The sequence below is a fragment of the Oryza glaberrima genome, chromosome 2 (genome assembly GCF_000147395.1).
Source record: "Oryza glaberrima chromosome 2, OglaRS2, whole genome shotgun sequence".
NCBI classification, from domain to species: domain Eukaryota; kingdom Viridiplantae; phylum Streptophyta; class Magnoliopsida; order Poales; family Poaceae; genus Oryza; species Oryza glaberrima.
The window spans coordinates 19,052,620-19,155,992 of record NC_068327.1 but is presented as its reverse complement, the minus strand read 5'-3'; the positions used below and the strand labels follow the sequence as shown (position 1 = coordinate 19,155,992).

Below are 103,373 nucleotides of genomic sequence, written 5' to 3'. Positions count from 1 at the left end.
CTGAATTGTCAGGTAATAACCCTACATCCTGTTGGCCGAAGCCGGTATTGCTCTTATTCATGATAATCACACCAATACAATATTTGGGGTAGCCTATCTAACTATTGTCGACATAGTGGTCTGACGATCTGACTCGTAGTCGACAACAGGGTAGCCTTCCACCTCCAATCCGTGCCCGACGAGATCAGAGATAGCGCTTTCGTCTCTCCTGACAGTATCCGGAGACACCGTAGGGTACTAGCCGTGCTTATCCCTGAAGTCGATATCCGGCGGCGTGTCTTGGCGTATGTAGGCTTCTATTGTTGTGGCTTCTATGTCGATTGTGTTGGGTGTTGATCCTCCCCCCTCTCCTCCTAGGAGAGCTTGTATTTATACCCATAGGTGTCCCCTTGTCCAAGTAGAACTAGGGAAACCAATATGGATACAATCCGAGTAGTCCTTGTCGTTTCCACGTAGAACTCTGGTTGTCTTTCCTTATTCGGAACTTCTCCTATATCCGCAGGTTTTTTCCATGTAGGACATGGTATGTGGTGGGTCCTGCCGAGATTTAGTCAACTACTATTAGATATGTGGTATCCATAATCCTGACAGTAGCTCCCGACTTCAATGCAAATGAACGAGGAATGACTATTATCGAGCTCAAGTGACCGTTCTTAGTGAATTCAGAGATAACATTAGACTTCCTTTGTCAGCCTCGTGCGGGCACCTAAAGGGTTTTCTAAGTCAATCTCCGATGTCAACCAAGAAGGTACAGAGCATACGACTAAGTCTCTCGTCTTGCCGTAATCGAGAATTTGGATTGAAGTCAAGAAATTTTATCTCGGCGGGTACACCATCTCTTCATTCCGTATTCCTTGTCGAGATCTAGCAACCGTTCTCGAGCGATTGAGAAGGCGTAGAGTCTGCGACGGAGCTTTGTCAACATTTGTCGTACTCGCCTTAGTCGATCTTGGTGTAGAACCATAGAGACATGAAGTCTTCGACAATGTCAAATAGAATTTTCCTGAAATCAATACTCAGAAAAGAATATTAGATAGAAATAGCCCTCGAGCGAATGCTCAAAGGGTGACATGTTATAATATGACAGACTAGTGAATTGAATGTACAGACCAGTGTTTTGTATATGAGCGTCTTCTCTCTTACCGACTCCGATCAGTCAGTTTGTAGAGTCATACACTCTCCCTAGCCCCCAGCCTTGTCGTCGGAGAATCGTTCTCGGATGACAAGGCTCTTGGACCTTTGACCTGCCTTGGTTGAACAAGCACTGATCCTAGCCCCCAGCCGTGAAGTTGGAAAACTCAATTTCCGATTACACGGCTTGGTTAATACGCACGGCGAGAACTCTAACACGACCAGATCTTACATGGTCTTTCATCTCTGAAGGATCCGACAAGACCTTATCGGCTCTAGGCGTCCCCAGCCGAAGTTCCCTCAGGTTCCTCGGAGGCCTTGTCAAGACGGCGTAAAGGGACAGTAGGATAGGTTTCAACGCTAGGTGTCTTTTGTGGTAAGGGATCTCTGGGTAAAACACTTGGCAATCTTGTGCACCTGATATCAACTTTGTTGAAGCAGGGGGTAATGGGAGAATCGCTACATCGCTGGTTGAGGACCAGGCAGTAGTCGTAACTTGACCACTTAAAGTGGAAGTAGTGGGAGAAACGTCACATCGCTGGTCGAGGACCAGGCAGTAGTCGTGACTCGACCACTTAAAGTGGAAGTAGTGGGAGAAACGCTACATCGCTGGTCGAGGACCAGGCAGTAGTCGTGACTCGACCACTTAAAGTGAGGCGAGAGAGATCACTACGTTTTACTGGTTCGAGAACCAGAAGTAGGAGTCTTTTAATCACCTATAAGGGCGCTAAAGTTAGTTTATTACATGTGCATATCATGTGGCCAGCATGACTCACATACCCAACTTATAGCATATCCGGATGTCCGCTCACAATCATGTCGGGTGATCAAACCGACGGCGTTTGCGAAGAATTATCCGTTAACAACCTTTTCTCGAGTAGTCCAGCCATAGCCGGTGCTATGAGATAGGTCGTCGGTCTTTGTTGGTAAGTTGGGTGCGACGACTCCGCATTTGTCGAGAATGTTCTCGATAGTGGGGTGTACTCGACCACAACCTACTCAAGTGCTCAAATGTTCCTGAAAAATATTTTCTAGAAGGCAAGACATATAGCAGAGAATATCGAGTATGTACTCAAAAACTGCATGGATCTTCTAGTATTATCAGGATATAACGAGCAGATGTAAATATCAGGTATTATGTAAACCGTAAACAAGCATGACTTATACAGAAGAAGACAGAGCGAGCCCCCAGCGTTAGATCGTAGTCGATTTAACATCGGGGACACCCACGCAACAGATATTATTGTATAAAAAGCATGCTCTGGGTAAACATAATAAATTATGGATCTGACAATACTGTATGATCTGAATAGGTATGATAAATTGCAGATAAAATATTGCGTACCTTTGTAGATACATACCGGATGTATCTACGAAATTAGTAGATCAATTTAAAAAACCAATCTACCAATTACCTTGCTGCGTACTCGTTCGATATCAGGCGATCTGACATCTTTTGTTACGCCGCGGAGCTTGAGGCTTGGATGATCTCGATAGACCAAGTTGTCGATGACGAAGATGGTTCTGATCTAGTCGGAAGATGTACTTGGACAAGTTGGATCTCCCCACAGCCGAAGTCGTCGAGTAGCTTGTTGTTGGAGAGTCCATCTCTTAAACCCATCTCATCGAAATCCTGAAGCACCAAAATCCCCCTACCTGGCGCGCCACTGTCGACATTTGATGTCGCAATTCTGGTATTTGCATAGTATGGGGATCGTCGGTGCTAGGATATACGCGAGACTGAGGTAAAAGAGACGGAGACAGGGATTTTTATACAGGTTCGGGCCCCCGAATTGTCAGGTAATAACCCTACATCCTGTTGGCCGAAGCCGGTATTGCTCTTATTCATGATAATAACACCAGTACAATATTTGGGGTAGCCTATCTAACTGTTGTCGACATGGCGGTCTGACGATCTGACTCGTAGTCGACAACAGGGTAGCCTTCCACCTCGAATCCGTGCCCGGCGAGATCAGAGATAGCGCTTTTGTCTCTCCTGACAGTATCCGGAGACACCGTAGGGTACTAGCCGTGCTTATCCCTGAAGTCGATATCTGGCGGCGTGTCTTGGCATATGTAGGCTTCTATGTTGTGGCTTCTATGTCGATTGTGTTGGGTGTTGATCCTCCCCGCTCTCCTCCTAGAGGAGCTTGTATTTATACCCATAGGTGTCCCCTTGTCCAAGTAGAACTAGGGAAGCCAATATGGATACAATCCGAGTAGTCCTTGTCGTTTCCACATAGAACTCTGGTTGTCTTTCCTTATCCGGAACTCCTCCTATATCCGCAGGTTATTTCCGTATAGGACATGGTATGTGGTGGGTCCTGTCGAGATTTAGTCAACTACTATTAGGTATGTGGTATCCATAACCCTGACAATTATATATGCCCTTTTATGGAATCAAATTATCAAAAAGAACCATAATTTCAGCAGGACTCCATGTTGCTTAGTCCCTTACATCGCTCCTAAGTGGCTAAATGGGTGGCAACCTAGGGCACCACGCTACCTCCCCCACTGTCCTCCCTTTCCCCCTCACCGTCGTCGGAGTTGGACACTGAAAATTGAGCAACGGCAAGAATGGCGGTAGTAGGGCTTCCTCCCTTCCCCGGTGCCCTAGGACTAGCATGGTGAGGATAGGGAGTGGATCTAGCGTGCGTGCGAAGGTCAACCGCCTAGGTACATGGCGGTGGCGTAGGCTAGAGGTGGTGGCAACGACTAAGGTGTGTGCATCCAGAGGCGAGGGGATAGTTGGATCCAGTTTTCCTAGGCCAAATATGGTCAAGGAAACCAGATCTGGCAATGTTGACCATCTCTATGCGTCAGGTGTGGCAGCGATGGGGGCGAAGGTGGCACAAGTATGGCTATGTAGGTGTGGTAAGGTGGCGGTGCAGGTGGTGTCGACACAAGGTGGCTGCGGGGAGTGGAACTGGAGTAGGGTGGAGTTGGCATGGACACATGGTTGGCAGGTGGGGCGCGGTCATAGACATAGCCGGCAGAGAGCTGGAGAGGCAACATGAAGAGGTTGCATGGAGAGATAAGAGGGGCGCTTGGAGAAGACACCGTAGAAGGGTGACTCGGATGCGCACAATTGCTGGTGCTTCTTGTTGGGCGAAAGGCCAAGTAGTGGCTCAAGCAATGAGGACATGGTAAGCAATGGCATGGACAACGGCTTGGATGATGGCTAGCAAGTTTCTTTTGATAGATTGGACCACTTTTACCCTCCTTGGAGCTCCTCCTCTCTAATGATCGGTCTACTTCCGGACTCTGGTCACGGGGAGCTCCATGGTGATGTTTGGTCTAGCTTGAGGTATTATGCTTGGTGGAGGATGAGTAGATGTTAGCATCGACAATGCTTTGAAAGGTCTTGTGGTAGCGAGCTAACCCATTTGGTGGAGATGCGGTGCACGAGGCTTCCATGGCTCAACCATGCATTGGTGTGTTACAGTAGAGTCAGTTATTTAGCTGAGTGTGGCAAGCTCGACAATGGTAACCCTCAATTATTCTAGTTTTGGGGACGCTAAGAAGTTGCGGTGCAAGTGGTTTCTTCGGTGGCTTTGCACTGACTTGTTATGGTGGAGTCGGAGCTACTTACCGGGGATGGCAATGACAAGTAACGATAACCTTCAACTACTTTTATCTTGGCAATGGTTGTCAAGATCTGTAGTAGGCATGTAGTAGGAGTTTTGGCCAAAAACCTTGCTTAGTCTAGGACTGGTGTCGACGATGTCAACGTCTATGGGCATCGTTTCCCTTCTCAAAGTCATTATTTTTTTGCTTTTCACTTTTCTTTAGGTGAAAATTTAGTTTCGGTGTTCAGACGGGCTTTGTAAGTATCTTAGAAGATACTTTCCTCCTCGGAGTGTTCGCCCAAAAAACCCTGCCTCGTGTGTTCGGGTTTTTAAGACTGTTGTTCGTTATGAAAAGTTGGAGCTACTTGTTTAGCTGGGCAATGATGACTTGTTCTCTGCATGGGTTTTTGTCGGTTTTTCTCGATTAACCGTGTGGGTATAAGATTTTTGAGCCTAGTGCTCCTCATAAACTGAGCAAGTCTCTTTTTCTTAATGAACACATGAACTTCCTAACCTCTTTTGAGGTTTTCCTTAAAAAAATATATAGTCAAATTATTGATTATTAGCTGTTAATCATTGAACATATAAGCCACTATACGATTTATTTATATGTATAAATAACGTGAAAAGAACATACAGATCAGTCATCTAAATTTCTGTTTAAGCGCTTAGATAGTACAAAAATGACAGGAAAAACAAAAGAATGACCCCAGGCACTACTAGAAAAAGCATTTTCGCTGATGTTGGGTATTTATTTTTGCAGGTGGACATGACCCTGGGAGCCAAATAGCTGCCTACAAAAATGTAAACTAGGGTGATGCTCGCTATCCGCCTACGAAAATCCATCCGCCTGCAAAAATACCGCAAAAATACCCTTCATTTTTCCACGCGGACCAGTTACGTGGTCTGCCTACGAAAATAGATTTGGAATATAAATAGAGCCAACACAGGGGCGACTTTTTTCTAAGTCCTCCTCCCTCACTCCTCAGTCCTCTCCTGCGCGCATCCCTCCCCTTTCCCCTCACCTCTCCCCTCCCCTCACCTCTCCTCCTCTCCCCGGTCGCCGGCCGGAGGCGGTGGCGGCTCCCAGCGGCGGGCGGCGGCAACTCCCGGCCCCTCCCTCCCTCCCTCCCAGATCTGGTCGGAGGAGGGCGGGGCCGGTGACGCTCCCCTCCATCGCGACATGGCGGCGGCGGCGGCCTCCGGCCCCTCGCTCCCTCCCAGATCTGGCCGGAGGGGGATGGGGTGAGGGCGGTGGCCGGCGGCGCTCCCCTCCCTCGCGACATGGTGGGCGGACGGCGGCGGCGCGCAGCGGGCCGGGGCGGACGGCGGCGGCTGCCCTCCTTCCCTCCCAGATCTGGCGGTGACGGCGAGGATGGTGGAGGCGGTGGCGTCTCTCCTCCCTCCTTCCAGATTTGTGACGATGAATGTTAATTTGTGATGTGCTTGTTTTGATTGTAAACAATTTGTGATGCTTTGTGAATTTGATTTGGATTGATGGGGAATGGAAACTAGATTAGATGGGGGAATGGATGCCAATTTTTTTAATGCGAGGAACTCTTTTCGCAGGCGGACCAGTTATACGCTTATTTTCACAGGCGTTCATTTACATGCGGACAACTAGTCCACCGCGAAAACAGGTTTAGCACGCCTGTGAAAACCTCTTTGATAGTAGTGAGGTCCCAGCCAATAGTGCTCGAGTTTTTATCCAAAAAAAAAACATAGGGACCAGCGATACTGAGGCCACGAACCTTAACATCACGTCTTCCAGATTCCGACTATCTCCTTCCCCTTTATCCATCCGCAGCGTCACTGTCATCACGCGATTGATAGCTAATCCTATCGATCAATCGATCGATCGATCGATCTCCTCCTTATCACGGACTGCCGCGGCAAGTGATTGGCACGGGTGCACGTAGCCGCGTACGTAGCCTGAACTCCTCTTTCGGTCTCTGTTCTTGTGATGCTAAAATAAACTGATTTGTTTAAAAAGATCGCAGCTCCCTTTCTTTTCTTTACTCCACCATCAGCGTCGTCGTCGATCCGCTCAACCATTTGGAGTTAAATTACGAATCAGGCTGTCAGCTAGCAGCATCTTGGCAATAATGCAGTGCCAATTAGGAGTAAGCTCGTAGATCGTAGGCGTAGAGTCGTTAAAAAGCTCCTAAAGTTCAGTTAAAAATACAGTGAACTGGAATCAGCAGAAAACATTTCGAGGCCAAAAGGCCACCACTCGGTGTGCTTTTCCACGCGGGACGAAAGCAGTTTCCTAATACCATTTCGAACGATTTCCGAGTATTCAAGTTTGAAACAGTAAACTTTACAAAAATTTGTATTGAAATTTTATCAAAGAACCATCGTTCAGTTAAGGTTCGAGTGGCATGTTCAGTTTGTAACCAAAATAAACCTTACCAAATTTTGGCAATATTTCTTACGTACTACTTTGTCCCTAAATCTTTTTAGTCCTTGTCACATCGGATATTTAACACTAATTAAAAGTATTAAACGTAGACTAATGACAAAATCTATTCCATAACCCTGAACTAATTCGCGAGACGAATCTATTGAGCCTAATTAATCCATGATTAGCCTATGTAATATTACAGTAAACATTATCTAATTATAGATTAATTAGGCTTAAAAATTTTGTCTCGCGAATTTGCTCTCATTTGTGTAATTAGTTTTGTAAATAGTCTATGTTTAATACTCTAAATTAGTGTATAAACTTCCGATGTGATATGGACTAAAAAGTTCCAATCCCATCAAAACACCCCTTTAATGTGTTGTGTAACAAATATTCTTTTCTTCTAATATATTGACGTGCAATCCTTTTGTGCGTTCGAGAAAAAAAAAGCATACTTGCATGTGCAAGGAAGTTCAACAACGTCGTTAATAGAAGTATAGATATATTAGTTAGAGATAATAGTCAAATACATAAGATATATTCTAGAGATAAAATAGAGTTCTAGAGATAGAATCCTAGAGATAAATCTATTCTTACTTATATTATAGTCTAAGTCTTTATCTTCTATGTACTCCTATATATACCTCTTGAAAGGGTCAATATAATATATAAAAAAACATAAAAAATACAACAAATTAAATTTTTCTACAGTCGTGCTCACGCTGCATACCGGTAACTAGTCAAGAAAACTATTTGATAATGCTGCTTATGAAGCACCGTATATTCACATTCTGTTTTTCCGATTACAACGATGTACACCCACTTATTAGTATTCATTCAAAATGATAGAAGCGAACGGTAAAATTTAGCCCCGCTAAAATCCTACTGAAAACACACGTGTAAGTTTAGGACGTGACTAGATGCCCGGTGTCTAATCTAGTGCAAAAAAATTGGATGTTTAAAATATTGCGGCTGACCATTAGTGGAACATCAAGTTATACATTGTTAAAATAAAATAGTCATATACATATTTGAAAAATATGTGAAACACAGTAACATATATGTTGAATATTTTTCTATCAAAATACAATTATATGATATCTTAAATATTTAATTACAATGTATACGTGTAAACTAATTATGTACCGGATAAGGCTGTGTTTGCAATCCCATCCCCTCTTTTGTTTTTCGCGCGCACACTTTTTAAATTGCTAGAATGTGCGTTTCTTACAAAGAGTTTCTATACGAAAGTTGCTTAAAAAAATCATATTGATCCATTTTTAAAAATCATATTGATATATTTTTTAAACAAATTAGCAAATACTTAATTAATCACGCGCTAATAGACTGCTCAGTTCTCCGTGCGGGGAGTTTAGTTCCCAGCTTCCCATATCCGAACACAGCCTTAAGTTAACGAAGATTCATGCATGCAGGAGGGGCTGGCCTGGTGAGCTTTGCACAAAGAGAACAGGAGGTGCATGCATGTAGTGCACATTTGGTCCAAAAAAAAATGTGCACGCACACGCAGCAACGAACCAGTAGAAACATTTTCCGCGTCTTTAACATGAACCTAATGAATAAAGTCATGTACTTATAGGCCATTCCTAACCCAATAACTAGTATGATATCCATAGTATTAAATAAGCTACCATCTAAAATAAAAAATGATGTGGCAATTGGGTAAATAAGGAAAGAGAAAAAAAACAGGTCTTGCATGAGATATGGTTTCTACGCAATATTCAAGACATTATATGAAATAAGTACATTGAAAGAGTAGTGTCTAATATTAGTTTCTTGATAATGTGAAGTTTTATAGAAACTATGTCTAGTGTCTTGGGCTCTCACCATGGTGTTCAGAACTAGTGATCAATCGCATTTATAATCGAATCCGAGAGATACATTTAATAACAGTACATAGTTGGACGAATTCTTATCTTTGAACTGAAGATAAATCTCTTTTAAATAAACACTACCTTGACAAGCAAACAATAAATAACTACTAGACTCTGTCTCTTGTTACAATCAGCTGTTGTCAATATATATGTTGAATATTTTTTTAAAATTTTTTATAACCATTTAGTTAACATGTAATAAACGGATGAACGTCTATCCGAGTGATTAGAATCATCTCACAAGTCTTACCTAAAAGTTGCATCGTAAATTGCATAAGAGTAATCTACAATATTTCCTTTTCACCGAGTAATCTATCACTATGGTCAAATCCTATAGCAAAGAGACTAAAACCTTGTGGTCATCTCGCTCGAGGAGTGTCAGAGATATTAGCAGCTACCGACGACGCAACAGCCAACAGAGCATGAGTTGCCCATCTGATTTTGCATCAAAGCCAGCATGTTACAGCTTAGATGAGCTTGTGATAGCTCTGGGAGTGGCATGGCACCGTCTAGCAACTGCACGACTTGCCGTATGCCCGGACGAGCACTGGGCAGAGGATGTAAACAAAGCAAGCATAGTTTCAGCACCAGGCTTGCTTCTTCGACGGCAAAGTCGCCTTGCAGCCGTGGGTCCACAGCGTCAGTGACCGTCCCTTGCCGCCAATGCTCCAGCACCATGTCCACCAACAAGAGGTGACCGCCGTGTTCGTGTCTTGTGAGACAGGCCTCCGTCCGCAAGTAACCTCTAGCATGAACACACCGAAGGCGAAGATGTCGGATGCCTTTGATGGCCTGCCAGTGTGCCCTAGCTCGGGGGCTAGGTACCCTATTGTGCTGACCACGTGTGTGGTGTGTGGGTCGGTGCCACGATCATATAACCTTGCAAGGCCAAAATTACCTAGTCGACAGTTTATTTCGGCATCCAAAAACACATTGCTTGTCTTGATGTCTCGATGCAGAACGACTTGTTCCCAATCCTCATGGAGATACAATATATACTCGATGCGATGCCTTTGATGATTCTAAACCTTTGAGCCAAACTCATGATTTTGCTGTTCTCAGCATACAGATACTTATCAAGACTATCATTTGGCATATAATTATAGACTAACAGTAGCTTACCCTTCCGCCGGCAATATCCAAGCAACTGCACAAGGTTCCGGTGCCGAAGTTGACCAATATTCCCTCCGTCCCAAAATAAGTGTAGTTTTGCGCTATTCATCTCTAATATTTGACCGTTCGTTTTATTTGAAAATTTTTTATGATTACTATTTTTATTGCTATTAGATGATAAAACATGAATAGTACTTTATGTGTGACTAATTTTTTTAATTTTTTTCATAAATTTTACAAATAAGACGGATGGTCAAACGTTGGACACGGATTTCCACGGCTGCACTTATTTTAGGACGGAGTTAGTACTAACCACCTCGGCAATGAACTCCTTCGTTCCCTGCCTCTATAGAGATGAAGCCCAAGCCCTTCAAGGAGTGCTTCATCACTGCTATCAATTTTCACTGCAAATTCCTCGTGCTTGCTGCTACCCCTACATACAGAAAAACACACACACACTCAACACCTGACCTGCTTATTCCCTTCATCCGTGCCAGCCGACTGCTATGGCGGCATGTTATTCTTTTGTTGTATGTTTTCTTCTTCACATGCACTTCTATAAACATATCATTGGAGTATGAGACTCATCATTGTGCCACAATAGCGTATCATATAATCATGTGATTGTTCAAGATGTTATTCAAATTCGTTCAAGCTTCTCCTGAGCGGCACAAGAAACTCAGGATAGGAGCTTTACCCTTACCGTACTGATGATGATTGCTCAAAAAATCAGACATACAGGGTGTGTTTAGTTCGCGTCAAAATTGAAAGTTTGATTGAAATTGAAACGATGTGATGGAAAAGTTAGAAGTTTGTGTGTGTAGGAAAGTTTTGATGTGATAAAAAAGTTGAAAGTTTGAAGAAAAAGTTGAGAACTAAACTAGGCCTGTATAGGTTCTCCCTTGTGTCAGTCAGTAGTTCTTGCCAACACAAGTGCACATTTGCGTGTGGCAGTTTCATGGCAGAGCGTATATGCGAATGCGATCCACGGTTTTGGGTAATATTATCTAGCTTTTAATAAGAGGATGGATGTGCTGCTTCATTACATATTCTATTTTTATTCATCTATCAACAAGGCTGTGATCACACACTTTCTATTTTGATACCATTGTACAAAATGAAAAAGGGTAGGTAGGTGGCTTCTATTATTTGCGAGTTGTTGACCTTGGCCATTATATTTCTTAGCTGTTTTATGTTGCAGTGAATTAGGATTCAGGGTCAAAATCGTATATATGGAACACCATTCTTGCGGTATTCCTATATCCTATATATAAATAGTTTAGGTTTCACTGCCGGCCTTTTTTTTTTTTTCAGCAAAGTTAGCTTCAGTCAACTCTGTTCTGAATTGGTTTGTTAAGTACTAGATGGACCTAATGGATCATTGAATTCCACGGAAATACACTGAAACTGATGAGACGTGAGACTAAATCACCGACTAGTCGACTACTTTTCGTTCGGCCATTAATTGAAGGCCATATTTATTCGGGTTAATTAGATTCGTATCATTAAAAATTGTCGGTTTGGAAATATATCATTACTATTTATGTATTTGTACCGATGCCATTGGTGCTTGTTTGTAATCTCAGTGATGCCACTAAGATACGTATATTTGCATGTATTAAACAAAAATACCCTCATCTTCTACCTCTCTCTCCCCTTGTCCTCTCCTCTTTCTCTGCTCATGCTCCTCTGCTCCTGTTGTTGGCGATGCTTCTCTGCTGCTCTCTGATTGGGTCGACCCGTCTGCGTCCGCCGCCGGAGCTCGCGGCACTGGACAACACCGTGCAGGTCCATCGGTGCTCTTCACGAAGGCCGTCCTCACTGCGTCGGGCTCGGGCATCGAGGTGGCCATCGGTGACAAGGTGGATCAAGAGGCAGTTGCTGGACCAGAGGAGGCAATGATGGCGCATCGGGCAGCTGCGAGCGTGGTGAGGGAGGTGCAGGAGCTCGTCAGAGAGGAGAAGTGGCCACTCTTCACCGCTCTTTCCTTGGTCCTTTGCTGCTTCGGCATTGTCGTGGCCATCGCCCAGGGCTCCTTGCTGCGAGGAGAGGCGGACGGATCTAGGATACCATCATCACCATCTCCATCAAGCGTCGGCCTCCATCTTCCCCGTTTCCACCTTGCCAGCCACAGAGAGGGACTAGGGGAGGGAGGAGCCACATTGTCGGAGTAGTTGGAGGTAGATGCCATCGGCGACAGGGACCGAGGGCCCCATGGCAACGTTGTCGTTTGTGTGGAGCTCTGCGTAGGAGGATGCCAGTGGCGGCACGAGGTGGAGGGAGACACGGACATCCTGGCTTAAGGAGCACCGGAGAGGAAGGAGATGGCGGGTGCGGTGGCCTTGTCCATCGTTGGTCACGCTTGCCGCTGCCGTTGCTAAACTATCGCCTCTCTCACGCCATCGAAGAGAGGAGGAAGGAAAAAGGGAAAGAAGGAAGAAGGGGAAAAGCCACAGGTTGGTTCATTTTTTTTAAATGAATCTAAGGGGTAAGTAGTGGCTATAAGGGGTAAGTAGTGGCATATCTCAAATATGTGTAAAATTTCAATGGCACGGTTCCAAATACTATTTTGAAATCAACATATTTTTAATGACATTGATCCAATTAACCCTTATTTAGTTTGTTTATGTGTTGCTTGAATTTTATGCTAACATGCTAGTAGTATCCATGTTGTCAGGTCATTCTGTTGATAAATTTTCGAGGAGTAATCTTCCAGAAATGGAGAAGCGCAAGTAAGTAGCCAGTCTCCTATTCTCAGAAGCTGGTTGAATTTGGAAGCCTGAAAAGCAGTGGTAATTGCAAGTACCTGGTTCCATGTAACATGCCAGTTGGGCACTTTATTTTCATACTTCATTCCAGGCTACATTTGTCTCCAGGAACAGCGTTGTTTGTGTTTGTCAACAACACTTTGCCCCAGACTGGTGAGTTTTGCATATGAAGTAGTGTTTTTTTTTTTTTGTCCCGCTTGAAGCTCTGTTGAAGCTTCAGACATACAATTTTGTTGTGGCTGCAGCTCAGCTGATGGGCAGTGTGTATGAGTCATACAAAGATGAGGGCGATGGCTTCCTCTACTTGTGCTACAGCAGCGAGAAGACATTCGGTTGACCAACTCCTCCGTGGAGATCTGCTTTGCTGTATGTTTACCTCGGGCGTCAATAATATATGCATGTATATATATTAGTATGATTAGAAATTACAATGATGTGTTATATATACTGTACATTGATTGATGTGAATGAAGTGTTACAAGGAGGAGGAGAAAAGGTTCATACCGAACTTAATTATCCCACCTAAATTTGTGAGGCAAATTAAGGAGAACATAGGCTGTGTTTAGTTGATTAGGTGTAAAAATTTTAAAGTATACGGATACATATTTGAAATATTAAACGTAGACTAATAACAAAACAAATTACAGATTCTGCATGTAAACTGCGAGACGAATTTATTAAGCCTAATTAATCTGTCATTAGCAAATGTTTACTGTAGCACCACATTGTCAAATCATGGCGTAATTAGGCTCAAAAAATTCGTCTCACAATTTACATGCAAACTGTGCAATTGGTTTTTTTCCGTCCATATTTAATGCTCCATGTATGTGTCCAAATATTTGATGTGATGAAATTTTTGGAAGTTTGAAGGGAACTAAAACACAGGCATAGATCACTCATTTTCAAAGCAGATACAGAGAATTTAAGAGTTTAAATTTCCAAAGAGCTTTGTCGGAGCAGGCGAGCACTCTATCATAAGCTTGCTTGTACATAGCTTGCTTGTACATACAATGCTTGACTTCAACTTGGAAAATGACATCCATGTATATATGTGTATGTTTTATCGGAAAAGCGAACGCGCGCGTGCGCGTTGGCGGCGAGAGTTTCCGATAGTTTAGTCTAATTAACTAAGTGATTAGTAGATAATAACGGTAATTAAGATATGATTTTCTTTTGTCCGGAAGATTTTTTTTACTAACCGATTGAAAACTTTTGAAGCAAATTTTAAAAACTTTCAAAATTCAATTTGAAAATTTTTAACTCGAAATTTAAATGTGTAAGATAAATTTTGAAAACTTTCAACCCAGATTTGAAAACTTTCATCTCAAGATTTGAAAACTTTCAAGTAAAGATTTGAAAATTTTTGAAGTTAAGATTTGAAAAAATATGAAAACTTTCGACTCCGATTCAAAAACTTTCGACTCATATTCGAAAACTTTTGACTCGGATTCGAAAACTTTCGACTCGAGATTCGAAAACTTTCGACTCAGATTCGAAGACTTTCCACTCAAGATTCGAAAACTTTCCACTCAAATTCGAAAACTTTCAACTCAAGATTTGAATACTTTCAGATCAGATTTAAAAATTTTCAAGTTAAAATTTAAAAACTTTCAACTCAAAACATTTTGAAAAAAATAAGTGTGCTAAAGATTAAAAAAAGTAATAAGAAAAAAATGAAAAAAACCGAAAAAAACGCAAAATAAAAAAGAAAAAAAAATCGCGAAAAAAAAAGAAAAAATGGCTGATGGGCCAGGAGGCCCGGGAGCAGCTGGCGCGTACGCCAACTAGCAATCCCCATGTTTTATATACTAGTAATAAGTACTCTAGTTTAATTTGAATAGTCCACTGATCTCATAAGTTTGATTTAATTTTCAGGAACGAACAATGCAAGGCGTGCATGCATGTGCTAATTTGAGATATATGACCGGATGGATCTAGTCTTAGATCATGCATGCATCTAGCCGGTCCTGAAATATACTGTATATATATACGGAAATACTTCGTAGTAGGAGTCATGCATGTGCGGATGGCGTCATTGCTTAGCTTAGCAATAGCATCGATTAGAAAAATCTATGAACAACACATCCAGATGAAGATCGATGCAAGTGTCATGACGACGACACAACTTGTTAATTTGACCTGTAGCCCCATCATGTACAAATCGATCGATCGAGTTGTTTGTATTTTGTCCACGCAATATGTATATGCCCATAATAATGATATATAGTATATGTTATCAATTAATTGTCGTTCTGTCAACAAAGAAGGAAAAAAAAATGGAAGTTGCTCTGGAGCAAGCAACACATGTTTTTTTTAGAGCTTTTTTACGGTCCTCGAGGAGGTATCATGAGATAGCACTTTTTCTATTGTAAATTAATTTGATATCTCTTGGTATCTAGGTACTACTCCCTCCGTTTCAAAATGTTTGACACCGTTGACTTTTTAGCACATGTTTGACCGTTCGTCTTATTCAAAAAAAATTATGAAATATGTAAAATTATATGTGTGCATGAAAGTATATTTAACAATGAATCAAATGATATGAAAAGAATAAATAATTACTTAAATTTTTTTGAATAAGACGAATGGTCAAACACGTACTAAGAAGTCAACAGTGTCAAACATTTTGAAACGGAGAGAGTATGAGTTATCATAAGGTACCAAATTTTTACACTAAATTTTTGGTATCTCATGGTACATCCTCAAATATAGTAGAATTGCTCGTTTTTTTATGTATGGTTGGATGACGTCGATCGATGCTGGCTGTCAACAACAATCATCAGTATAACTAATTCAGTACAACTGAAATTTCTCCTCAACGTTTAGCGGCAGCAGCATCCAGAAATTAAGATGAGCCAATTAGAGGTGGTTGAGATGGAGGACAAGAAGCAGCAGCAGCAGCAGCAACGAGAAGAAGCAGAAGCAGAAGCAGAAGAAGAAGCACCAGTAGTGCCTTCATCGTTGCGAGCTGCGGCAATCTGCAGGAGCCTGTCGTCCTTGTCGTCCTTGTCGTCGTCGTTGCGGTGGGATCATCGTGGGGACGACGACGAAGAGGAAGCTGAGCTGAGATGGGCGGCCATCGAGAGGCTGCCCACCTTGGACAGGATGCGCACGTCGGTGCTGTCGTCGGAGGCGGTGGACGTGCGGCGGCTGGGGGCGGCGCAGCGGCGGGTGCTGGTGGAGAGGCTGGTGGCCGACATCCAGCGCGACAACCTGAGGCTGCTCCGCAAGCAGCGGCGGAGGATGGAGAGGGTGGGCGTCCGGCAGCCGACGGTGGAGGTGCGGTGGCGCAACGTGCGCGTGGAGGCGGACTGCCAGGTGGTTTCCGGCAAGCCGCTGCCCACGCTCCTCAACACCGTGCTCGCCACCGCGCGGGGGTTGAGCCGCCGGCCGCACGCGAGGATCCCCATTCTCAACGACGTCACCGGAATCCTCAAGCCTTCCAGGTACGATTGATGCCTCTCATGCATGGTCATCGCGAGGTGATCGATCATCCATCGAGATGTATGTGTTGTGTGCAGGCTGACCCTCCTCCTTGGACCTCCCGGCTGCGGCAAAACCACCCTCTTGCTCGCCCTTGCAGGAAAGCTCGACAAAAATCTCAAGGTTATTTACTTCTTCATTCCCAGCCAATTGCATGTGATCCTTCCACCAATTAAGTATCTAATCACAAGTAACCAGCCTACTAGCTGCAGCGACATATTTTGATCATCAATAATCGGCTACTCACTGTATTATCATATCATCGCATTGCATAATGCATTTTGCATTGCAGGTGACCGGTGAAGTTGAGTATAATGGTGCCAATCTGAATACCTTTGTTCCAGAGAAGACATCAGCTTATATTTCTCAGTATGATCTTCATGTCCCTGAGATGACTGTCAGAGAGACACTTGACTTCTCTGCAAGGTTTCAGGGCGTTGGCACTAGAGCAGGTATATATAGCACATTTAATTATCTGTCTCATGTTTGTTTACTTACTCAACTTAACCAAGTGTCGTTATTTTTCTTGTGCAAACTAGAGATCATGAAGGAAGTCATTAGGAGGGAGAAGGAGGCCGGGATTACCCCTGACCCTGACATAGATACATATATGAAGGTAAACATTAACCACCCATTTATGTATTCCTTTTTTTTTCTTTCCCCTTGTCTCTGTTATAGGAATGCTTTCTTTTGTCATCTCTATCTATCTATTATATTATTAAAGGAATAGAAAAAGGAGCCTCCACGTTCGCTCTCATGGCCTAGAAATTCTCACATTAATCGGAGAAAAAGAAAAAGCAGAGTCCATATAGAAATATAATTTAGAAATAGCTGAAATTCGGAATTAAAAAATAAGGAATATTAGAAGAGAAGACTAGAGTCCATATAAAAATACAATTTAGAAATAGTTCAAATTCGGAATTAAAAAATAAGGAATATTAGAAGAGGAGACTAGAGTCCATATAGAAATACAATTAGGAAATAACTAAAATTTAGAATTAAAAAATAAGGAATATTAGAAGAGGAGACTAGAGTCCATATAGAAATACAATTAGGAAATAACTAAAATTCGGAATTAAAAATAAGGAATATTAGAAGTAGAGTATAGAGTCCATATAGAAATACAATTAGAAAATAACTGAAATTCGGAATTAAAAATAAGGAATACTAGAACAATTAGTAAATAACTGAAACTCGGAATTAAAAATAAGAAATATTAGAAGTAGAGTATAGAGCCATATAGAAATACAATTAGGAAATAACTGAAATTCGGAATTAAAAATAAGAAATATTCGAAGTGGAGTATAGAGTCCATATAGAAATACAATTAGGAAATAATAGAAATTCGGAATTAAAAATAAGGAATATTAGAAGTAGAGTATAGAGTCCATATAGGAATTTAAAACTAACTAAAATTTGGAATAAACATAATAAAATTAAAAGTAGAGTTTAGAGTCCGTATAAAAAAATAATTTACAAATAACTAAAATTCGAAATTAAGAAAAACATGGGAAGAAGAGTTTAAAGTCAATATAGGAATACAATTTAGAAGTAACTGAAATTCGAAATTAAAAATTAAAGAATATTGAAATATGAGTTTAGAGTCCACATAGAAATACAATTAGAAATAATGAAAATTTAGAAATAATAATAAATAATATTGAAAGAAGAGCATAGAGTCTATATAGAAATACAATTTACAGAAAATTCAGAATTAAAGAAAAGAAATACTAAAAGACGAGTCTAGAGTCCATACAGGAATATATATAATTTACAAATAACTAAAATTTGATATTAAAAATAATTAATAACTAACACGTATATAAAATAAAATATAAATATTACACATTAGTAGTTTTGTAAAGTTATTGCAAAATTTAAAATTATGTTGTCATTTTAATATATTTGAATAATAAAATGAGAAAACATATATGCTATTATATAAGAGAAAATATAACGATGCTAGCCGCGTAATCTTCGCGGGCCACCATGCTAGTTATATTATTAAGATAGTTTTGAAAAGAGGCACCACGTTCGCTGTGGGGGCTAGAAATTTCCACATTAATCGGAGAAAAAGAAAAGGAGAGTCCAAGTAGAAATACAATTCAAAAATAGCTGAAATTCAGAATTAAAAATAAGCAATATTAAAAGAAGTGTCCATATAAGAATCCAATACGAGATTAGTTAATATTCGGAATAAAAAAAAAATAAAATCCGAAATTAGCAAAAAGAAAAGAAGAGTTCAAGTAGGAATACAATTTAAAATCAACTGAAATTCGTAATTAAAAATAAGCAATATTGAAAGTCCATATAAGAACCCAATACGACATTAATTAAAATTCATAATAAAATAATATCCAAAATTAGAAAAATGAAAAGAGGTTTCAAGTAGGAATACAATTTTGAAACAACTGGACTTCAAAAAATAAAAATATTAAAAAGAACACTATACGGTATTAATTAAAATTTGAAAAAAATAAATTCTGAAATTAAAAAATAAAAAAGATTTCAATTAGGAATACAATTTATAAATAACAAAAAATTGATGATAAAAAATAAAGACTATTGAAAAAAAAATGACCATCTAAAATATATGACGAGATAAATTAAGTAACAGGCCTATAAAAGAGTAGAGTGGTGGCGGTTGATACGACATATAAAAACTGTTAGTAAAGCACCAAATTGAATCCTAATGATGATTAAAAGAAGGGACGACAGGCAGGCCGTGAAGCAAACGGGTAAGGCAGTTGCCGGGACTTGTAGAAAGTAAAAAAAAACCCATTGATAATCATATTCGATTTTTAAAATCTTAATGATAGTAAAAAGAAGAAGCAGCGTGCAGCGTGTATAAGAGTACAGTTGCAGAGCCGCCGACGGTTGGTGGGACTTCTAGAAAATAAAAAATGAATTCCAACGATAGTTATGTTCGATTTTTAGAATCCCAATGACAATAAATAATAGGCGGCGGATGGGCCGTAGAGAAGTATAGTGGCATCGTTTGATGGGGCTTCTAAAAATTATAAAAAATGAAACCCAATAAAAACTACAAGGTCCAATTTTTAAATATTCAGAACTTCTAAAAAGTAAAAAAAAACAATGTTAATCATGTTCGATTTTAAAATCTCAATGACAATAAAGAAGGGAGGCAGCGGGCGAGCCATAAAGGAGTACAATGGCAAAGATGCTGATGGTTTGGCGAGGCTTATAGAAAGTAAAAAATGAACCGGAATGATAATTATGTTCGATTTATAAAATCCCAATGATAATAAAGAGAAAAGACAGCGGACGGGCCGTAGAGGGGTATAATTCATTTGACGGGACTTCTAGAAATTATAAAAACGAAACCCAACGAGATAATAAACTCAAAAAATTATATAAGATCCAAATTTTAAAGGTTTCAAGGAGAATGAATAGAAATAGTGGTAGACCGAGCAAGAAAATAAAGAAGGATATGACAGAAGTAAGGGGTAGCAGCTGGTGTGACTTTTAATAACTATGTAATTAGAAATACGGGGATAGCTATTTAATAAATCTTAACTAAAATCATATTGAAATGTTCGTGATTCCCATTATCAAGAATAGGGTTAATCCTAAATGTAGGTGCAGATAAGAACTAGAAAGCACCATTGCATAGGGAAGTTCTTTGAGTAGTAAAAACTCTCAAATCGAATAAAACTCTTTAGCAATTGATCTGACAGAACGGATGGTAAGGTGGGGGACCCATACCTTTATTCTATTCCCGTGCTTAGAGCGAGTGAATGTTTGGATCATATGCTGCCTTGCCTGATCTTACTAGAGTGAGTTTCCTTCGCTAACGAGATGATGCATATTCTCAGTCTGGACTATTCCCAGATTTACAACCAACAACTAGTCTTATCTTAGTCCATGGAGAGGAAAAAGCAAACGAAGCATGCTTCTGTCGCTCCATCCCCGTTTGGGTGGAGAACCCGTCGCTGTCTCGGCTGTGCTACCGGAGGCTCTAGGAAAGTCGGAGGAGAGAGCACTCGGAGATTCGTGCTGGAACGTCCGCTTTGCATTTTAAAGAAAAGGTACAAAAACATATTTATTCCGAATCAGATGGGGAAATGTACTGGAGTACCGATGTTTATCATGCGCCCGAATATCAATATGGTAATCTTCGTCAATTTTGTGCCGCTATGCACATAGATACTAAAGGTAAATCTACATGGAATGTGGTGTAAATCTACGTAAATAAGAGATAAGTAACCCTATTGTCTCTTCTCCATTTGTATATGGTGAAGAATTCAGTCTACATGCAGTGTTGAATGACGAGTCAAAGTTCACCGGTTTCGGCCTGTGATTTATAAATAGCTTCGGCACAAAAGACAAAACGGTCCCTCCAACGCCCGAATCCTCGTAGTACTAAGTCGTGGCTTACAAGCTAGCCCCTACTCCTTGTTTGGGCAAGATCTATATGGTTTACCAACCTGGCATAGACACCAGATCCTTTTTATCAAGCACGCTACCGGCGCTTCCAAAGGCGAAGCTCTCGTCTTTGGCGACCAGCAAACTCTGGGCTAAAACCTGTAGTTTTGAAGCAAGGGATGAGCGCGAAAGCCGTTGCGCTTCCGTACACGCGCATACGTTTTCTTGCTCCGTCGCGCGTTAGTACAATAACGCGCAGCCGTTTTCTTGCTGGGGCGGAGACGGATTTCTGCAAGTAGAGGTACAACCACAACCGCTCGGGGGTTCCATGGTTCTAAAGGAATAATTCCTTTCCCATTTCCCTTTTGAGACAATTATACGTTCTAGAAGGCAATTCTAATTGATCAATAAAAATACAATTCAATGGAATTCTTTTTTTGTTTTTCTTTAGATTAGTGACTGCGGAGGAAATTAGATGAAGTACTCCAGATACAAAGTACGGAAAAGTATCTAGAACTTCTCCCCCGGGCCCTACTCCCCAACCTAGAGTAGCTAAGTGCGGAAGTAAAAGCAGCCCCTACACTTCTATGGGTTGTTCCAGCCTCTGCTTAGTATTCCGCAATACTATCGCACAATCCTCTAGAATAGTCAGGCTGCATTTTCGTTTTTGCACTCAAACTCAAAGGGTAAACTTTGCTTCTTATCTTTTTTTTTGAAGATCGACGAATCAAATGATATTTCTGTTCTAATTTCTGCCGCTTCCTCTCTCTCAGAATCAAACTTTTTTTGCCATAATGTGCCGTTCCTACTATCTACCAAGTATACGGTTGTAATCCTAGATGGAAAAATAAATAGAAAAAGAAATCTAAGAAGGCGGATCCTCCCCCTCCATCAAGAGTAATGAACTAGGTGCTGATACAGTCGTCTAGAAGAAAAACAGAAATTTCGTTTTCATGATGGTCTGACAGAACGACAATTACTTAGATATGTACATATTGCTGGAAAAGCAAAAGGGTTACGAGGAAGGGCGTAGCAAGCGACGAAATGCTTCGGGGAGTTGAAATAAGCATAGATCCGGAGATTCCCAAATAGGTCAACCTTTTGAACTGTCTGCTGAATCCATGAGCTGGCAAGAGACAACCTGGCGAACTGAAACATAAAAGCCTTAGAATTCATTCATAAAATGACAATGAACAGTCTTTATGACTGTTTTGCTATATCGCCTGAAAGCACTATGACCGTTAAAGATATGATTTTGTTTGGGTGCTAGCCGCGCAATTGCGTGGGCCACCTAGCTAGTTGTGTAAAAGAAGCCAATAGTGATGGTGGTGACTCTGCCACTCCCACCACCTCTCGAGTTGAAGGGACCTTTTGAGGACAAATACATATTTGTGTGTGTAGCTTAATATGTTATGAACTGATATTTGATTAGGAATTATATAAGACATTTCAAATTTAAAACTTATAACATACTTTTTAAATTTCATTGCAACACATTGGTATTTGGATAGTGTATCTAAACAACAGTGAAAACTTGTCTCATTTTCCTCATTCAGTTTGGTGTTGGAAAAAATAGTTTGGTGTTTAGCCATTTGTAATCTAAATGGCATAAGCTCTACCATTACAATTCAATTAGGTATTTTTGTATTTTTGTAGGCAATATCTGTGGAAGGCTTAGAAAGGAGCATGCAGACAGATTACATTATGAAGGTAACTGGTCCAATGAAGAATGCTCAGTCCAATGATCAATGCTCAGGGATCTTAGTACATAACTTTTTAACCTTATGTATAATCTATCTCTTGCTTAATAGATTATGGGACTTGACATTTGCGCTGACATAATAGTCGGAGATATAATGAGAAGAGGTATTTCAGGTGGTGAAAAGAAGAGACTAACCACAGGTGATTTAACCGTGTATATATACCAATACCAGGATGGCGTTTGTATCATCTCAATTGAAATATAGTTGTAATTAAATTAAAACACTCAATTCAACAACTAAAATTCCGCAATTATGTATGGGAGGATCTACACCCTTGTAAATTCCAATGCTAAACATAATACTATAGAACTACACTCTAGCTAACCAACAAATACAGGTAGTGTTCCAATAAAAAAACAAATATAGGTAATGTATACTTTCTATTCACAAAAACATGTATGCTAGCCACCTAACTAAAGGTATCAGGCTAGCAAGTTTTTTCCAAACAAAAAACAAAAGGAATAGGGTTATCTTCATTTATGCCATACAAACTCAATTTTTTTGGGACAAGTCAAGTTGTTAATTCAATGCAAGATGCTTGGTTTTCCTTTTATTTATATCGAAACATTGTCTTGGAACCAGGGGAGATGATAGTTGGACCTTCAAGAGCACTATTCATGGATGAAATATCAACTGGGTTGGACAGCTCTACCACCTTCCAAATTGTTTCTTGCCTCCAACAAGTGGCTCATATCTCAGAGTCTACCATACTGGTCTCTCTCCTTCAACCAGCACCAGAGACTTATGATCTTTTTGATGATATTATCTTGATGGCTGAAGGAAAAATTGTATACCATGGGTCTAAGAGTTGCATTATGAATTTTTTTGAATCATGCGGGTTCAAGTGCCCGGAAAGAAAAGGAGCAGCTGATTTTCTACAGGAGGTACATGAGAAAAGTATTATTAGTTCAAAAAGTCTTGACTAAACAGCGAAGTGAGATTGTTTAAAATGAACACTATCAGCATCAAGTACTTGTTGGAAATTAATGACTTGAAGTTTAAGTGTGTGTATTTGAGTTGGTGTGTATAGTTCCCAACTTGAAACAACATGAGTTAATGGTTTATTTGATAAGATATTGGAGAAAGAAAAGGAGAAATACAAGACACTTGAGCCATGCATTTTATCTAAATTAGTCAGGCATGATAAGAAGTGCATATTTGAGCTTTCATAATTCTAATAGAATCTACCATGTCAATTGTCCTACTTAGGGATTTCGTTCGATGCAATATGGATAAACTAAATTGGACATTTTAGGTTCTATAGTATTCCAAATAGCCATTGTTTTATAGAGACATGCTCTTTTACTTAGTCTCTGCATTTTGTATAATGTACTTACAATGTTGGTACAAGTTCAAGATACAACTTTTTAATATTAAGCAGTTAAGTATTGGTTAGTATGATGTGTCTTTGACTTTCTGATTATTATTTCTCTTCTAAACTTGCGTATAGGTTTTATCTAAGAAAGACCAACAACAATACTGGAGTCGTACTGAGGAAACATACAACTTTGTTACTATTGATCACTTCTGTGAGAAATTTAAAGCATCTCAAGTTGGTCAAAATCTTGTTGAAGAGCTTGCGAATCCCTTTGATAAATCAGAAGGATACAATAATGCTTTGTCCTTAAATATCTACTCTCTAACCAAGTGGGATCTCCTCAAGGCATGTTTTGCAAGGGAAATCCTTCTCATGAGAAGAAATGCCTTCATCTACATAACAAAAGTTGTTCAGGTAAGGAAGTAGAAATATCTCTTTTGGAGAAAATTTCAGTTCAAATGTTCATAGTTTTGAGTATAGATGAATGCATTCTATGATACAAAACATCCGGTTTTTGACACCTGATTTATGATGTTACACTCATTGTCACGTAGCTAAGTTTTCTCATGTTTACTATGCACAATTTAGGCTACAGATAGTACTATATCAACACCAAAAACAATGGAGGTTGTAATATATCATGGTTTCCAGTTGAAATTTGATATCTTTAAAATGCTTCCTATATTTCAATTGACACATGAATTATATTAACTTTGGCATTATTATTTTTTTCAAGGAATTGAGGTTTTTGTTAGAAGAGTGTATCTTGCATAATACCCTCCTCCGTGCCATAAAAAATCAAATCCTAGCTATGAACCTTGTGTCTAGGTTCGTAGCTAGGATTGGTCCTTTTTTGGGACATAGTAGTATATAATATAGTTTTTTAGAATTCGGATGAGCCAAAACTTTAGTTTTTGCATTTTCTCAACAAATTAACATATTACATTTTTTTTCAGCTTGGATTACTTGCTGTTATTACTGGGACAGTGTTTCTACGGACACATATGGGGGTCGATAGGGCCCATGCTGACTATTATATGGGTTCCCTCTTCTATGCGCTCATTCTTCTTTTAGTTAATGGTTTCCCTGAGTTGGCTATTGCAGTTAGCAGACTTCCCGTCTTTTACAAACAAAGAGACTACTATTTCTATCCGGCGTGGGCTTATGCAATACCTTCTTTTATACTAAAGATTCCACTTTCTTTAGTTGAGTCAATAACTTGGACATCAATATCTTACTACCTCATTGGCTATACTCCAGAAGCATCCAGGTTAAATTACACTCTATTGTAAAAGTCTTGTACACATGAAGTACGCATTTGACTTTGGTATATATTATCAACTCTTTCCGGTTGTTCTTATGTGTGAACCTTTCATACCTACGAGGGCCACCATATATAGGGCAAACATTTTTCCAGTCTATTCAAGATATGCATAGGTGTATTTATTTTTACTATTTGGGTTTCAATGATGTTGGCTACCAAAATAAGACTACAGGATTTCTTTATATAAAACTATCTAGACTCTATTTTAGTGTTTATTCGTATTACCTCATCTTTAAGATGCAATGACTATGTTGTGTGTTAACATACTCAATTTCTGTGTTAGGTTTTTTTGCCAGCTCCTCATTCTATTCCTCGTCCACACTGGAGCATTATCGTTGTTTCGATGTGTCGCCTCATACTGTCAAACAATGGTGGCTAGTTCAGTTGGTGGTACCATGTCATTTCTAGTCATCCTTCTATTTGGGGGCTTTATCATTCCTCGGCGTAAGCCGCTGTCTCTTTTCCATAAGCCCTACTATGCTAACAAGACATCGTTTGGAATTTCTACTAATTCTTGTGTACATGGTTATGTATTAAACAATCATTGCTAATTAAAACCATGCGTCTCATATTTTACAGTATCTATGCCTAATTGGCTAAAATGGGGATTTTGGATCTCTCCATTGTCATATGCTGAGATAGGGTTGACTGGAAATGAGTTTTTGGCACCACGATGGCTAAAGGTACGTGTTGTTGCATCCTTAGCCTATCTTTTAGATAAGGTGAGTACCTTCTACTTAGATTCCAACATTAAAAGACTATTTTTTCTATGTTATTAGACCACAACGTCTGGTGTAACACTTGGAAGGAGGGTACTAATGGATCGAGGACTAGACTTCTCTAGCTACTTTTATTGGATTTCCGCCAGTGCATTGATTGGGTTTATTTTGTTGCTTAATGTAGGTTATGCCATTGGCTTGACCATTAAGAAACGTAAGTATCATATGTGAAATACCATTAAATAATACATCCCGAGCACTTCACTATCCATATTTATCAAAGCATATGTTCATGTTGATGTTTTTAAATAGTTCCATTCTCTCAAGCGTTATTCTGATACCATATGGACCTCAGCTACAGGAACTTCCCGAGCAATTATATCTCGTGATAAGTTTTCCACATTTGATAGAAGAGGCAAAGACATGTCCAAGGACATGGACAATAGGATGCCTAAGTTACAAGTAGGAAATGCTTTGGCACCTAACAAGACTGGTTAGTTCAATATATACATTCTATGACTAAATGCATCTCATATTAAATACATCAATAATGTGATCTTGTGCAGGGACGATGGTGTTACCTTTCTCACCACTTACAATATCATTTCAAGATGTGAACTACTATGTAGACACCCCCGTGGTAATTCTAAACTCCTAATAGTCAAGACAATTACTAGTGGAAGAAAATCATGCTTAGTTGTTGACTGTTATGAATTTCAGTAGTCAAAGAGAGCAATATATTCACTTGTTCTATTAGCATGTGCTTCATGGTTATTCCCATATATTTAGAAGTATAATAGGCTGAAATCAATGTTGAGTGTATTCTCAATTTTTAGGAAATGAGAGAGCAAGGTTACAAGGAGCGAAAGCTACAACTATTGCACAACATCACAGGAGCTTTCCAACCAGGGGTTCTCTCAGCACTCATGGGAGTTACTGGAGCAGGAAAAACAACTCTACTTGATGTTCTTGCTGGAAGGAAAACTGGTGGTGTTATTGAAGGAGATATACGAGTAGGAGGTTATCCTAAAATTCAACAAACTTTTGCAAGGATATCAGGCTACTGTGAACAAACCGATGTCCATTCCCCACAAATCACAGTGGAGGAGTCTGTTGCATATTCAGCTTGGTTGCGGCTACCAACAGAAGTCGATTCAAAAACAAGAAGAGTGAGTTATTTCATTGTTGAAACAAATTATAAAAAAATGAAATATACATGTGTAAATCAATACAAAAATATTATTACAGTGTAAATTGCATAATTGAGATGGAACTATGACCTAACATATATATATTTTTTTGCCATCATAGGAATTTGTTGATGAAGTTATTCAAACAATTGAGTTGGATGATATTAGAGATGCTTTAGTAGGACTACCAGGGGTAAGTGGGCTATCTACAGAGCAAAGGAAACGTCTCACTATTGCAGTGGAGCTTGTGTCCAATCCTTCAGTCATATTCATGGATGAGCCAACATCAGGCTTGGATGCACGAGCAGCTGCTATTGTCATGCGTGCGGTGAAGAATGTCGCAGACACAGGTCGAACAGTTGTGTGCACCATTCACCAACCAAGTATTGAAATATTTGAGGCCTTTGATGAGGTACTTTCAAGTTATTGTGTTACATATATAGCTCAATAGTCTTATCTAGGACTAACTATGAAGTGTAAAGGATAGCTCTCATGGAATAAAAAATAAGCTTTAAAGTGGTCATACATTACATTAATTATTCATAGGAATTTTAGCAGACTTGTTCAACTACACACACCCTCTATTACTATATTAGATATGAAGAAAAAAAGTATGATACATATTTGTACGTAAACTTACTACGTCAACAATACATGTAACATGATTACAATATAGGGGTATTTCAAGTTACAACTTCTATGGAGTATTCATTTACTTTTCTAGACAAAAACATCATGTTGATAACTCTACATGTCTTCATTACCAAAAGTTTCTTAATTTGCTATAGTACATAGATCTTTACGGCTTAATTTACTGGGCTAAGAGCATACAACTGTAACCTTTTTAAGTATTCATGGTGTTGGAGAAGTTAAGCATGAAATTTCCATATTTTTTTCAATAATAACGGGAGATATTTTGAGTATATTTAATGTGCATTAGTGATATTAAAATTCTTTAGTTTGCATGAGTAAAATAAAAGTGAAGTACCTTATAACTAATTATCTTAAATATGTATTTAGCTTATGCTAATGAAAAGGGGTGGAGAGTTGATATATGCTGGGCCTCTTGGACTCCATTCATGTAACGTCATCCACTATTTCGAGGTATCAATTAATAACTTGAACTTGTTCATTGTATATTGCTTGTACAAAAGTATCTAGCTATAAATAAAATTTGTTTCGTATCACCATTCATATTATGTGATGAAAACCAATTAAAGTTGACCTAGCTAGCTACATCTGATTTCATTATTTTCATGACCTATATGTTTTTAAGAAGTTACAAACTAATCACTAGTTATGATTTTTGTTTGCATTTCCAGTCCATTATTTTCTATCTAGCATCATGTGCATGTGCTATAATTAACGGATCCAAACTAATATATATTAAGTCTAAACTACAAAATTATATTCCATTAAATCCTTAACATGTGTGCATAATTATGAGGCAAGTTGACCAGAAATGTATGTACATATGCAAAGATGCAATACTTTCCTACAAAAGTTTTACAACAATACACATATTCCTACATATTTACAGCCATAAAGGTTTTTAAATGGGCGTGGGTGAAGAACATATCATCACCCTCAACTCTCTCTACCTATATATATAATTGGGTATTGTATATGTAGAGCGCGTTATTCGTATAAATCCATTCTCCAGATGTTGCATTTCCAATGTACATTGCATATGATGAAGCAAGCAATGTGGATATTTTGATTTCCTTGATAAATATATGTTTTTTTGTATTTTCAATAATTAATTTATTTATGTCATATTATTCTTACAATTCCCTTCTCCAAGCATCACTATTTCCAATGTACATTGTACATTACATATATATTACGTGTCATTAAAAATTTATTCTCTGGATGTCATGATTTCTAATGTCTGTAGTAGATGATGGGACGTGCAATATAATCAAAAACACACTTCTTTTGAACCATAGAATAAGAATATATCTTTTTTTTAACACACAAACATATTATTAAGCAAGAACAGAGTTTAGGGGATAAACCCCAGTACATTGCCAAAAGATAAGATATGAAAGCAAAGAGCCACCCTTTTGAAAAGGGAGGAGTACCTAACCTTTTCTCTTTAATTTTTCAGACAATTCCTGGGGTACCCAAGATCAAGGATAATTACAACCCATCAACATGGATGCTCGAAGTTACTTGTGCATCTATGGAAGCTCAATTGGGGGTAGATTTTGCCCAAATTTACAGGGAATCAACCATGTGCAAGTAAGTTTTTAAAAACCCATCACATTTGAATCTAGTGCCATTTATATATCCAAAACAAGTTACACATAAAATGCAATGGGGCTTGGGTGCCAAGAGTGGTCTTGATAAAATAATTGACCAAATGATACTTACGTGTGTCATCATGCCACTTGTAATTAACAATACTCTTACCTGTGGGAGAAACAAACTTGGTATGATGGTAAGTAATTGGTTATTGAAGGGACAAGGATGCTCTAGTGAAGAGTTTGAGCAAACCAGCTCTAGGCACGAGTGATCTCCATTTCCCAACACGGTTTCCACAGAAGTTTAGGGAGCAACTAAAGGCTTGCATCTGGAAGCAGTTTTTGTCATATTGGAGAAGTCCTTCCTACAACCTAGTGCGAATTTTATTCATAACAATCTCCTGCATTGTCTTCGGTGTATTGTTCTGGCAGCAAGGCGACATCAACCACATGTATGTATTGTGAACCATCACTATGTCCATCCTTGTAAATAGATATAGAGGAAGCATGTTCATATGCATATGATTGATATGATTTGTATTGATCCTTTTTTCATTTCTTTTTTTGTTTCCTTGGTGGGTAGAAATGACCAACAAGGCCTATTCACCATACTAGGGTGCATGTACGGCACCACTCTTTTTACTGGCATCAATAACTGCCAATCGGTGATACCGTTCGTATCCATTGAGCGCTCTGTCGTTTATAGGGAGAGGTTTGCAGGAATGTACTCTCCTTGGGCCTACTCCTTGGCACAGGTATCTTATGTCCTCAAGACCTTAACCTTATATGTAAAAGACTTAGTTGTATTATGCTTGGGCTTAATATGACTTTCTATTTGTTATTCATTTTGCATCTTGGGGCTGGCTGGAGTAGGTTGCAATGGAGATCCCTTATGTGTTGGTGCAAATATTGTTGATCATGTTCATAGCTTATCCCATGATAGGGTATGCATGGACTGCAGCTAAGTTCTTTTGGTTCATGTACACCATAGCGTGCACGCTGCTGTACTTCCTCTACTTTGGAATGATGATAGTGTCACTCACCCCAAATATCCAAGTGGCATCTATATTGGCATCCATGTTCTACACCCTGCAGAACCTCATGTCTGGCTTCATCGTGCCTGCACCAGTAAGCAAAACCATCATCTCACCTGAATAATTATTGCTTAATAATGTAAGTATGTATACATAGCATTACAAAATGCATAAATATATGGTTTACTGATATGGCAGCAAATTCCAAGATGGTGGATATGGTTGTACTACACTTCCCCATTGTCGTGGACACTCAACGTTTTCTTTACCACACAATTTGGGGATGAGCATGAGAAGGAGATTTCTGTATTTGGAGAGACTAAATCTGTGGCCGCCTTCATTAAGGATTACTTCGGTTTCCGCCATGACCTACTGCCACTAGCAGCCATAATTTTGGCCATGTTTCCCATCCTGTTTGCCATCCTTTTTGGTCTCAGCATCTCCAAGCTCAACTTCCAAAGGCGATAAATAGCATACAAGTGGCATATGACATGCTTTATTCCTTTGGCACATATACATAAATATACAATTGGGCACACCAAGATTCTATACTCACTCCAATGGTGGTGGCATTGAACCTACCACCTCTCCTAGTTCTTCATATTACATAACAACTAAATCTAAATGGATAGCCCTATTTCCTATAGGAAAAATGTGGGTAACACATTTCATGAAAAATATGATTTATTTATTTTAGAAAATATTGTGATATTTTTCATTTTATCCGTAGCAAAGCACGGGCATTAGCTAGTATTTAGAAAGTTGTTCATGAACCTTTGGTCCAATCATTTGATGAGAAAAAGAAACAGATAAATTTAAAAGGAGTAAAACTTAGCAAACCCCATGTTTTATTTCAAAGTTGCATAAAACCCTAGATATTATGACCAGTGGCACATAACCCTAGGTATTATGGTTGTAAAGTTTCACAAACCTTACTCTATGCACGTTAAGTGAATTAGTTATAGAACTTTAAAACATAGTGTATTTGAATTGTTTTTAATTATTGAGTTCTTGACTAAGGTTGATAGTTTAACTGTTTGCTACTTTGAAAGATATCGTTTCAGATATGGTTAAATTAATCAAGATTTAAATAAAGATGTGGTTTTACAAAATTTAGACCATAAAACCTGTGGTTATATGCGACAAGTGACCATACCAGTGGTTTTCTACAACACTGACAATAAAATATAGGGTTTTCTAAAATTTATTAGTTTAGAAAGTTAGGAAGGGTTGAGAAAAAGGTGTACCAAGAAATCCAAGGGATAATCATAATTCTATACTCAAACATGTTAAATTCCTAAAATTTTACAAAACACCCATTTTTCATGTTGTAAAGATAGTTTTTTTTACTCTAATTAAGAGATAGATATAGAGCTTTCCCTTATTTTTTTTCTTTTTTAACTATCACACATTTGCATGGACGACACGTAATAGATACATACTCTCTCCGTTTCACAATGTAAGTCATTCTAGCATTTCCCAAATTTATATTGATGCTAATGAATCTAGACATATATACTTATCTAGATTCATTAGTATCAATATGAATGTGGGAAATGCTAGAATGACTTACATTGTGAAACGGAGGAAGTATCTTTTTCCATGTGTATTTACTTGAACTTTTGGACTAGTGTACTCGTATTAAGAAGTGTGTACGATTAAAAGTAGGATTGATATGCCATAATATCTCATACTAGTAAAGCAAAGGCAAAATATTGTGGACAAGTGGGGTGTCATGAAAATCGTAAAGTATTAAGGGCTCATTGGAACATGGGAATTCTTCTAATTCTATAAAAATTAAACCAATTGCTATAAAAGTCCATATTTTTCTAATGTTTCAAAACACACCCATAAAATTTCTAAGTCCATATAATATTAGCATAGTAAAAGTGAATAAACAAAAATGACCAAAACCACAGCATCGTATCTCTACCCCTAGCATTCTCTAGCAGTATGAGAGTTTACCTTTCCCATGGATGGCCGGATACTGACCCTGGTGGTACATCAATTTCCATCAATTTTTAATAAATTCCAATGGAATTTTGTTAAAATTTACTATTTTAAATTTTAATTTCTCAAAATATATTCAAAATTTGCCTCGAAACATGATTATGTCCCGTCTTGAAATCTCAAAATTTTACCGGTTTTTACTTTTCCCCTTCGAAACATGGACCCTGAGAGCGGAGAGGGATTCTAATCATTTGGGTGGACGTCCACTCTTTTATCGCATGTCAACTAAATAGTTATGAAAATTTTTTGATTAATATGTAATATATCAGTCCATAAACATGTAAAGTCAAATTCGATTTCTACATGTTGCAACAAAAATAACAAAATAAAATTTAATTGGTATATGCATATTCGCAGTCAAAATTATTATTTTTATTACAATTTGTACTTGTTTGTTGAGCAATATATTACATATTAGTCTACCGTATCATTTTTTTGATTTTTTTATAAACCCTAAACCCTACATTATTAGTTGATATATGATAAATGAGTGGCCGTCCGATGAAGTGATTATTAAAAACTACTGCTCTACTCTATGCTTTTAGGCAGACACCTGCTGCCTTGAAGAACAAAGTTAAAAAAGTGTATACCATTGTCGCAGAGGGGTGTGAATCTCAGCCCCTCCCTCTCCAGAACCGCGTAGCCAGCCCATTCGACGGGTGGACCCACTTACATATACCACCCACTTACACTTTCATCCTCGCTTTATGTAAAATGGTTAACCTGAGAGTAACATAGTTGGAGAGAAAAGACCTTATAAATTGGTTCCAACATTGCTAAACTAGCAAGGTAGTACTAAACATGAGCACCCAACTCTTATGCGCCGCACATGCTAAATCCTAATTGGGCCAGGATGTTACACGCAGCGAGTTTGCACGGTGAGTGCGTGAACTCATAATGTGTTCATGATATCATCACGAGTTCGTGCGACTAGGGCGCGACTTCGCATGGAGAAAAATGGGTGGATGCGAACTCACGGCACTGCAGATCGCATGATTAAATAATTAATTAGCATCACTAGAAATTAATTAATTGGTGGTTATTTCTATTGTTATTAGCATTTAATTAACCGCTAATTCATCGTCAACAATTTAGTAGGCATTTCGCTGTCCAGCCAAGCAAACTCACGCGGGGCCAGAGTTTTTTTTTTATGTTTTAGACCTTTAAAATAAATAAATTTAATAATAGACCTCCTAGGAACTTTTTTTTAAAAATGAACCTTTTCGCCACTGTTGATGGTCGTTAGCGATTAGTTTCGACCGTCAATATTACCAAAATAGAGGAGAACTAGTTATGATTGCAATGCATATTCATGTTAGAATCATAATATTCCACTAGCATTTGGTTTACTAACCTTTTGCAGAGAATAACTATAAAGTGGATGAAAATCGACATCAAACCAGATAATAAATCAATCGGACGATGTCAAGAATCAAACTTATGTATGAATGGGCCAATAACTCAGAATTGACACGATGAACTGAGCCAAAATTCACAAGTCTACATATGAGAGCAAAGGAGGAGGCCACCTGCCGATTTTGGGCCAGGTCGGCCCAGCCCTTGGTTCGGCCGAACCCCCCCCCCCCCCCCCCCCCCCCCCCGCAGCGCCACTTAATCCAGGGTTCTCCTGGACGGCTGAGATGACTCCCCAATGACGGCTGGTGAGTATTACCGACCTTTCCAACCGTCACAACCGTCATTCTCAAGCTATAAAAGGTACTTTCATCCTCACTTCACACACACCCCTCAAGCAAAGCTCTCTCATATTCTCTCAAGTTTAGTTTAGTGTTCTCAAGCTAGTGGAGTAGAAATAGAGTAGAAATCGGAGTCTGGAAGCCTTCGGAAGAGTTCAGGTATGCCTCTAGTAGCTCTTCTCTTCTCTTTTGTAAGCTTTGTACTTTATTTAGAATACTCTTCTATATACATTTATGGTATTGGAATACTTTCTGAGTATATGAATGTCAACTTTACATTATGTTCATGTTATACTGATTATACTGCTAGCTTATCTGGGAGATACATCGGTACGGGTATAGTGTTTGCTTATACAATTACTCTATGTCATGACAATGATATTAGAGTAGTATCTGGTAGTTTAGGTGTGGTGTCTAGATTACGAGATATCATTATTTGGGGTTATGTGCTACGAATAAGAGGTGGGCCGCTGATGGTGATAGCTCAGTACGGGTATTCCTCCGCGCGTGTATATAGTCCTAAGTTAATTTGTTGGGGAGGGTACTCCTCTATATTTAGCCCCGGTTGTATGGTCATGACGGGCTATCGTAAGGAACTCGGCAGTCAGGGGTGGCTTCTCGAAGTACCAGGAGGGCATCGGATAGAGGGTATTAGCTAGTATGTCAGATAACTAGGATGCATGTATACTATGTATACTAGAATTATAGGAATAGATTCTCTTTCTCTTTTCTTTCCACTTAGCATAGATATTTTAGTATGAGAATGAGTAGCTTCCTGCTTGTGTGTCACTCTACCCTTGGATTATCTTAACCCTTGCTTAGACTATGATTATTACAAGTAACATATAAATTATTAGTCAGGTTCTCTCTACTATAATCTTCCCACGGGATTAAACAAATACGATACCCTTGGAATACTCTCGGGTGAAATGCTACAATGGTATATCCGTGCGCTTGTGGATGAACTTTGTAACCATAATATACCAAGAGTATTTCTGCACAATTGCTGGAAATTATGTTTCTAGTAATGTCGTAAGAAATACCAACAGCCACGCCATTGGTTATGGCGTGGCAAAAATTGCCTCATGGTAGTCGTTGCCGTTGAAAAGGTCAATCGGGCGCTGACGTGGCGGGCATGTTGGCCCGGCTTGTTGGCGTGGCAGTGCAAAAAGCCCAGCTATTTTATGTTTCTGAAGAAAAAAATTATGATAAGAAAATTTCATGTGTTAGGAATATTTTTATTAATATCATGACAATTGCTTGTTTATGGTGAACATGCCAAGTTTGTATTTAGAAAATTGGTACTAAAGATCGGATAAAGTATCTGCGGTATTTGTGAGGTATTCCTAGAAAACTTCGTGCGGTTTTGATGGACTTGATTTATGTGTTGAAGATATGAATGGTTCAAGCATTGTCGATTCCTTATTCCTTGTTTTCGCTTCAATTTGGAAGGATGGAAATGACTAAATCCGGCACCACAAAAAGCAATCACCTGAATGCTAGTTGGAGCAATATCGTGATAGGATGGAGGAGTAAGAGCGCAAGTAGAAGGAAGAAAATGCAGTAGGACGCGGATGCAACTTTATTAATAAAAATAAAATAGATCCATTAATGTTCGATTCGTGAACCATACAATAGCAGAAACCATTAGGAGCATACGAAAATAAAGCTAAATCCTCACATTGAGGAACGATACAGGTGTTGACGGTTGTTAAGTACCAAATTAACGCCGTCAATACCAGCATAAGACCCTAAATATAAAACATCCAACATAGTGATAAAGCTTATTTCTAACCATTTCCATGAGTGTTGGTGTATATTTAGATGCAGGTGACGAACCACCTAAGTTGAGACAAAAGATACATAGAGGAGGAGGTGAATTAAACTTCCATATTCAAGCTTATGGAGTTTTGGACCCACGAACCGAATGAAACTCATTCAAATGGGCCAAATGCAACTACATTTGGGCTGAGGGGTTCTCCACCAAAACCCACGAGAAAATTCGGAGCAAAACGGACCAGCAAGGGTTTGGCCGAACCCGTAGCTGCGCCATTCGCCCTAAACTTCACATGCCGGCAGTTGCCGACTTGCTATGACGGTTTCTACCGACTTTACCTGAATAACCGTCATCAGCTAGACACATGGCAAGAGGAGAGTGAAGATGCCATTTAGATGCTTAGCATCTCCACATTCCCAAGGCATCTCTCCACCTATAAATACTCCTCTTTCCCTCATTCACAATACACATCAAGATGTAGAGCTGAATTATAAGAGGCTCTAAGTATACTTTAGCTTCTTTATATGTTCTATAGTATACTTAGAATAGAGAGAGAGAGCAAAATAGAAGAAGTCGAAGGAATCCCGGAGTTGTCGGTAATCTTCTCCTTATTCTTGTACTTTGTTATTTACTCTGGTTCAATAAAAATATCATTCTGAGTAATTAAGATTTGCTTCGTGAGAATTATTCTTGGTTAGTTCCTAATTAGCATACGGGATCATTGTTCACTATAGTCCATAAATTATATAGTGATTGCTTTAGTGTTTAGCTAGCACTAGAGTAGTTATTAATTGCGTAGACGCGGTGTCTGGGTACTTAATTTTCAGTGGTTGCTGCGTATCCCACAGTATGTTAGAGGTAGGTGTAGAGGTGGTGACAGCCCTCAAGAGCACTTAAGTCCTTCCTGTCTGGGTATGTAGTAGAAAGACATCTAGGAAGAGCGGGTTGCCAATGCTTGAAGTATCGCGTTAGGATTAAACTTAAGCTTTCCTTAGACATTGTTTCTCACTAGAAAATCCTCTCTACCCTTTACCTATATTTATCTAGTGTCCATGGATGAACTTGAGAAAGAGATAATCACACACGTTCCCTTGGATTCGATACCCTTGGAATACTCCGTAGGGGAAGTGCTACATCGGTATATCCGTGCACTTGCGGATTCTATCTGTGATCGTAAGAAATACCAACAACGGGTTTGTCTGTGGCGATGAATTAACGACGGCGAATATTAAATATTCACAATTAGCACTAGTTAGGGAACAATACAATGGTGGAATACAACTATTTCTAGACCAACATAAGCACAACATGCTACATAATCACAAATACTTAAAAATATCATGTTCGTGCTATCCCATGTCTAACCCCACTTTTAACCATATCATAAAAAAACCATATTTTCCACGTAAATAACCCTAACAGAATCGAGTACTACTCCATAATACACCTCAATCTACTTCGATCCATCCCCGTGAACCTCATTATTACATATTTCAGTCACATTACATTCAACCCTAAACATTACAATAGATGCAAAAACGAGAGAAAACGAATACCTGACGGGATGGGTTCCCACTCAAAAGAGCTTCAAATCGGAGCAAAAACATAGGATTTTGAGTGGATTTGGATGGATTTGGGGAGGGGGCGCCGGTTTCTTCATCGCTGGGAGAGAGAACAACGGGGAGGAGAAGAAGCGAGGGAGGAAGAAAGGGGCGGGGCAGTGACTGGGGTATATTTCCCCCCACCACGCCAGGCGAGATGGCGTGGCGGTGTTCGCCACCGAGTTTGGCATAGCAAGCCCAGCCGCCCCATGCCACGTCGGCCCCGATTAACCTTGTCAACAGCAACGACTGGCACGGCAGCTCAGTTTGGTCACGCCATCGCGGCTAGCGTGGCGAAAATGTTCATTTTTGAAAATAATTTCCTGTAAAGTCTATTATTAAAATTATTTGTTTAAATGATCTAAAATATAAAAGAAAAATCTGAGGCCAGCGAGTTCGCGTCCCCGTGGAGCGATGGTGCGCTCTGCCTTTCCTAATTCTTTTCAATCATGTGTATTCATACAAAACCGGTGAAATAATAACATATTTTTTAAAAACAATCCTGCCTTGAAGGCATGCAAGGCTGCAACTCCAGTCCAGAGTGGAGACTGCAGAGCAGGGGAAATTTAACTATTTGCCACTTTTTGATTGGACAATTATCCAAATGCCCCTTTTAGCTTTGCACATATTTTTTTCCAATCTGAAGAGATGTCTTCTTAACTATTTGCCACTTTTGCCCACGTGGCATGCTTTTAACGACCAAATTCGGTAAATCACATATTGGATTTGGGGATAAATCTGAAGCGGATTTAGAGGAAATTGGTAGTCTAGGAAACAGAGTTCGCATCGGCTACGAGTTGCATCTGCTGCTATTTGCATCGGTTGCTGTTTGGGAGAAGTCGATATAGCCGATTTCGGCAAGGTGATTCTTGAATCATTGTTAGGGTCGATTGAAGTGCTGCACAAGTGTTGCCACACATGGATTGAGCCCTAAGAAGGCAATTCTATTTATTAATTAGGATATTCTGATAGTTTTCTTAGAGATATTTTCGGTAAGAGTCCGCCTAAGGGAATTATTCGTATTTTGAGTTGTAAGATATTCTGGTAGTTTTCTTAGAGATATTTTTGGTAAGAGTCCGCCTAAGGGACTTATTCGTATTTTGAGTTGTAATAGAGATAGAGTCATGTCCGGCAAGGACATATCATGTATTTTGGGTATAAATATGACCTGAGACCATGTAAACAAAGGACGATAGTTCAATAATACTTTCGGTGCATCGCCACCTTTTTCTACTTTCATTGTTTTGACGAGCTCTTGCTTTCGAGTTGGGCTGCATTGTCACGCCCAGAAATTCCCAAATAGAATTCCAAGCAGAATGTGCATTAAAATCCCCGTCTAGGACCGGCCGGGGTACACAAACGACAATGTTGACACTCAGATCCACGTCTTACAAACATCATAAAAGTCTTACATAAATGCAGCGGAAAAAACGAAAGATAACTGGAGCTAAGCCTTGACTTGAACTGCAGCGGGAACACCACTCCACAGGCATCCTCGACGGCACGGACGAAGCCTACTCCTCGGAGAAACCACCATCTGACACATACTCGTACTCTGGGGTTGGGGAAAAATAGAGCAAGACTAAGTACTACCCACTGTACTCAGCAAGTCATACCGGAATAGGGGTATGATGCAGGGAATTATCAAAGGAGAGCTAGAGTGGTTCATTTGCATAAAGCGAGCATTTATAAACAAAAGTTTAAAGAAGAAAACAGTCATAATAATTAATCAATATTAATCATCCACTGTCCAACGCTATACCACGTTGCGACAGGCCCAACCATCCACCTATACTATCCAATTTCAATAGACTAAACTAGGGTGAAACTAATCACAGTGAATCTGGTTGACCGCCCATAACCGCGGGCACGGCTATTCGAATAGTTTTACTCTAATCAGAGGTGTACAACTGTACCCACAAGACACAGCCCCACGACACGTTTCCGTGCGCCGACATGCCACCACGACATACCGGAAAGAGGCCGTGACAGGACCCTTCGCATAACCCCCTCTAACCAAGCACACCACACCTCAGGTTTCACCCCCACTCCTCGCAAGGCAGCGGGTAGTCCCCTCTCGTGCCTAGGTGAATCTAGAAGCGACAGAGGCCGTCGCAGGGCCCGCCCCACTCCATCACGCCCACCCTTGCCTGGATGCGTCAGCTAGAGGAAAGCTACACTACAAGCCCAGCCGTTGCCCACGCTGGCTTGTGGTAAGCACGATAAATTCTTCCAGGGTTTCCCGCGAACCGGTCCTTAATTGCCATGGGTGCAACTAGCAAAACCATGCACCCACAGCCCACCATGTGATTCATTTTAATTAACCAACACCGAAGCGGTGTCACTAATCCAACAATACCATTAGAACCAACAGTCTAAACATTAATAGGATTTTCCCCATTGTGTACTAGTTGAACTAAGCATGGCTAAGCAATCCCTAGTCCAAAGTCTATTCATGTTATAACTCAAGCTAACAAAGGAACATGGTACCAAAATAGCATGGCTGTAACAATAGGTAAACATCCCATAATAACATTATAAAACAATGCAATATTTGAAGAAAAACAATAGAGCATTTGCAATATAGGATCAACATGTTCAAGTAACAAGCATGACTTGCCTTGCTCTGCTGCTGGAGGAACCTCGGCGACTATTTCGAAGTACACCGGAGCGTCGGAAGAATCGGAATCTAAGCGACAAACAAAGCAAACAATACAAACAGGCTATAAGACTACTGAAACAGAGAACAAAACCATTTTTAATGGATTCTACACATTTTTCCTGATTTACTGAGACTTGAATGGGCTTAAACGGAGCACAAATGAATTAGTTATGAATTTTAGAAGATTCACTGTATTTATTACTATAACAAAAAGTCCTTAAATCATTTATTGCGTAATAAATCCAGGGCTGACGTCATCAAGGGGGCGGCGGCGCCGACGGGCGGGGCCCGCATATCAGCGGCTCAAGGGGAGAGAGGGGCGCCGGCAAGTGGGGCCCCCGGGTCAGCGACCCAAGGCTGCCGGTCCACCGTGGACCGGGACCACGCGGGTGGTCCACCGCTGGTCCACGGGACCGACGGCCTAGATCGCCCCGGGGCCGATCGGACGGGCGGCGGCGACCCGGCTCAGCTCGGCTCAAGGCCGGCTGACCGGCCACGGCGATGGCGACGGCGCGCGCGCGCGCACGCGTTGCCGGCGACGGCAACCGGCGGCGGAGGCGGCGGCGCAAAGGCGACGCGAAGGCAGCGGCGCTAAGCGGCGGCTAGGAAGGAGAGGGTGGGGAATAGAGGGGAGAGGACGCCTCACCAAGGGTGGCCGGTGCGAAGGAAGACGACGGCGAACGGCAACGGCGACCACGGGCAAACGGCGGCGACGGGCGGACGAGGTCCGGAATGCCCTAAGGGAGGAAAAGAGAGAGGTTAGAGGGAGGGAGACGGACCACGGCGATCGGAAACCATGGCCGAAGGCGGCGGACATGGCGGCTCTCACCGTTGCACGGCGGGAATGATGCTCCGGCGGCGAACCTCGACGGAGAAGGGGCGGACGAGGTGGAGTTCGTCCTTGCGAACCCAACGGCGGCGACGGCGCGGCACGGCGGCGAGTCTAGCGGCGGCTAGAGGCGGCCGGAGTGGCGGGAAAGGCGGCGGCGGGTGGTTGCACGGCGCGGGAGCGATGGGGAGCACGAGGGAGTTCGGCGAAATGGGGAAAAAGAGAGAGGAGGTGGCAGTGGAGCTTAAATAGGGGAGGGAAATCCCGGACGTGGCCGGTAGAGGCGGGATTCCACCGGCCAACGCGGGGAGTGGGGGAGGAGAGAGAGGCGGGATTCGAAAATCGAATCCCGGCCATCTCGGGCGCGGGCGCAGGCGAGAGAGAGAGGGGAGTGGGTGCGGGAGGTGCGGCGCATGCGCGGGCGTGGACGACGTGGCCCGGAGGAGGCGGAGGCGGGCGTGGCGACGGTTTCGGCGGTGGTGGCGACGTGGAGCGGGCGGCCGGAGGAAGGGGACGACCCCGACAGGTGGGGTCCACCTGTCGGCGTCCCGGGGAGAGAGGGGAGGCGGGCGGCCGGCCCGCACGGCTTAGCTGGGCCTATTCCTTTGGCTGTCCCAGCGGGAGGGGAGGAAGGAAGGAGAATGGGCCGGCGGCCCATTCAAAGAAAAAGAGAAAGGAAAAGAAAGAAAAAGAAAAAGAATTTTCCCAAGGATTTAAATATTGCTTATGCTCAATTTTAATTGGTTAAAATTATTTCTAGGGCTCTGAAAATTCCACTAAAAATCTTGTTAGCGTATTTCGACATGTAGAACTCAAGAAAAATTCCACATGCCAGTTTTGATTATTATTTGCATTAATTTATTAAGGTTTACTCTTGCTTTACACAGGTATTTTCTTGAGACCATTTATAACTTCAATTTAGGCTTGGGAAAGAACTTCGGGTTGTGACATGCATCGGGTTCGATCTCCGACGAAAAGGTAAAACTTGTTATGGTGGCTTGTGTTCTCGGGACTAGTGATTACATCTTCATGACACTCTAATCTTGTTTATGTAAATCATCGAGTTATCATATATGCTATATAATCTAGATCGATCTTGCTATCTAACCACATCGGCCAACTTCTATCAACGAAAACAACCGATAGGGTTGGATACTGATATTGAATTAAATTATATAGTATATCCACCATCTTGAAAAAGCTTTCATAGACTTGTTTAGATTTTATGTTTCTTCTTATGCTTATTGCTGCATCAGTTAAGTTTGATCTGTTGAGTAATATTTAGAACTATAAAATCTAGCCTGTTTGATGATTGCTAATAGAGATAGCATCGGAGTTTCAGCCGATCTTATCTGATTTAGTTATCTTGATTCTTATATGTTTATTTGATATGCTAAATCTGCCCTTTATATTGAGATCTCACTTAGATAGAATATATCAAGCTTGCTATTGATCCATTAGGTTTTTCCTGATGTTAGATTGATTTCTGTTTGGTATATTACGTCTATATTGATATTTTAGTATAAAGTGGTATCGGAGTACTAGCCGATACATGATAGGTTTGCTTTATCGGCTATGCTATGAGTATATACAATCTTTATTTTGAAGTACTTTTAGACATAAGTGATTTATACTGTCTCAGCATCCCGTTCGATCTATCCCAATCACTTAGTTTAAACTTATTTCGAAACATAGATCGTATATCATTGATATCTACAGCTGATCGAGTAGATCTAACTCTTTCTTTGTTCTATTCCTTATTGGTGATCTAATACATGTTATATCGGCTTAATACTGAACGATACGTCATCGGCAATCCAGCTGATCAGCTATCGTTGATAGATTTAACTTTGCTTTTCTTTGTTTCTTGTTAGTTGCAGGATCAAACCAATTGGCACGCTCAGAACCCGAAAGCAATTTCTTTGGACCTGCACTAGAGCTAAGCAGATCTCTCAGGCCAGTGTGTATTTTTTGCATCAACACAAGCCAACATGGCAACGGAGAGTAAAACCCGATGTGGGGCCCACTAGTCAGCCTCTCCTCTCTCCTTCTTCTCTCCCTCCGGTCCGGACTCCGGCGTGGCGTCGCCACCTCGGTCTCCGTTAGCCACACCACGCCCACCACCGCCGCTACGCCTCCTTCGCCGGCGCTGCCGCCGTGAGGAGCCTGTTCGCCGCCACTACGCCTCCTTCACTGGCGCTCGTCCGCCACCGCTATGCCTCCTCCACCAGTGCCGCCGCTGCTATGCCTCCTCCGCTAGTGCCGTTGCTACACCTCCTCCTCCGCCGATAGCCGCCGCTCCGCCTCACCGCCTCCGCAAGAAGCCTGTCCACCGTCGCTACGCCTCCTCTCTGCCAGCACCGCCGCTCTGCGTCCTCCACCACCGCAAGGAGCTCTGTCCGCCGCTGCTCCTCCTCATATGTCGCCGCTACACCATCATGGCAGCGCCACATCGGGCCGGAGGGAGAGAAGAAGGAGAGAGGAGAGGCTAACTAGTAGGTCCCACACCAGTTTCTACCCTCCCTTGCCATGTTGGCATGCCACGTGGGTAAAAGTGGCAAATTGTTAAGAAGACATCTCTTAAGAGAGCAAAAAGAATATGTGCAAATCTAAAATGGACATTTGAATAATTGTCTAATCTAAAAGTGGTAAATAGTTAAATTCAGACCAACCATTTGCACTTTCCCTGGCCAAAAGGGCAAGCAACGGTAGCAAGCACGCATTATCTCTCTAGTCATATCGCCAGTTCCCCTCTCCCCTATGTCCCTTTCTCCACTCCCAAATCGCATTTCTTGAGCTTCCCAGCAACACAGCACAACTATGGCCAGGAGATAGGATCTCTTCTTCTTCCTCTTCCTCTTCCTCCTCCTCCTCTCCTGCTCCTGCATCCTCTCCCGCGCGCTTCCCTGCTGCTCAGGTCTATGTGCTTATTCCTCTGCTTCCATCTGCACCTTCAGTTCAGTTCACTGTGTATGAACTATCAAAGTGTTGTATAGTTGCTGCTGGCGTCCACAAGGCCAGATCTTCCTTTCTGTTCCCATGTTTTTCCCTTTTCCTTCCCTCTAGCTCCCTAATGCACCGCGTTTGCTCCTCCATTTGGCTAGCATATGACTACGGTTTTTCATCATTCCTCTAATCCTACACCAGTTTTAGAGGTATTTCGACTTGTACATTCCTGTTTGGTTGCAAGAGCTTAGCGTGACGAGGGATTGGACTTGACCAAATTAACAATTTGGTCTTGTTCTTTGGACCGAGAAATTTGATAATACACCATCCAATGGAATGGGGGAACCACGACATAACGCTATTTCGTCTCTTTTCTTACTACTAGTAGAATATGACAAGAGCATGGAAAGGAAATCTAATCCTATCTTCCTATATAGTTGGTACACACTAGGGGCATTTACTCCTATAAAGTAAGACATGTAAGAAGCTACGTCATCAAAAATTTTAAGCCATTTGATCATATTAGTATAAAATATTAGTATAAAGATAATAACCATTGGATCAAGAAACCACTTATTCATCCAATTCAATCATTTATTAGTTATCCATTCACCTCCCTTTGCTCTACCTTACTGTCACACATAGCACTATTATATATTTTGTGCATAACACCATGTTTTCCAAATACTACTCAAATTATTGTTTATTATGTGATTATTGTTTAATATGTATGTTTTTTTTATTACGCATGACAAAATAGCATATAATTATTAGGTATCGTTACCTGAATCTATTTTCAGAAAAAACTTGAGTGAAGTAGAGAAATGCAAATTGTCTAACTATAACGAAACCCATATTGCATATGAAAATAGTATTCATATATTATAACAATACACAATGATGCTTGAAAAAATAAAGCTGAATTGTATTGTAATAATATAAGACATATATAAATCCATATTATCATATATTTTGTATATACATAGAGTTACACCTAACCATTTAAAATTATGATTTTGTTTGACGACAAAACTATAAAACCCGTGGCAAATACGCGGGCTGCCAACTAGTTTATCTATGTTCAATCCCACATCCCACCTAATGGATCATTAGTCCTTTTTAATTGCCTGAATCACGACCGTTTCCTACTCATGGATATTACAAATTGTGTCCTGTTTTTTTTAAAAAAAAACGACTACTCTTTGATTAAGTACTAGTACATCTTTTAGAAGGCTGACCTGAGCTTAATCAGGACATAATAAAAGCCTTTGGTTTGCTAATGATGACACTCAATGACTAATTAACTATTTGTTAGTTAAAACTGCAGGCAAACAAACTGCCCACGATGAACAGGCAACTAATCCAACGATGCCAATCACAGTCCCATCTACAAACCCAGCACCAATAATCATCACTGTTCCTTCCAAAAACCCTACCATCACAATTCCTTTTCAGAGTTGAAATGATTTTCACCTTGATGGTAACGACATTGACGATGCCAAAACACAGCTTCCTGAGCCTGCAAAGGAAATATACACACATAAAATGATCTTTACAACACCAACATAATGACATTGAAATGAGAGGAGATTCATCCTTACTGGGATTCACATTGACAAGCATTGTCGTCCCCCCAAAATCGCAGCTGGAGGGTGCAGGGCTCCTCTGGTAATAGCTGTTGAAAGCGTACACTGCTGCACAACTGATCTTTGCCACCGGGTGGCAACTGTTTTTTTTTTCCCGGTTATGCAATCGGGACGAGTAATCCGGGACTAAAGATACCCATTTTTAGTCCCGGTTGAAATAACCGGGACTAAAAATAGATCTTTAGGACTAAAGAGAGAATAGCGGCGGTCCTTCGTCCCCTTTTCTTTTTCTTTAATCCCTGTATTTTCTCCCAAATCCAGTGGGATGCATATTCCCAAATCAAACCCTAAATCGCCAAATCAAAAGTGACATCCCAAATCATTCACATCCCAAATCTTTAGGTTATTTATACACAAAAATCAAATACATCACAAGTGAATCACAAATTAAGATTGTTGTGTTCCAAATCAAATACATCACAAATCAGATCAATGCAATGAATCACCAAATTATACATCTTAGTGAATCACAAATTATATGAAAAAAAAGAAAGGAGGAGAGGGCGCCGATGCTGCCCCGCCGGCCGCCGGCCCCATGCCCGCCGGCGCCCACCGCCTGTGGCCCCGCTGCCGTGCGCGGGCCTGCCGGCCGCCTTCCCGCCGCTGCAGCGCGCGGCCCCGCCGGCCGCCGCCGCCGAGCGCGGCCCCACTGGGCGCCGGCCGCCTGCCCGCCGGATGGAAAGGGAGGAAGAGGGGAGGAGAGGGGATCTGTGGGAGGGAAGAGGAAAGGGAGGAGGAAGAAGAGAAGGGGCCGGATCTGTGGGTTGAGAGGATAAGTGTGGTTGAGAGGATAAGGGAGAGGGATTATATACTACGCGTTGAATTTTAATCCCGGTTGGTAATGATCATCTTAATCTTTAGTGCCGGTTAGAAAGACCAACCAGGATTAAAATAGTGATCTTTAGTCTCGGTTGGTGCACCAACTGGGACTAAAGATCATTGGCACCCTAACAGGCTGACAGGGGATGAACCATCTTTAGTCCCGGTTGTTGTTACCAATCGGGACTAAAGATCATATAATGGTTGTGAGATTTTTAACCGGGGCTAAAGATCGTTTTTGGAACTAGGACTATTGTGGTTTTTTTCCACCAGGCAAAGATCACTTCTCCGGTAGTGATAAGATGCATGTGCACCTAAGGTATTTGGATAATAACAAGTGCCTGATGGTTGTATTGCTAAGCAATCTGCTCCTCCAATGCCGCACGCTTAGTCCAGTGCATTCTTAAGTGCAGTATCTGCTGAGTCAGCCTTGGCCACACACCATAGTTGCTGCCCGGAAAGACCTGGGGCAGTGGGTGGAGTTGTGGTGAGAGCAGGAGGTGGCATGCTGATAGCAGGCGTCATTGGGTTTGATGTTGGGTTTGTCAATGATGCAGAAGGAGGAGAGGTTGAAGTCGTCGGCAGCGGGTATGCCGCAGGTGCAGGTGAGGTGGAAGGATTCACCATTGAGGGGGCAGTAATGGGTGTAGGGAGAGGATTCAAGGGACACCTTCTTCACGGCAATCTCCACTCGGGATACCAGAAGCACTCACCTTGTACACCCTTCCAAATCCTCCAAAGCCAAGCAATCGCTCATCAGAGAAACCATTGGTGGCACGGAACATATCCTTGTATGAGAACCAGTGGCCCAAACGCAACCTCCCAATTCTCTTTAAGCTCCGCATACCTACGTCGTCTCCGGTGAATGACGAGAACAGCCGATCGAGGCTATCGGCAATAGTATCTTCAGAACGTTGGACGGAGCCCTGCCGATCGTGACAGGCAACGCCGGCAGGTTTGATACGTTTAGCGATGGTGCTGGCCCGTCCATCTTGAAGCTCCAGGCAAGCACGTAGTGGCGCGTGGCTCGCGACGACGCCGGTGGACGAGGAGAAGCCGACGTAGGCTTCGTCTTCTATCACGGCCGAGAGGTTCACGGCGGCGGAGAGCAGCGGCGTCCTCGGTTTGGGCAGCTCGAGGGGAGCCATGGTGACGTTGACAAGCGAGGTGCGCGCGTCGAAGTCCACCCAACACCCGCGCCGCCGCGCGGCTGAGCAGTGCAACTCCGAAAAGTAGAGTGAGAAACACATGTGGTAGTATTAGTAAGGCTATCCCACCCTAAAATTTTACATCTTTTCACATCGAACGTTTGAACACATGTATAAAGTAACTAATTACACAAATTGTGACTAATTTGCGAGATGAATCTTTTAAGCATAATTGCTATATGATTTGACAATATGGTGCTGCAGTAAACATTTGCTAATGACGGATTAATTAGGCTTAATAAATTTGTCTCGCGGTTTACTAACGGACTAGAAAAACAAATAACATAAAAAGTAAACAAACATGTATATCTCAATTTTAGATGAATTTTGCAAGTTGAATTGCTCAATTCGGAGTTCGTATGAATTAGATATGAATTTTAGAAGTTTTGAGCCATTTAAATGAATTTCTAGAATTATTATTGATTTATTGCGTAATTATTAATTAATTTTACAAAGGAAAAGGCATTTGCTGCCGCAGCAAGGGGAGAGGCGCGGACCAGGTCCACAAAGAGCTGGCCCCACACATCAGCGGGTCAAAGGATTTGGTCCACTGTGGACCGAGTCCACGGTAGTGGTGCGTGGCAGAGGGGCGGGTTGGCTCGCCGGCCAACTCAACTAGGCGGCGGCGGCGTGTAGCCGGACGGCCACCAGCGGCGACACCGGCGGTGAGTGGCAGCGCGCGGAGCAGCGGAAGGGATGGGAGAGGGAGGGGGTCCTCACCGTGGGGCGCTGGCGAGGGGCGGCGGCCAAAAGGGCACGGCAGCAAGTGGTGGCAGCAGTGGGCTCCTCGGGGAGGCAACATGGACGGCAGCCCGACGGCTTCCGACGAAGGAGGAGGAGGGGCCGAGGCACGGCGCGGCCTGGGAGATGTTATTACATTTTTTTTTATTAGGTATAGATATAAATTAGGTATATAGATATATATATATAATAGGAGTTAATTTTTCCCGAAGATGTTTTTTAGCCGCTCAAAGGGGTTCTCGTCAGTAGATCATGCTTGTATCTGTTTTTGGTGCAAATAAATTGGATTAGTGGGCCTAGGCCTGAATGGAAGCTACGTAGGCCTATATCCTAGACGTGTGAAAAATACGGATGTTATCTAGTAAGGGAATCAAACAGAAAAAAGATTTTCACAGCAAAAATTCGTGCGCCTTGATCAAGAGTCGGACAACACAGGAAAATACGCGTGCGAATCGTATGGGCGACGTACGAAATTATTGATAAAAACATCTTGAATTTTTATAATAGTTAAAGATATGGGATATCAACTTGGTTAAGTTACGTATTTTGAATTTAAACAATGTCACTTATCATATTTATTGGAACATTTTTCAACTGACTTACCTTAAAAAAAAGTAAAATTTGTGGATTAGCACATTTTTTCATTTTTAATTGTTTTCAATACTTGCTACTTTTTTTATATATTTAATTTAATAATTTAATATTTAAATAATTGGTTTTCTTTTGAGACGTACCTTGTCTTAGATTTTAAATGATATTAATGTTAAATTCTAATTATTAATGCACATGCATGCACTGCGGCTGGGTGCGCATATGCGAGAGATCCGGAGAGAGCTACAAATCGGACGTCCCATTTTTTTTTAGAAAAATCGGGCACCCATGTCATCATAACGTCATCCTGCATGCATGCATCTAAGCGAACTTTAAACTATTTTTTCTCTTAAATTATTTATCCAAGTCATGATCTGATTGCACTATTAAATCCATTGCAATTAAATCTTTAAAACAAGACCACACATGGATATAATCCAATGAAAAAAATTGAGCTTATTATTGAATTATTTTTAAATATTGCACGCTGTTGCACCAAGTATATCGGAATTGTTTAACTAACTAGATCGAAAATATTTCATCAGACACTGTTTCACCTTATATGAAAATAACGTTTCAGCGAATAGCGAAAGGATGTTTTAATTCACTATAACATTTGATCCATATATAGTGAAATATTATCAATACACTAGGTGAAATATTTTTTGTGGAACAAAAAATGAAACGAGTTCCCTTAATAAAGGGTTTCCATAATATGTGGGTGATTTGTTGCAAAAGAATATTTCAATTCATTGCAACATTAGATCTATACATAGTGAAACATTGTGAGTACACTAGGTGTAACATTTTTAGTGGAAAAAAAATAAAACGGATTCCCTTAAAAGAGGGTTTTCCAAAATATGTGGGTGATTTGTTGCAACGGAATATGTGGTGGGGATACGTGGCAGCATGAGGGCTCTGCGCGCGTGAGAGAGACGTGGGCGGCACAACAGGCGGCGTGTGAGCCCCGGCAGCAGCAGCGATACGTCCGATATTTGGCCTCCCACCGGACGGGCGATTAGAAGCATTTTTCTGAGAGATCCAGAAAGATATACTTGCAAGTTGCGAGACAGTACATCAGATCGCTGTGCACAGCATGTCTTTTATCTCGTTGCTCCACGTATAATTAAATTACAGTGCCATTTGAAGCAATAGAATGCTGGCAGAATGGCCAGCTTGAGATTAGTAGATTCTGTAATTATTTTTTTGAGTAAATTACATCTTGGGCCACTCTTTTTTACCAATGTTGCAATTTGGACTAGGGATGAACAAACTTGTTCACTTTAGACTACCTATCTTCACTGGTTGTTTTAGTTTGGACTGTTTCTTTTACCTCTAGCTCCCCCTCTCTCCTCTCTTTCTCTCTCCACTCATGGGCAGGAAGAACCACCACTACAAAGTGAGCCACTTGCCAGTGCCGTGCTTGCACGGGAGCTCCGCCGGCACCAGCTTCAACGCCATGTGCTTGAAATGGCCTCCGCACCCTGGTTGCACTTGACAGAAATAAAGAAGAAAATGGCAAAAGAAATTCCCCATTACCATGTGGAGGTATAGCTCGAGCTCAACTACCGTGCCGTGAATTTATACTAGGTAATAAGGCGCGCTTCGCGCGCCCTACCATTAGGCAAACAACATAAAAAAGCAGAGAAGTCATGATGACAGGAAACGCACGGGCTACAACCTAGTTATCGCAACAAATTAAAATGCCAATGCCATGCATGCGACATAATAAGAAATGAGGAGATGGACTCAAGAAACATGGATGAGTCTTAAGATTGGTCTAACATTACTAAGCGAAACCTGAGAAGGTATCATTGAGCTAAGCCAATGCCAACTGTTCAAAGTCCATTGCCGTACTGACATATTGGCAACTGTAATGGACTTTGAGCACGTGGTTGGACTATAGCTAATGTAACCATAATAAGCTTACAAACATTGCTAAAGATGGTTCCAAAAGAGATGGGAACAATAATTTCGAAAGTAACTAAGAAGTAATAGCTGGAGATCAACAGTTTATAGCAAAAGGTTCAGACATATGGCAAAGACAGCATTCTTCCATGCGCTTCGGTTCAGGCAGACGAAGATGCTACAACTTGGTGGCCAAAATGCTTGAGTGGGCATGCATGTATACTGGATCAAGCGTCAGCTGACAGGCTGCAAGAAGAATGAATTATATACTGTATGCACAAATAGCAGCCAAGCTAAACCAGTGAATATACCTAACAGTGGTTTCTTTCTCATCGCTGTCACCTTCCTTGAATAGTTTCTTAACTGCTGGTTGTGCTTGAGAAGGAGGACCTCTGATAACATCAGACCATGTTTTAGGAAAGCAATTTTTTTTAAAAAAAAATGAAGAACCACATGTCAAATGAAAAAAAAAACAATCTACCTCTTCCTAGACTTGCTCTTTGAGCCAGATGCATGAGCCAGTAGTGTATCATCATCAGGAATAGCTGGAGCTTGCACTTTCTGCAAAGAATTTTATTAGTTTGCTATCATGATCAATAAGCAAGACCATAAATGTGTAGGAGACTATAGAAGTAGCAAAATAATAACTTATCAGTCACTACCTGGGACATTGGTGGAGAAAAAGCAGCAGAAATGTCATCCTGATCTATGCTGACAGAGCACTTGCTGGTTGGTGTGTGCACAACTTGGCTTTTGTCCGTGGTAATAACACGCCTTGGCAGTGGAGAGCTGGCTGCAGTTGAACCGGGTGAAGCTATGCCAAGTTCACTTCCCCTTGATGGTGACATCAATGAGCCACTTGGTCCAGGTGAAATCATGGCTGAAGAACTCTGGGAAGCACCTGGGGACATCAACATAAGAGGTTCACCAGGAGCATCAATGGAGACAATGCTGTTGACCTGGAATGAGATATCCCCAAACTTAAGCGTATTTTCTGTGAAGCTGACATTCCACACAAACGACTTCCCAACTAAAGCCGTTATTTCATCAGGGATAAAATCACTGTCAGCTGGTGCTTCCTCAATAAGAGCTTCAACTGGCCTTCGCACAATGCGCTGGGCTGTTCTTCCAAAGAGAACAAACATAGCATCATCAGAGTCATCTCCAGCTATGACTACTATCCTGTACCTGTAAGTTATGTTCGCGTAGAGAAAAGCATGAGAAGATCTGGAAAGCACTTGCAATGTCAAGATAAATGGTAACAGTTTTTTTTACCTTGGTACTGCCACTGCGATGTTGGAACAGCTAGTGCATTTATAGGTGGACCCATAAGGTTTTGCAACCTTGAAGCATCTTTGACATGAACCATACCACCAACACTTATCATTGCAGATCCTTCGAACGGTTACATGAGCTTGAAATCGAACCTTCTGTAACAAATGGAGCAATTAGCAGAGTAAGAGCAGGTCTAAATAGCATAAGACAAACATGTTGTTTTGATCTATCGCAATTAGCATTTACCTTGCACTTGTGAGGATTGATCTCTAGAAGTTCACGCACAGTCTTGTTCTCAGCGACTTCCTCAACAGCTGCTCTGGCTGGAGCCTCAATCCAATTGATTGGCTGGAAGTTTGTCCCAGTCCTGTAAATTACATTGATATCAGGAAACATGTAGAAGACATATGGAGTTATACATTGAAATAATATAATCTATACTAACTTGTCCTTTAATTCAACTATCGCAGGTACATCAATGTTAATGTACCATTTGCAAGCAGAACCTCCAGATAGTGCCAATCCTTCAATTTTAAATTGATTGGTTAGAATGCATGATACAAATATGAGTTATGTTGTAGTTTTATTGGTTACCTATGCCTGGGTAGTTCTTCGCAAGAGTTCCAACAAACAGAATAATCTGAGGTTCACTCTTACCAGCCTTGTGTATAGCGTCAGCCTCAAACGCAGATGCTTGTTCAGCCCAGAGAGACACATTCAAGGTAGAATTGCTATTTGTGTAAAAAAGCAGGAAAAATGTGGTGTACATGTTAAGAATATCAATAAATTTTATTAGAGTGGCTATTGGCTGTGTTTGTGCTAGTTTTATTAGTTGTTAGTGGTCAGGATAAATAAATAAGCAAGGAACAAAATAAGAGGCATAGAGAATACTTTGCATCGCGTATCTGAATAGTTCTTTTCAAGCTGTCAGCATCCCTTGATCTAGGACGAAGCATTGTGGGTGTAGATATGTCAGTAATGACACCCATAACATCTGAATAAATACGAAGATTTTAGCACTTGATCAGTAAAGTATTATATAAGACCAATAGAAATATAAGACTAACATGGCTCACCAATAAAAAAATCATTATTGTCCACAAACTTAGCAACATCATCGAAAGGTGTCAGGGAGAAAACCACAGTAGGGAAATCAATAGGAACTTCAATGCACTCCTCAACAGTTGTCCACCTAGTGAAAGTGATCATTAGTTCATTGGCAACTGGCTTGTAGCTCCTGTTTGCATTCTTCACACGGTAAGAATCCAGGTAATAAACCTTCCCTTCTGCTAGCAAAGAGTTGAATTTCTCCAGAACAGGGGGATATATCTGTGCATGAATGCTATTGCCCTACATAACACAAAGCATATATGTAAGAAAGTGAAGATACACTATATATAGAAACTCAATACAACATTGTTACACAGTCTTACCATCTCATCAATCAATACAAGATCAGTGTGAAAGATCTTGCTACCATCTTTGGCATCGGTGAAATTCCAGAGCCTTGATATCCGGACACAAAGGCGTTCGTTGTCGTCTCCATGAAACAAATTAGAAATAAGAATGTTCGCCATGTCAACCTAGACCAGCACACACATATATATTCATATATATTAGAGCTGCAAGTACAATTAACTGGAAAGGAAATTCTGAACAGATATATCTATCATGGTAACTCTCACCATGACAATAGCAAAAGCAAAGCAGCATGCCAAATGAGACTACCAAAACAAGAACCGTCCAAATAACCAGCGGAATGCTCAAAAAAGACCCCAAAAAGGCGCACTGCGTGCGCATGCATATTTATTTAGGTATCAGGGAAGTGGCGGCACTGCCTAAAATTTTGTTAGTGTTTAGTTGTGAGAGACCAATCATAAGCACTAAAGTAGCATGTACACAGTAAGAGCTGCAGGCTGCAGTACCGCTGGTAACGTAGCATCAAGAATCTCATGATAAACTACGTTTTTTGTTTCTATCCCGCATGAGCCATTGTCATTCTCAATTAATATTCGTAGGCCTGGTCGAGAAGTCGCCCTTGAGAAGGCAACATATAACTGGCCATGGGTAAAAACAGGTTTTTTTAGATAGACACCAACTCTCTGCAGTGTTTGGCCTTGGCTTTTGTTGATAGTCATGGAATAGCAAATTCGAACAGGAAATTGTCTTCTCTGCAATGTAAATGGCCATTTCATTTCGCAGTAGTTAGTGAAATTTTAGGGATAAACACGGTTTCACCAATGTTAGAACCAGTTAGTATGATATATCTCAAGATACGCTCTCCAAGCTCGACTACCAATAACCTTGTTCCGTTGCAAAGGCCCATTGATTGGTTTAGATTCCGAAGAAGCATGACTGTAACACCTTCTTTAAGTACAAGTCTATGTGTTGGAAAATTGTTCGCATCAATTGAGTTGAGGAGTTCAGTGGGATATAACATGTCAAAATCTGGTATTTGTTCAGAACACTTTGAGATTGTATCACAACTGAGGTATTCTTTTCCATCTCCTGGAATTAAACCTACAACATAGTTGTTAATTTCATCAACAATTGAATTGCTAGGACAGACAATTGCACGGGAAGCTAGGTACTCAAGGTCTCTGTAACATGACAGGAAATCATGATAGACTTCTCTAACAATAGCATCTATTTTATCACCATCTGTCATAATCAGCAAATCATCAGGTATTGTGATCCATGTGGGATAGCTCTCACCATCTTTTTTTTTTTTAGGCAAAGTGCCATCACCAACGGCTAAAACCCATTCGCTAAATTGCTTAAGCTCTTCTTTTTGTGTGTTTGGAAGTGAAGAGTTAAGCAATCTCATGTTTACATTCAACCTAAGCATAACAACATGTTTCCATAGTTTTGAATTTGTAATAGATGCGTCAATAATTGTTGACCGTGAACCTTTAGACACAACCGGTAGAATTTGTCGAAAGTCGCCACCTAGCACAACAATTTTACCGCCAAAGGGAACAACACCATTTGAAGGGCATGTTTCAGAAAGGATATCACGCAGTGTGCGATCTAGTGCTTCAAAGCAACGCCTATGTGTCATTGGAGCTTCATCCCAGATGATGAGCGAAGTGTTTTCAAGTAGTTCAGCAAGCATCGTTCCTCTCTTTACATTGCAAAGACTGGTTTCATTAATTTCAATAGGTATTTTGAAGCGTGAATGAGCAGTCCTTCCTTTTGGCAACAGTAGAGAAGCCACACCAGACGAAGCTATAGCAAGAACTATTTTATTTCTAGATCTTATTTTCGCAATCAAAGCATTCCACATAAATGTTTTCCCAGTACCACCATGACCACATACAAAGAAAAAGCCTAGCTGTTCTGCTACAACTCGGCCTACAATGGTGTCAAAGATTGTTTTTTGATCAGTATTAAGCTGTGCAACCAAGGAATCTGCATGCATCGACATCATTAATGCATCAGCTGAAAGTTCTTCTTCAATAAGCCTATTACCAAAGGGCACTTGTGGAGAGAAAGTTGGTTGGGGTAAGTTATAATCTTTTATGTTGCCACCACTTTTTCCAAAGGCAGTAGTAAGTTCATGTATCAATAGAGTAAGCAAGTGTTCATGCGGAATAATACAACGTGGATTATCAAGGGCCTTTTTTAACCTATGTTGTATGTCATCTGTCATGGACAACCAATATTTTTCAAAGAAAGCACGAACATCACCAACAGAGCAGAAAAGCACAACAGTAACAAACAACTGCCTAAGCTAGTGTGAAGACGCACTCTGAACTACTTCATCGAAAAGAAGATGCCATTCATTATCTCCCTCAAGTATTCCCCGTGCCTCAAACGTCTCTCTATATGTTTCATATGTAACACCATTATACGTTCGTATATCAGCATAGCTTGTGGCACCCTTAACAATCATCAACAACATTCGTAGGTAGTATAGTTCACCAGCAGCTGGATGAACATAATATATTCTACCAATTTTAGGAGCTGGTGTTCTTTTGTGCCAAGATCTCGATGTGGAATCCCATGTCCATTTTGTTGGAAAATCACAGTATGTTAGGCTACGTGCATCCTCATCCTTTGCATTTGTTTCAAACCACTCAGTCAGCATCGTACGTTTCACAGCAGGACTATTAAGCAATGCTCTTAAGTCTGACCCTGTCTCGTATCGAACATAGTTCATACCAGGCAAATGCACAGCCAACCTTTCAATAGGTGGAACCCTAAAATGTATGTCAAATTCATAAATTCTATGCAGTGCCTCACAGGTGGATAAAAACCTAGCATCCATGTATTCTAGTATCTCATCTGGAGGGGCAAGGTCATGGTTAGGTGACATATTACCATTTGCAGCAGTGGTTTCAAAATATATTTTTGATCGATCATGGCCTTTCATCACATACTTAAAAAGATATTTAATCATGTTGGATTTATTACACCACTCAACATTTATATGTGCCTGGTATGTTTTAAGCAAACCAATGTTATATGGGACAACTGATCTGTTATCTAGACGCACACCATTTTTTGTGATATATCGCCCATCATTTCTGCGCCTATAGATTGTAAAACCACATTCATCAACAAATGTTTCATCTTGAAAATCTTTAGGAAAGTGCTTTGAACATTTGCCTTTTTTCATGCAAGGACATTGTTTGTTATGCTCACCGCAGGGACCATGCATCATGAACTCGCTTACCGACTCATAACCTAATTCATTGGTTTCAAAGTCTGGTATCTCAGCTAAGATAAATCCATCTATAACAGCTGCTGATACTTGAGCACTGCTAGCAGCAAGCCATACTAAGCAGTGTATGTGCGGCAAACCACGTTTCTGGAACTCAACAGTGTAGAGAACTAAGACAAAAAAAATACCAAGTTTAATTAGGAGGGTGTAATCACACTATACTACACAACTAACTGTAGAAACATTGCAATAGGCATCATTACCTGCAAGCACAGGCCCAAATGTCTTACCCTCCCTGATGTCAGTAATAAAATCATGAACTTTCATATTGAATACCCTAACAATCATGTCAGCTCTATCAGATGGCAGCTGGCCATCTTCAAATCGTATTGATTCAACTATTTCTTGCCACTTTGAGTTGCACGTGAATGTGACAAATAAATCAGGAGACCCATAAACATGACATAACGCCATTGCATCTTGATAGTTCATGACCATATACCTTCTACCTCCCGTAAAGCTAGCAGGAAGGATAGCTCGCTTGCCTACAGAATCACCGTTGGTTATACCTCTATCAATAGCATCAGCTATACCTTGTACGCATTCAGATCGCAAGTCTGACTGATGATCAGCTATATATTTCAACCTACTGCTTTCAATAGTTGAGAATACATCGACAACACTTTGAATGTATGTGAATGGATTAGGTTCATTTAGCCTATAATGAATCATGTAACGATAGAACTCAAGCTCAGTAACATATTTTCTACCAATTCCATCATAGTCAGCATACACGATACCAAGATGGAATCCTCGCTCGCCATAAGGAAAAAACAATGGATATTGCAAAGCCATATAACATGGGTGCAAGGAAGACACACGTCGCAGCCCAATATCGCTCTCATGCACAAGTATATCAAAAGTGTATTCAGCTGCTGAGTAATCACCCACTATAATCGCAGCTAGTTCGCCACTACTTGGTAAATTGTACTGCACATCACTTTTGGCATTGCATCCCATAAGCCTCAACGTCAAACTATGGTTCCCATGCTCAGAAAGACGCTCCCTAGCGTAGCGAAATTTTTGCACAAGTGTATTACGACAATCTAGCATAGTGCAGAGAGCATCAACTACAGCAGGCTCAGCTTGATCAGCGTTACTACCATCATTTTCATATATGTTCATTCGATTTTGTGTCTCATTTTCTGGGTCAAGATATAGAGTTGTGCGAATTTAGGTTGCTTTCCATGTGACGGTAAAAGTGTACCAATTCTGTGATGAACAACACCGTTAATTTTGAAGACATAAGGTGAATTTCCAGTGTTAATTGATTTATCAACAGCTGCACCCATTGAAGTAAAAGCAAACATAGAGTTGTAGGACCGTATCTGCCTAAGGAATCTTTTTGAGCGTGCATCGCCATTAAATTTTAGCAGTGTAGCAAGAGGCTCAGGGGGTTTACATAGTTTGGGCAACTGTATTTTACAACTTTTGCAACACAGATTGTAAACTATCTTTCGTTTTGAAATAGCAGAAGCGCCCTTAACTCTCTCCTGGTACCAAAACACGGCACCACAGTATGGGCACTCGTATGTTGGTGCACCATAATAAGACCTCCCAGGGTATGATGCTACAAAGAAAACCAAATATTTCTACCATAAGCTTATCTTAAAAAACTGCCAACTATATATGGACTGAACATGTACAAACCCTTTAAAGCCTCAGCATGATCCTTGTGTGACCGCAAAGAACTACCTCTATGAAACCCACTGCTAGCTGCACCAAATCTAAACTATCAGAAAAACAATCAACATTACACATAATTATATAAACCCATGAGAAAGCTAATATACCATGTGCACTGTCCTCATCTGAAACTAAGGAAGAACTCCTTCCTAAAAGCAAACGCCGTCGTTGCCTATTGAAAGCTGCCAAAGCGGGCTTAAAATCCATAAGGGAACGTGTTCTCTTTGTCCCACCTGGTAGGGGAAGTTCATTTTGCAAGCAAGTTGGGGGGGGGCAAGGTACGTGCATTGCGCCTTTCACGACTTGCACGGACCCTGGACACTCTATCAGCAGATCTTTTGGACATGCACACAAAATGCCTATACAACCACCAAAAATTTGTACAAAAAAGAACATTCCATTATTACCAAGTAGGATGAGCACAACAGAAAGCAACAATAAGAAACAACAAATAGGATTACAATAGGGCAAGAAACCACACAGAACCCCAGAAACCCATGTTCCCCTACATTGGAAAAGAACCCATTTGCTCCATGTCTTCTACATGGAAACTAAAATACAATGAGCTACATGTTCTAAGAACATCCTCACAACACGGCGCCAGTGGGCCATAAGAGGACCTAAAATGCGCAATACAACCCGAGGCTGACAAAGCAACCTGTATAGCGGTCTGTGCAATTCTTCTGTAAGCCAACATTGAGTTTAAATTGTAATCGTGCACTAAAAAGCCATATCAATGCTAGAGGTACCTCAATGCTCGCTCAGCGACCAGTTCATGTGCAGTCCTAAGCGGAGCTGAGGCCATGTCCGAGAAAAACATAGTTTTCAAACCATCAGAGCGGCGCACCGATGGAACGCTGACCTCAACTCCAGCCAACAACGTACCATCAAAGCTGAACTCCCACAAGTAGGCAAGACCGGGTAGCATGCAGTGCTGAGCAGCGGTATTTAGCAAAGATACGTGTGACACTCCGATAGCGAACATGTTGCCTACAATACTACCAACGGGAAAAGAAGGAAAGTAAGCAGGGGAAAGTTTCAGAGAAAGAGAAGAGGAGCACAAAGAGAGGAGAGCGACACAAAAGGATAAGGCAGGCGCAACGGCTAGAAGGCTTTAAGAAGAGAGAAAGTGGTAGGCCAAGACCAGAAGGAAGATTGTAGCCAACACTCTTCTCGCTCTACCGGCACACACGCACCAACACAGCAAGGAGCATATACTGTGCATTTAATATATATATAAATATATATAAATATATATATATATATATATATATATATATATATATAATACTATAGTAGCACAACCAACAAATATGCACAAGGACAAAGAAACAAACTGGGTCCATAGAGCAGCACCACATCAGGAGACATGCACACAAGAAACCATCGGAGACAAACACAAATGCAAGGAAGCAATGCACTGGTAAGGCACAGAAAGAAACAATATCTTTACCTTGTAGCGCAGCCTAGCCGACAGCGTGAAATCCCTTCGAAGAAATGTGAGCTGCAAAACAAACCAAAGAAATAAACCAAGAAGCTATAAGCAGGCTACGAATGTAGAACCTCAGAAGCAACGAACCTCACCTTCAAAGACAGAAGCAGCACAGCAAGGAGCAAAGAAGAGGTTACGGGATGTGGAACCAATAGAGAAAATCTATCCAATACAACCAAAAACCGAATAAGATCAAGAATCGTAACAACAACCGAAGTGAACTAAAAGAATCACATCCAGCGACATACCTAGTCTAGAGCGTGCAAGATCCTGTCAGCTAACTCAGGCGGACAAATCAAGCAGCAAGAACCACACCAACACAACAAAACCGAAAACCCCTACAGAGTAGAGAGGACAGAGATGAGCACATTCCAAAGAACACATCGTAGCAAGAAACATTTAGCAAAAGGCGTCAGCACACACCAAACGACGGCCATTTTTCGCGGAAGATGGCTAGCGCAAGGGATCGGCAAGGAGAACACACAAGCAGCTGGCAAATTAAGAAGAGCTCTGGCTCCCTTCTCACCCACACCACAGCTGCTAAAAGCACACGAAAGCAACAAATCCATCACTTTCAGCTGTATAAACCTTGTCTACAGCATAGCCGCCTCAAGACACATGCACATGGCCCACCTGTCATGGAAACCAATGCTGTGAACCGAGCTCACAACGCCGAGCGCACCACAAGCCTTCCACAGTACAAACAGCCATGGGTACCAATGTGTCGTCTCATGGTTGGCTGTGTGCACGATCTCCCTCTTGACCCGGTCCAGAACCCACGTCTCAATGCAAGAACCGGATGCATGGTCACGGTGCATCTAGCGCAGCCCATAGAGCCATAACTGGACCCACATGTCAGCGGCAGAGAACCACGGACTGGTCCATGGATGCTCCGCACGTAACAGGGCAGTGGCGTACACCTCCGTTCACCGCTTTTGATACACCCGTGGATTTCTAGGCACCGGGTAATTGCACACCCGGCTCACGAAGACAGATGACGCGTGGACCCACTCGTCATACACCGTGCACCCTACGGAAGCGCATGCACCGTGCCCACACACGCACACTCTTCTAGACCGTCACGCAACACGCTGAAATTTTAGGCCACTACCCTACTCCACAGCCCTGCATACACTCGTTGCACAGCACCCAAACACACAGGGCCCACATGGCATGGACTAATGCAAACCACACAGGGTGCAGCAACCAACCAGCAGTTGTAGGGGCCTAGGCTCACGTGTCGACCAATCGTTGGGACACTGCCTAATGCCTAACATAACATACCGGCACATCATAGCGTTTCGCGCGCGATCCGACGGCCGAGAGCAGCGTGAAATTGGAGCTTGGGCAGGCCGTCTGGCTAGTGGCGCGCAGCGACGTGGATAGCAGCGGAATCGAACACGCAGCCTCAAAACGCTCTCAGCGCGGCAACTCCAGGGAGGTTTTAATCTAGCCGATGTGATATTGTTGGAGCATGTCCTCTACAAGGAAACCATCATTGTGATGCGCGATAGCGTCCGATTTGTGCAACAGCAACGAGATGGCTCTCACCATGGCTAGGCTTATCCTGCATCATCCCCCTATATATGAGGGTCAAACCATGGACAAATTGGGGGCGATGCAGTACTGTGTTCACCCCGACGGCATCAACCCCTCGAATAGGAGTTGGTCACAGCGCCGCAATTCATGATGGGGTCACCGACTCACCGCTCGCTTGATTCGGTGATACGATAAGAGATACAAAGAGAGGGCCTTGGAGGGAGAGAACATTCGAGAAGAGGGAGCTGGTCAGCATGAGGTACAAGGTAACAATAACTAGCCTAAAATGAATCAACTGGTAAAGATGTGTGGTTTAAAGTGAAAATGTTTGTTTTTCCCCGGTCCAAATTGCAACAATGGCAAGAAAAAGTGGTCTAAGGTGTAATTTACTCTTTTTTTTATTAATGCCCAAACACCCCATGCAACACCCTATATAATACCCGATGTGACACGCCAAACATTTACACCAATCGAACGTAACGATACAGGTTAACAGAGAAGAAAGTAAATAACTTGGACTCATTTGGATCCAACATTGAGCAATTCAAAACTTCTATCGATGCATTTCAGTGGCTTTCTTGCGACTAATCGAGATATTTTTTGATGTACAGGGTGAAATCGTTGTTTGAGAACCTATTTTAATCTCTCAAGGAATGTCCATTTATTTACTCACATGCTATCTAAATAGTTTTGAAAATTTGTTAAAAATTAACAACAATAGTACATATGCGTATCTCCCGTCACAAAATGTTAGTATTTTTTAAGTTAGGCACAAACATTAAAAAAATACGTGAAAATTAGAAAGTAGTGATTAGTTGATAATAGAAAGTAGATAAAAAATTAAAAGAAGAATGATTGTGATTGATCGAGATAAGGGACATGAGCTTTATTTTAGAACACAAATAGTTAATTGTAGACGAATGGAGCAGTAACCTATTACTTTCTTCATCTCAAAATATAAGAGATTTGAGTTGGATGTGACACATACTAATACTATGAGTATGGACTAGGATCCCTTGTATTTTGAGACGGAGGGAGTACAATACTATTTTTGAATGGAATAAGTGTATTTTAGGTCCCTTAACTTGAAAGCGAGTTCAATTTTCATCCTTCAACCGAAATACCAGATACAACGAGTCCTTCAAGCGTCAAAACCGGTGTAATATAGGTCCCATGGCAACATAGTGGGGTGGTTTTGTCCCATGTGGCAATTTGACCCAAGTCAAAAGCAATGATTCAATGTAGGCCCACATGTTAGACCTCTTCAGCTCTATCTCTTCACCCCTCTCTCTTTCTTCCTGCTTTGCCTCTGTTCCCATCTCAGTGGCGGCTCATGAGGAGGACGGCAGCCGGCGTCAGGTGGTGAGGGGGACGGCGGCGATCTAGAGCAGAGGCCGGAGGAGGGCCCCTAGTTATGAAGAACTAGGCCCCCATGGTTAATTTTGGTAATTAATAACAAGCGCTAATTGTGGACTAACCGCTCTATTGAGTTATATATTTTGAGTTAGGACCACGTGATATGTGTGCATGGATGATTACCAAAGGATTAAAATTTGATGGTGCAAAGCAAAGGAAAGAAGACGGTAAACTAGTGTTTTAAATTTCAAATTGATCGAGAAGTTGGGCGATCAAAATTGTGCTAGTTTATTTATAGCTTTGCCGTACTATTAAGAGGGGTAATGACCTAGACAAAGAGATGATCAAAATGCCGCATTAGGTCATTTGCATTTAGACTTGCTAAATTTATATTCATTTGAGACTTTCTGACCAGGGCCGGTCTGACCGAGGCACAAATGCCGGTCTGACCGACGGGTAGTGGCCGGTCTGACCGCCGGGTGAGCCCCGGTCTGACCGGCTGTTGACGGTCGTTAGCGATCAGTTTCGGCCATCAATATTATCAAAATAGAGGAGAACTAGTTATGCTTGCAATGCATATTTGAGTTAGAATAATAATATTCCACTAGTATTAGATTTACTAACCTTTTGCAGAGAATAACCATAAAGTGGAGGGGAATCGACATCAAATTAGACGATCGATCAATCGGACGATGTCGAGAATCAGACTTATGCATGAATGGGCCAAGAACTCAGAATTGAAACGACGAATTGGGACAAAATTCACAAGTCTGAAGTGAGCAACGGAGGAGGAGGCCGCCAGCCGAAAATGGGATAGATTGGGCCAGCCCATGGTTCGGCCGAACCCCCCCTCAGCGCCGTTGGATGCAGGACTTCTTCTGGACGGTGTGGATTGCCTTCCTATGGCGGTTGGACGGTATTACCGACCTTAGCAACCGCCATAACCATCATTACCTGCATGTTTAAGGAGCCCACTCTCTCCATTTCTACATACACTTCAAGCAAGAGCTTTCTCATATTCTCTCAAGTTTAGTTTAGTATTCGCAAGCTAGTGGAGTAGGAATAGAATAGAAATCGGAGTCCAGAAGTCTTTGGAAGAGTTCGGGTATGGATCTAGTAGCTCTCCTTTCCTATTTTGTAAGCTTTGTACTTTATTTACAATATTCTTCTTTATACATTTTTTCTATTGAAATACTTTCCGAGTATATAAATGCCAATTTTACTTTATGTTCATGTTATACTGATTATACTGCTAGCTTATCTGGGAGATGCATAGGTACGGGTATAATGTTTGCTTATGCAATTATTCTATGTCATGACGATTTAGAGTAGTATCTGGTAGTTTAGGCGTGGTGTCTAGATTATTGGGTATCATTATTTGGGGTTATATGTTGCGGATGAGAGGTGGGCCGCTGCTGGTGACAGCTCAACACGGTATTCCTCTGCGCGTGTATATACTCCTAAGTTACTTTCCTGGAGAGGGTACTCCTCCGTATTTAGCCCCGGTTGTATGGTCATGACGGGCTGTCGTGAGGAACTCGACAGTAAGGGATGGCTTCTCGAAGTACTAGGAGGGCATCGGAAAAAGGGTATTAGCTAGTTAATCATATAACTAGAATGTGTGTATACTATGTATATTAGAAGTATAGGAATAGATTCTTTTCTACTTTCTTTCCACTTAGCTTAGACAATTTAGTATGAGAATAAGTAGTTCTATGCTTGTGTGTCATTCTACCTTATGGATTATATTAACCCCTGCTTAGACTATGATTATTACAAGTAATATATAAGTTATTAGTATGGTTCTCTCTACTATAATCTTCCCACGGGATTAAATAAATACGATACCCTTGGAATACTCTCGGGTGAAATGCTACAATGGTATATCCGTGCGCTTGCGGATAAATTCTGTAACCATAATATACTAGGAGTATTTCTGCGCCATTGCTGGGAATTATACTTTTAGTAATGTCATTAAGAAATACCAACACCGGCCCCCTGGAGGCTGGCAGCTATGCTCTAGGGTGGCCAATCCAGAGCCGCAACTGGTCAGACCGAGCCGATGTCGGTCTGACCGAGGCGTGGCCGATCTGACTGGCCGCAGTACTGCGGTCTGACCGGCCTATTCAGAATTGCTCATTGATTGCCCTGTAATGGCTAGAAAACTAGCCGTTACATAGTAGTCCGGTCTGACTGGCCACACAATGGCAGTCTGACCAGCAGTACACTGAGTTGGGGGATTTCGCCCCCAACGGCTAGTTTTAGTTGGTGGGAGTGTAAATACTCCCCCACCAGCAGCAAGGGAACTCTCTTGGTACTTGCTTCACTTACATACACCCCTTGCACACTCTCTCACACTCTCTAGTTCTTGTGTTCATCCATTAGGTGTGATTGAGGGTTAATTAGCCAAGAGTCGAGTGTATTTGCTTCATTGTAGAGCTAGTGTGGCACTTGATCATCTCCGAGCCGGGTGATCTCTTATTACTCTTGGAGGTTGCCGTCTCCTAGACGGCTTGTGGAGGTGTTGCCCGGTGACCTCTCCGAGGAGATTGTGCAGGAGGCCCGGCGCCGGTTGTGAGTGGTTTGGAGTTCACCACCTTCGGAGTGAAGGAAGAACTACCCCTAGTGATTGAGGTTTGGGTAGTCCTCTCCGTGGGTCGGCTCCCGCCTTGCCCACCCCTTGACGAAGGGGGTATGCGGTGGCTTCGTGGTTGAGAGGTGGAGTTGGGCTCGCCTCAACAGGGATTAGGAAACCGGCGGGTTTCCGAACCTCGGTGAAAAACTCCTTGTCTCTTGTCTCATTTATTTGTTGCATTTACATTTGTGCAATTTACATTCATAGAGACATATTTGAGTCCATATCACCCTAGGATTGCAAAAACTTAACTTAGGTGTGTGATTTACTTTCCTAGAGATATACTTGAGCCACTATCACCCCAGGATTGCAAAACATAACATAGTTGCTTAGTTAGACTTGTCCCTCACTGAGCCTAGCAACTTATATTAGTTTTGATTAGGTGTCATTTAGTTTTTAAATCGCCTATTCACCCCCTCCCCACCTAGTCGACATCTCGATCCTACAAGCCGCCGGAGTTGGCAAGGGCAGTGGCCGCGACATAGGCGGCATGAGGAGCGTTGTCGTGGAGTAGCTCGTCGTCATTTGCTGTCTACGCTGCGACGCCATGAGGAAGGAGATGACGAGCTCCACCCGCATCCATGTCAGCTCGTCGACCCATTACCATCTCTAGCAGCAGCGATGGCGGCGGGGAAGGAAGGGACTGTAAATAGTGAAATTTGGTAAGCCCCGAAGTCATCATTGGCATAAAGTCAATATCAGCTTCAGAGTTCTGGAATCGGCCGATGGGAATTATCAAGTTGTCACTATATTCGGTTAAGGAAATTAATCAATTAAACGAAGTTTATATATAAAATATCGAGTTCAAGGAGGATGTGGCATGACAATTTATCTATTAATTAGAATGCGTTTGTAGTTTCCTTTATCTTTAGGAAAGTGTGTTTAGTGTCCTATAAGGAGTTTATGTTTTCGTTTTATCTTTAGGAAAGTTTCTTTCTTATCCAACAAGGACTAGTATCTACCCATGGGTATAAATATGTACACCCGGGGTCATTGTAAACTATCTTCACAATCAATACAATTTCGGCGCATCGCCACTCTTTTACTTTTCTACTTTTTCGATGAGTTTATACTTGTCATGGTTGCTTGCATCGGCGGGGCTAGGGCTTCAACACTCTGATCTTGTCCATGTAAGCACCTATCTATCATATATCTTAGTTAATCTAGTTTGATAGTTCGATTTACTTATATCGGTTGAGCTTCATTTTAGAGTTTATGCCGATATCGGCTAAATCGCTTTACCAGATTAGATTAGCTAAGGTATCTACCACCCTGAAAATCAATCAAGGGCTTGATTGTCTAGATATTATGTTTCTTTTCATACTTAGTGCTGCATCAGTTAAGTTTGATCTACTAAGTCGTGCTTCAAACCATAATCCCTAGCTTGCTTTTTGATTGCCAATAAGGGTTTCATCAGGGTTTCAGCCGATGAGTTATCTGGACGTTGCATTGGCTTACAAGGATTGCACATAAGTTGGATTTAGCAGACGGCAACAGACGTTTCACTGTTTATCTAATCTTGTGGATTTTATGACATCGGACTTCTAAGCCGATGTATGCTTTAACCTTCGGATCAGTGCTTATTATATCATATCATTATTAGCCGATTGGTTTCTATTGGATTAAATTGTTGTTTTCATCAGCTGATTGTCTTTATTTACATCAAGTGTCAGATTCTACATCAAACATATAGCTGATAGCTCAAAACCCTATCGCTATAGGCTAGTATCGGCATCGGCTGGAATTATTCCATCGGCTTGTCAGCCGATTGGCTCATTGATCTGCTATTTGTATATCTTGTCAGTTGCAGGAACAAACTGACAGGCACACCCGCATCTCATCAACTTTTGGACCTGCACTGGAGCTAATTAGATCTCCCTAGCCGTTGTGTTCGTTGACTTAGTTCGTGCCAACACAGACTCGGCACCATCGGCTGAGCGCGGATTTTTCGTCAGCAGGGACCAACCGAGGCTGGTTGGTCGACGTGGCGGGGGTGGTGGACGAGGAAGCTAAGGAGGTGCAGGCCGTGGAAGCGGCGAAAGTAGTAGAGGAAGGCAGCGTTACGAGAGTGGTCGGGCCGGTGAAGGAGCTGGTGGTGTCGAGGTTTTCAGCCGTCGGGGTCAGGTCGACGAGTACGGTGAAGTTGTCGTCGTTGGTCAGCACGGTGGCTGGCAGGAGAGGAGCAGCAAGCGACGGTGTTCGGGGGTGGAGCGGCTGGTCCGAGCAAGCAGGGCGGGGACGCTGGTGAGCGCACACGGAAAGGGAGGCGGCGAGGAGGCCAGCGAGTGTCGCTCCCCTCCTCTCCTCCGTCGCCGCACCGCGCGCCGCTCCTCTCCCCCGCCGAGCACGCCCCCCTCCTCCCTCTCTCTGCGCGCTCGCTAGCATCCCCGCCCTGCACGCCGGCCTTGCTGCCTCCTCCCTCTCCGCGTGCTCGTTGGCCTCCTCGCCACCTCCCTCTCCGCGCGCACTTGTCGTCATCGCCGGCCTCGCATGTCACCAGCTCCACGATGATGAGGAAAGGGGATAGAGAAATAGGGGAGAGAAGAGGGAAAAGAAAGGGTTGGCCGTGGGTTCCAATATCATTCTTTTAGTTTTTAACCAAACGCTCGATGGCATGAGGGTCCAACATTTTTTTGTTTTAATTTTTAATTTTCAAATTTTGCTTCCAGTGCCACGTCACCGCTACGTAGGATGAGGATCAAATCAAACTTACCACGTAGATGCCACATAAGCCGAAATCACCGTCCAAGCCGTCTTAGGACCTTACTTGCACCGGTTTTGTCAGTTGAGAGACCCGTTGTATCTGGTTAGGGGTGGGCAGAAAAGACCAAACCGAAAATACCAAGACCGAGAAATTCGGCCCTAGGTAGTGAAAGACCGAATTTTGTACAGTCAATTCGGTTAGTCTCCTCGGTTAACCGAATAGACCGAAAAAACCGAATTATCAAAAAAACGTCTAAATGCAACCTACAACCCACTATGTTTAATAGGATTAAACTCTAATTTTCACATCCCTACTTCTTCTAGGTATGCAACCTAATAAGAGTCTTTAATCATAAGTGCTTACGAAATTTTTTTTGTGATTTTGTGTTGAAAATTTCCATTATTTCTTTGCATATATGAAAATGTTGTTGAATTTCAGTCAGGACCGAGACCGAGACCGAGACCGAATTTATCGGTCCTAATATTTTGCGCTGAAATTCACTCTTCACTTTTCAAAGACTGAAGACCGAAATCGAAATTTTCGGTTAGACCGAATGCCCACCCCTATATCTGATATTGTGGTTCAGGGAGGATAAACGGATTCGGTGTCAAGTTAAGGGACCTCAAATGAACTTAATCTTTTTTGAATTCTTAAGTACTCAACTCACAAGTTTGGTGTGCTTGGTTTCATCGCTCTGCCCAATCCGCTGGACGCACGCGGAGTCGCCAGTCTGCTAGAGGATGTGCTCCATTTTGGCAGCCCATTGTTCACCGAGAGAAAGGATGATGGACCACAGGCTACTAGGCTAGTCAGGTCACGCTTCGCACGAGTGCTTCTCCCACACGTGCTCCTCAACGTTTACACAGAGGTGACAGAGCAGAACAGAAAAATGAAACAACAGAGCACCGGTGTTGCGTTCTTCCATTCACTGAGAATTTGTTTCGTGTAAGCCTCCTGGGTCCAGCCCAACTCCCATCATCCCTTTTGTTGTTTTCCCTGGGTAACAAAAAGCGCGACCAAAGAGGACAAGGAAAAACAAAAAGAAGCACAGGAGTAGCAAGTAGCAGGGAGGGAGACGCGACGCAAGCGGCGTTACGGGTCGAGAGGGAAAGCCTCCCCGCCGTTGGTTTCCTTTTCCTCTCCTCTTCCTCCCCAACCCGCGCCGTGCCGCACGGCCCGCGCCACGCCAACTCGATCGGTGGTGACTCCGCCTGCCTCCCCGCGCGCGCGCGCGCCGCTGCCCTCCACCTTCCACCTGGCAGCAGCGGCTGGCATGGCATGGACGCGCTCCTCTCCTCTCCCTTCCCCCGCAACGCAACGCGACGCCCGGGCGCGCACGGGAAACCGACGCTTTCACCGCGAGGGGGGAGGGGAAAAGCCTCGCCCTCCGCCCTCGCCGCCTGACTCGCGTGCGCCGCGGGTTGGACCGACGCGCAACCGCCTCTTCCGCCCCCGTCCCCCCAGTGCACGCATCGCACACCCACCCTCGGGCGGCCTCGCTGCCACTCTCGCGTGAGGGGTTCGCTCCATCAGGACCAGGGCTCCTCCTCCTCGTCCTCTATATAGCGCGGCGCCCTCCGCTCCTCCTAGCTTCAGCACCAGTGCACCCGCACGCGCGCACACCCACACACCGACCACCAGGCAGCGCCTCCTCGCTTTGGCTCTCGCGTGAGGAGGGTTTAGGTGGAAGCAGAGCGCGGGGGTTGCGGGGGGATCCGATCCGGCTGCGGTGCGGGCGAGATGGCGGCGCCGGCGTCTGCGGTTCCCGGGAGCGCGGCGGGGCTACGGGCGGGGGCCGTGCGGTTCCCCGTGCCAGCCGGGGCCCGGAGCTGGCGTGCGGCGGCGGAGCTCCCGACGTCGCGGTCGCTGCTCTCCGGCCGGAGATTCCCCGGTAATGATCCCGCGCCACCTTGTTGTTCTCGTCCGCCGCGACGCGCCACGCGTGCGCCTCGGCTCGACCAGGTGGCGTGCCGTGTCGCGTCGCGCCGCGGGTGCGGTAAATCGTCGTGATCTTCATTTTGGTTTTGCCTGCGTCTCGTGTCCAGGTGCCGTTCGCATCGGGGGTTCCGGGGGGCGCGTGGCCGTGCGCGCGGCGGGCGCGTCAGGGGAGGTGATGATCCCCGAGGGCGAGAGCGACGGGATGCCGGTTTCAGCAGGTTCAGACGATCTGCAGGTGCGTGATCATGATTCATCCTGCCTTGACAATACTATTGCTACATATCTAACAGCATTTTGCATGTCATGTTTGAAAATGGAGACATGTTCTTGTGCAGTGCTACCTTACGAGATCATATACATTTCACGCAGTCCACGTCTTGAGACGTGTTGATTTCTGTTTGTGACGGGATTATGATATATTCAGTGATTCAGTCCTTTTTTATGTACTTAGTCCATACTAGTTGTCTGCGTGCATAATGATAATATGATCTAGGTCTAAAGCACCCTATATGAGGCCTCAAAGGGCACACCATATGCGTAGGATTGATCTAGAGTCTTGCTTGTTGTCGCTCATTCCGTTCAGTTGTCATTATGTTTTACTTCTGAACATTTTATCTCTTGTACATTGTTGTAGGTGCCAGCCTTAGATGATGAATTAAGCACGGAGGTTGGAGCTGAAGTTGAGATTGAGTCATCTGGAGCAAGTGACGTTGAAGGCGTGAAGAGAGTGGTTGAAGAATTAGCTGCTGAGCAGAAACCACGAGTTGTCCCACCAACAGGAGATGGGCAAAAAATATTCCAGATGGACTCTATGCTTAATGGCTATAAGTACCATCTTGAATATCGGTATGGCTTTCTGCCCTTCTTTATAGATCACATAGTTTCATTAGGTTATGTTTTTATTATTCTCCATCTGTTCAGTCTTTCACAAGATGTATGCAAATAACTACTTACGTGTCACAGCTGATGAGACTCTTGAAGTTTTATCTTTAGTCCTGCATATATACTCTGATCTGTTCTCAAATGGAAGTTGTTTTAGAAATCATTCAGTCATGCTTTAAAATTTAACAAGAGTCCTAAACTACTAATGTGCGAAAAAAAAATAGATTTACCATTATAAGAATTTTTAAGTCAACATATAGTTAGAAAAAAAAAGTTAATGGTCAAATGAGTATATTGGACATACATGGTAAATAGTACTAATAATACATAGATAGTACTCTTCACAGTGGTTCTGGGTTGGGGCGGTACTGCAAACCAAACAAAAGAGTGATAGGATGGCATCAGAACTAAGAAATGCAATATTAATTTTGCAAATATTTAATCTGAAAGTTATCTATGATGTAAAATACATAATGGGTTTTAGACCTTGCTGACGTCTGTCAACTGGACAACAACTTTATTTCCTTTCTTTTATATCATTGTTATACTCCCTCTGTCCTAGAAAAAACAACTTTCGTACGTGAACTTGGAAAGTTGATTTATTTTATGATGGAGGGAGCATAGATGAAGTCAATATGCCCATGCTAACTCTACTAGAAACCTGATTATGCTTTAATTGATTGAATACAGATATAGCCTATATAGGAGACTGCGTTCAGACATTGATCAGTATGAAGGAGGACTGGAAACATTTTCTCGCGGTTATGAGAAGTTTGGATTTAATCGCAGGTATAGTTTCTTTTACATTGTAACCGCACATCACTTCTCTGGGTGTAACAAAATAACTCAGTGATATTCATCCTTCTTCCCATGTAGTGCTGAAGGTGTCACTTATCGAGAATGGGCTCCCGGGGCACATGTATGTTCTTTTGATAGTCTCACCATTTACCTAAAATGCTACATTATTAGTTCCATATTTCTAGTACATGTAGATATAATTACCATGCCATATATTCTGAGATATTCCAGATTGTATGGAATTTATAATTCTCAGATGAACAACTTGTCAATGTACTTGACTAGACGTTGTTAAGAACTAATTTTTGCTTCCAATTGCAGTCTGCAGCATTAGTAGGTGACTTCAACAATTGGAATCCAAATGCAGACCGCATGAGCAAAGTAAGCCCACAGGCTCACAAATATGCCCTTCCTTTCTTCAAAAATATTTTATTTACATTTCTTTAACTAATTTATTTGGTTATAGCATTGGTTTCATCTATACTCTAGAGTTGAGCTAGTGATATATCATGCGAATGCATGTATAGCGCAGTGGTAAACCTGACTCGAACCTGGATTTTCGCACAAAAAAAATTAAATCCCTCCTTGCAAATGCTGGCAGAAGCGTGCTCCCCATGTGAGGTTGAGCAATCCTGGTTGTGCGATGCGTTCAGGGGTGGGGTTCTCAACTTAGCTTCATGCTGCGGGCCATCTTAACCCGCCGATTGAGTTTATATATATATATATATCATGCACACTCTTATATGTTATTGACTGTTGCCATGAGTTAACTGTTAGTTATCGGTTTTGATGCTACTGTAGTGGTAGTACATTAATGTTGTGTATGTTACATGTACATTCTTTAGTACCTAGATGTATTTTGCAGTTTTTGTGGACTTGATAGGAGAAGATGAGTAGCTTGAGGTTGTAACTAATAATGCATGGACCTAGTGTTGTAATTCCATATGATTGGTAAGTTGGTAGTTACCGATGCTCATATCTAATGCAACTGTTTCCAGAATGAGTTTGGTGTTTGGGAGATTTTTCTGCCTAACAATGCTGATGGCTCATCTCCTATTCCACATGGCTCACGTGTAAAGGTAATTCCTTATCCTGCTTGGCCAGTGTTTTAGCTCTGGGCCTGTGAGCATCTCCCTGTATCAAGCATGCCTTTTGTCATCTAGGTGCGAATGGAAACTCCATCTGGTATAAAGGATTCAATTCCTGCCTGGATCAAGTACTCTGTGCAGGCCGCAGGAGAAATCCCATACAATGGAATATATTATGATCCTCCTGAAGAGGTACCTCCCCCCCCCCCCCCCCCAACACGTGCACACGCCATTTGAATATGTTCTTGTTCCTTGAAAAAAGTGCTTCATTTGTACTTGTGAATACTTCTGTAATGTCCTTGGACTCTTGGAAATTTCTCTTTTTGTTGGCATCTTTAGATTGTTCTTTTTATCTAGTTATTAAAATGTTTTATATGACTATGCAGGAGAAGTACATATTCAAGCATCCTCAACCTAAAAGACCAAAGTCATTGCGGATATACGAAACTCATGTTGGAATGAGTAGCACGGTAATGCATCTTTTCTTTTAATTACTAGCCATATACAGTTCAAGTTAACTTACATTCTAGAATTATATTAAAGTACTGTTAGCCTTAATTTTTATAACTGTCTACTTCTAAGCAGTGATAAGTTGTTACAAGTTTCCTCTGTAATAATATATTAATACAATCAGCACATTTTTTGCACATTCGTCAACAATTAGCCATTTATATAACCTTTGCTGGATGGTTGATTCAAATATGATGTTTTGAAACAAATTACTGATATTTACACTGATATAATTTTTGATTTATGTTTTCTGCTAACATAGGGTATATTTAATTAATCTAATGTTTGTATTTCTTACAAACGGGTACGGTTATTATTACATAATAAAAAATAGCGAATAACACCATGCCTACCATTTGTATACATTTTTTTTTGGGCGTCTGTTGGTAATTTATGATTTTCCTGTACTATGCTGGCTGGTATTAATTTTAATATTGCAATCAGGAGCCAAAGATCAACACGTATGCAAACTTTAGGGATGAGGTGCTTCCAAGAATCAAAAAGCTTGGATACAATGCAGTGCAAATAATGGCAATTCAAGAGCATGCATATTATGGAAGCTTTGGGTGATCAAATTACATATTGCTGGATTTATTTCTTGTCTTTGCAGTTTACATATATATGCTTTTAGACTTTATCTTTCATCTTCCTTGTTCCCTTTGTATAATGTGATAAACTGCTTCATCTTTCTTATCATCTTTATCTTCCTTTTATACTCATGAAACAATGCTGTTACTGACCCCTTTTGTTTCCCCTTTTGTTTTGGTACAATTGAACTGTAACAAATGACATTCGCCACCTTTTGAATGAATGGCTATTGAGATAATTTTCAATTGTCAATTAAGACTTTTATTATGGGTGAGCAATGCAGATTTTTTACTTTTGTTTCAGGTACCATGTCACCAATTTCTTTGCACCAAGTAGTCGTTTCGGGACCCCAGAAGATTTAAAGTCATTGATTGATAAAGCTCATGAGCTTGGTTTAGTTGTGCTCATGGATGTTGTTCACAGGTAATTAATTACTCCCTCTGCTCATTTTTATAAGGCATATTTTAATTTTAGAAAGTATTTATGACTGAAATTTGACAATTAATTTCTCATAAAATATATTTATCATAGCTATAAAACCAATATAATGTGAAAATACTTTGAGGTATGAATCTAGTGGTATATGTTTTATACTCTAAATATACTTGTATATCAACTAATTATTGGTCAAAATCTTTCGAGTTTGACTTTCTGAAATCAAAATATGCGTTATAGAAGTGAACAGAATGAGTATTTGTTAACTGGTCTTTCATATCTAAGTTAGTAAGGCGTGGCCACAGAGATAAAAGAAAGTCCTTATAATATAGAAGAAGGCTGTGGTGGTAAGTCTGCCATTATACCACCACCTCTTGAGTTTGTGGGATCTTCTGTGGATAAATAGATCATTTATGCATGTGGCTAGGCTGTTTGTGGATTAATGTTTGGTTCCAAATTGCTTACAAATTACAGTTTTTTTCCTGAGAAGTTCATGCATAGTTCATTTCATTTTTATGATATTTTTTAAAAAAAATCCATTTCTACTCATGGGTATTTAGCTAACGGTATGATTCTCTTTTCTATAAAAAAAGTACATCTAGCCCTCATGTTGGTGAACCCTAATTATGACTAATCTACAACCGTAGATCTTCTCTCTTTTATGCAACATGTTTAACTTGAATTATTGCAGTATAAGAGTTTTCACAATTTAAATTGGCTAGCATTCGAGTTTATCTTAGGATGGGAAGAAAATGAATTAAACGGTTTCATTCATATTTTCTATTCAATTATTGAATTTGAGAATTCAAATTAATATTTTATTCGTGACATCTTTTGTTGGCTTTCTGGTGGACAACAACTAGAACTAATTTACATGCCAAAATTTGTCAATCACCATGGCCCAAAGTTTAGCTCATTGGCCTCTGGGTTCTAAGCCCTTTTGGTTTCAAATATTAACCTTTGTGTTGATTTACTAAGTCCCCTTTTAGCTGCATACCTAATAGCTTTACCTTTGCCCCTTTTTTTTCCTTTTGCAGCCATGCGTCAAATAATACCCTAGATGGGTTGAACGGTTTTGATGGTACAGATACGCATTACTTTCATAGTGGTTCACGCGGCCATCATTGGATGTGGGATTCTCGCCTGTTCAACTATGGGAATTGGGAAGTAAGGAACACATTAATCGCTACTTCCCTTTACAAAGTATCATTATTCATATGCATTAATCTCTATTGTGTTTGCCAACATTTTTATCCTTATACAGGTTCTAAGATTTCTACTATCCAATGCAAGATGGTGGCTCGAGGAGTATAAGTTTGATGGTTTCAGATTTGACGGTGTAACCTCAATGATGTACACTCATCATGGATTACAAGTATATTGCTTCGTTTTCATTACTTTATCTTCACTACCTTCTTAATTATGATGGGGTCAAACCTAGCAGTTGCTATCTGTTACAATTTCATATTTATTTGCGTCATAACCTTTATCTTATGATTCCACCCTCTATTTTAGGTAGCATTTACGGGGAACTACAGTGAATACTTTGGATTTGCCACTGATGCTGATGCAGTAGTTTACTTGATGCTGGTAAATGATTTAATTCATGGACTTTATCCTGAGGCCATAACCATCGGTGAAGATGTAAGTGCTGACTATATTTGTCTTTATGTACTCATTTCTTTAGCATGCATTTATAGCAATATTTTGGCATCTAGACATGCTTAAGTAAGAAGTTGAAAGCTTGCACTGCATATTACGCTAATGTCAGTTTTGCCTTCTCTAGTTCATAATGTTGTATACCCAAAGCTTAGCTTTCCAATCTTAGTGTTACATATTTACTATTAACCCCATCTTGATAGTTGATCAAATTATGTCGCTGGTTCAAGAAATTGTTTTCCTTGGGCTTAGAAAACAGCAAGGAGTAATGATAGTTACCAAAGATTAGTGACCACCTGGTCTCTAGTACAGAAGTTGACCATCAATGTTATACGAGTATGTTAGTAAAGAATTATACAAATGTATTGTTATGAAAAAAATTCGTGACGGATATAATGGCACCATTTGCATGTGAATAACCTGATTGTTTTTATATATTATTCTGAGTTAGAGAAGTGTGAAATATGAACGCGTGCATTCTAAAAATTTACATATTTCTGAACAAAAAGAGTACATTTTTTCTGTAAAAAAAGAGAGTATAATTGTGTCCTCAAAAACAGCTGTGCATGTTCCATGGTGCCATACTGTCATAACCTTTTCTTCTCTTGGGAAATCCAGCCTCCCTGGAAGTTTGTGAAGTACAAAAAGCAAGTTATACAGTAGCTCTGTATGGTCTACATTTTTTTTTGGGAATACGCAAAATGCGTATCTTTTGTATTAAGATCGGGAAAAGTTGTTAGAACAGGCACAGCAACTATGTACAGGGAGAAAGGAAGAAAAATGGGTGTGGGAAACATATAGTAATATCTCGCGGAACAATTTGATGACCAAATGCTCCACCTAGATGCGCGCTCCTGCCTCCCTCCAGGGCGCAGCCTCCGATGCCACTAGCTCCGCTATCTCCTGCATGGTCTTGCATTGACCATTGAAAACCCGGTTTTTCCACTCCTTGTGTATCGTCCAGGCCACCAGGATATGATGATGGTGTCAAACCCTCATCTTTGGGCCGCTATGATTTTGTCTCGGCTGTCGCACCACCATACGAGGAAGGGCTGCTCATTTGATGGGAAGCAATGGGATTGGCCAATGCCGCATAGAACTGTCCACCATAGCTGTAGTGTTTCTGGACATTGGATTAGAAGGTGGTCAATTGACTCCACACTTTGATCACAGAAGACACACTTCTGCAGACCACTTGCTCAGCCTGTCGCCTGTATGGTCTAGAGTTGCAATAGTAGTAACAATACTCTAAATCCCATACGTAAACCTAACTCTATTGCAAAAGATAACTTAATTTCAACTGTTCTGTGGTTAAATGGCATATAACTACTTCAGGTCAGTGGAATGCCTACATTTGCCCTTCCTGTTCAAGATGGTGGGGTTGGTTTTGATTATCGCCTTCATATGGCTGTTCCTGACAAATGGATTGAACTCCTCAAGTAAGTGTTTCAAATTTTGGTTAATAGAAATACTAATTACATATCTAATGAACATAAACTGTTTTCTTGTGTTAAATTCTTTTTTGTATACATTGGTTTCCTTGACCATGATATCTCTATTTCTCTTCTGAAGTTAATTGGCATAACTCCTGCCCTTGATTTTTTTTTTTAAAAAAAAAGATCACTCATATATAGGGTTATAGGCATTTACCAATGTGATGTGCTGGATTTGGTCATATGAACAGTGGTCGTGTGAGTTCCATTATTAGTATAAAATAAGATGCAACTACCAACTTATAGAGTTTGACTTGGCAACGTTACATTTTTAATGCTCCTTTATTATGTGGTATAAAAATGCCCATGCTCATCGTATCTCACTTTTTTGTCAGCTGTTTAGCTTTTATTTAGAAACTGGGAAAGATTGTTATTTCGTATCCTTTAATTGAAAGATGTGGTGCCAGAGTTTCAATTTTTATTTTACACAGGCAAAGTGATGAATCTTGGAAGATGGGTGATATTGTGCACACACTGACTAACAGAAGGTGGTCAGAGAAGTGTGTTACTTATGCTGAAAGTCATGATCAAGCACTAGTTGGTGACAAAACTATTGCATTCTGGTTGATGGACAAGGTTACCACACATCAATCTCTAGGTTTTAGTGTTTTACTGATTAGGACTGTAACTAATGGCTCTTTAATATATCCTTGATAATTATTTGTACTGATTTTACTCAAATATACTCAATGCATTCATTGTGGATAGTAAGAACGGTATGAAAACCACAGCTAGATCAGTGTTTTAAGTTGGATAGCTTTAGGCTTTCTGCAGTCTACACCCAGTTTTTCTTGTATTAGTTGCAACATGTATTTATGAATTTTCTATTCTTTACTAGTTCTTTGGAAAATGTTATTTCCTTGTTTTAATACTTAAAACATATTTGTGTATCAGTGTATCACTGTACTATTCTTGAGATAATAGAGTTGTTCTTTGAGTTTTAATTGTTGAGAAAATGCATATACATGCAGGATATGTATGAATTTTAATGAATACTGGCATGAGAACCTCACATACTGTACTTATGCAGGATATGTATGATTTTATGGCTCTGGACAGACCGGCAACACCTAGCATTGATCGTGGAATAGCATTGCATAAAATGATTAGACTTATCACAATGGGGTTAGGAGGAGAAGGCTATCTTAACTTTATGGGAAATGAGTTCGGACATCCTGGTGAGATTTAATAACAATCACACACCATGTTTGTTTCTTATTTTATATCAACTTCTCATTTGATGACAATGGTTCTTGTCACCTAGTATTTTCTGGGAAACAATTGGCTTAAAGGCCATTGATCTACCTTTTATTTTGCAGAATGGATTGATTTTCCAAGAGCTCCACAAGTACTTCCAAATGGTAAATTCATCCCAGGGAATAACAACAGTTATGATAAATGCCGTCGAAGATTTGACCTGGTAACTTTCTTTGCTCTGTCACCTGATTATTGATGAAAATAAGTTCTGCATTCCCTGGATTCAATTTAGATATCCTTTTACCCCCTTCTGCAGTGTTTTAATCATGAAGGTCCCATTATGACAATTCATCTAATTCATCAATTCCTTTTTATTCACATTAACATTTGTGCGAGACCAGCAACATTGAACCATGATTTTGTTATGGATCAGTAAGTTTTTTCATTGCTTTGTCAGGGTGATGCGGACTATCTTAGGTATCGTGGCATGCTAGAGTTTGACCGCGCGATGCAGTCTCTCGAGGAAAAATATGGGGTATGTTGTATTTATCACTTATCTTTTTCTGGGGGTTGCACAAATATGAGCCATTATGCTTATGTCCTGTGACTGATACTTGCTATGTCAACTATTTATCCAAAACCACTTGAAATATATGGTGAAATGACGAGCTGCACTTGTGCATTATGCAATTATGTCCAATACTCTTAGGAATAGCTCCCATTGTCATTATCTAGGTGCATCATTATGTTTTCTCATGTCTTCCAATCATTGCAATAGTAATCAATACTGTTAAATAATGGACAGCTTTGTTCGATGCCAATTAAATTATTTTGTCTTGTTTGCATGGGCTATGTGGACAGTAATTTTATATTTTTATTGATGAATAAATGCATTATCAATAATATAATGCATATATTTCCCTTCATAGAATTTCTTTTTTGTATTTATAGGAAAAACTTTGCAAGTAAAATGATGGTTTTGTTTTAACATTGCTCTGACACTGATGGGGGTTTTCTTATGGCTATGTTATTTCAGTTCATGACATCAGACCACCAGTACATATCTCGAAAGCATGAAGAGGATAAGATGATTATATTTGAGAAGGGAGATCTGGTATTTGTGTTCAACTTCCATTGGAGTAACAGCTATTTTGACTACCGTGTTGGTTGTTTAAAGCCAGGGAAATATAAGGTATGCAGCTATTTGTGCATTGCCCGTGATCAATTATAGTTTTTGTTCACTAGGTAAGGCTTTACCGACCTTACTGTTAACCAAGTAGAAAATGGCAAAATGCCAAAAAAATCGGATTTGTATGATTTCTGCCCAAGAATAAAATAGATTGACAACTATGCTTGCATATGCACCCCGGTGGTCAAGGAGTTGCCTTTGTTAGCGATAGTCCTAGGTCTGGATCCTCAAATTGCAACCATTCATTTTTTTTTCCTATTCAGATTAAAAAATATTGAATGTGGACTAAAAAAATTTCATGTTATGTACGTCTCCAATTGTACTGTACCTAATATTTCTCCCTGGGTCTCTGGGATATGTCAAGTGCCATTATTTATTGATTGGTGTTAAATCAGGAATTACGAGCAAAGAAGTTCTTGGTAATCATCAACACTTCATATTTACCTACACTAGTCGTGTGCCCATTATGTTGACCCTGCCATAGTTTACTCCTTCCATATATTTGAAAATAACCAGTAAAAATTACTCAAAAGTCCTCTAGTCAGTTTTGCAGCGCGTTCATGCTTCTTACAGACGAACTGGATGTGTTGGTTGCTGAACTGCAAAATAATTTATGTTGCTTTCTATCAGGTGGTCTTGGACTCAGATGCTGGACTCTTTGGTGGATTTGGCAGGATCCATCACACTGCAGAGCACTTCACTGCCGTAAGTCCTTGCTCAGATGAAATTGCGTACCGTATATTGTGTGCTCTTTATTAACCTCTGTTGTGCTCATTCCTTGCAGGATTGTTCACATGACAACAGGCCCTACTCGTTCTCAGTTTATTCTCCTAGCAGAACCTGCGTTGTCTATGCTCCAGCGGAATGAGAACACCAAGAGGCAGCATGCAAGTGTGTGCGGCTGCTAGTGCGAAGGAGCAAGAAAAACTAGTTGCCAGCAATCTGTGAACGGCTTTCCTAGGTTCTGCTTCGATGAATGCCGGATAGACTAGACAGCTTGCTTTTGTGCTTTGCGCTCCCAATTTGTAGTTTTAGTTTGTGAGGGAAAGAAACGTTTATTTGTAATTATCTATGGCTGTCGAACGGCGACGAAACCATGAACCCCGTATATTTGTTGGTACCGTTCGAACTGCCAGTTATACATAGTTCTGCACTTCTGTACATCTTGTGATGCTTGAATCTTGATGCTTAGTTAATTAGAATCATGTTTATCCTTTCAAAAAGAAAAGTTAGAATCATGTTCGGGGCTTAGCCATCATTAAGCAAAATGCTTTGAGTTCCAGTGATTTCAAGGTGAGATTTTCTAGTAGTCAAAGTTTGTTGGCCATGTCAGCCTCTAAACAGGTCGTGTGGTCCTACTCTGTTCTGCTTATCCTTGACTGCTACTTCATCTTGAGTACTAGCACAGCTACACAAATGTGTGGGATGCTTCATCACAAAGCACCAGCACTCCCATCCCTGAAGGCTGAAGAGACATCTCAGCTTTCCTCTCCGAGATGTTAACCCAATAACAACGCAAGGACATATCAAAATGGAAGAGGAAAACAACTCTCGAGTCTCTGATGCTGCAAGGCCAAGTCAGAGATGGATACACCTGCAGCAAGCAAAATGAAAATGGAAGCAGCAGGCAGGTTGCAACCTGCAGTGCACATGTAGGCATTGGCTCACATGAGAATGAAACACTTGGGCGGCTTGCGCAGGAGTTACTTCTACTCGACCCCTGACACAGTGGCCTCACCTAACACAGTTTGCTCCCCAGCTCACATCACATGTACGTGAAATCATGCTGTCCTCTCTTCCATCAAATCCCTAGTAGATAGTCTTATGATATCATTGACATGAGCTGCTATGACTGACACATGCATGAAGATATAGTCAGATTAAGCCATTGATAAACTTGTTAATACGCACTGCCGCTGCTTGCTTCAAGGTTGAGACTGCAGGTAGGACACTTGTACTCAACCATTAATCCTCTGCAGCAAAAGAAAAAAAAAAAGGTGCATATCAACATGGCCAAGCGGCAGCAGGAAGGAAGATTGAGAAGAGATAAATAGGCTTGGAAGGTAGAGGAGTTGTTAGCTTAGGGTAGCTACTGCTAGTTCCTACACATTGCTCGCTGCTGTAAGGTTAGCATTGGTTGGTGAGAGAGAGAGAGAGAGGTTGCAGCTAGCAGCAGAGAAGCACCTGCAGAGGCGAGAGGCATGGAGTGCGGCGGCGGCGGCAGGGAGCAGCAGATGCAGATCGTGTGCGTGCGGGGCGGCGGCGGCGGCGGCGGCGGCGAGGAGGATGGGTCGTCGGAGTGGGACCAGTCGTCGTCGCGGTCGGCGCTGTCGCTGTTCAAGGAGAAGGAGGAGGAGATCGAGCGGAAGAAGCTGGAGGTGCGGGAGAAGGTGTTCTCCATGCTCGGCCGGGTCGAGGAGGAGACCAAGCGCCTCGCCTTCATCCGCCAGGTCAGTGTTCGACTGTTCGTCCGTGCATGCCTGTGTCCGCCATGGCGATCGATCATCTCTGATCGCAAGCTAAACTGTTGGTTGATTTGCAGGAGCTGGAGGTGATGTCGGATCCGACGCGGCGGGAGGTGGAGACGATACGGAAGCGCATCGACAAGGTGAACCGCCAGCTCAAGCCGCTCGGCAAGAACTGCCTCAAGAAGGTGAGGACGCCATTGTGTTTTTTTTTTCTTTTTTGCTGCTTCTTCTTTTTCTTCAGCAATATAGCTGTACATACATGTTTGTTACGACGAATTCAACCGCATGCGCCGGGCGTTAACCTTTTTTTCCCCTCTAAAAACAAACAGGAGAAGGAATACAAGGCGTGCCTAGAGGCTTACAACGAGAAGAGCAACGAGAAAGCAACGCTTGTGAACAGGTTGATGGAGGTGAGTGACAGAAGAGCGGTTTTCAGTGGTTTTTAGCTACCCAGGAAAGATAGCATATATATTCAGTCAAAATAGTTGTAGGACTGACTTGAATTTTGATCAAATTTCATTGAAAAGTTCAAAATTCTTTGAACTATTTGGAGCAAAAAAAAATTGTGATTCCAATTATCTAAATATAAAATGGAAATGTTTGCATAAAAAATATGTAGGAAACTAACGACGGTAGTACCATTTACTCCATCCATTTTTAAATATATGACTTTGATTTTTCGACGTGAGGTTTGATAATATATTTTATTAAAAAAATAGTATAAATATGTAAAAAGATAAGACATGATTAAAATACCTTTATTGATAAAACATATTTAAAAAGCCGAAGTAGTTATATGAGAATAGTCCAAGGTAAGGGTGAGAACAAAGAACAGCTAGCTTGATACTACATTCGTACTAAAATATAGTTATTTCTAGTACAGTAACTTGTCTCAAAATGAATCTATTTCTACATCTTTTTTTAGGGAAGCTATATTTTTACACCTACCAACTTCTCTTAACCAATTACAACTATTCTCTATTTAATTTTTTCACCTACTTTCTTTTCTCAACCAATCACAAGAATCCTCCAATTATTTTCACCTACCCATGGAGTACCAAATGGAGGTTTCTGTTTTTTTTTTGCGCCAAAATTGTTTAAAGTTGATGCCTACTTCCATTTGAAGGTCCAGTTATAATTTTCGGGCCTAGCCCAAAATTCCCAAGCAACAAGACAACATCCAGCCTTTGTCTCAAATCTTCATCAACAAGGTTGGGCCTAATGTATATTTGTCCAAAACTTCCTCTAAATGCCTAACCACCGTTAATAGAGCAAGATTCCCACTAGCAGATGATATATGTTAATTAATTAAGTTTTTTTTTCACCATTTATAGCAAAGATAGACAGTGGAAATACACAATTGTATATCTTAATTTACTCGATGGATAAACACGGAACAACTTGTAAAGTTTAAACTAGACGAATAATATTGTGAAGTGGGTATTATAATACCCATTTCATAATATATTCAGAAGATCATTACTACACGCTGCAGTTCTTATAGTAATGTTTTTTGGTACATTATATATTTATTCTTCTGAATATATTATGTTATACTCTCATTAAATATTTCCATATGATCTTGAGCAGCTTGTGGGCGAGAGCGAGCGGCTGCGGATGAAGAAGCTCGAAGAGCTGAACAAAACGGTAGAGTCCCTCTACTAGACTTGGGCTTTTGGGGGCCCATGGCTGCCACCACAAAGAGCTTGTTTGCAGTGTGCAATTTCTTCTTTTTTTTTATGACACGAGGATGAGCCAAATTTGTGTGACCTCACATGTGTCGTCGCGTTTGATATAGCTGATGGGATCACGAGTTTATCTATTCTGTATGGTTCAGTTTAATTGCAACGTCATTGTCAAGAGAAATCCTTTTTTTTTCCCAATTAGAGGGCTCGAAACAGGATTAATTTGGCAGCAAATGCGTACTAATTGACAGATCGTGTCATCAAGCTCTTTTTTTTTTCCTCGGGGCTTTATTCCTGAACTGGATTCTTCAGAGGAAACAGTATCAAATACGTTGACGTATTCCTGACCGATCAGTTTTTATAAGTTTTCCAACCTCGCCTCATCGATCGACAAGTCCCGGGGCAGTTTGTCATACTACGTGTTGTAACCATCATTTTATTCTTGAACACGTACCTGGTACTCAAAAGAACTTTGGCGCTTCGATTAATGAAACCACAGTTGAAAAAAAAGGACACCGTTTTTCACCCGCGATCCGCCGTGCCGTGCCATCCGCTCGATCCGGTTGTACTTGCCACGTCCGCACTCCGCACACGGATAGCCCACGTCAGCAAGGGCCACCCGTGTCACCGGCCGTGTGTAGGATATATAAGTGGGTTCGTGGGCCGCTTACATTTCTACCTGGGTATGTGTAGTGGTGTATCTTTGAAACAATGTGTACATGTGTTCGCGCGTGTGTATCTTCTACTCCCTCCGTTTTATAATATTATTTATTCTATTATTTTTCACATTTATATTAATATTAATAAATCTAGACATATATATCATTAACATCAATATAAATGTAGAAAATGTTAAAATGACTTATATTGTGAAACGGAGGAAATATGTAATTATCTAGGTAAAAAACGAGGAGAGGAGGAGGCGACGGCAATGGAGGGGAGCGCGCGGACACGGCACGGCGAAGCAGCTAGTCGCTGGGCTAAACGCATCAATCACACACGCAACGTGGACGGGCGCGTGCATGGGCACCACGGCCCCGCGAGCGGGGCGGGCCGCGGCCGCGGGGGACGTCTGAAAGCGAGGTCCCACCTAGCAGCAGCAGCAGCTGCTAAGTTCATTAATTAAACTAACCCATCCATTGATTGATTATCAGTGGGCGTAATCATCAGTCTAACCCCCCCCCCCCCCCCCCCCCCTCTAACAATTGAGGATTATTAGCCTCTCAAGTCTCAACGATGATAGATTAGCGTGCAACTAATCGGCAGATGACCATAGATTATTACCAGTAGCGGAAACAAAACAATTTCCCTAGGCCGAGGCGGGTGCAGGCGAGGCGAGTACACACTCGCTGTTGCCGCTATGCGCTATGCGCTCCGCCCTTCTCATCCTCTTCCTCTTTATTACGGCGGGGAGTTGTGGATTGGTCGATTGATTTGATTGATTGCTTGATTGGTTAATTGGTTGATTCTCCGACGGCGAGGAGAGGAGGAGGAGGATACCATCCAATCCAGAGCTAGCTGAGCTCGCGGATTGGGTGGTGGTGGTGGTGGAGCCCGGAGTGAGATGCTGGAGGGCGAATGTCCTCGCCGGCGGAGAAGTCGACGAGCGGCGGCGGCGGCATGAGCATGAACACGGTGACGACGGTGATGGCCTTCTCCGTCAGCGCCTTCTTCGTGCTCTTCATCTTCGTCAGGCTGCTCTGCGCCCGCATCCACCTCAGGGCGGGCCAATCCGCCGCCGCAGCCGCGGCGGCGCACGGCGACGCCTTCCCGGCCTTCAGCGTACGTACGCAGCAACCCCATCCTCTCGTTGATCGTTCGTGCTACGTACGTACGAGCGTGTTTGTGATCGGTTCGCATGGCGCGCGCGCGCGCAGGTGGAGCGCGGGATCCGCGGGCTGGAGCCGGCGGTGGTGACGAGCTTCCCGACGGCCAAGTTCGGCGACGGCGGCTCGCGGCCTCGCGCGGCGGCGGCGCTGGAGGAATCGCAGTTAAGGCACCACCAATTAATCCCTCCCTCTTTTTGTTGGGTTTTAAATTGGCTTTAATCTCACGCGCTCATGCCACGATTATTCGACCAAATTTAATTTCTCGTCGCGGATATACCAACAACAACTAGCTAGTACAGTAGCTAGCTAGAAATGCATCACGTCAGGCGAGACGAATTCGCTTTGTGCGCGAGCGTATCTAGCGATGGCGTGGCGAAACAAAATTCGTGTGGCCCTTTTCCTTTTACGGCAGCTGGCCGCTTTCTTTTTATTTTTTAGCAGTAGAGAGCTCTTCTTTTTTCTGAATCATTTCTTTTTCTTTACGATCGATCACAACTTGCTGAATTTCGTTGACAATTACAGAAAGCTAGATTAAAAATTGTTTAGAAAAATAATTTTATTAATTCCTTAAAAAATTGTATTTATGTAGGGGTCTTATTTGTAGTTCTATAAATATAATTAATATAATTATATTGTATATAACTAATTTTAGATAATGAATAAAAATACATGTATATAACCTATATAGATTGATCGATTTTTCAGGTTATAATCTAGATTCAATGCGATAAAATTTTACAAATATTTATGTTTTCCTCATATATTAATTTAGTAATTTCTAAGATCTCGAAACAAATGTGATGGTTCACTATGTTTTCTTAGCAATATACTCCCTCCATCCTAAGGGACGATTGTTCTAGCGAGTCAAAGGTAGATTAAGTAAGAGATTAAAATGTTATTTGTTATTCATTAATGCGAAGAGAAAATGAGGACGACGAGGAGGGAGCATTGCTGGTTCAATGGCTAAACAAGAAAAAGAATATTGAAGTTGTATTAAAAATGTCTAATGGGCCCACTTAAAAGAAAGTTTTATGAGATAAATCTTTAGACTAAAATGGTAAATATTTTTTAAGAACGGAGAGAGTAAAATAGATAGATAAAGAGATAATAGGTACATTGGCTGATAGCTTTCGCCCTGGTATAAATCACATGTTCTCTTAATTTAAATATAGTTTAGAGTGCAACGGTCTTGTTGCGCGGATTTGCTTTTTATATATAAGAATTTTGCGGATTTAGCTAGCTTTACTTAAGAATCAAGATGATCTGGACTTGGCTTTACTTGAAAAAAAATATAATGTTCTGTAAGATCGAAGTCACAGAAACCTGTTTTTTTGGCATTAGACTGAAGTAGAAGTGCAAAATGGGGAAGATCACCTCGAAACTGGAAACTATATGATGGGTTATGGATATTAGTTAACAGAAGCAAGATAGTTTAGTGGTTCTCTGGGTTCGAACTGCCCTTATCTTACCAATAAAGGCCATGATGGCCTATCAATTTCAGAAATAGTCAATTGTGCATTTGTGCTTGACGTACCAGAGAGACAAAGTCAGATCGAAAGTGGTCACTAATACTATAATTATGGCTTATATTAATAGGGAGGGGGTTGTTTAGTGTACTATGTTGCCCTTTATTGTACTCCTACCAAAAGTTGTTTTGACTTTCAAAGTTAGGAACATATCACTTCTCTATAAATGTAAATTTTGGGCCATCTTTTATATCGATATTTTGAACCATATTTTAATTAATGTTTCTATTTTAAACTGGATAATTTTACTTACTTTGAGCGTATGTTACCTTAGTTGCAATAGACATATTTTACTTTGAACTTACGTTACCTTTGTTGCAATATGACACAACCTGTAAAATTGTATTCCGTAAAGTTTTCACTCTCTTAGAGGATATATTAAAATACTGTAGTATTATACTACCAGTATTATTATAGACAAATTAATAATTTACTAATACCATGATTAAGAGTAACTATTACTTCCTCCATTTCACAATTTAAGTTATTCTAGCATTTTCTACATTAACATCAATATGAATGTGGGAAATGATAGAATGACTTACATTGTGATACAGAGGGAGTATTTATGTATTATTTTTTCTCGGCTAAATCGTTCTATAATCATTCATTGCGATGGCTTCGCTCATATTCTATCGGAAAAGCTAAAAAGGGAGAAAAAAAAGTTTAATCACGGCTAAATGACAATTATACCTCTTTGCATCTTTCTTTTTATAATAATACCCTCCATGTTTCTACTATTGTTGTTTATTGAGGTGGTAGTAATATATCTGAAACCCTCTAATCAAACGAGATCAATGATTCAGATTGTTTTATACCAGTAGAGAGTGCACACTACTTTTTTATAATGTAGTTCTTAAAATAATGGTTGAAGTTGTCTCTTGGCAAATCTAAAGTAGTGAAAGAATTGATCTTTCTTGAATCCTAATTTAGCGACGTAAGCTGCAAATTGTCCACCGTTAGATGCAGGAAGCAAACTGTATGAACCGTTCGATTCATACTTCAGTACTCAAAAGACGCTAGCAGCTTCCAGTAGAAGCCTCGCGAAGCTGCAAGCACCGCATGTTGGGCGGGCGAGTAAAAAAAATCAACGGCATAGTTACGTTCACACTTGAGTTTCGTACCAACTTCACTACATTCATTATCTAATGGTGGAGCCATGGACGTCGCATTCTATTTAGTGTCATGCTTCTCGAGCTACATATGAAATTCTTAAAATATTGTTTTAAATCCATTTTAAATTTTATAATAGTTAATAAATTTGTGTATACTCTTAAATAAGTATTACAAATTATTCAACCATTCAATTTTTTTTTTGCATATATTGTTTATATTCCATTCCGCAGAAAAAGGGCCTTAAAAGGAACCTGATATATCGTCATAATAGTTCATTAATTATGTGGTGCTCTAGAGAAGCATTTTATAGTGTCGTATTGTTACTTATATCTTAATCAAATGAATATTTGTATATACTGGTGAATTTATATTGATTGCCAATGAGAAATCAATACAATGAATTAATTAGCTTCCCACGCTTGGTTCCGTTTATCTTAACTCCTCTTTCTCTCGATAAATATGATTATTTTTTAAGTACTACTCATTGCACATATTTTTCACTTCAATATATATTAAATATTTTTTATGGGTGGGTATATATTCCTTGTCGCCCAAAGTGCCGAATTGAATTAAGAATGCCGTGAGCAAATAACAAAACTCTAGATTGTTCTAAAACAATTTATATCCTTTTTTTTATAGAAAAAGCAAGACAATACGGTTTCTGATGTCGGCTTAATTTGCTGTTGGGGGGGGTAAAACTGACGTAATCTTTGGCGCGCGCGCGCAGGTGCCCGGTGTGCCTGGAGGAGTACGAGGCGAAGGACGTGGTGCGCGTGCTCCCCTCCTGCGGCCACGCCTTCCACGTCGCCTGCATCGACGCCTGGCTCAGGCAGCACTCCACCTGCCCCGTCTGCCGGGCCTCCCTCCGCGCCGCCGCCGCCAACGCCAAGCACCCACCCCCCGCCCCCGCCGCCATGCTGCCGCCGCCCCTCTACTGCCCCCCCGCCGCCGCCAGGGCCTCCACCCCGGCCCCCGCGCGTGCAACCTTCCGGCAGCAGCAGCAGCAGCTCTCCGCCACCGCGTCCTCGTCGTCGGACGCCGACGCGCTCCAACCGGCGGCAGCCGCAGACGATCGGCTGGAGATCGTCGTCTCCGATGAGCAGCCCGCGCCGTCCGCCGCCGCCGGCGGACAGGCAGAAGAACATCCTCATCCTCCTCCTCCTGCCGCTGCCGCGGGCCATCGATGACTACTGTTGCATAGAGAGGCAGCGAAGCAGTGCTGTAGTCTGACACGTGTACCAGCTGTTATACGCCAGATGGATGGTTGGTCGAGAAGGGATTATGATGTGTTTAGGATCACGTAGGGGCCAGTCTTGTTTAATTGTTATTAACATTGTTTTTACAGGCTTCTGATTTCAGTTCTAGTTCGAGACATGGTAGTTTTTTTTCCCGCTTCGTAGTATACTTGCATGTACATTCTTGAATCCAATGGACTTGATTTGATCATTTCACATGTTGTCCTTATAAGATTGGAAAAGTTGGTATTTTTACTCGGAATAAGTTCACTTCACGACCCTTCAAATGTGATTGAAATCTAATCCATGACCCTAAACTATTGAACCGGATATCTCGACCCTCAAACTTCTAAAACCAGTGCAATTTGACTCCCTGGACGGTTTTGGGAGGCGGTTTTGCTGACGTGGCGCCATGTGGCGCCTACGTGGCAATATTGACTGGGTCTTTGTTACACGTGGCGTTGACGTAACACATACGTGGCAGTAGAAATAAAAAATATACGTGGGACCCATTAGTCATTCAAACAAAAAAAAATGTGGGCTCACTGACATGTGGGGCCCACATGTCAGTCCTCCTTCCTCCTCCCTCACTCCCTTCTCTCTCTTTCTCACATGCGGCGGCAGCGGCGGCGGCAGTGGGCTCGAGCGGCGGCGGCGAGCGGTGGAAGGCCGGAGCGGCGGCGGTGGCGGGCGCTCGAAGGCCGGAACTTGTGGCCGCCGCCGCTGTCCTGCTCGTCTCGCAGCGGCCCCAAGTGGCCGCCTCCCTCTTCCACGCCAGCACGGCTGCGCCGCCGGCTTCGAGCGCGTGGACCGCCGCCTTCAACCTCCGCCTCCGTCTTCAGCCGTTGACGACGCCAAGGGCAACCCCCGCCGGTCGACTTCCTCCACGACGTCGACCCCATCTCGTCGATCAGCGCCATGAGCGTGACGCTCGCCGGAGAACCGCTCCCCACACCCACAGCTACCACTGCTCCCCTCCGTCTCGTCCCCACCACCACAGCCGCCGCTCCCCACCGCCACAGCCGTCGCCGCTCCCCTCCGCCTCATCCCCACCACCATCGCCGCTCCTCCTGACCGCCGCCGCCGCCGCCGCTCCCTGCCGTCACTCCCCTCCGTCTCGTCCCCACCACCACAGATGCCGCTCCCCACTGCCTCGTCCCCATGGCCACCGACTGCCGCCGCCCCCCACTGCTTCGTCCCCACCGAAACAGCCGCCACTCCCTTCCGCCTTGTCCCCACCGCCACAGCTGCCGCTCCCCACCACCTCGTCCCCACCGCCATCGACCATCACCGCCGCTCCCCGCACCGAAGAAGGGGAGGAAAGAGAGAGAAGGAGAGAGGGAGGAGGAAGAAGGAAGGAGGATGACATGTGGGGCCCATATGTCAGTGGCCCCCACATTTTTTATGTGCGTGAATGAAAAACGGGTCCCACACATATTTTTTATTTCTACCGCCACGTAGGTGCCACGTCAACGCCACGTGTAATAAAGACTCGGTCAATATTGCCACGTAGGCGCCACGTCAGCAAAACAGCCTCCCAAAATTGTCCAGGGAGTCAAATTGCACCGTTTTTAGGAGTTTGGGGGTCGAGATATCAGGTTTTGTAGTTTATGGTCATGGATTAGATTTCGATCACATTTAAGGGTCATGAAGTGAACTTATTCCTTTTTACTCTCTTCTGCTGCTCTTCGGGGTGTATGTATAAATCTGGCCCAAACGAGAAGGCCTGCACACAATACGGCCCATATGCTGTGTCCGGACTCGAATTCCCCGGCTTCCAAACCGCAGCACGCAGGAGCGTTTTTTTAGTACCACATCGCTTGTTCGAGGAGGCTGGGGCGGGAGAGCACGCTATAAAACCAAGGCCAGGTGCACCGTTGCTACATACTTACCTGGACGGGGTCTATGGCCGATCATGAAGGGTCATGGCCTAGGCTAGTGGCCCACATTGCACTTGGTGGGTGCGCTGGCTTACCATCTCCCCAAGTGGGAGAGTGGACGTCATAATTTGTGGTAGAGGGGGTACGCGTTCGCGCGGCCCCTGCCAATTCTTCAAATTTAAATTTTGCTCCTTGGATTTTGCAGTTCAGCTCCTCGGCTTTTGCAGAAAAGACCTTCAATTCTTATGAGTTACCCTTATTTTAGCAGTTAGGCCCTTGCAGCAAGCACTGCCGATTCTTGAGTTCAAAATTTGCCTAAGTTTAATTAATCAGTCAAGTCCCCTGTGTTAGTTTAATCAGTTAAGCCCCCTGAGTTAAAAATTTGCCCAAGTTTAATCAGTTAAGCCCCCTGTGTTTTATGTTCAAAATTTGCTCAAGTTTAGTCAGTTAAGCCCCCTGTGTTTTAAGTTCAAAATTGTTCAAGTTTAATCAGTTAAGCCCCTTGAGTTCAAAATTTACCGAATTTAATCAGTCAAGCCCCCTGTGTTTTAAGTTCAAAATTGCTGAAGACTAATCAGTTAAGCTCCCTGTGTTTTAACGTTGGTAAGACAAGATTAACAGTTACTCCTTCCGTTCTAAAATATAGGGCACAACTACTTTTTAAAAGTGTTTCATAATATAATGCATGCATATATGCATAGTAATTAATTAGCATCTCTCCTCTCTTAAATTATTGTTTTTTAAATCATACACTCACAAGATGTTTAATTCTATTGGGTTCATGTACTGTATTAGTTGGATTGATTCAAACAAAGAGGCGGTAATAATTGTTTTTTAGTCTTTGGGTCAAGAGTGGTTGTGCCTTATATTTTGAAATGGAGGGAGTATTTGTGTAAATTCTGACATTACAATTTTGCATGATGATGTATAATCTGACGGTAAATTTTGCATAATAATGACTTGATGAGATGGTATAATGGCTCCCATCGGATGGCCTAATCAAAAGTCAAATTTTGAATTTTCAAACTTAATTTTAAGATTGATTTTGAGATATTTTTAACGTAGTTTCTTTTACAACATTGGCTTTTAAGTCACAAACAACACATTTATAAAAGTTTCATCTACAAATTTATTTTTATTTTCTAATAAGTCGTTTTGGCTTATTAGAAAATAAGCCAAACGATGGGGACCAATGTGTTCACAAATCACCATAGCATGGAAGAAATTTCCTTTTTTTAGATGGAGGGGCAAATTTGTACAGGAAAGAAAATGGCCCGAGGATAATATGATGGGCCTAACGAAAAGATCAAAACTGGCCGAAATCATACAAGAGACATCCCTCATTCCCTCCAAAAACAGAACTAGCCCACTAGCCCAAGTCATCGCCACCGTAATTTGGGCCTGCCTCTTCCGATCAGCGGCCGCCGCCGCCGCCCTTTGCCTTGCCTTCTCCGTCCACGGCGTCTGTTTCCCAGCGATCTCATCGATCTAATCAATCACACCACATCTCAGGTGGCTGGCTGGCTACCTCCGGAAGGAGCTGGAGAGCTCGACGGAGCTGAAGGATCCGAGGTTCTTGTACGGGCCCGGCGAGAGCCCCTCGTCGTCGGCGACGACCTGCCGCCTGGCGTCCACGGCCGTCCGGCACCTCCGCTTCCACACCCTGTACGCCCCGAACGCGGCCGCGGCGACCAGCACCGTCACGCCGACGGCAAGCAGCGCCGCCTTGACACCGGCCGCCCTCCCGCCCCCGCTCGCCGCCGCCGCCTCCTCCAGGCTCCTCACCTTGAAGTACCCCACCTTCCTCTCGTCGGCGGCCACCATCATCTGCGCCGGGTAGTCCATGAGGTAGCAGTACCCCGTGCCGTTGCTGTAGACGGCGCCCCAGCAGCTGCAGTTGCGCGCGCACCGCACCTCGCAGTCCGCCGCCGACGGCGAGTGCTCGAACGGCAGGAATTCCTTGTTCGCCGGCTCCACGCGCTGCCTCCGCACCTCCCAGTACAGCCCGCCCACCTCGCCGCCCGTGCGGCCGCAGAGGCCGCCGCCGCCGCCGACGTTTGCGGCGGCGCATCCCGAGACGTCCGTCGCGTTGGCCAGGCACGCGCACCGGCCGCTGGGCGGCACGCAGACGGCGTAGGCGCCGCAGGTGCTTGGCAGGCCGCACGGATCGGTGATGGCGGTGTAGTCGAGCACCCACCGGGAGCCGGTGCTGTCCCAGTAGTAGGCGCGGAGGTTGCCGTCGGCCTCGAGCGTCATGCGGCGGAGCGCCCGCACGCCATGGTTGAAGGTGTCGAAGGAGAGGACGTCGGCGGGTGGCCCTTCCTTCTGGTACATGGCGAGGTAGCCGTCGGGCTCCACGCGCGCGTACGTCGGGCCGCCGCCGTCCACGATCGCGGCCTTGGCCTGCAGCGCCGTGTGCTTCCAGTACATCGCCGCCGCGACGCCGCCGCCGCCGGACGACGACGCGGGCGGCTCGATGTAGAGCCCGAAGTAGCTGGTCCCCATCCGCATGGAGAAGCGGCGGTCGGAGGTGTAGAGCGCCGTCGCGGAGGTGAGGTTCTGGCCTTGCACGATGGTCTCCGATGGGGCATCGAAGCTCTGCCACACGATACCGGGCGACGAGCCGCCGTCGCCGCCGCCGCCGCCGCTCTGGATTTGGAGGTTGGAGGTGTTGAGGAGCACCACGCGGTCGCCGCCGGCTCCGGCGGCGGCCCCGGCGGACCAGAGGACCTTGTTGGCGGCGGGGTCGGTGAGGACGAGGTCGCCGTCGAAGGAGAGCGAAGCGGGCGCGGACCACTGCGCGGGGCGGTCGGGGATGGCGCGCCAGAGCGGGAACGAGGAGGGGAGGTGGACCACGGCGAGGTCGAGCATGGTGGAGTTGACGCGGAGGAAGCCGAGGGCGAAGACGCCGGTGGGGTCGGACAGCACCTGCTCGAACTGCGAGTAGGACCGGTCGTGCGCCACCGAGAAGCCTCGCCGCATCTCCTGCGCCGCCGCCGCCGCCGCCGCCGCCGCATCAACCGCACCGCCACCCAAAGAAGCCAGCGCCGCCGCCACAGCCACGCACAACACCACAAAACACCTCACCGCTTCCATGGCTGTCCGTCTTACCAAGAAACCTCAATCCGAGCTCGGATTTTTCCCAATGAGTGGGCAGCGAGTGAGGAAGAAGAAGAAGAGCAACGAGCTGAGCTTGGCGCCCACCAATGGCGGATTGGGATCGGGAGGAGCAGGAGAAGACAAAGAGCTTGGGGGGGAATATTTATCTGTCCATTGCAATGGCGGAGTGTGATGCCATCGTCACCATGGTCGTGGCAACGATAGTGAACTCTGCACAAGTCAAAAACGGAGCATTTTCAGTACGGGACAAGGTGATCGGAGGTTTTGGTTGGTCAATCAGCACTGGTCGAGAAGCGAGCACACAGGCCGGACGCTCTGATGGATCGTGTTTTTGCTTGTTTATGTGTTCAGTATTCCTTTCGCTCACCTTCCATTCCATGCAATTTTATAATCCTCGCTGCATTTGCCTACTTGCACTTGGAAAAGCATGCGATTTTATTTATAATTCTCACTGCATTTGCTATACTAGTTGCAGTTGGAAAAGTGCGGCGTGATCGCGTGCACGCCGACTAGAAGAAAGGAGATAGGCTACACACGCACGAGGGGCGCGCACTCACCGGGCAGAGCAACCCAATCCTTATGAAGAACGGGAGCAACGTGCTCAGGGCAAAGAGAGCCGTTTTCTACTGGTTCGCGAACCCTCCCCTCCCTCTTTGTTACTATTAATTATAGTTCTCTTTCTGCACAAATCGATAAAGGTTAAAGGATATGGTGTTGGTCACTTGTTAATTTTGGCAATCTCTACAGTCTAAACCACATAGTTTGCATAATAACAAGATAAAGTGGTTTTTCAGCCATGCATCAAGCTGGGTGTTGTAGTAGTCAGGGTTAGCAATCTCAACATTGTGATTTTTGCCGGGGGTGGCCAAAAGAACCAAAATCTCTGAAATTTCGGTACTTTTTTGGCCTTTTTTTTTTTGAAAATTTGACGAATTTCGAAGAATTTGAATTTTTTTTTTGACCAATTTCACAAAAAAATGGAAAAAAAAACCCGAAAATTTCGGGCGAGATATGTGCTTGCCGGCGGGGGATGAAATTTCATTCTAAAATTGCAATCACTGGTAGTATTTGATAATGTAGGGCACAATGTAATTTTGGTTTGGTCCAAGCACACATCTGGATATTCCAACAAACAATTTGTACTTGTCTTACCTACTAATCTACCATTTCTTCAGTGTAGCAGTGTGCTATTGTAATCATGTTGGCCCAAACAGACAAATGCGATACTGGTTAGTTTGATACCAACCATACATACAGAATACAATATTTGGGTTGACTTGTTTCCCGACATATTGCATTCTCTAGCAAATTTGGAGACGGCCCGTTGAGTTTGATAGGTTGTCCTTTTTCTTTCGGAATTGCACTATCGTCTCGAATTTCCACATGTCAAAATACAAAACAAAATCCTTCTGATGGGGAAATCGAACAAACAAGGTTATTGTTTCTTCTTTGGCGTTTGCGATTCAGGCTGCATATGAGCTGTTACAATTTTGCATGTGGCACTGAATTGATGCAAAGTCACGGGCTTTTTTCCCCTCTTTTGTCAAAGTGGTTCAACGCCTGCCATGGTGCTGATTCAGCAAGTCAAAGAAAGCTTGCCTGGTAGTAAGTAGAATCTTATCATCTTAGGGTAGTGACACTGAAACTACAGTATTATTTTGGGAGCCCTATTATTTTTTGTGTATAAATGCATTGCTGTTTTGGAACAATCTTCTCGGTTCAGTTTGTTCTATCTGCATAGCTCATATTTTAGTTCACAGTTGAAGGAAACACACTGATCCTCATATTTTTCTTCAATCATGCACTTTATCCTCGACTTTGTCTGACTAATCTGAAGAACCCAACCGTTGGACGTTGGCATTGCGGCTTACCACGCACCGGTTCTCCACGAGTCCATGGACCAAGTAATATTTGTCATGTTATTGAAAGAAATTTGTTTGGAGTTAGTCAACTTCTGGAACTCTACACTTTATCAGTTATCAACACACGCAAAGAGTCCATGCTACTAGTAGCTTGGAGATCTTCTGCCGATCTTGCTGTTGTTAGGTCCAAGATAGATCTCATTTTATAGATGCAGTTGTGTTAATTCAATTGTTTCATACCAGTCTCCGTTGACATTTGCATTATCCAGACTAGCCTGCTCCCCCTGCAATGCTCACCTGTGTGCAGCTTACCTGTTCTAGGAGTATTTTGCAGATGCAGTTTGCAGCAGCTGTAGCTGCCCCAGTGGGCGAGCTACCAACTGCACGCTCGCCGATTCAACTTCAGTTGACCAATGCTTGGTTGGTTTGCAGACACGCTCAAGTGCCCAACTGGTTTGCCGATCACCAGTTCAAAGGCTGCTGCGATATTCTGAAATTTATTTATGAACATGGTGACTACTGAAAAGCCACTTGCAATCTGCATTGCTGAATCTCTGTCTTTCTTGCTGTGGAACACTTGTCAAACAATGCGCAAGTCATCTGGATGCGTTTGAAGAAGAAGAATACGTCGATAAAGCTAAACTGAAGCGGCGTGTTGGTTATGGTGTTATGGATGTGGTTTGACTTTGTGCGGAGTATGTAAAAGCGACCTCTGCTCAATGTCAAATAATCGTTATAAGTGTTTAATCACATGTCGGCGGATGCTTTGACTTGCTTTATACTCCCTCCGTTTGACACCGTTGATTTTTGATTTTTTAACACGTGTTTGACCATTCTTCTTATTAAAAAAATTAAGTAATTATTTATTCTTTTCATATCATTTGATTCATTGTTAAATATACTTTCATGTACACATAATTTTACATATTTCACAAATTTTTTTAAAAAGACGAACAGTCAAACATGTACTAAAAAGTTAATGATGTTAAACATTTTGAAACGGAGGGAGTACTACGGAGTATCTCCTTTCGGCCTTTTTCCTTTTCCAAGCTCAGCTCATCAGTTCGTTACTGATCGAGCGGGTTGCGCAGTCGACATTACGGTGCACCTCAATTTGAACGGATGAGGATTGGAAAGTCGACATTGCGGCTAGTTTACTTAACCAGGAAGTACGAAACTGGCCCACATAATAAACTAGAAAATCGGCGCATGTTAATTATGCCCGTGTATAATGCTTTAAGCGTATTAGAAGTACAACATTATTTTAATTTATTTATCTTATATATGCACGTCACCTAAAAGGTCTTCAGATTCAAATATACCATACGCTTCTGGTATAGCTCATAGTTAAAACCATCAACAATAGGTATACCCATTATTGGTGGTTACACGTAGAGATGCAAGCGGGCTCACTCACGAACCTACTTATCATCTCTTACTATAAATTTATAAGAAAAAAGTACGAATTACCCTCTAAACTATCGCGGTCGACCGAATTACCCCCATGAACCACAAAACCGGACATTTTACACCCTCAACTATTTTTACCGGGCAAATAACCCCCTGAATCAATCCGGAGTGGTTTTACGCTTACGTGGCAGTCTAGTCAGCAATTATTTATTAAAAAAGTCGGTGGGGCCCACCTGCCAGATTCTCTCTCCTCTCTATCTCTTTCCCCTCTCTCTATCTCGCCGCGCTGTGCCGAAGAACTCCTGCATGCGCTCGCCCGTCGGCCATCGGTGGAGCTCAGGGGATGCTGCTGAAGCACGCGGCGGCGGCCAGCCCGTCGAGCTCGCCAGCCGGGCCTCCACCTCCTTGTCGGCATAACATCGCAGCAAGTCGCTACGCGGTAGCGGAAGTACTCCCGCACGGAGGAGCTCGGGCGGCGGCGGCAAGTCCGTCAAGCTCGCCGGCCGGGCGTCCTCCTCCTCGTCGGCACAGCAGCACGTTGTCGGCCGAAGCACTCCTGCATGCGCTCGCCTGGCCGCCAACGGTGGAACTCGGGTAAAAGCGGATGCAACGGCGGCGGAGCCGGAGCTCGCGCGCAGGCAGTGACGAGCCCGCTGCCGCTGTCATGCTTTCTCACACTTTGTCAGCCACGCCCGGAAAATCCTAACAACCTACTTCTAGCTGCCAACAAACACTCAGAAGATTGGATCAAATCAGTACACGGAGGAAGACGAGATTTTGGTGCCGCGTACTGCTGCTGCTACTTTTCTGGTTTGTTATCAACATAAATAGGAAAACTACATGCAGACTCGTCATCTTCTTGTGGGTGTCGTTCCAAGACGATGAGTCCGGCCGCCGCGCTCGCCATTTTCTCGCGCAAGTCCGGCGCCGGCTGCCGCTCATCGACCATCGCCATCTTCTTGCACAAGTCCGGCGCTGAGGCCCAGCTCGTGAGCTTGATTGGGCGGCGTCCACCGGCGCGCGCCTCATACTCGGCCTCTGCCGCGAGGAGGCTCGCAGCCGCCGGCGCGCCGCTCGTCCTCGGCCTCCGTCGGCGCGTGGGTTCCTCGTCGGCCTTCGGCGTGAGAGAGATAGAGAGAGGTGGAAGAGGAAAGAGAGAGAGAGGAGATAGAATCTGGCAGGTGGGCCCCACTGACTTTTTTTAATAAAAAGTATTGCTGACTAGACTGCCACGTAGGCGTAAAACCACTCCGGATTGATTCAGGGAGGTTATTTGTCCAGTAAAACTAGTTGAGGGTGTAAAATGTCCGGTTTTATGAGTGTAATTCGGTCGACCGCGATAGTTCAGGAGGGTAATTCGTACTTTTTCCAATTTATAACCCTGTAATTCTTAAAACTTAAAATTGTAATTCTTAAAACTTAAAATTCAAATATGTTACATCATCATCCACTAATAATTAGTAGTATTACAGTTAAGCATCATGCAAGAATGCTATATTATCTATAATTGTATAATTTATTAAATTTTAGAGATTTAAAATGTAAGCATGTAAAATCATCCCACACAATTCATATAATATTTCAATATATCTCTCTATCATTTTTTATAATATCTTATATACCTATATAGTTCATCCTCACTTAATTAATGTTATTTCTCATTAAGTCATATCGCATCAATTGTTTTTAGTCTTTAGATGATTAATCTATGGTTCAAATTATCTATCATTTTCTTATCTCATTAAGCTATATCATCTCTTTTTAAGCCCTTAGATATATGGTCTAAATTATCTTCCTTCTTTTATTCTCTCATAAAGCCACATCATCTTTATTTTTATATTTGAATCATCATTTTATATACAACTTAAATTTAAATCACATCAACTTATGTTGTTTAAGCTATATTACACATTATTTTTACTTATTGTTATCATAGTAAACTCTCGTAGCAACACAGGATTTCACCTAGTATGTAAAATAAGTGGTAACCAGTGGGTTTCCGCGTCGTGGACGAGCTTGCCGCATCTAAAGATGCAAGTGAGTTGACCCATAAATCCATTTATATGTCAAATTGGTAGGGTTACCCACTAATTTTATCTACAAGCGGGTTCACGGGTTGGTCCGTGCTTCCCTAGTTACCATGGCTAGCATGTCACTTTAAGTTCCAAACCGTCCACAACATCATCCTCATAGTTGGAACTGTTGGAAATATAAACACATATATATTTAATTTATTTTGTAAATAGATCATGACATTAAACAAGTAAACTAGCAGAACCGAATCACGTGATCTAGACATGTATACGAGACATCTACACACGAATAGATCGAATATATAGAACATGGCCGAAACATACCAACAATTCTAGTTCTGCTGCAGAAGAGGATCGGTTTGCCAGGGGTGGGGAGTAGCACACACCACATGAACAATGCGTGGTATAGGATGTTGATGACAACACGCAACATCCGTGTAGATGAAGACGAGCCATCGTGGAAGACTAGCAAGCAGTCGCGCGAAGTGTTTTCTAAAAACCTTATTAGCACCTTCTCCCGATGCATAGCGTCAAAGGTGAAGGTTTCAGAAACCCACTCTCTCGATCGCCAGTGCACGCTGGTGAGCGAGACAGAGTAGACTACGAGCGACGACACAGTACAAAGGAGGAGGCAAACCCTAGACAGTTTTTTGCGTGTGTTGTGAGGAGACGACGACTCGGTTTATATAGAGATAACAAGATGAGTGATCAGGGCGCCTGCATGATCTCCATAATGCGTAACCGAATCAGATAAGTCGCGTGTAACCTATTCGGACTTTACGCCGCTCCACGCATCGGAATATTCAATGTGTGTGAAAAACTATATTTCCAAAAAAACAAACACCGAATTTCTTAGCAAAACAAAACTGCAAAAGGAAGCTGCCTCTCCTCAATTTTGGCGAACCATCCACGAGCGTGTCGCGTACGCGTGCTGCCTGACCAGGCAAGGCGAGGCAGCAAGAGCGTGCACATTCTTCTAGTTCTTTCCACCACACACGTCTCAAGTGTCTAGCAAATCCACCTGTGTGCCCCCGAAGGAGGTATATATCCCTCAAAATACAGCTCATTGCAAGCCCAAGAAGCCCAACATGGTGTAATAGTGGGATATAAAAGCTAAAACCTAACTCAGCATCTTAACAGCCCTATCATCATAGCCTCCAACCCTCCATGCACTTCCTCCTCACAGCCACCGCCATCATATGTGCTCTCCTCTCCTCTCCACGACTCTACGCATCCATGGGCACCGACCACCACATGGCCGCTCCCACGGTCCAGCCTCCGGTCTCCACACGTCGTTGTGCCGGGCAACCAGCGGCCAAGCAAACCAACGACGGTGATGGGCGTATGTGGACCCCCGTTTTTATAACAGGAATCAATCGTGTAACAGTACCATTTCCCTGGATCAAGTAGTCTGGTACACATGAGTACATAGCTGAAATACCAAATGCACATACACGAGAGTCTAGTGCGAATTATTACATCATAAGCCCGCAGGAATAGTCTTAGATCATCGGACCGAGCGGTCCGGAATACATTCCAAAAGCAGAAGTAGATAAGGCAGCGGAGTTAAGGCAGCGGCACGCCATTGCCACAGGCAACGACCGTAACTAAGACCTACTGAGCGCCATCGTCTTCATCACCCTCCTGGTAGTACGCGTAGGGATCCTCCGAAGCTTCATCTCCGGCTTCATCGCAAGGGTGAGTACCAACCGTACCCAGCAAGCCATCACAGCAATAATGCACATGATAGGGGTATTCAAAGGATGGCTATGGTTCTTTGCGCAAAGCCAGTTTTGTAATTCTTTTCACAAACCTAAGACCTAGCATTGACTAATCAAATTTTAGTACCAGTGTTCACATTTAAACAACGACGGTTCTGTCCACCATCCATTGTGATCCCAAGGATAGCTTCCCGCCATTGAGTCGTCATGGTTTTCTGAGGACGTCCACCTTCCCGCCTCTCAGGAAGTGGCTCCAACAGCATAAAAATCATCATGCAATATCCCATCCCACACAACTTAAGAATTTAGAGTCTAGCCAAGTGTAATACACGTCCCGGTGCTCAATAACCGCGAGCACGGCTATTCGAATAGATTTGGTTTACTCACACTACAGTGGATGTGCACTTTACCCGCACTCCGCGACTGCCCAACACATGAGCCTCGTCCCAACACATGGGACGCGTCACGGCAAAGCTTTTCGATAACCTCGCATTGGCAGTACCCGCTCCATGAACTTAAATCCTCATGCACTCTAGGCGTCCATGTTTCTAGCAGTGAGAGGAGTTCTGGCGCTCCCGGGAAAGAGAAGTCTCACACACATATTAAATTATGGTTCAAGTTAAGTTCTCTCTCACACACACTCATGGCAGTCCTACCAATGGTGACACCGATGTAGGGCACGCCTCTCGGCCCTACCTCAACGGCTGTCCCACCGTAGCGCACCTGCCTCACTCAGGGGTGAACCATCTATGCAGGGATACTACCTCCGCTCGGCTATCTAATCCGCTAGGTCTATACCCATACGAGAAGTGTGGTTGTACGGGGGTCGTTTCATGCTTAACTCATGGCTCAGTCCTTAATTGACTGGGGACGGTACTAGCCTTTTCCAGATACCACCCAAATCCTCCGTCCGCCCTAGTCGAAAATAGTTGTTTTCACTTTATTTTTCTTTCACAAATCATGTCATCAATTTCATGGCAATGTGGCGCTCATGTCTCCACATGCCGCATCTCAAATACCTTCCCCAAAGGTAATTGCTCAAGCATATAGTATTTGATAAATATGAGTATGCATGATTCTAGAATAGCATTTCTAAGCAATTGTCATAATTGACTAGGGACTCATACGTAAACATGGTTACGAAGGAATAAGGGGTAAACAATAATCAAGGCATGGCATAATCACAAGTAGGATGTTCATCATTGCATGCAATTTTATTTGTAAACAAAACAATTTCGTAATTGGGATCAACATGTTCAAAGAATAGTGATGACTTGCCTTGCTCGAAGTCATGTGGGTCTTGACCTTCGCTCGGATCCGCAACTCCCTCGAGCTCTAGAATTATGTGCGACGAAATGATTTGAATTCAATTAGAATTCAAATAAAATCCAAATAAAAACCAAATCGAAAAGCGAGCGCGAGAGGCTAACTTTATATCAACTACATTATTTGCGAAATAGGACTATTCCTCAAGCTAAGATATTTTGGGTCTCCTAAGTAAATTCCTAAGAATTCAACACATTTAT

The 103,373-nt window shown here is 42.3% G+C and overlaps 6 protein-coding genes, 1 long non-coding RNA gene, 1 other non-coding gene and 1 pseudogene across 8 annotated transcripts; 6 read left to right on the top strand and 3 right to left on the bottom strand.

Annotated features, from left to right (window-relative positions):
* Positions 1-15,709: 15,709 nt before the first annotated feature.
* LOC127764775 (ABC transporter G family member 41) lies at positions 15,710-31,041 on the top strand. The gene is made up of 22 exons (XM_052289688.1): positions 15,710-16,323; positions 16,399-16,483; positions 16,653-16,812; positions 16,900-16,976; positions 22,403-22,456; positions 22,558-22,648; positions 23,092-23,393; positions 23,960-24,241; positions 24,784-25,097; positions 25,435-25,595; positions 25,731-25,834; positions 25,931-26,084; positions 26,226-26,363; positions 26,437-26,510; positions 26,707-27,039; positions 27,182-27,472; positions 28,081-28,164; positions 29,171-29,304; positions 29,525-29,758; positions 29,890-30,061; positions 30,180-30,434; positions 30,539-31,041. The coding sequence occupies exons 1-22, from the start codon at positions 15,728-15,730 to the stop codon at positions 30,806-30,808; spliced, it is 4,365 nt and encodes a 1,454-aa protein (XP_052145648.1). The 5' UTR covers positions 15,710-15,727; the 3' UTR covers positions 30,809-31,041.
* A 14,287-nt stretch (positions 31,042-45,328) lies between these two features.
* Positions 45,329-46,951, bottom strand: LOC127762568 (major pollen allergen Ole e 10-like; annotated as a pseudogene).
* Positions 46,952-51,597: 4,646 nt separating this feature from the next.
* On the bottom strand, positions 51,598-53,295 carry LOC127762567 (replication protein A 70 kDa DNA-binding subunit B-like). Its single transcript, XM_052287065.1, has 8 exons — positions 53,124-53,295; positions 52,939-53,041; positions 52,642-52,778; positions 52,493-52,571; positions 52,294-52,414; positions 52,048-52,202; positions 51,793-51,960; positions 51,598-51,673 (listed from the first exon to the last, which is right to left on the bottom strand). The coding sequence occupies exons 1-8, from the start codon at positions 53,254-53,256 to the stop codon at positions 51,598-51,600; spliced, it is 972 nt and encodes a 323-aa protein (XP_052143025.1). The 5' UTR covers positions 53,257-53,295.
* Positions 53,296-69,318: 16,023 nt separating this feature from the next.
* LOC127763945 (1,4-alpha-glucan-branching enzyme 2, chloroplastic/amyloplastic-like) lies at positions 69,319-81,123 on the top strand. Its single transcript, XM_052288753.1, has 22 exons — positions 69,319-70,076; positions 70,231-70,358; positions 70,758-70,969; positions 71,696-71,794; positions 71,882-71,924; positions 72,125-72,184; positions 72,802-72,882; positions 72,967-73,083; positions 73,278-73,361; positions 73,846-73,967; positions 74,293-74,412; positions 75,462-75,591; positions 75,689-75,799; positions 75,940-76,068; positions 77,419-77,522; positions 78,008-78,152; positions 78,607-78,754; positions 78,896-78,996; positions 79,231-79,308; positions 79,810-79,965; positions 80,593-80,667; positions 80,747-81,123. Exons 1-22 carry the CDS (start codon positions 69,926-69,928, stop codon positions 80,828-80,830), a joined length of 2,478 nt encoding a protein of 825 aa, XP_052144713.1. The 5' UTR covers positions 69,319-69,925; the 3' UTR covers positions 80,831-81,123.
* Positions 81,124-81,847: 724 nt separating this feature from the next.
* LOC127761877 (uncharacterized) lies at positions 81,848-84,377 on the top strand. Its single transcript, XM_052286211.1, has 4 exons — positions 81,848-82,412; positions 82,505-82,615; positions 82,760-82,840; positions 84,021-84,377. Exons 1-4 carry the CDS (start codon positions 82,164-82,166, stop codon positions 84,093-84,095), a joined length of 516 nt encoding a protein of 171 aa, XP_052142171.1. The 5' UTR covers positions 81,848-82,163; the 3' UTR covers positions 84,096-84,377.
* Positions 84,378-85,332: 955 nt separating this feature from the next.
* LOC127761589 (E3 ubiquitin-protein ligase Os03g0188200-like) lies at positions 85,333-90,032 on the top strand. Its single transcript, XM_052285900.1, has 3 exons — positions 85,333-85,897; positions 85,993-86,105; positions 89,314-90,032. The coding sequence occupies exons 1-3, from the start codon at positions 85,694-85,696 to the stop codon at positions 89,771-89,773; spliced, it is 777 nt and encodes a 258-aa protein (XP_052141860.1). The 5' UTR covers positions 85,333-85,693; the 3' UTR covers positions 89,774-90,032.
* A 1,673-nt stretch (positions 90,033-91,705) lies between these two features.
* On the top strand, positions 91,706-91,865 carry LOC127764891 (U1 spliceosomal RNA). Its single transcript, XR_008016029.1, has one exon. It is a non-coding gene; the product is annotated as a U1 spliceosomal RNA (small nuclear RNA).
* Positions 91,866-92,912: 1,047 nt separating this feature from the next.
* On the bottom strand, positions 92,913-95,314 carry LOC127761255 (PAN domain-containing protein At5g03700-like). Its single transcript, XM_052285521.1, has 2 exons — positions 95,189-95,314; positions 92,913-95,031 (listed from the first exon to the last, which is right to left on the bottom strand). Exon 2 carries the CDS (start codon positions 94,795-94,797, stop codon positions 93,226-93,228), a length of 1,572 nt encoding a protein of 523 aa, XP_052141481.1. The 5' UTR covers positions 94,798-95,031; positions 95,189-95,314; the 3' UTR covers positions 92,913-93,225.
* A 2-nt stretch (positions 95,315-95,316) lies between these two features.
* Positions 95,317-97,462, top strand: LOC127761257 (uncharacterized). Its single transcript, XR_008015224.1, has 2 exons — positions 95,317-95,450; positions 97,116-97,462. It is a non-coding gene; the product is annotated as an uncharacterized LOC127761257 (long non-coding RNA).
* The last annotated feature ends 5,911 nt before the right edge of the window (positions 97,463-103,373 follow it).

Excerpts from the sequence above, each read along its gene's own strand:
- LOC127761255 (XM_052285521.1), bottom strand. The coding sequence starts at position 94,797 with ATGGAAGCGGTGAGGTGTTTTGTGGTGTTGTGCGTGGCTGTGGCGGCG.
- LOC127763945 (XM_052288753.1), top strand. The coding sequence starts at position 69,926 with ATGGCGGCGCCGGCGTCTGCGGTTCCCGGGAGCGCGGCGGGGCTACGG. Across the intron at positions 70,077-70,230 it reads CTCCGGCCGGAGATTCCCCG|GTGCCGTTCGCATCGGGGGT; the intron begins GTAATGATCCCG and ends TCTCGTGTCCAG. Across the intron at positions 79,309-79,809 it reads CTCTCGAGGAAAAATATGGG|TTCATGACATCAGACCACCA; the intron begins GTATGTTGTATT and ends ATGTTATTTCAG.
- LOC127761589 (XM_052285900.1), top strand. The coding sequence starts at position 85,694 with ATGTCCTCGCCGGCGGAGAAGTCGACGAGCGGCGGCGGCGGCATGAGC. Across the intron at positions 85,898-85,992 it reads ACGCCTTCCCGGCCTTCAGC|GTGGAGCGCGGGATCCGCGG; the intron begins GTACGTACGCAG and ends GCGCGCGCGCAG. Across the intron at positions 86,106-89,313 it reads GCGGCGCTGGAGGAATCGCA|GTGCCCGGTGTGCCTGGAGG; the intron begins GTTAAGGCACCA and ends GCGCGCGCGCAG.
- LOC127764775 (XM_052289688.1), top strand. The coding sequence starts at position 15,728 with ATGAGCCAATTAGAGGTGGTTGAGATGGAGGACAAGAAGCAGCAGCAG. Across the intron at positions 22,457-22,557 it reads AGACAGATTACATTATGAAG|ATTATGGGACTTGACATTTG; the intron begins GTAACTGGTCCA and ends CTTGCTTAATAG. Across the intron at positions 28,165-29,170 it reads ACGTCATCCACTATTTCGAG|ACAATTCCTGGGGTACCCAA; the intron begins GTATCAATTAAT and ends TTAATTTTTCAG.
- LOC127761877 (XM_052286211.1), top strand. The coding sequence starts at position 82,164 with ATGGAGTGCGGCGGCGGCGGCAGGGAGCAGCAGATGCAGATCGTGTGC. Across the intron at positions 82,616-82,759 it reads GCAAGAACTGCCTCAAGAAG|GAGAAGGAATACAAGGCGTG; the intron begins GTGAGGACGCCA and ends AAAAACAAACAG. Across the intron at positions 82,841-84,020 it reads TTGTGAACAGGTTGATGGAG|CTTGTGGGCGAGAGCGAGCG; the intron begins GTGAGTGACAGA and ends GATCTTGAGCAG.
- LOC127762567 (XM_052287065.1), bottom strand. The coding sequence starts at position 53,256 with ATGATCACTTTCACTAGGTGGACAACTGTTGAGGAGTGCATTGAAGTT. Across the intron at positions 53,042-53,123 it reads CAATAATGATTTTTTTATTG|ATGTTATGGGTGTCATTACT; the intron begins GTGAGCCATGTT and ends GTATTTATTCAG. Across the intron at positions 52,779-52,938 it reads ATTCAGATACGCGATGCAAA|CAATTCTACCTTGAATGTGT; the intron begins GTATTCTCTATG and ends TTACACAAATAG.